The sequence below is a fragment of the Hyaena hyaena genome, unplaced genomic scaffold (genome assembly GCF_003009895.1).
Source record: "Hyaena hyaena isolate Hyena2069 unplaced genomic scaffold, ASM300989v1 scaffold_125, whole genome shotgun sequence".
Taxonomy (NCBI): domain Eukaryota; kingdom Metazoa; phylum Chordata; class Mammalia; order Carnivora; family Hyaenidae; genus Hyaena; species Hyaena hyaena.
The window spans coordinates 1,265,300-1,409,478 of NW_024080757.1; the positions used below are offsets into that span (position 1 = coordinate 1,265,300).

The window sequence follows — 144,179 nt, forward strand, 5'->3', positions numbered from 1 at the left end:
TAGGTGGTGTCTTTAGAATTTTCTCTATATGAAAATCATGTCATTTGCAAACAGAGACTATTTTACTTCCTCTTTTCCACTTTGGATGTCTTTTATTTCTTTTCCTTCACTGATGACTTTGCTTAGGACCTCCAGTACTGTGTTGAAAAGGAGTGGTGAGGGTGGGCACCGTTGTCTTGTTCCTGATCTTAGATAAAAGTTTGCAAACTTTCACCATCCAGTCTGTTAGCTATAGCTGTCATTTAGAGCTTTTATTATGTTGAGGCATATTTTTTCTAGACCTCATTTTTTGAAATTTTATTATGAATTTATGTCACATTTTTTCAAATGCTTTTTTAAAATCTGTTGAGATGATCGTATGACTTTTATAGTTCATTCTATAGTTGTGGTGTATCACATTTATTAATTTGCATATGTCAAACCATCCTTGCATCCCAAGAATGATCAATGTATGATCCTTTTCATGTGCTGCTGAATTTGGTTTGATAGCATTTTTTTTAAGAATGTTTACTTCCATACTTCTCAGAGATATTGGCTGGTAATTTTCCTGTCTTATAGTTTCCTTATCTGGCTTTGGTACAGTGCCTTTGGAAGTGTTCCTTCCTGTTTAATTTTTCTGTAGAGTTTGAGGACTGTCCTGAATTAGCTTTTAAATGTTTGGTAAAATTCACCAGTGAAGTCATCTGATACAAGAATTTTCACTGTTGAGAGGTTTTTGATTACTGATTCAATCTGCTACTCATTACTGGCATCTACAGATTTTCTGTTTCTTCCTGTTTCAGACTTGGTAGGTTGTATATTTATAGGAATTTATTCATTTCTCCTAGGTTGTCCAATGTGCTAGTGTGGAGTTGTTTGTCGTAGTCTCTTCCTATCCTTTGTATCTCTGTGGTATCAGTTGTCATGTTTCCTCTTTCACTTAGAATTTTATTAATCTCTCTTTTTTATGGTCTGTCCTATTCTTTCAATCTTGCCTTTTCCTTTCAAAGAAGCCACTCTTTTGTTAATCTTTTCTATTGTTTTCCTATTTTTGATTTTTTGATTTCATTTATTTCTGCTTTAATTATTGTTTTCCTTCTTCTAACATTGGGCTTAGTTTGTCTTTCTTTTTCTAGTGTCTTTAGGTGCAATGTAAGGTTGGTTACTTGAGGTCTTTCTATATTCTTGTGTATGCTTATAGGTAAATACCTTCCTCTTTGCACTGCTTTTGCTGCATCTCATAAGTTTTGGTATATTGTTTTTCCATTTTCATTTGTCTCCAGATACTTTTTTATTTCCCATATAATCTCTTCTTTGATCCGTTGGTTGTTCAGAACTGTAGTGCTTAATTTCCATGTATTTGTGAGTTTTCTAGTTTTCCTCCTACTATTGCTATCTAGTGTCATACCATTATGGTAGAAAAGATCCCTGGCCTGAGTTCAGTATTCTTAAATTTGCTAAGACTTGTTTTGTGGCCTAACAGATGATCTATCTTGGAAAATGTTCCATGTGCACTAGAGATGTAGGTGTATTCTGCTGTTGTTGAACGGAATGTTCATTGCATATCTGATAGGTCCATCAGGTTTGTGTCCTTATTGATTCTTTTTCTTGGATGATTTATTGATTTATCCAATGTTGAGAGTGGGGTATTAAAGTCTACTGGTTAGGATGTCTAGTTGGCTGCTTCTGTGAATAGGAATTTAGTATGCCCCGATACGAATGCTGGTTGCTTTGTGCCCTGTCCCTCCTCTTCATCATGATCTGACCTCCCGTTGCCAAGCCCCACCTTCTCCCTGCAGTCCCTGTGAAGTGAGACACAAAGGGGCTTCCCAGGATGTGGCACACAATGCTGGCGGAACTGGATGTCCACTTTGGGCTTTCTTCTTCCCACTAGGGAAAGCACAGGCCCTGGGAGCCCTCTTGGTGCGACACCGCGTCAACCTGGGGAAGGGGCGTTGGAGCCAGAGTGTAGCTGCTCTCCTCTACCCTCTAATGTACTCCTTCTTTGTCTCTGTGATCCAGGGGCTGCTCAGCCTCACCCCTCTCTTCTAGGACTTTCACCAAGGTGGTCTAGGAACCAAAGTGAGTTTGTCTTCTTTTGAAGGGGACTCAAGTCAGGAATGACCTTTGTTGCTACCAGAACTCCATTAGTTTCTAAAGTTGAAATGTAGGATTAGGGTTGGTGTGGAGAGAAATTCAAAGACAGTGATTCAAGAGAAAAGACAAAATGAAGAGAAAAAATTGATTTTTTTTAAAGAATCTACATAATCATCTCAGACATTTCGAGTTACAGAGGATGGTTTGTACACTTCTTTTTTTATATTCCTGCAATAAGCAAGAAAGTTAGACAAGGGGACCCAGAACTGATGCATTATAATTACAGAACACATATTTTCAGTCATCTCTAAGAGATCAAGGAAAATCCTCTTCCATGTTTTTAGTTTGTAAATATCTATTATTTTCCCCTCACACACAAGAAGAAAAAACCCAAAACTATAGCATGGATACCCTTTTTCTTACTCAGTACATTGGTCTCTAGAAACTCAGCTTAGATTTTAGCACATGCACACAGGCATATATACACATGCAGACTAGTTTGCCTAAAATTTGGTGTATCCTGCTGGGATGTTAGCTTCTCTCTGCCTGACACAAAACATTGTTTTCTAGCACGTTTGACTCTCTTTTGCTCCCATGAAACTATTTCCATTGATAAAGGAACACATATTTTACTCTGAGTTTGTTTCTTTTGTTTCTATTCTGGGTTTGTAAACCTTCCTGTGTTTACCTGCTGCCTTTGGGTTTTTTTTCTTTTTTACTACTGTTAACAGTCTGTTGTTTCACAGAAATGAAACATGGGCACATGCGTGTGCATGCGCACACACACACACACACACAGGCAAGCGTATGTTGAGTTTACATGTAAGAGCCTGGGTCTCCAAGTCATTCAGCATTCGGGAGCCCTGCCTCTGCCGAGTGCGTCTCCAGCTGCCTTCTTATACCATGGTCAAGTGACCGCATGTTCTCAGCAGAAGAGGGAAACAAGGAAGTCTGCCACATCGTGTCAGACCCAAACATCTAAGAACATTGCTTAGGTAGGGGTGGTGGGGAAGAAAACAAAACAAAATTCGGCCCTTTTGTTCTGTTCCCTTCTTGTTAAAATCCAACAAGCACTTGCGCTCTTATGAAACAAGGTAGTTGAAGGATGAATTTTTACAGTCTCTAAGAGAGGAGGAGCAACTTCATGGAAGAAGAGAATCGGCCCTAGAATGAGGTCCTAACCACACAGCATTCAGGAAGTGAGGAGAGATCAGTGGGACCCCATAGGAGCAAGGCAATATGCAAATGGCCTTGGACTGTGGTTAAGAGTCAACAGTTCTCACCTACACACCTACCATCTTCTCATAGCTACAAATGCTTTTTCTAACCCTGTTGCCCCTCAGTACAGTGTCCATTAAATGGAAGAGTGAGTGACTTGGAGTCTAGACCTGCATTTCTAGATAACTGATGGTATGCTAATTGTCACACCATTTATCCTGTTACCTTTATCTGCTTAAACCAAGGGGGTTGGTGAGGTCATCTCCACTCCAAAGTTCACTGACAGGGAATGTGGAATTTAACTGATATGAAAAGTAAGGTCTAGGTAAGTTATTTACCCCGTGTCTATATTACTCTTTGCCAACAGAGATGGGACTTGGTGTTTAAGGTCTTTGCATTGAATTTAGAGTTCATCTCTCTCCCTGTGGTTTACATACTGCAAAACTTTAAGCTCAAGATGGTTTTCCTCTCATTACTTGATACTTTCTCCCTCTATCAATAAATGCTTAAGTATTAAAGGTTCACTTTTTTTTTTTTAATGTTTATTTTGCTTTTGAGAGAGAGAGAGGGAGAGACAGTGCATGAGCAAGGGAGGGACAGAGCGAGAGGGAGACAGAGAACCCAAAGCAGGCTCCAAACTCTGAGCAGTCAGCACAGAGCCCAACAAGGGGCTCAAATTCATGAACTGTGAGATCATGACCTGAGCCAAAGTTGCATATTTAACTGACCAAGCCACCCACGCATCCCTAAAAGTTCACTTTAGACCAATCTAACGTAATCAAATTTTGATGGAAAAAGTTAATAGAAAATATCAAATCTATCCCAAAGCAATAACCTTTTGATTTTCCAATAGTCTTATTTATTATTGCTGTTTCTCCGATAGGTAGCTGACTCCCATACGGTGATTTCCAAATAGGCTTTCACCCCAAAATCCTGAGACCATCCAGGGAGAATCATGAGGTTCAAGAGACATTTCATGATCACTTAGGAATTTCTGAAACTATGGCAAATATGACAACATCACAGAGATAGGCCTTAAGCAATTTTTGTAAATACTGTTTGTCATCATGGTGGATATTTATAAGCTAATTATAGACGACTGAGAAACAGAATTTGTTTTAATATATTAGGAAAATATCGTATCTGTACATAAAGGCAAACAGCGTATACGACGGCCTTGAAAATGTTTTTTTTATCAGCTCGGAACGGTACTCATTGATCAGGCGATTAGAGAAACATCCAATTCCAAAAATTTACTAGTGGAGAAGCGTAAAGAAAAAAATTGCACTGACAGTAAGTGTTCTGCATTTCAAGTCCTTTCAATAAAAATTAAATACTTAAAAGTGTTTCAGATTAAGGTGGACTAGGCCTCGGTATTGGAGCCCTTAAAATATATCCACCAAGTCTTTGAAAGTATTTGGATATATTTGGATCTATTTCCCTTGTGGCGGAATGTGGGTCACAAAGAATAATCTTTCATTTTTCAAATAGAAATATACTGATGCATAAATGTATTGCTTATAATGTATCGGTCTGCAGGGTATTATTTTTCTCATAACAGAAAATGGCAGAAGTAGGTAACCGTATTCTTCTGGTGTGAAACGGAACTGAGCAATCTTCTGCAATTACAATGCATAGACTATCCTGGTCCTAGCACAGGAAGCATAACGATTTGCATATTTTAATTTAGAGGTGAGAGACCTCTGTCAAAGTAACAGCTTGGACCAGGCCAGGAAGGAGAAATCGAGAAGAGGGAAATAATTGAAAAGGCAGTTCCCAACAAAATGAAATTTGTCTCGTTGTCACTTAAGGTTGTCTTCTTGTCTTTCTGAGGGAGCAAGGTCAGCCTTAGAATGAAGGGAGTGGAGAGCACGCTAGATCACTAAGGACCAAAGGATAATTTTTTTTAATAACAGTGGCAATTGCAATATATATTTATGAAGGGGAGACGAGAAGAATGCGCACAGCCTTGTGGTTAAGAGTCAGCAGGTGTCCTTTGAGTCGAAATATTGCAGACGTGCACACGGCACATCTAAAGTTTGTCCTCAAAGACAAGCAGGTTACAGAAGAGATGAAGAACTTAATGAAATAATTTAGTGTGACATATTGATATTGAAGTCTGGGAGGCAGAAAAGGATTTGCAACAAAATTAAGGTATGTCTCCCTTGAAACAGTTCCCCATTTCTTTCTCCGAGGGCTGGTAGGAGATTTTCATGGGAAGAGGAACCTGTTTCATTTCTCTCTCCAAGTTTATGCCAAAACGTACATGCCAGTGTGAAGTTCAGCATTTGGAACCACATGAGAATCTCATTGGAGTAAGGTCCAGAGGAAAATCAAGTATGATATGTGTCTTGGTTATGTTTTAGAAAGGTTTTAATCTCTTCAGTGTCATGTGTTTTCAGTTAAAATGTACATTAGTGAAAAACTCAGGCACCAGCAGTGAAGGGAATTAGGCCTGGAGAATGTTAGTTTTAGATACAGGCAGAGGGGGAGGGCTAGGACAATTATCAGGGCATAAAAATAGCAGCCAAATTTCAACTCTGAGTGGGGATAAACACTGTCAGAGATATCTGGGAATATTTTTAAAAAATGCTTTCTTTAGAAAATGAAGATACATACTTCATGTTCATGATATAGTTTCATCATTAACACAAAAAGCAAAGAAAAACACCCACAAAAAAAGCCACTTTCTGTGGTTGACAGGCTATGTTCTGTCCTAACACATTGGAGGGAAGCTATGCATCAAGATGGCTGACTTTGTCAGTGATTCTCAACGGGTGGGATGTTTTTCAAAGTTTGCAGACGTGCAGGGGAGGGAGCATGAAATTGTCGAAAACTGACGCCCTCCACTCCTCATTGAGAATCAAAGGTAGAGCATCAATCACAATTTTGAGGAATCAAAATACTGCATTAGAGTACGAGCTCTCTAGCTCTGTGACCTGGGACACATCCATTAGAAACCCCACTTGTTAGTTTTCTCATCCTGAAACAATGAGTCGCTCTACCTCACAGTTTTCATGAAGCTGCATCAATGAATGTGATATTTTAAACTGTTGAGTGTGTTGCAGATTTAAGTTTTTCTTATGACTTGACAGAGACGAATGCACATAGTTGGCTTCTAGATACCTGCAGGTCCATTTGCTCGGGCATTTGTCCTGAAGCTAAGTCTCAGACACCTATTTTGCTTCTTTGGTCTCAATCACATAAACAATGTTATCACAGGCTTCTGCACACTTACCTGCCCAGGGCATCTTATGACAAAGAGTGAACTTGGCCTTACAAGTATGTTTTCCATATATATGACAGCGATTGCTCCAGAAATGTTTCCCAAAATTCTGTCCTCCGCCCCCCCACCCACACTCCAGTGATTTTTCTTCTTTGAAACATACCAAGAAAATGTATTTGTCATAAACCATGTCTAATAATGAGGTCATGTAAAACTCTTACAGCTGCTGGTAAGGTGCCGCTAAGTGCCAATTTTGGAAAGAAAGTTTATAGAATTTACTTGGCAATGCTGAGCCTTTCCACTAAAAAGAAAAAACAAAATAAAGACCACACAACACTCGCGATGAAAAGATATTACATTTTCTCCAGAGAAGTAACACTTCCTCCTTTGTTTGGGGGGGTCTCCAATGACTCAAAAGCATTTTTGCAGATTCCTTAGCTAAAGTTTTTTAAAAATCGCAAAATATCCATGAAGCAATAAAATGGAAACCGTTAGTATGCCAATCAGAGGCAGCTATAGAAACAGTAGTCCTAAGAAAATGTGACCTGTCTAAAACCTCCTGCAAAAACCTGATGGGTCCAGAAATAGAATCCAGGCAGCTGACTCGTAACATTGGGCAACACTTCCTCTCTTCAGAATTATTATTGTTAAAAGCCTTTGCACATAAACAACCTCTGCTCCTTGAGGATGGATGAGATCATGCTCACAAGCTCCCCATTCTTTCCAGAAGAAATACTGCAGTCATGGCCAGTGAGCAAATGCATAGAGTGTTCATGGGCCACAGAGAACACACACGCACATAAAGCATGTATACATGCATACAAAAAATCCCATTCTAGATTCAGTTTGTTTTTGTTTGTTTTCTTAAACCAAGCTTTAGTGGAAATTTTAATTTCAAGCTTTAGCCCACAGTTTTTGCCTAAATTTCACACTCTGTCCTTTTCTGTTTCTACTTGTTCTCCCCTCCCTAAATCATATAATTATGAACCAGACCATGGTAGAATGGATTTCTAACAGATTTTATACTTTAGCTATTGTGACTTCCACAAAGGCTGTTCATTAAACGAACATACATTAGGGACATGACATAGAGTTTGGAAGGCTGGAAGTCATCACATCTCGACCATGGAAAAGACATTTGATCATTTAAAGTTATTACATCAGGGGGTGCCTGGGTAGCTCAGTCAGTTAAGCGGCTGACTTCAGCTCAGGTCACGATCTCATGATTTGTGGGTTCACGCCCCAGGTTAGGCTCTGTGCCGACAGCTCAGAGCCTGGAGTCTGCTTTGGATTCTGTGTTTCCCGCCCCCCTCTCTGCCCCTCCCCCCACTTGCTCTCTGTCTCTCTCTCAAAAATAAGTAAACATTAAAAAATATTAAAGTTATATCAGAATTATGCTTGGTCTTAAAGATGATGAAAAGCAGTGAAGATTTTTAAGGAAAAACTGCTCACAAATAGCATTTCACTATAATATAGGTAATTCGTACAATTTATATTTATACAACTTATATAGTACATATATACTGTATATATTGTATAAATTATATTACGAGTTACATTTCCTATACAACACTTCTGAGATAGAGAATGGAAAAGCTAGTAGTAGTATAGAGAAATCAGCTCTCCAAAGACCAGCTGAAGCTATAGTCAAAAGGCCCGTTGTCTATGTGGATGGTTTAAAAAAGATCATTGGCTCATCCTGGGTTTTAGGCACATGAGGAGAGACACAACGACCGGCTTCATCATCCTTCAACACGGAGAGGGCATCCTGGCTACCCTGTTGGAAGTCGGCAGCTCCTGATTGTCCCTCTGCAACCCTTCCGTTGTAGTAAGGATCATGAAAACAGGAAAAGTGAGGCAGTTTCAGCAACAGTGGAAAATAGAATGAAAAAATCGTTACAGTCAACTAGGGAAGGCTTAGCCTGGAGGCAGAATCAGAGCCGTGGGGGTTAATCAGGTGAGGGATTTCCATCTACATCACCTCGCCTCAGGGAAGCACAAGAGCACCCTTCTGTTTTGTGGAAGCTCCTCAATGTGGAATCCAAACAAATCGTTCCACCCTTTGGCCCTACTTCAGTCTTTAATGCATCTCTGCCCAGTATTTCTAGGGAATGAAGCCCTACTGAGGCCAACATGGGGGTGGATGACTTTCTAGATCCAGATAGTGGAATCTTTATTTCACCATTTAGAGATAAAGAAAGCTTGCTGTGCAGCTCATTAAACAAGAGCATGGGCTTTGGATTTAAAAAAAAAAATGCCCTAATTATATATCGTGATGCTACTATTATCTAACTCTATTATCTTAGAAAAGTTACTTAATCCCTGAAAGCCTCATTATTTTCACCTTTAGAGGGGATAATAATAGTACTTTCTTCATAAGATTTCTGGGTGAAAAAAATCACTGAGATAATATATTCAAAATATGTAAATGGTGTTTGCATATAGTTAAGTGCTCAATTAATATTATTAATAAAAAACTAAAATGTAATCACAGAATTAAGATAATTAGAAACAATAAAGAGCTGTGTCAACATTACAGAAAATAGGGCTTTTAATAATGAATAAAATCTTGTCTTAGAGCCCAGAAGGAAAAAAAACAAAACAAGGAAATGGAAACAATGATAGAAAAGATGACAGATATTAAAGTCCTATCTTCAACATATGCTTACCTGGTATCATAATAAAAAAATAAAAGTAATGAGTAAGTTATAATGGAAGCCAAACTTCCTAAGCTGAATACTTTACTATGCAAAACAAATTATGTACCAGATAAGTAATGGAGAAAAACAGACATAGGTTTCTATAGTTTCATTTTCTTTTTTTGTGTATTCGTAGTTTCACCTTTTAAAGAAATCTTAATTCAGGCAGAGCGTTAAAAAAAGAAAAAAAAAAAGCCACAACAAAGCAAACAACAAAAGCCAGAATTGTTTCACAGTGTTTTCTTTTCAGTGACCTAAAATTCTAGAAACCGATCAAGCAATATCAGGGCTCACAATCTCCATTTTCAATTGCTGATAGAAGTCGGACGGGTATTGCGAAAGCGTCTGGAAGTAGTGCAGGTAAGTGCCCTGGTGAATTGAAGAGTGCAGGTGCAGACGAATGGCAGAAGTGGCCACTCAACTCCAGCTTCTTATTGCTACGTGACAATGCTACCCAGAGTGTCGACTGTGCTAGCCTTTCAAGAAAAGCCAGAATTAATGACTTTTTAAGTGAAATCTCCAGATTTTTTTTAAAGCCATCAACAAATTCACCTTTTCTGTTAATACTCTGCAAGCCAAGAAAACCACATCAGCAGGCAGTGTGGTCTCTAAACAAATTCTAGGTCAGCAGTTCATACGCACTGAGCGATAACATAAGTGAACAAGTTCCATTTCTAGCCCAAGGTTTTGTTCATGTGTAAGAGGAAAACAGATATTCATTTATTGATCATTCATTTTCATCTATGTCATGTAGATCATATCATTTATCTTTTTACTTTTAATTTGTTTCTTTTAACTTGTTTATAAAACTGATCTCTTTTAGGAGTATTTCTTTTAGGCAACATCTAAATATATTTTGTATTCTCTACGTATTATATTAATTGTATAAACTTATACAACGCAGTCCCTATCTTTTAACTGGGGTTTAGACCACTGAGATTTGAAGTGATTATTGATAATCTATTATCCTGCTATTTGTTTCCTGTTTGTCCCATTTTCCCTTTGTCTTTTTTTTTTCTTTTCTGCCTTCCTTTGAACTGACTATTGTTTATGATTTCATAGTATTGCTTTTATTGGAGCACTCGTTATAACTTTTAATGGTTTATTTTAGTGCTTACTTAAGGGTCTTTAAGTGTACATCTTTAACTTCTCAGAGTGCACCTTTAAGTTATATTATACAGATTTATGTATTCTATAAGAAGCTTAAAATGATGTATTTCCATTTTCCCCCCTCTGAGGTTTTGTGCTATTGTAACTATATATTTTGCTTTGCATATGTTTTAAACCATATTACACATTGTTATTAATTTTGCTTTACATAGCAGATCCTTTTTTTAAAGATATTTAGATAATCTTACAAAGCTTTTTATGTACCTACATAGCGGTTATTCCCAAAGCTCTTTATTGCCTTCTGGTCACATATATTTGAAAAATCTTTATTTAATATTTGTTTTTGAAAGATATTATCAGTGGGTAAATAATTTAGGTGGATAGTTTTTCTTTCTGTATTTCTGGTGTTCATCCTCTCCAATGAGAAATCCACTGGGACACTTTGTTCTTCTATCTGAAATGTACTTTGCTCTACCTTTGGCTGCCTTGACGATGTTCTTTATTACTGATTGTAGCAATTTGATTCTGATGTGACTTTGCAAAATCTTTTTCATGTCACTTGCCCTGAGGTTTGTTCCTTTTCTTGGATTTTGGGATGTATGGGTTTCAGAAAATTCAGGAAAACTGTGCCTTTATTTCTTCAAATATTCTCTTTGTAACCCTGGCTTCCTGTTTTTCAGCAACTCTGATCACGTGTGTATTTGTTGCCATGCTCACTGATGCTGCAGACAGGACTTTTTTTTTATCTTTTTATCTTCTACATTTAAAAAAATGTATTTATTGATATGTCTTCAAATTCACTAATCTCTTCTTCTGCAATGTCTAATCAGCCATGAATCCTATCCAGTGAATTTTTCATCTCAGATATTATAGTCTTTATCAGTGTAAGTTCAATTTCATTTTTTTAAAAATCTATCATCAGTGTCCTTATTTAATGTGTTCACTCTTTCCTCTAGCTTCTTGAACATATGGAAGACAGACATAATAGCTTTTGAAATGTTCTTATTTCCTAATTCTATCATTTGTGTAATTCTGATTCTCTTACAATATTATTTTTGCTCCACTCACTTTCTCTCCTTGTAGCACTCAGTTGTATATATCAAGAGTTGGTGAACTTTTTCGGTAAAAGAAAAAGTCATTGATGTGTTCTAAGTACACAGCTCGCCCACAGTCCTGAGGAAGCAGCCACTGAGAATACAGTAATGAATGGAAGTGGCTTATGATAAATGTGTCTTCTTGTTCTGGTGTTTCTCTTATGGGTAGATACATCCATTATATAACATTAGATTTTATTTGTCAGGTAATAAGATTACTTTGTCAGTTCCCTCTTGGCTCATATTTGCTTGGGAAGCCTTTTTTTCTTTTCTTTTATACATTCCTGAATCTTTGCTTTATGCATGCATTATTAGAGACTATACATTTTAACTTCTATGTTTTACTCACTTTTAAAAAAATGTTTATTTGAGAATGAAATAGACAGAGCACAAGCAGGGGAGAGTAGGGAGAGAGGGAGACACAGAAACCAAAATAGTATCCTGGTTCTGAACTGTCAGCACAGACCTCAGTGTGGGGCTTGAACCCATAAACCGTGAGATCATGATCTGAGCTGAAGTCAGATGCTTAATCGACTGAGCCATCCAGGCTCCCCAAACTCACTTTTAATGTTTATTTGTTTTTGGGAGAGAGAGGAAAGACAGAGTGCAAGCAAGGGCAGGGCAGAGAGATAGGGAGACGCAGAATCTGAAGAGGCTCCAGGCTCTGAGCTGTCAGCACAGAGCCCGACGTGGCACTTGAACACACGAACTGTGAAAGCATGACCTGAGCTGAAGATGGATACTTAACCAACCAAGCCACCCAGGCACCCCACTCACTTTCATAGATAACTGTGACTGCCAGGTAAACACCTGCTGTTACACTGGTACTTATCTTTCATGTAACTTCACATTCTTTTTCCTTTTCCTCTGTTTATGCTTTTCTTTTTGATAGATTATAATTTGCTCTACTGTTTACAATTTATACGTGGCATCTTTTATCATTATTTTGGCAGTTGTCTTCCAATGAGCTGTGATGATGATTATGTTCTTGTAGCAAAAGTTTTAAGTTGTATTATGTAGATACACATATTTATATGTATATATGTTTTAAGAATTTTAAAGTTTTCTTTTGACGAAGAAAGTAATGCATGTACCTTTCTGAAAGGACATTTTTCTTCACAGTACAAATAACAAATTCAGTCTCATTACTCAGGTTTGCTACCTCATCAGATTGAATCATGTTGACTTTTAGTTCTGGGTTATTGTAAACTTCTTCATTTGCTCTAGATTCACTCACTTTCAGATTTTGCCAACAATAAGTGTTGACCACCATTGACCACCATGTTTGCCCGTTCTACTGATCATATTTCTTCCATCATATTCTTGATGGGTCCTTTTCTAATTTGATTACGTCCTCTAGAATTGTTTTCAATTGTGGTGTTATTTCCTTCCTTTGCTCTCTATTTAGCAGTATTTTTATATTCTTAAATTTAACTGTACTCTGTCAAGGTGTGAGTTTTTCATTAACAGTCCCATTGGGGGGCGCACCTGAGGGGCCCAGTCCATTCAACATCCAACTCTTGATTTTTGTTCAGGTCAAGATCTCACAGTTTATGAGTTCGAGCCCCATGTCAGGCTCTATGCTGCTGGTGCAGAGCCTGCTTGGGATTCTCTTTGTCTCCCTCTCTCTCTTCTCCCATCCCTCTTTCTCTAAATAAATAAATTAAAAAAATCCTATTTGCTACTCGGTTGTCCTTCTAAATCCCAACCCTTTCATCTTTCTTTAATTCTGAGAAAAGTTGCTAAATATTTAGATGTTATATTCCCCCTTAGTACTTTGTTGTGGCTCATTTTTCTTCTTTTATATGGCCAATCTTGTCTGGTATCTCCGTATTTATCATACTATTTTTAGTTCTTAATCTGTTCCAATATTTTTGCTTCAGATGGTATGTGTTGCCTGGTTTGTGCTTTCTCTTTTAGGTTAACTGCAGGTTGACCTCTAGTTAGTTTGGGGAGTTCATGTTCTCTTGGTGCGTCAGCTCCTGTTGCAGCAGGACATCGGAAAAGAAAAGATGATCCTGACCTTCTGAAAATACATTTGAGGCAAAGGCCAAAGGCCAGGCTCCCCGGCTCTGTAAACTGTGGGGAATTTACAAAGAGAGGAGGGGGTAGGCCTTTGTGCAGAGTGTCTCCAGGTACCGCAGAACTTCGTGGATTCCAGACTCTTAACTGTCTCACAGGACTCCTCCTCAGTGATCTCTGCTTCATTTTTCATGGTGATGCAGCACCAGGAGGAGGCTGTTTCCCTGGGCTGACGTTCATTGGAGAATGAATACTGAGGTGGAGGAGGGGGCAGGGAATGTTCAAGGGCAGCTAGTCAGTCTTCACCTGTTTTTGACAGCTGATCGCTCAGGCTGGGGGCCCTCTCCGCAGCCTCCGTATCATCTCAGGGACACCACTTCAGTGATCAGAGCTGTCGTAGCAGATATCTGGCGAACGGGAAGGCGAAGTCCTCAGCAGACAACATAAGGGAATGGCAAGTGCCGAATTTGAAAGGCTTTTTTCCACTTGGTCTTCGCAAGGTCACGTTTGGAGTGTATCCATAGGACCATACTCATCTCCGGGAGGATGCAAGTCCGTATTCTTTCCACATGCAGCAATTTCAGAGCTCCTGCAGCCTTCTCACGGCCTGCTCTTTGTGATGTGGGTAGCTTCTCAGAGACATTTCCCTGCAGTGGCGATATGACAAAATGAACTTGAAGGTTGATTTGAGGAAGCTGAGCCAGGCGCTCAAGCCATTTCACCATCTTGACAAGAACCCGAACCCTCCAAGTCTGTTGCTCGGTTCATTTTACGAGTCATTTGCATTTGTTTGCTTTTATTGTGGCTGTTGTTTAAGTAGTTCAAAACCCTATATCCAACTTGGGTCTGTTTGCATAGCTTTCTTGTTCAAGGGCCCTTATATATTCATCAATATGCGCACAATCCATTAGATGTTTAAGAGTTCTGTGCTACAAAGTGGTGTCCATATCAATGAGAACTGAATCAGTTTAAATTCTTGTCTTGTAAAGTGAAGGAAAGTGGGAGAGCTTGAGCTGAGATAGTTTCCTGTCCCTGGATCTCATTTAAAATCGAACTCTCCTGCCGGTAGTGAAACAGACAAAGAACAGACTGTAGTGTGAAAGAAGATGAATTACATTTTTGCCTGCCCCCCCCACCAAATTCGATGCATTTTGAAAAATAGGTATCAAAATGAAAAAATATAAAACAATTGAAAATGCAGAAATTACTATTTGCACAGAGTCTGTACAGTTTTAATTTGAAATATTTCTAAGAACTCTTCTAAGACTGCATATATATATATTTTGTGTGTGTGTGTGAAGGGAGGTGAAATGGATAATTTGAATTACAAAAAAGCCTTGATAACCCCCCACACATCAATTTACCTGTGAACAAAAAGATTCACGCTGAGAAAATGGGATTTAGGACTATTTGATAAATTACTACAGACTACTTGAATATTCCATTAGCAAAATAATAGCTCGTTATGGAACCTCACAAGAATGTAGTATAATTACAATAGTACTAGCCTCCCTTGGGGGGTGGGAGGAAGGCAACTGTTAAAAAATGATAGCTATTTAACCAATGTTAGGGGAAAATGCCTCAAAACAGACTGAGAGGTTATATGATTTCTGGAACTCAGTGAAATTTTTGAAGTTTCCACCAGCCTTAATTAGCTGACCGTGTTTCTACCAGGTGAAGATTATTTGCCTTCCCGGACGCTTATAAACTGGCGCATGTGCACCCCACGTGATAGTGACGATAGAATTGCCGTAGTCTCGTTAAACTTGGCTGTGCGCCCTCCCGGTTGTATTTAAGAAGTGACCGCACGCGCATGCTCTCAGCACTAAGTGCAAACATTTTGGAAGATCATTGACCGAAGGTGGATCAGAGGGAGTGTGATGGAAGAAGGCACGAAGGAGGGACTGAAGGAGAAAAGAGATGGAAGAAAAGGAGAGGATACATTAGATGCTTGATGTCTGGTGCGGAAATATGACTTCTGCCACAGAGCTGCAGTGCAAGGTACTAAGTTAACAGAATTCCCCCGAAGTTCATGCGCTGAATGAATTTGTAGCAAGTGCCTTTTTCTTACAACGAACCCAAAATGACATGAAGTGAATAAACAAAAATTCATTTTAAGAATTTAGCTTTATTTGTCAGGCCTCGGGTTGTTAACTGTGACATTCAACGAACCACCCTGCAAAAGATAAACTGTGCTAATCAAGTCGTGTAATCCCTTAAAGTTAAAAAGGGGCTTAAGAAAATAAGGGGTATAATTATTAACTTCAGCTGGAAGAGCACGGATCAGACTAAAACCAAGAGTGGACTCAACATGAGGCGCTTTTTTTTTTTTTTTTGCTTTTGTAAAGTTGACATATCTGCCCAAATTTTAAAAATTTGCAGAATATTTCAAGGCAAGAAATATGCTCACTTATGCTCAGTGAGCAGGGTTATTCATACCTCAACCACATGGTTATTTTTAACATCACTCAGTTGACCTAGATGTATATAATGGCCCCCAAACTTCTCCACGTGAAGTATATTTGAAAAGAAATGTGATTGGTTATGAAGAACCAAACCAGCACCATGACAGGCTTCAGAAGGCCCCAGAAATTAAAAGGCCCAAGTTTCTGAGGCATGACTCAGCGGGCTTAAGCAACCGCCCTTCCCCCTGCCTGAACCAATCACCGGTAGTTGGAAAAGTACCCGACGTTCCCGCCACTTTTCTGGCTGCTTAGATTTAAACTCCCCAATCCCTCTGTGCCGCATCAACCTCTGCCGTCACCCTGTCCTATTACATTGTAGTCTCTGCCCATCACCCCTTTCCCCGCCCTAACTGTGATAAAAACCCTACTCCTCCATTGTTCGGGGCTCTCAGCACGGATCCACTGCGTTGGTGAGGTCTGGGAGCCTGAGCTTAAGCCCGAATAAACGCCCTCTGCTTTTGCATACGTGACTCGGACTCCTTGGTGGTCTTGGGATTTTGGGGAGATCGCGATCTGGGCACAACAGTTAAGTCTCTGGCGTTGTAAAGGTCACTACAAGCAAACACCATTTACAGAATAATTTTAAAAATATCTAGGGGATGTAGAAACTAATTTGACAATAAACTATTTGTAAAAAAAAAAAAAAAAATATCTAGGGGTGTCTGTGTGGCAGAGTCAGTTGAGCCTCCGACTCCTGATTTTGGCTCAGGCCATGATTCCACGGTGGTGGGAGAGAGCCCCTCATTGGGCTCTGCACTGAGCATGGAGCCTGCTTACCATTCTCTCTCTCCCCTTCCCTAGGCCCCTTTCTCATGCTCGCTCTCGCCTCTCTCTAAAAAAAATAAAAGACAAAAATATCCACATACTCAAAGCAACAATATGGGAACAGTTGTGCTTGTTAGCTTGCCTATGGTATTTTATTCAAATATCCACACTGATAGCATGAATACAGGACCTAACTCAATTTATTCACTGCCGCACTGTGAAAGCCAGAAATAGATGGACACTCAATGTCTCCTGAATAAATAATATAATACAGAATATAAGATTAACATGTAAGACTGTATATGTATTTTCAATATGTAGCCACCTTCCCACTATTTGTACTAATGATAGTAATCAGCGGTGGAGTAGTCCAAAATCATGACTATTTAAATTTGGAAAGTCTATATATTTAGACACAAACGCTTTTACTTTCTAAAAGATGGCTTTCTTGGACACTTTTAAAATATCCTGGTAGCTCTTCAATACCCATTGGCAGTGTGCTGGGAAAGTGAGTAGGAACATAAAGAAATTAGAATCCTTTGAATAATCTATAAACAGAAAAAAACCCGAAGTGCCTTATTTAGCGTTCATCCCTGCAATCGTTATCCAAAGATTCAAGAAGTAGCACTTGGTGATATTTAGTAATTTTCCCCAAATACGTATTTTCTTGTGTCCCTTGTAATTATTCTGGAAGGACGGGTTCCAGGACCGGGTAACAAGGAGCAAGCTCTCCTTGTCTCCCCGGTGGAAAACCCCCAGGAGACCCGAATAGTGCTCAGAGTCTACGGCCATACCACCCTGAACTCGCCCCATCTCGTCTGATCTCGGAAGCTAAGCAGGGTCGGGCCTGGTTAGTACGTGGATGGGAGACCGAATAGCGTGCAGAGGGCAGCTCTATGGGGACCCAGGTAAATACAGCAGTAAGAGGGCTGGAGATGAACAGACTTCTCAAACTGAGCGAGCCAGCCGGGAGCTCGCCCTCTTTACCCCCGGCACCCCTGGCCTGCCCCTAACACAGCCCTGCAAGCCGGCACTACAGCGCAGTCACAGTAGACTCCAGGAAAAGCCGGGCTTCAAGAAGCCAAACTGGAACATCCTGGAAGCCCCACCTCCACCTGTGCCAGTGCCTGGCGATGGGGGGTGGGGGCGACAGCAATGGGGGCTGCAGCTACGGAAATGCAGAGGAGACAAACTCTCCACGAGGTGGGAGCAGGGTGTCTTTCTCTCCGGCTCCTACGGCTGTGGTTCCAGAAAGCTGGGCTATTCCCCACGACTACATCTCTCTCCACAGTCGGGCTGCTGGGCCCAAGGCTGCATGCAGGCAGGATCATTTGTAGGTAGTCTTTCACCGGATTTGGAGATGTTTCAGCCGTATTTCCTTCAAAAATTTTTAGCCCCATGTGTTTTTCTTTCTCCTTCAGGCATAGGATGGTACAGGTCTTGGACCATTTGATATTATCCCACAGTTCCCTGATGCTCAGTTGGTCTCCTCCTTCCTTCCTTTCTCTCCCTTCTCCTCCCCTCCCCTCCCTTGACCCTCCCCTCCCCACCTCCCCCGTCCCTTCCTTTCCTTTCCCTTTCCATCTTTCCTTCCTTTCCCTCCCCATCTCCTTCCCTTCCTCCCTCCCTCCCCTTCTTTCTTTGCTTCCTTCCCCTTCTGTTCAAATTATCTCCTCAATCTTCACCTTTACTCTTTCCTTGTGCCACTTCCGTCATTGAGACCAAACTGAAATTTTTATTTCAGTTCTTATACTCTTTAATTCTATAATTTCCATTTAAGTTCTTCTTGGTGTCTTCTGTTTCTTTGCTACGATTTTCTATCTTTCCATTTGCGTCAAGGGTGTTTCTCTCGCCCTTTCTTGTTGGAGAGTTTTCTAGGACTGCTTTCAAGTGTCTGTCAGATCCTTCCCAAACCTATATCACCTCACATGGTCTCTTTCCAATACCAGCTGGGACACCCCAGGTTCTGTATGTGCTGAGAAACCTCAAGTTCTCTTGGGGACATTTCAGATACCACCTTGCATCTCTTGCTCTTGTGAAAGCCTCCAGAGCATCTTGATATTTTTGCTCTGGCAGCAATCAACTTGATGGGGTTCAAGTCACACGTTTTGACCAGACTTCTTTGGGTTGTGCTTCCAATGTCGATTTGGTTTTCAGATCTGTCGTGTGTCCACTCTGAAGCTATAAATGGTTGATGAACATTTTATTTGGGCAGCCCTATTAACTGGTTAGGTGAGAATTTCTTAAAAGCTAGTTTCAAGATTCCTTTCTATAAGATATTTGAGAGGTAATGATGTGGTTTAGGAAACTGAGTTGGTTAATATGGTGCACAAGTGTCGAGCTGTATTTTTCTTACCCTGTTGTAGAGATATGCATTTAGGACTCTGATGAGTTTTATTACTCTGAGTGAATTCGCATTTTAAAGGACATGGCAACTGAACCATCTACCTCGCCCCAAACTTGAATCCCCTTGATCATATCTTTGCTTAAGTGGCATTCATTCTAGGAGAAATCTAGAAATACTGCTTTCCAAGGCAGTCTGGTTTGATTGCTGTGAAATTCTTCTCTAAATTGAGGCCAAATCAATTTTTCTACATTTTCAACCAATATTTCATTTTTCTATCTCTTAGGGCCTTAAGGGGGCTTTAAAAAATCTATTTAATTGTTTTTTTCCCAAATAGGAAGGCCTTTTAAATATTTGAAGACCGCTAAGCTTTCCCCACCTAAATATTCCTGGTTTCTCTGAAAGCTCTTCATATAGAAGTCTATGGCCCTGTTTCCTTGGGTGGTCTGTGGACCATCTGCCACAGAATCTTCCGAGGTTGCTATTTAAAAAATGCCAGTCTTAGGGTTTCCCCTCAGATGTACCGAATCAGAATGTCAGATTGGAGAGCCTTCACTCTGTGCTGTGGGAGTGGGGCCCCAGCTGGGCTCAGTGTCAACCTGCTCTACACTCCTTTGAACTGACTTTCCTCTGCCCATCAAGTGCATACCAGTGGGGAACTCACCCTTAGCGTCTCAAAAGTACTTTTAAAATGTTTCCAGAAATTGGCAAGGGCATACAGCTTGGGATTCCTGTATTCTCTGATGGGCAATACAATTTATAGCAAGTAATGTCGTGAGAGCCGGGATCTCTGAGAGTCAGAGATACTGAACGTACAAGTTCAAGGCACCCTTTCTGGATCAAAAAGACTAATTAGGGAGAAAGAGGGCTAGAGGTGTAGGGCTTGTTAAGGTGACTTTTGTTGTTAAATCAAATCTGGGCTCAGGAGCTCATCTATTCCTCTATAGGAAAGAGGCAGGGGTCATTTATCCTTAATTCTTTCTTTGCATCCTGATAGAAATCCTTTCGTACACAATTTGATCCTCAGCCACAAAGTAAAGGCAGCTCACTGGGCGAAATGGTTTTTAGTCCAGGTGCCCATGAGATCCAACTGAGAGTTTAAAAACAAAATACCAGGACTGGGCTACACGTCTAGAGATTATGATTGAGCTGGTCTGGAATATGGCCCAAATATCCATTTTGTCGAAGTGCGCCAGGTGATTCTAACACACAGCGAGGGTCGAGAGCTACTATCCTAAATAATTAAAATAGAGCTAACTTTCTGCTGCCATTTATTGTCAAAAGTGGTATGAATGCTTCCAGCTAATGGATAACAGAACCACGAAAAACTAGGGAACTATCTGGAGATACGACTCCATTGCTTTTGGAAAAAAAAATTAATAATTCCAGTTTGAATCTCTAGAGAAGAGAGAGACATGTTTGTGTTACTTGGGGGAGGGGGAGGCATGCCTTTATAGCAGGGAATAAATAAAAGGATATAAGTGAAGTCCAAAGAGAACATTCTCCATTTTGATGCTGAATCCATAGGATACAGTGAAAATCAGTCACTCATTTCTGAATACATGGTTCGGTTTCACTAACCTGTTTAGCATTTAGACACCACCACCCCTCACGATTCACCACCCCTCACTAGTCAGGTTAAAAAAACCAAAGACAGTGAATGTTCTTGGCGATGATCTTGGAGCAGTTCGAAGGCAAATAGTTCTTCCTTCGACCCCTAGAAGCGTGTATGTAATTGGGGTTGTACGCTCCATCTCACCAGCTTGAAATAAAATGAACATCTTTTTGTCTTTCATTTTTTACTCTCTGCATATTCATACACTGTGATGTTTCCCTTTCTGAAAACAATACACGGTGGCAAAACCATGGTATAATCAGACTTGCCCTTCTTCCCCACCCACCCCCCAAGTTTCAACTTTTCAACTTTTACAGCTGTTGTGAGCCGTGCGCCAAATCAAAGCTGAGAGAAGCTTTGTAGTTTCTGAAACGTCCCCTTCTTTCCAGAAAGTGACAGAAAATCTTGGGATGTCTGAGCCGCTGCCAGACGGCGACAGATCTTGCATGACCTGCCTCCCCTCTCATCTCTCAGGCACTCAGCATTGAAGGCAGCCACCTGTTCCGAGGCTGCTGGCATTCCCTGTAATCAAGAAATAACCACACTGGGGAGAAACATCTCTGTTAGTTCTGGTGAGCACCCTGGGAGTTTGTGGTATAACCAAACATGAGCAAACTGGAGCCAAGATTAATGCCAAGAGTGGAGCAGGGGTATATCAATGGTCAGCGTTCATGTTCCTGTTAGTATCATACGGTTCTCTGTGGATACTTGAGCTACTGCTTCGTGGTATGTAGTGATATAAAAAAGGTATTTTCCCCCTTCTTTGGAGTTTCAGATTTTTATTGCCAAGAAGACCTTTTTTAAAAAAATTTATTTATTTTTCAGAGAGAGAGAGAGAGAGAGTCTGTGTGTGTTTGTGAACAGGGGAGGGGCAGAGAGAAAGAAGGACACAGAATCTGAAGCAGGCTCCAGGCTCTGAGCTGTCAGCACAGAGCCCGACGTAAGGCTCGAACTCACGAACTGTGAGATCGTGACCTGGGCCAAAGTCAGATGCTCAACTGACTCAGGCCCCCCCCCCCCTTTTTTTTTAACTTTTAAAGAAGACCTTGTAAAGGAAGGTGCTCCAGTCATAACAGTGACTTATAGAGAGGGTTTGCATGAGTAATCAGCAGTCTGCCTAAACCAGGACATGACCTGGCTTTGGCCAGTTAGATGGTTCAGCATCTGAATTTTAATCTGGAGCAGAAGATGGAAAGAGAGGGAGACGGAAGATGCATCCATAGCTCTTACTGTGAGCGGTGAGGGTGCACTGTCTTCCCTCCTCAGTGTCCTGTGGTACCTGAGGTAACGTCTCAGTTGGACATTTCTGCTACAAGGCAATTGTTTTGTTTCTTGCTTCTTTACCAAACTCCTTCACTTTTGGTGTATTTCTTAAGGCTGATTTTCCATCTTCATGCTGATTCTGTGAACCCATTGTATTCCCAGTAAGTACATTTCTTTTTATTTAAGTTCATTTCTTTTGAGAGAAAGAGTACATGCACAAGCAGGGAAGAGGCAGAGAGAGAGAGGGAGAGAAAGAGAATCCCAAACAGGATCCATGCCGTCAGCACAGAGACGGGCAAAGGGCTCAATCAAACTCATGAACCTCGAGATCATGACCTGAGCCGACATCAAGAGTCGGACGTTTAACTGACTGAGCCACCCAGGAGCCCCTCCAATAAATACATTTGTATTTAAATAGCCCAGGACCAGTTTCTGTTGTCTGCAACTGAGAGCCATACCTGAGACCCAGGAGATGAGCAGTGGTGCTCGTTTCAGTGAGAAGTGCTCATTTTTATTCCACGCCCAGCAATATTTCTTAGGGAAGTTTGTGCAATTTTGAGGTACAGTGTATGAAATTATAATCCAGAGTATAAACAGGAGATTAGAGGTAAATACCAGAAAATTCAACTGTGGAGTGCTATAAAAAGGTGATCACGGTTATTGAATTTTGAGACTGAATATTCTCTCTGGAACTCCTTAGAATGAAGCACATGCTAGTTTTTGTACAACGAGGTGGGTGCAGCCCTGCTTTGAAGCAAGGGCTGGTCAGCGTTCTTTATGTATGATGGGTGTTAGAGGCGCTCTGTGATTAAATGTGATGTGGGAGCCATTTCCATGTGTTTCGATAGAGGGTTGGAAGTCTCTTCTGATGGTTTGAATCTGGGTCATGTATTCTCCACTCTTGTGGGGTTGAGGAAAACAAGCAATAACCACTGGAACTTTGGAACATTCCAGCCCTTTTATCAATCACCTAGGTCACCTTGTTTCAAAGGATTCTTCTCTGGGGCACCTAGACTTTGAGGAACCCCAAAGGAAAGAAAATAAAAGCTTTTTTGTTGTGTGAGGCCGGCAGCAGGTGAATGGAGGGAGTGTGAGCACTTGTCTGGTTAGACAAGCTAGTTAAATAAGTCCTGGGAAAGCCCTTGGGATGAAGGCATTCTCTCTATAGTTTTCCTTTGTAAAGGATAAAGATAGGGTTGAGTGAACCCAGAAGCTTTTTCCTGTCAGGGGGGAATTAGAACAAAGATTTCCTTTAAACACCGCGTGCTCAGTACTGTCTAGTGACAGATGAATCTCAAAAGACTGGGTCGTGATAAAACCCCAATGTGTAGATTCTCCGTGGAAGCACAGAGTAACTTCTCTAAACTTTTCTCTACCCGTCCTTTGTTCCCCCGACACCGAATTTCCTGTTTCTGGCTCTCTTCTCTCCTCCTGATCCCACCTGGCCCTTTACCTAGAAGTATTATTATTAAAAGGAAGAAAGAAAGAAGCAAACAAACAAACAAACAAAAACCCAAAAACGAAACTCATAAAAACCTTCCAAGTTGTTCCCCTTCTAGAAAGAAATAGAGTGACATGTTGTTGAATACCCATCCTTTCAGAGTAGAGCAACAGAGTATTGAAATAGTGAAAAGAGTTCTTGTTTTTGACTTTAGGCTTTCTGCCTGGTCTTCACCTTCTCGAGTCATGTTTTCCAAGAGACTCCTATTTCCTTAGAGTACAGGCATTCTAGGATGATTAATTAATGATGGTTAGTAGATCGCTCTAAATGCCTGCAGCTCCGGAAGGAGTAAATATGGTAAGAATCCCACTGTACACTGTTAAGGTGCAACTCTCCTTCCCTGTGCTCACTCACTCCCTTAATTCCAGCCGTTTCACAACACCTGGGTGCAGAGCTCCATGTGGTTTTAAATTCGCCAAGTGTTTTCTATCTGTCCTGAGTTATGATGTTGACTTCCAATTATGACTCCTGTTTGAGCTGATGTGTTACTCCTGTGAAAATAATTTTGTACTACCTTCTCTTCTCCTACATTACTCTGGAATATTAGGTACACACGATTGGCTGCATAAATATATATCAAAAAAACTGTTGAAAAAATATTTGACTGAGGTGGCCTAATGACATAAAACCCATAGAATTACATAACTCTCATTTTTAGCACTTGGATTCCATCTTCATGACGTTATTTACCCTTGTCCTTAGCGAAGGTCTCTCTGATACCTAGAAAAGTGAATACAGAGAACCGTTTCCCCAGCAAACGTCCCCAGGGCTGCTGTGTGTGGTTGTATAGGCACACATTGCACAGATTAGAAGGAACCAGTCTCCCTGGCTGCCCTGATGCACCCCATCTTATTACGTTTTCTTCCTTGAAGACGATACTCCCTAAATAATATATATGACAGAGATAGTCATTAGATCGTTGAACCAAATGTAAGCAGGCAGACTTTGTCAGTCATTCGACGATTTGGGGCAACTTGGCTCCTATCTATTTCCAGTCTTTCGACGCAATGATTCCCTTCCATTCATTTATGGTACTTACAGTATTCAGATCTCTACCGTGCGCCAGGTGGCTAGCAAAGCAATAGCTATATGATACCCCTGATTCCCTCATCATGCTTGCAAAACCTGAGTTTTCTACTCTGTTTGATATTTCCAGATCTTCGGACATAGTGTGTTTGGGCCCTTCTGAAAAATAAGGTATAATTCACATAGAGTAAAATCCATCCCTTTTAGAGTAATGTTTTACGATACTTGAAGTCTGGTAACTAGCACCGCAGTCAACATCCAGAACTGCTCCGTTACTACACAGTTTCCTTCCTGTCCCTTTGAAGTTAGTGCTTCCTCTGACTCCGTGGAAACTGGTAATTTGTATTCTCTCTCCATGGTTTTCCCTTTTCTAGTATGCCATGCAAATGGAATCATACATTATTAGTGTATTAAGCCTGTGTCATTTCACTGAACATAATTCGAGATTCACTCACATTATTATCATGTATCCATGATTTGTTCCTTCTTATTGCTGAGTAGTAAGGATGTACCATGGTGTGTTTATCTATTCAATCATTGCGGGGGGCAGGGGGGCATTTAGGATGTTTCCAGTTTGGGGAGATTATATTTTTAATATTTATTTTTAAGAGAGAGAGAGAGAGACCAAGTGCAAGCGGGAGAGGGGCAGAGAGAGAGGAAGACACAGAATCTGAAGCAGGCTCCAGGCTCTGAGCTGTCAGCACAGAGCCTGATACGAAGCCTGAGCCCATGAACTGTGAGATCATGACCTACACCAAAGTTGGATGCTTAATCAACTGAGCCACCAGGTGCCCCAAGAGATTATATATGCTCATGAACAGGTTTTTTATGTAAACCTAATTTTAAAAATTTCACTGAGGTATATACCGAGGAGAAGGATTGTATCATTTATTTAATGGATGTTTAACTTTCTAAGAAACTGACAGGCTGGTTTTGAAGGCGCCGGTACCATTCTGCATTCCCTCTAACAGTGAATGAGCCATCTATTTCCTCACATCCTCTTTCCGGTGGTGGGAATTGTAGTTGTTTGTTTTTATTTTGTATTTAGGCATCCTAATTTTTGTGTAGTGGTATCTAGCTGGGGTTTTAATGTCCATTTCCTTAATGACTGATGATATTTGCACAGAGGTATATTTATTTTTCTATACTCTGATTTTTTTTTCTTCAACTCTTCATCTTACATAGACTTTGACAACAGAGCACATGTATCATCTTTTCTAAGCACCTTCTCAGATATGAGCCAGAGGGGTAAGTTGTGTCTCTTTGCTGTTTGAGGGGCAAGAGCAACTTGCCTCGGCTGGGGCATTTCTTCTTTGCCTCTAAACTGTCTGGTTCAATATAAGGATGGTGGATCTCCAGTGAACAGGGACTCTGTTCTATTTATGTTTGTATTTTGAGTGCCTATTTCAGGACCTGGTGTTGAGCTTGTATCTAACCAATTAGTGACTAGATACATGAATTCAGATCAACTGTGTTTCTTCATGTGTCCAATAATAGAGTTAGACAGTATAATTACAATAATCCTGTCTGTCCAGATGCTCTAATGATTCCATCACTTAGTCTTGCTCCAGGAACAAGGTCTAGCGAACATGTTGAGGCTGCAGAGTGGGGGTGCACACATATATACATGGCAGTTGATATGATAATAAACTATTAATCATATGTATTGAATGCGTTATAAGTGACAGTGACTATATCATGTCAGAGGTTTAGTACGTTATTTAATTTGTTCCTCATAACAACCTTATGAAGATATTTTTTGAAATGTTCATTTATTTATTTTGAGAGAGAGAGAGAGAGCACACACATGCATGTGAGCAGGGGAGGAGCAGAGGGAGGGAAGAGAGAGACTCCCAAGCTGGCTCTGCACTGTCAGCACACAGCCCGACTCGGGGTTCGATCCCACAAACCACGAGATCATGACCTGAGCCTAAATCAAGGGTCAGACGCTTAACTGACTGAGCCACCCAGGTGCCCCCAAAGTCGATATTATTAACTGCTGTTTTGATGTTATAAATCAGGAAACGGGATATCAAAGTGATTGAAGTAACTTGTCCAAAGTCACCCAGCTCTAAAGGTCTGGAGCTGAGCTGTGAACTCCAGTCTGTCACTCTCTAAATCCTCGGCTATGCCCTGCTTGGCGGCACGGTCCCTACCCTGTGCTGTGAGCTGTCCTAGCCTCAGTGTGCTGTCTGTGTCCTGGTCTGTCCATCTAACAATCACAGCTGAAAGACCTCGAGAATAAGGGGTTTCTTGTCTTTAAACAAAATGAAGTAAAATATTAGTGTTTTATAAATAACCACTTAAATTTTTTTAATGTTTTATTTTTGAGAGACAGAGCATGAGCATGAGCAGTGGAGGGGCAGAGAGAAAAGGAGACACAGAATCTGAAGCAGTGCCAGGCTCTGAGTGTCAGCACTGAGCCTGATGCGGGGCTCGAACTCATGAACTGTGAGATCATGACCTGAGCTGAAGTCAGACGCTCAACTGACTGAGCCACCCAGGCGCCTCTATAAATAACTTTAAATGGATACGAGGGGGATACAGAAATAATAGATGGAATTTAATGAGCTGATTGGATATCTAAGGTCCTTGATCACAGTTGAAAATAAGGTATGTCTGATGAGAAATCAAAATGCTATATTCAAGGTGGATGCATTCAAGGGGTCCAACCCATGCTCAGCACCTGTTAAATCCCCACGTTTTATGTAAGCTATCTCAGAGGTGCACAAGTTCTATTTCTTCCATCCCTCCTGTCCCTCAGCTCAAGATTCTGTTGATTCCCCTAATTGCTTCTGTTTTATTTGGTAGTACCTCACAGTTTATTAAGGAAGAGAGAATCTGCAGTGATTTACCATTAAACTTCCACTGTAATTACATTTCTACACACGTAGGTTCTTGTCAGCCTCACAATTCAGCTCGATATTGCATACGTTAATGTTATTAGGATATTAACAACTATTAGATGCTAGGCAGAGCAGTCTGTTTTTTCATTAAGCACTAAGTAACATTCAGGGATGCGCTACTGAGGATATTGACAAAGAAGCGAAGCCCTGGGGTGCAGAGACAGGCCCTGCGTTAAAGCTGAGCATCTCGCAGCCTCGCCCCAGTTGCAGAAACATACGATGTCACCCGTGTGTCTCCTGGGAGTGTCTGGCACAACAGACCTTGCAGGTTTCAATTGCAGGGGAAACATGTCTGATGCATTGAAAACAATGAAATAACCTTCTTCTAATATGATTTATGGGACACATTCTGGAAGCTAGAGGGATGCCATTCTGTTACTCGATCAGGTGGTCAGGAGGTTTGCTTCCTTTTCTCATTTTTCCCTTCTCTCTTTGGCTCAGAGACCATTCTTTTATAATCTACCTACAGACTTCACAGTGATGATTCCCCCCCGCCCCCCATTTTTCTCACTCAGCATTCAGAGTCTAACTCTATTGAAAGGTAGTCTGGCCAGATCTTCAAAATCCTACCTTAATCAACAGATCACTACATGGTGATGAACCTTCTGGCAATTAGTTTGTTAAATTCACAAGATGGTAGATGAAATGGACAAAGTGCCTGATGCTAGGATAGCAAATGTGTCTTCCAAGGTCTTCAAAGCAAAATGGAGTACGTTGCAAAATGGAGCTCCTTTCTTCAGAAAAGGAAGACTTGATTGATTTTCTGAATTGTTTTGAATCCAATTCTGAACAATTGGAGGAATTGTTTGATTTTCTGAATGAAAACGTTCTTCTAGTTAGGAGCGCCTGAGTGGCTCCGTCAGTTAAGCATCCCACTTTGATTTGAGCTCAGGTCATGATCTCATTGTTCATGGGATCAAGCCCCGTGTGGGGCTCTGTGCTGACAGTGCAGATTCTCTCTCCCTCTCTCTGTGCCCCTCCCTTGCTCTCTCTCTCTCTTTCTCTCAAAAAAAAAGAAAAAAAGAAAAAGTAAAAGAAAAAATTATTTATTGAAAAATACAACATCTTTTGATATATTGATACATGGTGACATGATTACACAATCAAAGTAATTAATGTAGCCATCACCCCTCATAGTTACCATTTTTTTCTTATGGTGAGAACACTTGGCATCCACTGTCTTAAAAGAATTTCAAGGATATAATACATTATTATTAACTGCAAACACCAGGCTGTACATCAGCTTTCCAGAATTTATTCATGTTATAAGTGAAAATGTGTACCCTTTGATCAATATCTCTCTTTTTCTTCTAGACCCTCAGCCTCTGTTAACCACTTTTCTACTCTCTGTCACTGTAAATTCCACTCTTTTTTTTTTCTTTTTTCTTTAAAAGATTCTACATATTGGGAGCCTGGGTGGCTCAGTCAGTTAAGTGTTCGACTTCTGTTCAGGTCATGATCTCGTGGTTCGTGGGTTTGGGCCCAACATCAGGCTCTGTGCTGACAGCTCAGAGGCTAGAGCCTGCTCAGGATTCTGTGTCTCCTTCTCTCTCTGTCCCTCCCCAGCTCGCCCTCTGTCTCTGTCTCTCAAAAAATAAATAAACGTGAAAAAAAATAAAAGATTCTGAATATAAGTGAGGTAATTTGATAGTTGTCTTTCTGTGTCTGGATTATTTGACCTAGCATAACATCTTTCATATTCATTCATGCTGTTGCAAATGATGCAATTTCGTGTTAACCCATTATCAAATATGCGGTGTGCAAATATTTCTTCCCATTCCATAGATTAATGTTTTGTTGATTAATTCCTTTGCTATGCAGGATATTTAAAGTAGTCCAAGTTGTTTATTATTTGTTTCTAGTATCTATTAAAAAAAATCATTGCTGGCACCAATATTAAAGAGTTCTTTCCTCTGTTTTCTTCTAGGAGTTTTTTGAGTTGATTATTGTTTGATATCATATAATTTAATTCTTTTGTATGTGAATACCCAGTGTTCCCAACACTGTTTATTGAAGAGACTACTCTTTCCCCATTGTATATTCTTGGCACCTTTGTCAAAAATTAGTTGCCTGTACATGCATGGATTTCTTTCTGGGCTCTCCATTTTGATCTATTGCTCTATGTGTCTGTGTTTGTTTTGTTTGTTTTGCTTTTTGTTTGGGCAGGAGGGTTTGGGACAATACCATATGGTTTTGGTTACTGTAACTTTGCAATATAGTTTGAAATTAGAAATGATGACTTCATTTGCCTCCAGCTTTCTTATTCTGGTTCAAAGTTGCTTTAGCCATCCATATGATGTCTTTTCTGTGAGAAATGACACTGGAATTTTGATAGACATGGCATTGAATGTGTCAATCACTTTGGATAGAATGGATATTTTAACAGTACCAGTTCTTCTAATCGATGGACACAAGATATCTTTCCATTTATTTGTGTCTTCTTTGATTTCTTTCATTAAGATTTTATAGTTTTCAGCGTAGATCTTTTACTTATTAAATATATTTCTAATTATTTTATTCTTGTCTATGTAATTGTAAATGGGATTGTTTTCTTTTTTTAAGTTTTACTTATTTATTTTGAGAGAGAAAGAGTGAATGAGAGTGTGCACTCGTGTGCGGGTCAGGGGTGCAGAGAGAGAGGAAGAGAGAGAATTCCAAGCAGTCTCCATGCCCAGCCCGGACCCTGATGCAGGGCTCAGTCCCGACCATGAGATCGTGACCTGAGCTGAAATTGAGTTGGAAGCTCAACTGACTGACCCACCCAGGCGCCCCAAAGGGATTGCTTTCTTAATGTCTTTTTTGGGAAGTGTGTTGTTAGGGTATAGGAATGCAATTGATTGTTGTATGTTGACTTTATACCCTATAACTTTTTCTATATTTATTAATTGTAGCAGTTTTTGATAAAGTGTTTACAATTTTCTATATATAAGATGATGTCACCTATAAATAGAGACAATTTTTCTTTTTCCTTTATAATTTGGATGTTTTATTGTCTTCTTGCCTAATTACTCTGGCTGGGAATTTTGGTACTTAATACAAGTGACGCAAGCAGGCACTCTTGTTTGTTTCTTTTCTTAGAGGAAAAGTGTTCAGCTTTTTACCATTGAGTATGATATGGGCTTATATATGACTTTTATTATATTGAGGGACGTTCCTTGTATACATTAATTTATTAACAGTTTTTTTTATCATAAAGGTTGTTGAATTTTTTCAAATGTTTCTTTTTGTATCAAGATGATTATGTGGTTTATATTTTTCCTTTTTTTAATGTGCTGTATCACATTTATTGCTTAGCATACATTGAATCATCCTTGCATCCCAAGGATAAATTCAACTCGATCATGGTGTATAATTCTTTCAATGGGCCATTGAATTCAATTCACTGGTATTTTGTTGAATATTTTTAAAACTTTTTTAAAATTTATTTTTGACAGAGAGAGTGAGTGCAAGAGCACAGGAGCTAGGAAGGGGCAGAGAGAAAGAGGGAGACACAAAATCCAAAGCAGGCTCCAGGCTCTGAGCTGTCAGCATAGAGCCTGACACAGGGCTCAAACTCACAAACTGTGAGATCATGACCTGGACCGAAGTCAGATGCTTAACCAACTGAGCCACCCAGGCACCCCTTGTTGAATATTTTTGAATCTATGTTCATTAGGAATATTGGCCTGTAATTTTCTTTTCTTATAGTGTCTGTCTGGTTTTGGTAATCAGGGTAACACTGGCCTTGTAGAGTGAGTTTGGAAGTGTTCCTTCCTCTTCAATTTTTTTTTTGGAAGAGTTAGAATAGGATTGGTATTAATTCTTCTTTAAATGGTCAGTAGAATTCACCAATGAAGCCATCTCGTCCTGGATTTTTCTTTGTTGGGAAAGTTTTTTTATTACTGATTTTTATCTTCTTACTCATTATTGCTCTGTTCAAATTTTCTATCTCTTTTGATTTAGTCTTAGTAGGCTGTGTGTTTCTAAGAATTTATCTGTTTCTTCTAGGTTATCAAATTTGTTGGTGTATAACCATTCATAATAGTGTCATCATGCTTTGTGTCTTTGTGGTATAAGTTACATAGCGTCTTCTCTTTCATTTCTATTTTATTTGAATCTTCTTTTGTTCCCTTAGTCTAGCTAAAACTTTATTAATTTTGCTTATCTTTAAAAGAAAAAGCCCTTTTCATTTCACTGATCTTTTCTATGGTCATTCTAGTCTCTTTTTCATTTATTTCTGCTCTAATCTTTATTTCCGTCCTTAAACTAACTTTGAGCTTAGATTGTCCTTTTTTTTATGCCTAGCTCCTCGTGGTATAAAGATAGATTGTTTGTTTGAGTTCTTTCTTTTTTCTTATTGTAGGTATCTATCATTAGAAACTTCCCTCTCGGAACTGTTTTTGCTGCAGCCCATTAGTTTTGTATGTTGTGTTTCCATTATCGTTTGTCTCAAGGCATTTAAACATTTTTGGATTTCTTTTTTGACCATTTAGTTGTTCAGAAGCGTGTGGTTCAGTCTCCCCATACTTGAGAATTTTCCAGACTTCCTCCTTGGGGCTGTAGTGGCAAGAGCTGCAGGGGTTCATAGTGACTGAGCCGCCCACTGGTTTCCTCCGTGGTGGGAGCTGTGGGGTCCTCTGTGGAGCTGACTGCTGGGGACTAGGACAGAGCCTTCAGTGGTAAAAGCTAGTAGGATCCCGAGTGTTTAGGAGGGCTGTTGAGGTAGGTCCTCAGTGATGAAGGCCGCTGGGAACCGTGGTCACTCCCACCACGTGGCTGCTCTTGGTAGTGCCTGTCCCTCCTCGCCCTGTCACCTCTAGGTGTTTCATCTGTGCTGCTCCCTGGGCAGGTGAAACTCCTTCACGCGGTGCCCTGAAAGGGAGAGGATGCCTTTTGCTCCCTCCACTCCCCTTTTGCGGGTGAGGAAAACTGTGTCAGGCTGCGGAGTTCTCTCTCGGCGCTGAGTGGTGCAGGCCAAGGGGAGGGGATGATGCTGGCAAAATAAGACCATTTCTCCTATTCGTTTTGGGCAGTTATTGTCCAGATGTTTGCTGCATTGTGTTCCTGAAGCTTCGCAAGTGGATTCCTGAGATCTTCCAGTGCTGTTTTTGGAGGTGAAGAGACACCTAATTGTTGTTCTTTGTGAAGGATAAAGGGTGGACGGGGTCTCCTAGTCTACCACCTTGGTAGAATAGAGACACCTCTCTCTCTCTCTCTCTCTCTCTTTCTCCCTCCCTCCCTCCCTCTTTTTAAATATTTATTTATTTTTGAGAGAGAGAGAGGTAGAGAGAGAGAGTGAGCAAGCACAGGAAGGAGGCAGAGAGGGAGGGAGACAGAATCCCAAGCACACTCCGTGCCATCAACACAGAGCCCAACACAAGGCTCGGAGCTGAAATCAAGAGTCAGAGGCTGAACCCACTGAGCCACCCAGGTGCCCTGTCGTCACTCTCTCAAATTTTTTTTGTTTGTTTATTAGCTAAATTATGTCCCAAGGCAGCAATAGGCCTTTAGAAATGGAAGTTCTGTGTAAGTCTATTCAAAAAGAAGTGTAATAGTATTTCTGGAAACAAAGCAAAATGAACCTATGAGAAATTGTTTTTAAGTTACATGAAATGTCATAATTTGATGGGCTGGCTTTGAAAGCAACAGCTTTAGTTACCACTTGGGCAAGGTTTACGTGTTATATTAATATGTGCTCTATCACTTGGCTTCCCTCAGAATGTATTGACAAAGTGTTGGATTTTATATAACCTTAGAGATTTCTCCCAAATTAGAAGTGTCTGTTACCTATTTAGAGTATTTTTAAGTACTGTTTCTAAATTTGTTGTAAGTTAAAGGGCTAAAGTATAGCTTATGTCATGTAACAACATGAGACTACACATGATGGAGAGGAAATCACCTGCTTCACGAATTCCTAACTTTGCTGTGTCCCCAAGGAAGAGAGCCTATGTATATGGAATTCAACATATCTCAGTCTTTTTTGGGGGGAAGGGGAGCTCATTTTGTAATGACACTCTAACAAATACAAATTAGTTTTTTAAAGCAGCTGGTTATTGAAATTCTTCTCAGAAACATTTTCTAGAGATAGAGAATAGCAGCATTTGCATTTTAGGAAAGCTTCCTCTCACCACCGACCTGTTCTCTAGTCCTCCTCTCATTTCCTCTGTTTACCTGACCACACACAGGAATTGCCACTTTGGCCAGATTCCAAAACACAGATGGGGCCCATTTGGCAGCGGGGAGCAGCTCCTCCAGAAGTGGTGTCCATGAGAGTCATCCTGTCTTGCCTTCCTGTCATCTCTCTTACCTCCACGTGTAAGCAGACAGTCTTGCCTCTGATGTTCTTCTTTCTTGATCCCTTGTCTACGTGGTAAATGCCACAAACAGAGTCTGGCCTGACTCTGGGGGAGATGATGACCTTCATCTTATAAAACTGCCTTCATGCATTGGATTTCTCATTAATTTGGGCTCAGCAACTTGCTTGTGATGAGAACTTAAAAGCCAGGGAAACGCCTCTCCTTCTGTGGAAGACAAGCCTTCCACCCTAGGTTTCCTTCTGGGTTTAAGTGGGAGTTATGGACAGTTGGATAATTACAATAATGTGGTGATTGAACTTCTCATTTGTCACTGTCTCTTGCATGTATAGGTCTGTGTGAAATCTTGTCAGATAGGAAAGAAGAGCCCATACCAGCTTGAGAGGCCTTCCATCTCATGGATATAAATGAATATAATAATGAACTTCACCGTGACTCCTAATATTTTGGCATTTGCATATTTTTGGGTGCATTAAGTTTAGTGATTCACTTTCAGACCTCCATAAAGATGATAAAAATATACAACCTCTTCCCAGGTTTGGCCATGGATGAACTCTAAGAAGAGCTACATGAATGGAAGCTATTTATATTTTGTTTTTTGAAGTATGTACACATATATTTCTCCCACCAACACTGTAAACACCTTGAGGAGAAAAAGGGCATATGAATCATTCTTGTGGGACACGATCACAACACATAGTACATGGTTAGTGCTCAATAACTTTGTTGAAAAGAACTGATGTTAATGTTAGTCATTGAAAAGGCTAATTTTCTGCTTATAGTTCTATTTTTCTCCATTTTTGACATTCTAGGAAAACAATATTAGTAGTTATTTACAGGTCTACTTTTGACCTTTTCATCTGAATTAAAAATAAGTGTAGACCATTGGTGCATTTGATTCAGAAATTATAATTATGTGGTCATTAATGGGAAGAAAGGTTGGAAATAGCAAAACACCAGTCTTACAGTTTATTTTCAGTGCAGACTGTCAGTCAGCTAGTCTGATCTGCCAACATACCCGTTCAGCTGGATTGTTAAATAAACACATGTAAAAATAAATTTGCTGAATTAAAGAGCTGTGTAGCAATTTTGTTTACTGTACAATTTCAGAGAGGCTCAACTTGCTCAGCAGTGTATATAGCAAATTCCTGCTGGGGTGTTTTGGTTAAAGAATGTAATGGAGGAAGGTAATATTGTCTTTTCCATTTGTGTGTATTTCTTTTTTTTTATCTTTAGAGTTTCTGTAGTTCTCCATTGCTTTTGAACAGCGGGAGAGAAGTGGTGTTCTTTATTGTGGTGTGCTTAGACATGACCGATAAAAGCTTATTGGTAGAGGGCAGTTACTTCCAACATTAAAATTTTATACAAAACTTGCCTTTGTGAAATTTTATATTAGAAAAGCTGATCATAAGAAAAGTAGTTCTATTCTAAGGCACATATGACTCCATAAAATAAGATGGATATAGAAAAGAGATAAAGCACCATTGAATAATATTTGATTTGGCAAACTGTACATTTAGATTTTTTTCTATACCGGATTATTACAGGGAAAGTACTGAAAATTGTGTCCTTTGAATATTAAAAATTATATCTTTTTTGTGACACCCATTCAGATCTTAGAATGTGGCTACTCTACCCCATAATGGAAATTCTCAAGATAATTTTGCTGGCAGAATTTCAGGAAGTAATAGGGCTTTTTTTTAGGATACCTTAAAATATTCATATAATTCCACGATGCTATATATAGTCACAACCATAAAGACTTTACATGCAGGGCAGTGAAGGAGCCAGTACACCATAAGCCATACTTTCAAAAGTATGACACTGTGAATAGGAACTCACATCTGGATACAAAGATAAATTCAAATGCCAGTTTCACTGATCGCTCAAGAGCACTCTTAGGAAAGTTGCCTGTGCCTTTGTTAGCAGAAATGGTCACATCGATAGTATGAACATACTGCTGGGCAGACGCTTCTATGTCATGTTCTCAATTTTCCATTCCTCCTTGCTTCTAGACAAAGCTGTAGGACCGATTCTCACAAGTGGAAGGTACACAGGACTGAAGAGTATTATTTCTGGGGTGCTATGATTTTCGTCTTCCACAGTGACTTTGTAAGCCAAGTATTGAAGAGAGTGGATCTGTAACAATATAAATCTTGAGTCTTAAATCACTGCAAGGAAGACTGTCCACTTAGCACTCTCCTTGGACTGTTGTATAGAAGAGAAATTTCTATTGTTTTAGCTACTAAGATTTCAGAATTTATCTTCTCTAGCGACTAGTATGGCTTTAACTACTGCGGCCACGAAACTTCAGTTGTCCTCACAGATAAAATGAGAGTGAAGTTATTTCAAGTTCATATGTACAGTGATTATCAGGGAGGCTTTTGCGTGGCTCAGTTGGTTCAGCATCTGACTCTTGATTTCAGGTCAAGTCAGGATCCAATAGTTCATGAGTTCAAGCCTCATGTTTGGCTCCACGTTGACAGGAGATTCTTTCTCTCTCTCCGTCCCCTACCCTCTCAAGAATAAATAAGTAAAATTTTAATAAGGAGTTGACTCTTGTTATGAGGGTTTGCTGTTGCTATTTTTATATGATCTGTGTAAATGTTTTAAACACCAGCATTTCCTCAATAGAGGACAACAGTAGCAGACACCAAGAAATTAAGCATATATGTATGTGGAAAATAACTAACGTTGAGAGTATAGTCAGTGACGTCGTTTTTCCCCCCAGGCATAGGGAAAGGGTTTCCATTATTTTAGATTGTTGAATGCAGTTTGCCATGGGAAACATTACCTTGAAATGAGGTTGAGCAACCAGTGTAGCTTGCTCCATACCTAAAAATAGGGGGCCAGTGCATACTGCCTCCATCCTTTCCACTTCTTATTTTAAGAGATTCATCTTTGAGGGTCTAGTATTTACAGGCATTACACTGGTTGATTTTACAAGTCTTTAAAAGCAGGGGGATGATATGGCGGCGCTCATTGGTAACGTTCCTAGGTAACTGTAGTGTGAAGTCAGCCTCAGGCACTGCAGAACATGAAGGCAATGGTAATGCGAGGGTAGGGAAGTCTACCTGTGACGGAATGGCCCCGCCAATGCAACCTGTCATATGAGAGATGTGTAAGAACTGAAAACACCAGGCTCAAAGCTTGCTTTAAGTTGCACAAATTCCTACTGATTCCTTTGCCTCAGTTTCAAGGCATCTGAATTTCACTATTAAAATAGTCTCTTTTGGAAAGTGTTTCTGACTCCTTGAAGAGAAGTGATGACTTTTCCTGACCAAAAAACAAGAACAAAGACAAAAAAGCCCAAAACACACACACACACACACACACACACACACACAAAACAAACAAACAAACAAAAAACACCCAGCCTAATATTCAAGGGATAGTCCTCTCTTCAAATTCCATTCCACAAAGACTGTCTACCCGTTAGCTTACAAAACAGAGCTACATGTTATTTTTTTGTATAAAGACTTTTCCAGGTTTGTGCATCTATTATTGTCTGTTGCTATTTAATGCCATTTTTATTTGGCCATAGTGTAGTGTGATATTAAGATTGCTATACATAGAGTAGTTGGGATGATGAAGTTGATACAAACAGCTATAAATAAAAGTTTTTAGAAATGTACTTTCTCTACCTTTATTTTTATCCAAGATAGAAGTGTTTTTGGAGACAATAACAGAAGGTAAGATGTCTAATCCTAAAGAAAAACAAAATATAATTGTTGTCCTTCTATGTCAGATGTATTCTATGCCGTTCTGTGTGGGTACCCAGATAGCCTTAGAGTCAAGACTAAGAATTCACAGGGTTTTTTCAATTCAAAATGTGGTGTTGATGAATCCAACAAAATCTGAGCCTGTGTTTTACATTCCGAGTTCACATAGGCTTGTGGTGTGAGAGACTGGATGGGGGTCATTAAAATTGTGGCCACAGCATCTCAGTGACATGCTGCATGCCTTTGAGTAGAGACGCTTCCATTGGTTGAGCAGTTCTATCATGTAAGAATCTTCTCTGAGCTGCTCTGCTCCTGTCAATTCATGTCAGAGTGAAGAACTTGAAGACCTCAGGCAAGGCTGAGGGCCCTTGATCCAAATGGTCATAACCTCACAAACACACCTGACCCAGACAGTATCGACACTGCAGAAGTGTCAAGAAAACCAAGAAAATCTGTGATAATGAAGATACCTTATATCTGAAGGTTTGGTTTGTTTACATATTCTTCCCCTGTAGAGTTTTCTTATTCATTCTTGTTCTAAAAGATGACCACTTGGAAATGACACATGACTTTCTACACTAGGAGAGATAGAGATAGAGATTTATATAGATATATACAATTGTGTATCCATGTATACCTCTATCTCTATCATCATCTATCAATCTATTATCTCTCATCTATCTACCCACCCACCTATCATCTATCACCATCTATCAATCTATCAATCAGTCTGTTATCTACCTACCTATCTATCATCTATCTGTCATCTATCTATCAGTTAATCATGTATCTATTTATCCATCTAGGGAAGAGAAAGAGAGAATTAAATATCCCGTGCTATTTTAGGTTTTCATACAAATTCTTTAGATGATCAAAATATCTTTTAAATTTAACTTAGAGAAGAAGCAACATAAAAATGTGTAACATAGCAGAGCTTCTATAAAGAATCTAAAGTCCTGACGGCTATTTTTAACTGTGCCATTTCCTACTTCGGCTGCTCTGAAAGAGTTACTTATCCACTTTGGTCTTCAGTTTCTTTACCAGCAAGATGAAAAGAATAACTTTTTTTTTTTATTGTGTTTAAGCACAGTTGCTATAATTCAATCAATACATAAAATGTAAATATAACAATATAATTAATATAATTTATGCTAGGTTTACATATTAAATTGAATAAGTTCAGTAAAAACTAATCTTAATTTTATCCACCAGCATTTTTTTTTACTGATTTTATCAGCTAATTAAATAAATGGCCTCCTCATGTACATCTGCTTGTGATCCCACAGATACGGTCTTCAAAATTTAAGTCATCACCATGACTACCTTGACAATAGTCACAGATCCTTTTTCTTGATAAAAGATAAAAATATTTCTGCAACCAAAATACATGTATCATTCATGATTTTATCAGGCATTCAATACAGTTTAAATATCTCCAGTGCTTTGGAAAAATTGTATTTCTTCAGAAAACTGGGGAAGCCTCTAAGAAACCTGTTATTGTAATACTTTACTGATTTTCTCCTCTGCAAGAAGGGTGATGGTGATATAAATAGTTTGAAGAACATTCTTTCCTGCAGATAATCCTGAAATTTCTACCTTTTCTGTTATGAGTGTTCAAAGTATGAGGCACTTAGGCACGTTTTCTTGAAGTCAACAAATGAGTCTTTGATCCTTCTTCTGTAAATATGCTCTCCGTTTCTTTCTGGGCTCTTCCAGTGTGATTTCATCACGATGTAAGGCAAAGGGTCATTTTGAAAATGTGCTTAGAAACATTTGCCCCAATTCAGAGGACAGAAATCATTGAGCTTGGGGGAAATCTTCTTTTCCCATAGCTCACTCTGTCCAGAATTTCTTGGCTGAAGATCCTTGCTTCCCCACAGTTGATTAACAAGCCCAGGGAGCAAATACTGCTTTAACAAGGGAAATTCACCCTGGTGCTAATCTGAAATAAGAGACTAATTCCTACTCTTGATGAGTTCATGTCTATGCCATCAGTGTTTTATTTCAGATACTTAATAAAATGTAAAATGTCCTCTAATTCTTCTATAGCCAAATTCTTCTTTGATTTGCCCATCACAGGTAAACAGCCCCCTGCCCCCCAAAGAAACAGTGATGGCTGTCTTCTACTTCTACTCATCTTTGGTGATCTAGGCTGTTCCCCAAAATATTGGCAAAAGAAAGTGAATTGCAGAGAGCTTTGCAGGTCTCACCTGGTTTGGCTTTATGAGTGAGATTAAGGAGGAGAAGGAGGTGCAAAGCTCTTGAGTTTACAACATCACTTTGTAAAATGGACCTTTTCCTATCACACTGTGTAAAAACGGTATGACGGGCCTGCTTCATGCCCCCCGCAAAAGCTGGCAGGAAGATGGGTGACACTTTTGCATCGAAATGAAGGTTTATCAGGAAGCTATTTCACTATGTTAACAGGACGAGGGTAGAGACAGATGCTTTGCTGCCAACAGGACAGGAGCCAAGGGACCGGCCACTGCTCTGTGCCCTGTCCCCTGACTGCTTCCCAAGCCCCTCAGGGCTGCACCCCCACCCCTCCAAACACTGCAGCTCACCGCCATGGAAACCCAAACAGCAAAGTTCCATGTTCAGCTGCAGCCTTCGGTCATAAATCAAACACACTGGAAGCCATTTGATAGTTATCACAGAAATGTGCTTTCCTCACTCAAAGTTCACCTGCTTAACCATCCACACGGAAAAGGTGCATGTTAGGGTTTAATAATTCATTTTGCACCTTGTTTTTCATCTCAAAACTTGAGTTTTCTCCCGAAGTGCTCCCATTCTACAACATTTGTGTTCCTGTCTCAGATTTTACACTTCACTGTTTTAAGGAATATCTAAAAAGCAAAATATTTTTACTATTGATAACTTGCAATGAATGAACTATCATTAAACAGTTAAAAGTGCTTCTCCAGCACTCAGCTCTGTTGGGTAAGATGGTCAACAAGATGAGGGTGGCCTTTTCCTCCCAGTGTAGCCACTGAACATGGGACAGACCAGAGGATGGTCCATCCCATGATGTGAGACAGGGTGCTAGCAAATTCTGGTCTATAATCCATTTAAGGGAAATTCACCTTTTATGTAAAAAAAAAAAAAAAAAAAAATCAGGTGTATATTTCCCTGCTCTCATTTCTTCTGGATAAAACATGAATAGCTAAAGAGACAAGTTAACCAGACCTAATAAATAAATCTTTGTTTGGTAACGTACTTTATTTCATCCAATTAGTTGAATTCAGATAAGCTTACAGGAAAAGAACAAAACAGAACAGCTTTAGAGCTGGAAGTTAGGTATTGCTGCTGGTTGCAAACAAGCTCAAAGCCTGGGAGATTTAGCACGACTGGTAAGCTGGAGGACGCTGAGCGCATGCCAAGGTTGATAAGAAGAGTCCATCCATTCGCCATTATGTCCACATCTTTGGGACTTAGAGCCTGGCAAGTAGGAGGAGGATTTTATCTTGTTGGAAGATATGAGTTGGAAACTCAACCCAAATGGTATTGTTGAAGCCAAAGGGTGAAATAGTTCTAGAAATTTTGTAATTCTCCCTTTGCTTTTAGCTGGACTAGACTACATGACTGTGTGTACTTACTATTGGAAGACATTTTTTTAAGAGTAGTGAGAATTACAAAGATGTTGTTAAGATGATACTATTAATAAGACTTTAAAAACTATGTCCACATTTATATCATTTTAAAAAAATGGTGGGAGGGCTTGGCCGAACTTTCTATCTACTGCCCAAATAAGTTAGGCCATTTCAGTTACCGGCTTTTTGATGGTTTGCTAGCTGAATACATTTGAATTTCTCTACAGTACTTCTCAGCTTCTGTGTCTATATTCTGATCTGCATTTCCCTGTTGTTTTGCCCTCAGTATTGTCAGTGTGTTTATACTGCTACTCATGTTTTACTTGGTACTCTTAACTTTTAGTGGTGGGGGTGAAGTTGGAATTAAATGGGTTGAATTTATTTAAGTAAGTTCCTGAATTTATTTAAATAATTACATTTACTCTGAAAACAAAAGCACCAGTATCCGTGGACTTGCTTTAAATGGAAATTGAGGGGTGGCTCAGTCAGTTTAACATCCAGCTAGAGCTCAGGTCATGATCTAGCAGTCTGTGAGTTTGAGCCCTGTGACAGGCTCTGTGCTGACAGCTCGGGGCCTGGACCCTGCTTCAGATTCTGAGTCTTCCTCTCTCTCTGCTCCTCCTCCACTCACACTCTGCCTCTCCCTGTCCCTTAAAAATGAGTGTTCAAAAAATTTTTTTAAATGGCAGTTGAAAGTAGGTGACATTTTGAGACATCTTCACATGGCATTTATTATATGGTAAGTTTAGTTTTAAATTTTTTACCAGTGTTAACTTCATTAATCGGTCTAACAACTAGGTTATTATCTAGAAAGTATTATTTGCATCCCTGATTTTCAGATGAGGAAATTTAGTCATGGATTGGGTAAAGAGCTTGTCCACAGTCCTCTGGGAGCAAGGGTGAGATCCAGAATGTAAGACTGGTCAGGGTGGCTCCAGAGAGCCTTCTGTTAGCCACGACACTCGTGTCTACCAGTTTAGTTTTGCTGACCAAACTGGGAATTACAAAAACAAAACAAGGAATGAACTTAACGATTTAGTCAAATAAACTTAAGCGAAGAGGTAGCCAGCTCGGATTTAAATCAGGTCAACAAATACGTATTGGAGGCATAACACACACCAGGCCCAGTGCCTCCTGCTACACCAGGGTTAGTACAGACTTAGGTCTAGAACATGTAGCTGGCCAGGGTTGGAAGAGGTGAAACGAGTCATATGTAGAACTGTATTTGCTTTCACTCAACTGGCTGTACTTTTCTGATTAGCAACTGATACAGCAAGATACATGCATCTAGTCTTGCTAAAGTGTAATTTTGGAGTCTTTTATAGCAAGTACCACCCTAATTTGGATTCTTGTAAAATTAGTAACTGGGGCTTTAAAAAAAATTTGAGATCCCAAAGTTGTAACATAGCAATCTCAAATGTTTTAGTCTCTGGACCCCTTCACATACTTAAGAATTATTGAGAACCCCCCCCCCAAAGCTTCTATTAATGTGGGTTATAGCTGTCAAGAATATATATTAGAAATTAAAATACAGAAAGTTTTCAATATTTAGTCATTAAATTATTTAAAACAAGAATAATCCCATTACATTTTGACATAATTGCATATTATTTTAAAAATAACTTTCAACACAAAAATTAGAACGACATGGTTTCAGATTTTTAGAAATTTTTTTTTTTTTTAATAAAAGACAGCTGGATTCTTAGATTTGTTTCTCTATTCAGCCTGTTATGATCTTGCGTATTATGTGTCCTCTGGAAAACTTCATCGGTCACTTGTGAAAGAATGAGAATGAAACCGCAAAAATAACATCTTAATTTGTTATGAAATTAGCTCTGACCTCATGGACCACTCATGGAACCCCACCCATGACCACACTTTGAGAACCACTGCTTATAGAATTAGTCTGCCAACACAATCATTTGTCATGCTATATGTTTTAGCCTCTTTTCATCTAATGTTATCCGAATGTGGACATATAAGAGTTCAATGTATTGCTTATCTGTGATTTAAAATACAAGGACTAGGTGACTCCTTTCTAGCTTGGTATAGTTTATATATTTTTAAATCTCTCTGAATAAAATCTAAATTTAAAAACAAATTGAGGATGAGTGGTGGTGTGAGGCACTCTAACACCTGAGAGCCTACAGTAGGGTGGGCAGTACACAGAACGGAATTGAATAACTGATTAATTGAGATAGACAGAGGGACCAATAGATATATATTTGATAGCTAGATATGTAGATAAACAGAAAGAAAGACTTAGATGTATATAATATTATATCTAGGCACTTTAGTTTGGCTTACCAAACATTTACTTATTTATAAAGGTTTTATTTTTAAGTAACCGTTACACCCACCATGGGGTTTGAACTCACAACCTCAGAATCAAGAGTTGCACCCTCCACCAGATTGAGCCAGTCGGGCACCCCTGGACTCTTTTTAGAAATGATCCACATACATGGATGTGTTGATTGAATCAGTAATGGCAACACTGCTCTTATACAATTAAAATCACTCTCTAGGTTGGAATAGCCAATAAACTACTAAATGTTTATAATCCTTGTAATAATTTTAAATGTGTTGACTGTTAATACTCATTTGGCTAACTTTGTTGTGGCAGAAATATGGGCCCACAGGTAATAAGAATGTTTCTAAGTTGCTGAAATTAGTAACTGTTGTGGGGTGTTTAGGTCCTTTGGTTTTCCTAAGGTCAAATACACATGAGTTTTTATTTTTATTTTATTTTTTCTTTTTCTCTTATTTTTTTTTTAACATTTATTTATTTTTGAGAGACAGGGAGAGACAGAGTAAAACTTGGGGAGGGGCAGAGAGAAAGGGAGACACAGAATCTGAAACAGGCTCCAGGCTTGGAGCTGTCCTCACAGAGCCAGATGTGGGGCTCAAACCCAGGAACTGTGAGATCATGACCTGAGCCCACATCAGACACTTAATCGAATGAACCACCCAGGCGCCCCTAGACATGGGTTTTTACATTTTACACAGGTTTACACACAGCTTTTGAAATACTATAATGTTTTTTTTCCTTTTTAGTGTCCACATCTGACAAATACAGAGCCTTTTCAATAAATATTGATTTTAGTATTGAAGAGAATAATTCATTTCTATTTCATAAGAGTACTTGACAATTTTCAAATTGGCATTTTGGAGGAAAGTACAATCCAACAATTTTATTTGAGAACAGGGAAGAGATCGTTTTTGCCCACAGGATGGTAAACATTTTGGAAAGAAAAAAACCCACAGCAAATAAGAGTGAGTGTGCATGAGTGTGCCCTGCCCTTTCCAAAAGGAGTTGACACCATAATGATGTTCACACTGATCTTTTCTGCTAGGGTGAAGAGGTTTCTCGCTGAAATATTTAAGTATTACTCCAGGAGGGCAGAGAAACTAAGTCTGCACGCTTCTCTGTATTGGAGAGTGCCCTGCGCCCTGGCCTGGAGGAAGGCTGGTTGTAGCTTTACATACAATAGTAGCGTTGTTCTTTCTCAGCTACTAAGGGCACTTAACAGTCTCCTCCCACATTTGGATGCAAGGAGTCCTTGTTTCATAGGTCTTCCTTTGGCAGCTCTGGGAAGATTTGTTATCCGGTCTCAGAAGATGTGTTCTGGAAGATGGCAAATGCTTAAGAATGACTTCAAATGCGTACATTCACTTCAAATAAACCATGACAAAGTAGGGTGAACAGATGAATTCGGAATCAAGTTGTTGCGCATGTCTTCTTTCTTTGATAAGGTGTATACTATGTTTTTAGACATTAATCTGAAGTTTCTGTAGTCTAAAGTTTGTTGTGTTTTGTAATAAGTCGTAGGTTCAAGTTTGTAGAGAGAGCCCGTTTTCTAGTCGATCACAAAAATACAATATTCCATAATTAAGGCAAATGTGCTCCAAATTAGGCATTAACTGTACACTGTTGATGAGTTGGAACATGACATTGGCTGGTTCCATTTATTTTGGTCAGTAAGTAGCAACTGCTGAAGCTGAAGCCAAATCGATCATACAGCAAACCACAGCAACTGTTAGGATGGTCAATATGATGAGGCAGTGGTGGACTTTATTTCACATGTGATATACACATATAGCCAAAAAGTAATAAAGAACCCTACCACACATTGGAGCACAATGCATAAATCTCAATTTGCAGCATAGTCTGGGAATAATTTATGCCTACCTGCAGTATTTGGAGTTAGATGTGTATACAAACGTTCTGTTCTGACAGTCGGACTTTATCCCTGAAGCTAGTAAACAAAGCAGCTTCTATAAAGGTCCCTAAACTAATAAGACCACATGAGGCAAATACTTACATTGGCTTGTCTTGAAACTTCATTACAAAAATAATCCTTTTGTAACATCTCGGTTAAGTGCATCCATAAACCATTTTTAAAGAACTTTTACTAATCAAAGAAGAAATCTAAAGATAATTGCTTTCTAATCAACATTGTCACAAAATCTCAAAATTCTTCAGAAAGGACTACAACTGAGCAATTCTTGACGCTCTGGTGTGGAAATTGTATAATTTCCTATCCAGAAGGGTGATCAGTTTTCCAAGACAGAACGTTTCTGTCCAAGAAGTTCCTTCCTTTTGTAGCATTTGTTCTAATGTTTAAAATGTTTCTCTATTCCTTCTAGTCAATTACTGTCAGTTACGATTTGAAGAACTCACTATCAAATACTTGAGTTTCTCCAAATAAAATGATGCCATGATACAGAGCATTACGTTGTCTTTTACATACTTTAGGTTCGGAACTCATTTAGATTTCACTGATGGAGAAGTAGGGGAGATGAGGTAAAAGTGGAGTCTGTAAGGAGCGAGGGGGAAGCAGGAGCTTAAATTGAAACAGCTTTTGGATGTGACCTAGAGCTTGGAGGATAATGGCCCCGGGGAAAAATTCTTTGGAAGGTAATGACTGGAGACAAATTTCTGGGTCAAATGCAGTGGTTGTGATGAATAAGTGTTCCGATTTCTGATTTGAAAAGAAATCATTGTTTCATAGACGGAAAGGTGAACAAACTGGAAAAGTGAAGTGTGTTCCGTCTGCAGTTGCAGGGCATGATGCAAATTACTCAGTTAGAATTTCTCAAACGCAAGCCAAATCAGTCCCATGAATGGGAACTTTGCTTTTGTTCTTGAACGTGTACTGTTTGCAGAGTCCTACAAGAAAGGACTTCAGTAAAGGACCTCATGATACATTGTCCTCTATTTTGAAAGAAAGGGAAAGTACCTTTCCACTGTGAATATACCCTTTGTGTTGTGTGTTATGTTAGGGCATGACAGGGATACACAATGATTCTTTCTTCTATCAAAGCCTCTTTTGCTTAGGTTAATGCCATTGTCTGAGGATTAGGAAACAGGTTTCTATGTTTCAAGGCTTTTTGACGTTTCTTGATATTTCATGTAACTATAATGGAATACCTTGACGAAACAATCCTCTGTGGCTTTGCTCTGACCCTCACTAGCCCTTAAAGTCCAAGACTGGGGGAACTTGGCTCCTTTGCAGACACATTTCCTTCAATGACAAATTTCTCAGGTCAGGCAGGTATTTTGTTTACTTGAAATTGACCCAAGGCTTGATCTTGAGGAAGAAGTGGGTTGTAGATAAAGGCAAACCAAGGCAAACCGGGATCCCAGAAACTTGTCTTTTGAATTTGAATATTTAGAAGTATTCAATAGGAAAGGAGCTTTGCCCGGGGCTTTTGGAACTTAAAGATCTGATGGGACCCGAATCTTGAGAAAAATCTGAAATTAGAGAAACATAGTTTTGTTCAATGAGTTGCATGGGGCGTTTGCTCACTCCAGCTGGGTGTAAGCTCCCTTGGTAGAGGAGGGATAATAGGTCCCTGGAATTAAAAACTTGCACTTGGATTCTTGCTCTACCACATAACTGCTGAGATTCCCAGACCCTTATCTCTAAAATCTAAAATAATAATATCGACCTCACAGGACTGTTAGTGATACTCATTGGCATAATGCATGGAAACTACATGGATTAATAGAATGTAATCTGGGCTAAGGGATTAGGTTTTTGGAGCCGCTAGGTGTTGCCTTCTGACTGGATTGACTGGATCTATTATTTACATCAGTATCTATATGCTGTTCCTTTTCTCTAATATTTTATTAATGTTTCAGCAAATTTTTCATAAAAGGAGAACAAGTCCTTACCTAAAATGGACATACTCGGGGGAACTATTCAGTAGGCCAAACGAAAGAAGATAGAATGTCATTCATGGTTTTAGGCTGTGGGTGAGTCCTAAAGAAGTGCGTCTGGGATCCTGACATGTTCTCATTCAGACCCAGATAGTTTCCTTAACCTTCCAAATCCACTGATCTTTTAGTTTTGATGTAAGTAAATCTAAGCACTGAACTCTGGCATTTCCAACACAATTAATTTTTAAACATGGAAAATATTCAGTAGGCCGTTGATACAGAAAAGGAAGTTTCTGGAAACTTTGCCTAAAGAGACAGTCCATTGGAATCCTTCAAAAGTTTGATAGTAAAAATTGTTTTGTGAGTTTACAGAAAGCTCTGGGAAGGAGGCAGGAAAGAAGACCTTTAGCCAGACAGTAGACTGTTCGCTTCAGTTGATTTGCATTTCAGATGAATAATTGGCAAAAAATTGGTCCCTGATAAAAAGCCAAGTTAGGCTTTACTGGGTAGAACAACAGAGACATTTCATTCTTTCTTCTTGCGTAGGAAAACCATTTTGTCTAAGTTAAAATGATATTCCTTTTTTTAATTTAATTTACTTTTTCTTTTATAGTTTATTGTCAAGTTGATTTCCATATAACACCCAGTGCTCATCCCAACAAGTGCCCTCCTCCATGCCCATCTCTCCCCTTCCCCTCTCCTCCACCCCCTTTCAACCCTCAGTTTGTTCTCAGTATTTAACAGTCTCTCATGGTTTGCCTCCCTCCCTCTCCTTAACTGTTTTTCCCCCCTTCCCCTCCCCCATGGTCCTCTGTTAAGTTTCTCCTGTTCCACATATGAGTGAAAACATAAGGTATCTGTCCTTCTCTGCCTGACTTATTTCATTCAGCACAACACCCCCAAGTTCCATCCATGTTGCTACAGATGGCCAGAGTTCATTCTTTCTCATGGCCATGTAGTATTCCATGGTATAGATAAACCACATCTTCTTGATCCATTCGTCCGTTGATGGACATTTAGGCTCTTTCCGTGATTTCACTGTTGTTGAGAGTGCTGCTATGAACATTGGGGTCCAAGTGCCCCTGTGCATCAGCACTCTTGTATCCCTTGGGTAAATTCCTAGCAGTGCTATTGCTGGGTCATAGAGGAGTTCTATTGTTAATTTCCTGAGGAACCTTCACACCGTTTTCCAGAGGGGCTGTGCCAGTTGACATTCCCACCAACAGTGTAGGAGGGTGCCCGTTTCTCCACATCCTCGCCAGCATCTAGAGTCCTCTGATTTGCTCATTTTAGCCACTCTGACAGGAGTGAGGTGGTATCTCAGTGTGGTTTTGATTTGTATTTCCCTGATGAGGAGGGATGCTGAGCATCGTTTCATGGGTCTGTTGGCCACCTGGATGTCCTCTTTGGAGAAGTGTCTGTTCATGTCTTCTGCCCATTTCTTCACTGGATTTTCTGTTTTTGGGGTGTGGAGTTTGGTGAGTTTCATATAGATTTTGGATACTAGCCCTTTATCTGATATGTCATTTACAACTATCTTTTCCCATTCCATCAGTTGCCTATTAGTTTTGTTGATTGTTTCCCTTGCTGTGCAGAAGCTTTTTATCTTGATGAGGTCCCAGTAGTTCATTTTTGCTTTTATTCACCTTGCCTTCAGAGACATGTTGAGTAAGAAGTTTCTGTGTCTAAGGTCAAAGAGGTTGTTTCAGGCTTTCTCCTCTAGGGTTTGGATGGTTTCCTGTCTCACGTTTAGGTCTTTCATACATTTTGAGTTTATTTTTGTGTCTGGTGTGAGAAAATGATCTAGTTTCATTCTTCTGCCTATTGTTGTCCAGTTCTCCCAGCACCATTTGCTAAAGAGACTGTCTTTTTTCCATTGAATACTCTTTCCCACTTTGTCAAAGATTAATTGGACATAAGTTTGTGGGTCCAGTTCTGAGTTCTCAATTCTATTCCATTGGTCTATGTGTCTGTTTTTGTGCCAAGACCATACTGTCTTGATGATGACAGCTTTGTAGAAGAGGCTAAAAAAAGGAAAGAAAAGACAACAATTTTGGTTTTCTCCATCAATATTACTTTGGCTATTCAGGATCTTTTGTGGTTCCATACAAATTTTACGATTGTTTGTTCTAGCTTTGAGAAGAATGCTGGTGAGATTTTGTTTGGGATTGCATTGAATGTGTAGATTGCTTTGGGTAGAATTGACATTTTAACAATATTTCTTCTTCGGATCCATGAGCATGGAATGTTTTTCCATTTCCTTGTGTCTTCTTCAATTTCTTTCCTAAGTTTTCTATAGTTTTCATAATATAGATCTTTTACATCTTTGGTTAAGTTTATTCCTAGGTATTTTATGGGCTGGTTTTTTTTTTTTCTTTTTTTTTTTTTTTTGGTGCAGTTGTGAATTGGATTAGTTTCTTGATTTCTCTTTCTGTTGCTTCATTATTGGTGTATAAAAATGCAACCGATTTCTGTTCATTGAATCTATACCCCTCTTTTTATTTATTTTTGAGAAAGAAGAGAGAGAGCGAGAGAAAGAGAGAGAGAGAGAGAGCATGAGCAATGGAGGGAGGACAGAGAGAGGGAGACACAGAATCCCAAGCAGGCTCCAGGCTCTGAGCTATCAGCACAGAGCCCCATGCAGGGCTCAAACTCACAAACTGTGAGATCGTGACCTGAGCCTAAGTTGGATGCTCAACTGACTGAGCGTCCCACATGCCCCGAGATGATATTCTTTCTTAGCAGTGGAGGGAAGAAGTTAGGTGACAGGATTTTGTTTCTCTTTTTCCCCTTTAGAAATGAGTAGTGTTCACCAAAGAAGAGAAGGCAGTTATCTCACTGAGATGGGCAGTGATGCTTCTTTAACCCCTGAATGGTCTTCCAGATTTGTTCAGGAGATGCAGCCTGTGGAAATTGAGTTCAGAACTCTGCAACATACTGAGGAGGCTGCATTTGAATTTGAATAAATTCTGTGGCTTTCTTTTCCAAATTCTGCCCCAGGCTCACATTGTCTCAACATCACCCTCTGCAGTACCTACCTGTAATTTCTACCTCTGTTAACATCATTCAACAGTTCTTATGATTAACTGAGCTTCCAGCTGGGTAACCGCTCCATTTCATCATGGAACCAGAAATCTCGAGACTCTTACCTTTTGGGACCTTATGCCTCAGGTGCTCCCTTTAGGGCCAGTTCACAAAAAATAACCTCTTTCCATCAAGGCAAGTCTTCACAAAGATATTTCTGCTGTCTTATCACCTCCTATATCATATCAGAGAGGCCAAAATGAAAATAACAGTCCTAATTTTAATGAACTAAGTTCTCAGGATTTAGTAACCATACCCAATTTTTTCAGTTATCCACGTTAAAGAACAAAATTCAACTGAGTATATTTTCAAGATCTTATTGGCTTCAGCTAATAATCTGTGAATTAGTAGCATCCAGTGTAGCAGGGAGAAAGGCACTCTGAAGAGCTGTGCAAAATGAGAGACTTTTTATAGGCAGAAGGGAGCAGGAACAAGGAAATTGTATGGGATGAAAGAGGAGATTGGTTGTGGCAAGATTACTTTCTCCCAGGGCGTGGTCTACCAGGAGGGTGACCTAACTAGTGCTGATTGGGTGATTCCTGATTGACTGGTGTAAGAGTCTGTTGCCAGAAGGGCTCAGAGTGTAATTAAGTCTCTGTTTGGTGGTGTGCAGCTTCGTAGAAGCAACTTCCATTTGGGCTTGTTGTCTTGTTTTTAACATCCATCTTTCAAATAAGTGAAGCCAAATTCTCCTTTTTCAATCATGGCGTGAGTTAAATGGCAGGTCTCTCCACCTTTAAGCTACCATGAACAGATTAACTGCAGGCTTAGACACAACAGAGATTCTTAGAGCATTTAGGATGCCTGGGTGGCTCTGTTAGTTAAGTGGCCAACACTTGATTTTGGCTCAGGTCATGATCTCATGGTTTGTGAGCTTGAGCCCCGCTCTGGGAGTGAGCCTGCTTGGGATTCTCTCTCTCTCCGTCTCTCTTTGCCCCTCCTCTGCTCATGCTCTCTTCCTCTCTCGCTCTCTCTCAATAAATAAATAAATAAATAAACTTAAAAAATGGTGATATTAATGAAGACCATTGGAATTTGCCTCTTTGGAAATGCAGAATATATTTAAAGGAATGTTTTTTTTTTTTTAATATTTTTATTTATTTCTAGGAGAGAGAGAGAGACAGCGTGAGCAGGGGAGGGTCAGAGAGAGAGGGAGTCACAGACTGAAACAGGCTCCAGGCTCCGAGCTGCCAGTCAGCACAGAGCCCGACGCGGGGCTCGAACCCACAAACCGCGAGATCATGACCTAAGCGAAAGTCGGACGCTTAACCGACTAAGCCACCCAGGCGCCCAGGAATGTTTTAATATGTAGATAAATGGTTTACTATTCAGGTTCCTTATAGGAAATAAAAATTGGCCACTCATTAATAATGAACACAGGTATTGTAAACAGTAACAAAGTACCTCTGGCACATTTCATGGTTCAGATGTGAAAAGAAAAAGCCACAAAATCTCCTTGCAGTGAAACAAACTCAGTTTGTTGACATGCATGTCTGGTATCCATTAGCTACCTCGTATGCTAAGGAAATAAAATGTTATGTCCTTCTTTATCGAAGGTATCAGAGTGTTTTTGGATACATGTGAAATATCAAAATGTTTCTGTCTTTTGTGTTTACTTTATTTCAACACTACACAAACAACAGTTACCTTGGCCATTAAAAAAAAAGTCCATCCATTCTGTTTCTAATGATACTTAAAATTAGTTGTGCGTATTTAATGCTCTGTTAATAATCTAGAAGTGGTAGGCAAACTCAGTAATTTAGTTCTTTGGTTTAAGGCATGATCAAGATTAGTCTTTGTTTTCCCTATCTTATGCCAAAAAATTATATGTGAGAAATACTGACAGATATGAATTGTGTATATATATATCTCACACATACACACACACACACACACACACACACACACACTCCTTGGGAGTGTTTATGGGCCATGTTATTATGAAAATCTCACATAGAAAAAGTGAGTATATCACACCAGAATGTTAATGGGGTACAGAGCCCAAGAAAAAGGGCAGAGAGCCCACTTTGGGAAACCTGGAGTAGATTCCGTGCATGGTGTTTATCTCCTCCTCACAGCCAGGAAGCCTTGGTAACGTGCCCTTCGCTATGTGACAGGGCAGGGCAAAATTGGAAATCAATCACCTAGTGCTCCCAAAGCAGATCACTGAGTGCATCTGACAGCCTCCTCTCTGTATTTCTAGATGGCTGAGAATCAAGTAGTTGCACAGCAAAATGTGAACACTTTTCTTCCCCTTACTCCTTGGCACAGATTCCTTATCCGTCATCATTACATGTCTTCAAAGGCCTGAGAGATGCTGCCATCCTTGGGCAACAAAGGATGCAATGCACAGCAGCTCAGAACTTGAGTTGTTGCAACAGATGCTGTTTTATGTTTTGCCAAAGAATGGCCCCTTTTATTTCCGTCATGAATGCAGCCTTTCATTCCGTCTCTAAATGTTTTCCAGTATTAAACCTAATCCTTATCTATCATTCTCTTTGGATGATAGGCCGCCCCTTTGCCTTTGGATACAGCATTGCCGTCGCCATGTAAATACGGATTTGCAAAGAAATGGAAACTTCGTGTTCTTTACTTTCCAGCTCCTGCTGATTTCTTGGTAGGGGCGGTGGGGCTGCATTTCAAGGTCAGAGTAGCTGAGCCAAGCTATTCCAAATATAAGAAAACATGCTGACATGGAAATGAACAATTTTACCCTGTAAAAATTCTCTGCTCACGGGGGTGGGAAGATTAGAAAAGGTTGCTGGTTGAGGAAAGCCGTTAGGTAAACAGAACGAGCAAACAAGCGCAAGATTATTTATTCCTATGTTTGTTTCTTGAAACAGAACCCAGAAGGGCCGAGGAAGTCAGAACTCACGTAATATGTAGGAAGGGAGGCCCTTCTGCAAAGCAGTGAATGGAATTTGTTCTCTCCAAGGGTGTAATCAAGAGGGACTCCCCAGAATTCTGGTTTGCCACGCAGAGACGGTACCCAGTGTCTGCCACCTCTGTGGTTTTCATCCGAATAAAAAGGATTCGGAATTATTCATGAAAGTTGCTTGGATGAAATTTTGAAGGTGGTTCAACTCCTGCTCACAAATTGAATCGCTTGGGGCAGGCAGGGGACTCACCAAACTTCTTTTTTTAATTGTTGTTTAAAGTTCATTTACTTTTGAGAGAGAGACAGAGAGACAGAGCATGGGTGGGGGAAGGGCAGAGAGAGAGAGAGGGAGACACAGAAGCTGAAGCAGGCTCCAGGCTCTCAGCACAGAGCCTGACGTGAGGCTCGAACCCATGAACCATGAGATCATGACCTAAGCTGAAGTGCGGCGCTTAACTGACTGAGCCACCCAGGCGCCCCTCAGCAAACTTCTAAGCCAGGACTCCTCCCACTGAAGTCCTCATGAGCACTCAGGGTTTTTTGCACAGTCTGTCTGCTTGTTTTGTGGCTGCTTCAATTCACCAGGTCTTTATTTTGGCTTTTCGGTGCCAAGCCATTGTGCTGGTGATACCTGGGTAGCTAAAGGAGGGAGAACACTCACTCTAAGGAGGCTCACAGAGAGAGGGAATGCTCCGGATACAATCACAGCAGTGAAGACAGGAAAAATGCAAAGATATGAAGGATGAGGTACTGTAGAGATTTTCACACATTTCAACGATCGACGTCCAGTCTTTTCTGTTTCCCTCTTCCTGCCCCTCATGGGGATTATCAAAACAGTGACCATCGGCATGCCTGGGATGCACAGAAGAGGGATCTATGAAGGAAGCAAGAAGCCACTAGCCTGTGCGTAGGCTAGATCTGCTTTGGACCCATGCTCAGTTACTATTTTTGATTAAGAGCCTAGAAAGCACCATCTGGGCCATCAGACTCTTGCATTAACATTCAATGTTGGCTGAGTCCACAGACAGCTGGCTGAGTACTATTTAAACTGGGACTAAGACAGGAGTAGGTCCTGACAGGTGGTAGTTAAGGGACACTCATCTATTCTAACCATGTCAACAGTAGTGATACTGTAATTCTCTCCCCAGTGTGGTCCTTCTGCTATGTTTTGACAGGGTGGCTGTTATTCCCAGGGTCTGTATTATTAGCCATACACAGACTAGGTTTTGATATACGTATATGCATATGCATGTGTTTATATGGTTGTATATATTTATGGAAGAATTCAAGAAAGTTAGTCCTCTGTATCATGTACACTTACGAGAAGCACTTTCTTGCGTGGTGTAGAAAAATGTGGAAAACATTTTAAGAAGAGTAAGTCCAGGAGAAGTTGATTCATTTGTTTCCCAGAACCTGACTTTCTGTTTCTACCAAATAATTCGTTGGGACCAGACAGAATCTAAATAATTTCTAGGTCTTTAGTTCTGTAATTCCATCTTTCTAAACAAAATGAAAACAGTGTCGAGGGCACATGGACTAGATTAGCGGTTAGGAGCGTAAGCTTTGGTGTCAGATTTACTTTAAAAACGACTCCAATTTCTGCCGTAGAAGAGTTCTGTGACCCTGTGGAATTTATTAAATCTCTCTGGACTTCAGTATGTGCCCCTGTAAAGTGGGAAATTGTATTAGTAACCTAACCCTATAGAGTTGCTGTCTGCATTGACTGTGGAAAGGCATATAGAGCATTTTGCAGAAGTCATGGTAGAGAATGATTATTACAAAAATGTTAGCAGCTACGCTGATAATTATGAAAGTAAAGACTGAAAAAAGTCAGCAAAATGGAGGAAAGCTGATTTCTTTGCACTGGCTGGTCTGAAAAGTGTTGGCTGGGTAGATTTTCCTCGTCCTGGGGAAAGTGAAGTACAGCATTTCTTTGTAAAGTATACTAGTAAATGAGGAGATATTTGGGTTAAATCACCCAATTTCTATAAGCCCTGATTATTCCCACAAATGACTCTGGGTTTTAGGTAAGGAAACATGCATTATTTTAATACATTCATTAGCAGTGATGATGATGATGATGATGATGGTGTGTGTGTGTGTGTGTGTGTGTGTGTGTGTGTGTGTGTGTGTGTGTGTAAAATCATTCTGGTATCTGTGTGTTCATGAGAAGGAGCCAGGGGTTATGGGTAGCTTCCAGGGCAGGAGTCTGCATTCAAATATAGGCTGTAATAGCATCATTGTGGATGAATTCTTTAAACTTTTCAGTCTCAGTTTACATCTTGGTACAGTTAGTGCATAGCTATTAAATTGCCTCTGCTCTTAACACAATCCTGGAATTCTAGGACTCTGTTAAAAATGGTCCCATGAATGAAAACCTCCGCACTAAGAGATTGACTAGGATGAACTTTATTCTTGTCTCGTCCAGTGTTTCTCAGCTTAGAATTTCTCGAATTAGAAATAGAAATCTCAAGAGTCCAGACAAGGTTGACTCAGTCAACAGCCTCACCACCTTCTGGTCTGGGATCGGGTACCAGTTCTGTCACTAATTTAGGTGAATCACTCAACTGATTCTTTAACCCGTCTGCTTCCATTTCTTCATCCATAAAATGAGAATGATAAGGTGTGATGAAGATATGTTTTTGGAACATACTCTGTAAATGGCTCTTTTTATTAGCACGAGGCAGAGAGTGTTAGTGAGACAGTAGAGAATGGACAAACGGGAGTGGAAGACAGCAACCTGATCATAATGAAAGGCTGTTTCATATATGCTTTGCCAACAAGGGTGTTTTATATGGTGCTGATGGGGAGTCATCTCATGATTTACACTGGAGAGTCTGGTGGCCATTTTCATGGCATAGCAAAGGGCAGATCAGGATAAGGGCAAATTGGAGGAAGAGAGTCATTTTATGCGGAAACAATGAGGTGTGAAATACGCCAATGTTGTGGCTTAGGTGACTGGGTGAATTGTGGCCATCGACCACCTCCGGGGAGGAGGTACAAGTTACTGGGAAATGTCATCAGTTCTGTTTTGTTGAGTTGGACAGTGGCCCCAGGACATGAGCTGGAGATGTTCGGTGAAGGCTTAAGTACAGAACAGCATCTCAGAAGGAAGTCTGGAACCATGCTGTCCAACAGTCGCCTGATGGGAGCTTCAAGTGCAAAATCTCTAGTAGCCACTCAAAAGAAAAATGTAAAGAAATAGGTGACATTAATCTTAATTATACATTAGATTTAAGACTACAACTCTAAAATGTCATTTTAGATCAATGTAATCAATACAAAATTAAGAAGACACACTGCTTTCTTTTATTTTGTATTTTTTTGCTAAGTCTGAAACTCAGACTTGGCTTGAGATCTGCTCAATATAAAGCCACATTCCTGGTGCTCAGGAACCACAATGTGGGTCAGCACTGCCATGATGACAGTACACCTGTAGAACATGGTAATGGATAGAATTTACCTAACATAGTAATGGATAGAATATACCTAATAACAAGTATTAGTTGAGAGATTCCAGGTGCTGTGATGGGAGCTGGGAATTCAGCGTTGAACAACACAGTTTCTTCTTCATTAAGCTTTCAAGTTATTAGAGGACCGGGCTTCTGTTAGCCTAAAAGTTCTCTCTGCGCACATCAGATAAACGCATGGCCCCTGGGCAGAGCTGCCCCACTCCCGGGATCACAGAGTGTAGAAGACGTTTCTCTGCCTCCTCACTTCTTCTGCTCTGAGCCTCTGCACAGAACAGAGGGCACCAGGACACTGTGGCCACTCTGCAGGGAAAACAGACACTTACGAGTCATTGGAAGAAAACAGCCTGAGTATTGTAATGGAGGAAATTCTTGCAAGGGGGTCTCGGTTGGGCAAAAGTCAGAGAAGCCCACCCTGAGGCTGAAGGGTGACCAGAAATTAGACCAATGGGAAGATGAGAGGGTAGTTCTCAGGGGGGCTTGTGGAATGAGGAGAAGTCCAGATCACATGTGGGAGGGAAGGGGTGGTGGGGCATGATATTGGAAAGTCCAGGAGCCCCTTGGAAGGGTGGATTAGAGGAGCAAGAAGCACGCAGAGTCCTGGGCACCAGTAACATCAGTGGTCACCTACAGAGGAGTTGAGTAGCTGGAGCAGTCAGAAATACAGGACAAAACCCAGGGAGAGTGAATGTGATAAAAGGCGCTGAGAGAGAGAGAGAAAATACAGCCTGTGAAAGGGGGCCAGCCTGGTGTCAGGTGCAGAGGGGAAGTCAAGGAAAAGGAAGGCTGAAGAATGGCTGTTGACTCAGCAATGGAGACAGCCGTGAGGACTCTGGTGAGCACAGTCAAGAGAACCCAAGTAGCAATGGTCGAAGAATGAATGGAGCATGAAGAACAGAAGATACTTTAAAGAAGGCTAGCCATTGGGAGGTGACTCAAGAAGATAATGCCAACACAAGAAGAAAAGTTGTTTGCTGTCTCCTTTTCTTTTTGTCCTTATTCATAAGACACCAGCCTATTTCTAAAAAGTCTATGTCCATCATTCACTCTCCAACGCTGTTATACCAAAGCAGAGAAATGACCTATAGAAAAGATTAATTTTGCATTCATTCAGTAAAAACTGTTGAGCACCGGTTTCAGGCAGGAACAACACAATAGCTACAATGAAATAGTGGATCATTTTTTTCTTTTATAGTTTATTGTCAAGTTGGTTTCCATACAATACCCAGCGCTCATCCCCACAAGTGCCCTCCTCCATGCCCATCACCCCCCTTCCCCTCCCCCCACCCCCATCAACCCTCAGTTTGTTCTCAGTATTTAAGAGTCTCTTATGGTTTGCCTCCCTCCCTCTCCTTATCTATTTTTTCTCCCTCCCCTCAGCCATGGTCCTCTGTTAAGTTTCTCCTGTTCCACATATGTGTGAAAACATAAGGTATCTGTCTTTCTCTGCCTGACTTATTTCATTCAGCACAACACCCTCAAGTTCCATCCACGTTGCTACACATGGCCAGATTTCCTTCTTTCTCATGGCCATGTAGTATTCCATCGTATAGATAAACCACATCTTCTTGATCCATTCGTCAGTTGGTAGACATTTAGGCTCTTTCCATGTTTTGGCTATTGTGGAGAGTGCTGCTATGAACATTGGGGTCCATGTGCCCCTATGCATCAGCATTTCTGTATCCCTGGGGTAAATTCCTAGCAGTGCTATTGCTGGGTCATAGGGGAGTTCTATTGTTAGTTTTTTGAGGAACCTCAAAACTGTTTTCCAGAGGGGCTGTACCAGTTAACATTCCCACCAACAGTGAAGGAAGGAGCCCATTTCTCCACATCCTTGCCAGCATCTAGAGTCCTCTGATTTGCTCATTTTAGCCACTCTGACCAGAGTGAAGGAGGTATCTCAGTGTGGTTTTGATTTGTATTTCCCTGATGAGGAGGGATGCTGAGCATCGTTTCATATGTCTGTTGGCCATCTGGATGTCCTCTTTGGAGAAGTGTCTGTTCATGTCTTCTGCCCATTTCTTCACTGGATTGTCTGTTTTCTGTGTGTGGAGTTTGGTGAGTTCCTTATAGATTTTGGATACTAGCCCTTTATCTGATAGTCATTTGCAAGTATCTTTTCCCATTCCATCGATTGCCTATTAGTTTTGTTGATTGTTTCCTTTGCTGTGCAGTGTTTTCCTTGATGAGGTCCCAATAGTTCAGTTTTGATCTTGATCCCTTGCCTTTGGGGATGTGTCAAGTAAGAAATTTCTGTGGTTGAGGACAAGGAGGTTGTTTCCTGCTTTCTCCTTTAGGGTTTTGATGGTCAAGGATGGTTGTTTCCCACTTTATCAAAGATTAATTGACCATATGTTTGTGGGTCCACTTTTAGGTTTTCCATTCTATACCATTGGTCTATATGTCTGATTTTGTGCCAATACCATACTGTGTTGATGACTACAGCTTTGTGGTAGAGGCTAAAGTCTGGGATGGTGATGCCTCCCATTTTGGTTTTCTTCTTCCGTATTACGTTGGTTATTTGAGGTCTTTTGTGGTTCCATATAAATTTTAGGATTGTTTGTTTTACCTCTGAGAAAAATGCTGGTACAATTTTGATTGAGATTGCATTGAATGTGTAGGATGCTTTAGGAGTATTGACATATTAATAATATTTATTCTTCTGATCCATGAGCATGGAATGTTTTTCCATTTCTTTGTGTCTTCTTCAATTTCCTTCATAAGTCTTCTATTGCTTTCATCATACAGATCTTTTACAACTTTGGTTAGGTTTATTCCTAGGTATTTCATGATTTTGTGTGCAATTGTGAATGGGATCAGATTCTTGACTTCTCTTTCTGTTGCTTCATTAGTAGTGTATAAAAAGGCAACCGATTTTGTACTCAGCAACTTTGCTGAATTCATGTGTCAGTTCTAGTAGGCTTCTGGTGGAGTCTGTTGGGTTTTCACTGTAAAGTATCATGTCATTTGGGAAAAGTGAATGTTTGATTTCATCTTTGCTAATTCTGTTGCCTTTTATTTCCTTTTGTTGTCTGATGGCTGATGCTAGGACTTCCAGCACTATGTTAAATAGCAGGGGTGAGAGTGGACATCCCTGTCGTGTTCCTGATCTCAGGGGAAAGCTCTCAGTAGTTCTCCACTGAAGGTGATATTAGCTGTGGGCTTTTCATAAATGGCTTTTATGATGTTTACATAAGTTTCTTCTATCCCGACTTTCTCAAGGGTCTTTATCAAGAAAGGGTGCTGGAAGCACCTGGGAGCCTCAGTCGGTTAAGTGTCCAGCTTCGGGTCACAATCAGGTCACGATCTCACGGTTTGTAGGTTTGAGCCCCACATAGGGCTCTGTGCTCTCAGCTAGCGCAGAGCCTGGATCCTGTGTCGGATCCTGTGTCTCCCTCTTTCTCTGGCGCTCCCCTGATCATGCTCTCTCTCTCTCTCTCAGAAATAAACATTAAAAAAATTTTTTAAAAAAGAAAGGATGCTGTATTTTGTCAAATGCATTTTCTGCATCTATCGCCAGGATCATATGGTTTTTATCTTTTCTTTTGTGAATGTGATGTATCACATTAATTAATTTGTGATATGGAACCAGCCCTGTAACCCAGGAATGAATCCCACTTGATCATGGTGGATAATTCTTTTTATATTTGCTAGTATCTTCTTGAGGATTTTTGCATCCATATTCATCAAGGATATTGGCCTGTAGTTCTCTTTTTTTGCTGGGTCTCTGTCTGGTTTGGGGATCAAAGTGATGCTGGCTTCACAGAATGAGTCCAGAAGTTTTCCTTCCATTTCTAATTTTTGGAATAGCTTGAGAAGAATAGGTAGGTATTAACTTTGATTTGAATGGCTGGTAGAATTCCCCAGGGAAGCCATCTGGCCTACGGCTCTTATTTGTTGGGAGCTTTTTCATAACTGATTCAATTTCTTCACTAGTTATGGGTCTGTTCAGATTTTCTATCTCATCTCGTTTGAATTTTGGTAGTGTGTGTGTTTAGGAATTTGTTCATTTCTTCTAGGTTGTCTATTTTGTTGGCAAATAATTTTTCATAGTATTCCCTGGTGATTGCTTGTACTTCTGAGGGATTGGTTGTAATGAATCCATTTTCACTCATGACTTTGTCTATTTGGGTGCTCTCTCTTTTTGAGAAGTTGGGCTAAAGGTTTATCTATTTTGTTTATTTTTTCAAAAAACCAACTCTTAGTTTCATCTGTTCAACTGTTTTGTTTTTTTTTCTTTTGTATTCTATATTGTTTATTTCTTGCCTGATCTTTATTATTTGTCTATTTCTGCTGGGTTTGGGTGTTCTTGCTGCTCTGCTTCTAGTTCCTTTAGGTGCACTGTTAGATTTTGTATTTGTGCTTTTTCTAATTTCTTGAAATAGGGCTGGATTGTAATGTATTTTCCTCTCAGGACTGCCTTTGCTGCATCCCAAAGTATTTGGATTGTTGTATATTCATTTTCATTTGTTTCCATATATATTTTAATTTCTTTTCTAATTGCCTGTTTGGCCCATTCATTCTTTAGTGGAGTGTTCTTTAACCTCCATGTTTTGGGAGGTTTTCCAGACTTTTTCCTGTGATTAATTTCAAGTGTCATAGCAGTGTGATCTGAAAGTGTGCATGGTAGGGTCTCAATTCTTCTATATTTATTGAGGGCTGCTTTGGGACCCAGTATGCGGTCTCGTGGAGAATGCACCATGTGCACTCAAGAAGAAAGTGAATTCCATAGCCTCAGGATGTAGAATTCTAAATATATCTGTCAGATCCATCTGGTCCAATGTGTTGTTCAGGTCCATTGTTTCTTTACTGATTTTCTGTCTAGTTGATCCATTGCTGTAAGTAGAGTATGAAAGTCTCCTGCAGATAGCACATCTTTATCAATAAGATTTTGTTCATGATGGGTTTTATGTATTTGGGTACTCCTGAATTCAGTGCGTAGGCATTTCTAATTGTTAACTCTTCCTGATGGATAGACCCTGTAATTATTATAGAATGCCGTTCTTCATCCCTTGTTACTGCCTTTACGTTAAAGTCTGGTTTGTCTGATATAAGTATGGCTACTCCAGCTTTCTTTTGACTTCCAGTAGCATGATAGATATTTCTCCATCTCCTTACTTTCCATCTGAAGGTGTCTTTAGGTCTAAAATGAGTCTCTTATAGACAGCAAATAGATAGTGTTCATTTTATCCATTCTGCTACCCTATGTCTTTTGATTGGGGCATTTAGTCCATTTACATTCAGTATTATTAGTGAAAAATATGGGTTTAGAGTCATTGTGTTCTCTGTAGGATTCATGCTTGTGGTGGTGTCTCTGGTACCTTGCGTTCCTTGCAACATTTCCCTCATAGAGTCCCCCTTAGGATATCTTGTAGGGCTGGTGTAGTGGTGATGAATTCCTTACATTTTTGTTTCTTTGGGAAAACCTTTATCTCTCCTTGATTCTGAATGAAGGCTTGCTGGATCAAGGATTCTTGGCTGAATATTTTTCCTGTTCATCACATTGATGATTTCCTGCCATTCCTTTCTGGCCTGACAAGCTTCAGTAGATAGGTCTTCAACTACCTTGATATGTCTCCCTATGAATGTTAGGATCCTTTTATCCCTAGCTGCTTTCAGAATTCTCTCTTTATCCTTATATTTTGCCAGTTTCATTATGATATGTCATGCAGAAGAACAATTCAAGTTACGTCTAAGGGGAGTTCTCTGTGCTTCTTGAATTTCAATGTCTGTTTCCTTCCCCAAATTGGGGACGTTCTCAGCTATAATTTGTTCAAGTATCCCTTCATCTCCTTTCTCTCTCTTCTTCTTCTTCTAGAATTCCTATAATATGGATATTGTTCCATTTAATTGCATCATGCAGTTCCCGAATTCTCCTTTCGTGCTCCTGGGTCAATTTATGTTTTCCTTAGCTTCGTCTTTTTCTACAATTGTGTCTTCTAATTCACCTATTCTCTTCCCTGCCTCTTCAGTCCATGCAGTGGCTGCCTCCATATTATTATGCATCTCATTTACAGCATTTTTTAATTCACCAAAACTATTTTTAAGGTCCATAATCTTTGTAGCAATAGAGTCTCTGGTGTCTCCCATGCCTTTTTCAAGCCCAGTGATTAATTTTATGACTATTGTTCTAAACTCTTGGTCAGTTATGTTGCTTATAACTGTTTTGACCAATTCTTTAGCTGTCACTTCTTCCTGGAATTTCTTCTGTTTCCTCATTTTGGCTAGTTTTTTTTTCTTTTTCTTTTTTCTTTCTTTCTTTTTTTTTTTTTGTCTCGTAAGTTTTAAAAGCTGTTATGTGCTCTGCACCTGCAAGTACTGCTGTATTAAAGAAGGCTCATAGACTGTACAGGGCCTGTCCATTCAGGAAGTGTTCTTTTAATGGTGTCCCGTGGTCTCTCTTATTGAGACTTTGGTTATTTTATTTCCCTACTCATAGTGATATTTGGGACTCTACACCATGTGTACTTTGGTTTGTTTCTTGAGGTAGCCCTGGAAGGGAAAACTGACAGACAAACAGGGAATAAATGCACGAACAAATAAAACAAAAAAGCAAACTGAAAACAAAAACAAAAACAACAAAAGGCAAAGGACAATGTAAGAGCATAAAACCAGAAATCCCAGCTACAATAAAGAGCAGGGTGGAGGCAGTGCTGTTGGAAGAGCATATACAAACAGAGAAATGACAGTGGTGGGGAGAAAGAGAAATTGAACATTGACCAGGCAGAGAGACTAAAAGGCTTAATTCGGAGAGAGAAAAAGGAGAATATGGCAGGAGGTGAGGAGGGGAAAAAATGAAGACAATGCTGCCCAGAGAAACTATATATTCTGATTATTTCAGAGAGAGAGAAAGGAAGGTAAAGACAGAGGTGTAGAACATGCATCAAGGGAATGGATTCAATATGCCTGTCTAAGCAAACTTATAATCAAAATACCCAGTCCAGAGGAAGGGAGAGATAAGAATGAGATAAGGGAGTATATATCCGAATAGCAAAAATTGATCTAGAGTTAATCACAGCAATGCATCAATGCTGGTCTTGGGGGACGAGATGTTTGTTTCCATATCATCTATTTGGATTCTGATAAAAACAAAATAAAAAACAGAAAACAAACAAACAAAAAAACAGCTCCCCAGCGCAGGGGGGCATGGTTTGATGTAGGCAGATCTTACCTCCACTGTGGGTCTTGTGGGCCACTCCCTGAGGCCCTGCCTTGATTATGGGGAGAAAAATCGCCCCCCCCCATTCTTTCTCGAACCAGGCATTGCAAATCACTCTTTTGGGCCCAATCTCACTGTGTCATGGGTGCACCCAAGGTGGGCCATTTTCTATGACCCACACCCAGCCTCATTTCCAGATTTTATTCCACGCGCATTAATGATACCACCCAAAATATAATCCCGCAAGCCAGGGCACTTCTTAGCAGGGGATGGAGTAGGGGAGCAGTTCCTCCTGATGCCGACTGCATCCCTTGTGTTCCACCTATCCTGGAGGGAATTTCTGGACTGGGGCACCCAGCCCTAAGAAAGCTCTGAAGTTAGAGATAGGATCTCTCTCTGAAAGCTCTGTGGTTAGAGATGGGATGATAAGATCCTTCTCCATCCAGGGCCTACATTTTTCTCTTCTCTAGGGACAGTTCTATGATTCCCTAGAATCTTTCTCTTCCCTTTGTCTCTCCGCAGAGGGGGCTCCTTCCCCTCCATGCCCCTGTGTCCCAGCCCATTTTTATCTTCCCCAGTTTGCAATCACGCACCTATGAGACTGTCTTCTTAGTGGACTCCATCTCTTTTCCTCCCAGACTCTTGTGGTTCAGAGTCCTTTGGCTTCAGCCGTTCTTTGTTTGAAGGATGCAGATGGGAAGTATGGAACTCTCTATTTCTCTGCCATCTTGCCTCCTCCCCCAAATAGTGGATTTATTGATAATTGATTATGTGTCAATCTCTCTTCCCACGTTTTGACTAGTATCACCTTATTTGCTCTTCCCCAGTCCTCATTGGGTACAAACCATTACTTATCCCGTCTTACCAGTGAGAAAAACCTCTAAGACTAAGAGAAATTAAGTTGCTATCTAGAGGCACGTGGTAACATCAGCAGAGCATGCTGGTTCTGGACAACCCGCTCATAACCGTCATGACATGGGCCAACATAAGACAATCTGAGGATTTGGTTCATTATCAGTTCGTGTTGCAACTTTGGTCAAAACTCTTCTCTTGAAATTTTTTGCTGGTTAACCCAAGCCTCCCAGGACACAGAATTTACTTTTGTCACTGTTGTTCCTTCGAGTCACTTACATTGTTTTCATTAGATATTGCAATGTGGTGTTCCAAGTTCACCTCTACATGGATATCGTGCCAAATCTTTATCATCGCTGGTTTAGCACCTGGTAGCCATCAGGAGCCTTCCAAGTCTAAAATTTTCTACCTTTCGATTTTTTTTTAAATCATTTTAAAATGGAGGATCACATAGGGTTAGTTTATCTACTGATACAGTCTTGATGATTCATGGGCAGGTGTAGTACCCTCTCTCCTGCGACTTTCTTTTTAGGATCCTCTTTTTCCTTTCTCTGTCTAGTTCTGACAGTGCTGATGAGATGACCAAAGGTACTTGGCCTGATGCCAACTGTTAGAGACAACATGAGCAAGGTATCACCAGTGTTTCACAGAGACCTACATTCTAGAGGATCTCATCGGAGCGTAAGAGCTCTTCCAGATAATTAGTAATTGGTCCTCACAGCACTCCTGGGAAGTGCCTGGGTATGCAGCAAAGGTACACAGAGCGTAAATGAGCTTTTCCGGAGTGCAAGACAATTGCCTCCTCAGTGAAATGGGGACAATTATAGCGATCCACCTTACAGGGGTGTCAATTATTCACAATCTAAAAGCCCTGGGAATTATAGCCCGCACTAGGAATACGTACACACAGCACACTTGTATTGGACTTAATTGACATTCTCCTCTCCAGTACCCTGCTATCTGCAAATCACACCACAATGACACCCCTGGGTTTACCTTGGGTCCTGGTTATTGACATGGAGCCTGTCTCTCTGCATCAAAGATCTGCTAGATCACACCAGAGGATAGAAGAACAAACCTGCCAGGTGTCAATGAGCCCATGACAAGCAACATAAATGGAATTCTGACAGGCCTTCACTGCCTTGTACATAAACATAATTAATCAACACAGAAGGCACACTCAATAAGCTTCAAGCAAAGCAGAACACAAAGTATGAGGCTAAAGGGAAAAGCCAACAGATCTCGTTGGATGGTAGGAATTGTAAAATGACTGGAGAAGGAGCAAATGGAATATTCTGTATAAGGTCCTCTTAACTGCATCCCAAGACCCTCCCACCTTTGAGCCTTGTTTGTTTGGGCCTTTTGTGTCCCCCTCCTCTTTCCCATCCTCGGCCGCCGTGCCACAGTCCTATCGCTCCAGTGAATTGAAATTGTGAGCCTTGGGGGCGGGGTGGGGTGGGGTGGTGGAATCTATCCTATATGTTATTTTGATTCTATTAAATTAGAAACACAGTTACAGAAACAGAACCATTTCTGCTTCAGTGCTCTTCACCTGCGGTAACTGCTTATGCATTTCATTGTTGGCACGTTTACCATTGGATTCCTTCCATTTTCTTTGTTTGCACATTTCTTTATACACCTCCTCATTTCATGCAGCAGCTCTGGTTTTACTTATTCTTGCACAGACTAGTGAATTGTCCTTTACAGAGGTCCCTGCAGGACTGACTCTAACATAGAACATGTAAATAACAGTTTTAGATGAGAGAAATCTCCCATAGTTTACACTGACCACCTAAATCCCCAGCTCCCCTAAAGAAATATGGGGCCGGGGTGGGGGGTTGCCTGGGTGGCTCAGTTGGTTGACTGTCCAGCTTCAGCTCAGGTCATGATATCATGGTTCGGGGTTTCAAGCCCCTCATTGGGCTCTATGCTGACAGCTCAGAGCCTGGAGCCTCCTTCAGATTCTGTCTCCCTGTCTCTCTGCCCCTCCCTCTGTCAAAAATAAATAAACATTAACAAATGTTTTTAAAAAAGAGCTATGGGGCAGGGATGCAGTCCAGCAGAGATGTAGAAGGGACCATGAAGATAAAGGAAAAGGAGACTGAACAATCATCAGATATAGAGTCAGAAGCAAATTAAAACTGATAAGCTATCCAAAGAAATGTCTTTCAACATAGAAGCTAGACCAATTCTTGCTAGAAAATACCAGTACCTAATGCTTTTTATCCCAAAAGTATGCAGTAACATACTCTCAACTTGGACCTTTTTTTGAGGGCAGAGAAAAGCCAATACTGTCACCTCTGTGATTTCCAGAGAAGTTGAAAGAACTGAACAGATCATCTCTTGCTATCAAAAAGAAGGCAGAAAGAGGAGCACCTGGGTGGCTTAGTCGGTTAAGCGTCCGACTTTCGCTTGGGTCATGATCTCGCGGTTCGTGGGTTCGAGCCCCGCGTCGGGCTCTGTGCTGACTGCCAGCTCAGAGCCTGGAGCCTGTTTCAGAGTCTGTATCTCCCTCTCTCTCTGACCCTCCCCTACTCACGCTGTCTCTCTCTCTCTCTCCTAGAAATAAATAAAAATTAAAAAAAAAAAAAAAAAAGGAGGCAGAAAGAAAGGGCCAGGGAAATTAGAGACAATAGTTCTTGGAACAACTGCACAAACTCCTCAATCCTAAGTGACTAGAAAGTTCCATGGTTTTCGTTACTCGAACACTTCTCCCCATGATTATAAATCTGACCCTTGGTTGATTGCCCATATAAAGGAGAAACTGGTTCAGTGACCGAGGTGGAAATTTTTATATTTGCTTTAGGAAAAGCAGGAGTGACTGTACACAATTTAATTCTAAAGCTGCACTGAATAATAATAGTAATAATAATAATAATGCCCTAAAGATACAAAGCAAGTTACAAGTACAGCAAGAAATGATTTCCAGAACTCTCTTTACAAACGCAACAATGCAACAACATGGCTAGAAAATCGTCCATTTTGGAGCTAAACAACGATGCTTCATCTCAGTTCCTTTACATTAAGTGAGAAAATAGAGCATGCCAACCCCAGAGATCAACACTAACTCTGTTTCACGAGCTTAAGAAACATTTATAGCAGCTCAGGCCATTGCTATTGAACGAGAGGAAATTTACAGAATTCCACCCAGAGCTCACAGTGGTGTCCACAGTGTGTATGGAGACAGACAAGCATGCATTCGGGAATAGTCAGGCTCAGAGTAAGCTTGTCAATGCCGATTTAAAAATACTCTGTCGCGCTGTTAGGAAATGCCTCATTGTGAAGAGAAACTCTGCTCTGGGGTGGTTGATAAAAACACACACAGTATTTGAACTTTATAGATTAATGCTTTCTTGATATTTTGTGCAGCACTTTAAAGACAAGGTATTATAAGAGATATGAGAATTTAGAAACCAAGAAATACATTGACTTCCATGACAGAAATGCATAAAACATAAATTTATGTAAGAACCAGGCTACGATATATTTTTGTGCCTGAATCATCCAATTTAGGTATTTGCATATTTTAAAGTTACTGTCAGTCCTCCATATCACTTCTGTGCTCTATAAATCTGGCAAATGAAGGACCCAGGGCATTCATATATTAGTTATTGATTTATTTGCAAGATTTGTCTAGCATACAGTCTCCAAATAGCTAACAGCATTTTGCCAGGGTACTCTACAGTAGCAGTGTTTAGCATGAGGACGTTGGAAATGAGCAAGTAAGAAAGAAATTATGTCAACTCTTTGGGTATTGTGGCTATGTAGCAGGACAGAATAACATGGATTTAATTTAATGAATTTCAACTAGAAAAAAAAGATTAAGGGATAAGAGAATTTAAACATTTTTTAAAGTTTACTTATTTTGAGAGAGAGAGAGAGAGAGAGCAAGAGAGGGACAGAGAGAGAGGGAGAAGGAGAATCCCAAGGAGGCTCTGTGCTACCAGCACAGAGCTTGATGTGGGGCTCGATCTCACAAACCCTGAGATCATGACCTGAGCTGAAATCTAGATTCAGATGTTTCACCGACTGAGCCATCCAGGTACCCCATAATTTAAACATTTCTAATTCATAATCTGAAGAATTATAAGTCTATGTCCCTAAAGATACCAAGATGATATTAATATCAGATGTAACAGCCTATTAAGATGCTATCCTTGGCTGGAAATGACTGACTGCATTTCAAGGAAGGTTTACAGTCAGGTGATAAAATGTTTATAGGCCCACCCATAGCAACAGCAGAAAAATTCTAATTCATTGATTCATTGATTCATTGATTCTGATAAGGGGTCTCCAAGGATATGTGGTTGGTCCCCTGAGAGCTCTGTTTCTCACAGTTGCCCATATCCACCTGTTCCCTCCAGTGTCTCTCTGCGTGATTTTTAAAGTAAATATCTCAGGCTTTCATGTACATCAAAGTCTCAATAATGTAGTGCTATAGAATGTCATATGTGGGTTGAAGGAGGAGATTTTGGGGGCCCAGGGAGATAAAACAGGATGGTAGCACCCTAACATCTCGTTCTCATGGAGGCTCCCTGAGTGAGGGCTTCTTGCGTGCCTTAGGGAATGAACATGGATCTGCTGTTGTCAGGTAAAGTCAGTGCTTACATCCAAGGTCAATGTTGGGGGTTTGTGCATACCCCATAGAACTGTTTGAGTTGAAATAGCTCCTTCAGGGTCATGAGGTCCCATGCCCCACTTGGATCTTTACTCAACAATGAGCAGGAAACAGAAGTTTTGTCCCTAGGTATTTCCTGTGGAAGAAAAACCTGGTCACCCCGTCACTGGGCTTTAGCACCACGTTAAAGAGAGCTGGGGGGTTGGGTCATATGCTTAAAGAATAACTGAAAATACATGAGGCTCCCTGCACCGGGTGATCTCACAGACCTTTCCAGCCTTACCTCTGTGGATATGACTCATTGGACACTGCCAATGCGTTGGAAAAACTTCAAACCACATCTTTTCAATGACAGCTTGGGTTCACAGGACCTCCCTGTGACAGCAGCCAAGTGATCTGGCCAGGACTTTTGTTCCAAGCCTGAACTTTTTCCTTGCTGATAAAGGTATGCCCCTTCTGTTGCCAGTTTCTGCACCCTACAGTTCTCCCAGATACTCCGCAGCTGGCTTTGGCTCTCACTTAGCACTACTCAATTTGAGCTGCTTCCTGAAACCCTGGTACCCAACCAAGGCTTGTATATCTCTACCTCTTCTTCCCTGAAACTGAGGCCTCCAACTAAATTAGCAAGGTTGTCTGATTTGGTCTGAGGTTGCATGTACTCAAACCACAAAGTGATGTTTTCTCTCCACATTTATTAAATGAAAGGTTTTGGGGCCAAAAAATTGTTCTGGAGGAGATTCTTTCCTATAACCCCTTCCTCCCTCCTGATGCAGCTCTTCTGCAGCACATAACACAGGGTGGCCACGTGGAAGGAAACTGATGGAGTCTTCAAAGTTCTAGCCCCCACCCTGTCATCGACTATCTGCTCACATTTAGGCAAATCGTTAACATCTTTTTGAGTTGCAGTGTCGTCATAAGAAGCTGAAGAACGTCTATCTACCATGTGGGAGATATGTGTAATAAGAGAGTTCGGGAAAACCGTTCACAGGGCTGTCTATGAGCTGGGCAGCACAAGCATGGAGCCGTGTGAGAGTTAAACATGTCATTGTTGTTCATTTGGTCCTTCCTTTCTCCTCTTCTATTTTGGCTTTTGGGGATTCATCTTCATCATTCAACTTGCTTGAATGAGTGAATGGCAACTATGTCTCAGGAACTATGATAGATCCTGGGGTTTTCAAGTTTAATAACACAGGTCCCTTTCTTTCAGTAGCTGGTGATGCCATAGAAGAGACTGCAGACCAGAGATTACCTGTTGACAACACCCATGAAGATACCTGCGGGGACTTTCGTTGTCATCAGAGACTTCCTGGATGAGGTAATATTTCACAGGAGGGGTGAAGGGGAAAAAATGCAGGGGATGGCGAGTTGAAGAAGCGAGGAAGCCTACCTCCATCAAAAGCGGATCGTGTGCACAGAAGCTCAGGGGTTAGATGGCTTTAAGGGATTGGGAATCTGAACTGGCTCCATATTGCTGTCGCACAAGTGAATGGTGGAGAGCGAGGGCAGGGCATGGGGCTAGAATGGCACTCAGGGCCCTTTCCAGTCGCAGTAAAAATCCGGTCTTTGTCCAAGGCTTGAGCAAACAGTGATGTGTTGCTGCTCACTATGGCAGTCTCAGGAGAGATTAGATCCAGGCCGTGGATGTGCTGGACCAGTTGCTATATAATAGTTTCCATCTTGAGATCATCCAGATTTGCAGCCTCCCGCCCCATATATATATATATATATATATATATATGTATGTATGTACCTTAACTGGCTGGGCGATGTCCTTCAACATGATTTAAATTTTAATCCATCTCAAAATGGGAGTAATTTGAGTTGCTAAAAATGGGTAGGTGTTCAGCAGTCTGACGTGAATGAGTGATGGGATTAACATCCAAATGTGAGGAAATGGAACATCATACTCTAAAACCACAAGCACAGTGGCCATTAAATTGGATGTGTGAGGGCAGTTTTGTAGTCATTACGTCATGGACAAAAAAAGGTACGGTGACCAAGATTGTCATTTCATGATATTTATTTTAAAAGAACTAAAGGAGGAGTGCCTGGGTGGCTCAATTCGTTGAGCCTCAGTCTCTTGATTTTGGCTCAGGTCATGACCTCCAGGGTTACAGGATCAAGCCCCGTGCTGGGCTCTGCACTGAATGTGGAGCCTGCTTGAGATTCGCTCTCTCTTCCATTGTCCCTCCCCCTACCCCTGCTCACATGCTCTAAAAATAAGAACTAAATACTTATTAAAAGTTCTTATTAAAGATTTCCAGTCCCTGTTTCTGTAGCTTATTGGTCCTATTAACAGTGCTGTATGAGCCCAGGCAATAACGATTCCCGATACGCACTCCATCTTCTTCTCAGACCCCCCCTCCCTCCACCGCCTCCTTTTGCTTGTCATTCCAAGGAATCATTTTTACTTTTTTCTTTTCCTGTGCCACCTTGGGCAGTGATTTTGTCAGGCCTTCAGAAATCATTGCAAAGCCTCTCCTTGCTTATTTTTGGAGACAGAGTTTCACCCCAGGGGAATTAATTTCCTGACCTCTCCCGGTTCCTAATAACTAACACACCCACGTGAACCCACATCTATGCAATTATGGTTTACCCATAATCTTTGGAAATTAGTTAAAATTACTTAAAAATATTTGTCTTCTATTTACATGGGAATAACAACCTGGGTTCACTTCCTGGTGTTTCCTCCTCCAGGTTAAACTGAACAATTTCGTGGACTTCATGCTCGAGGAGACCTGTGATAGATCATTTTAAGACCTTCCTAACCAGATACCCATGCAGAGGTACATAACGATTATTCATTTGAGACCGGTACCCAGGTAGTTAGAAGAATTTTTCACTTCTCAGTCAAGCAATTAGTAGTAACATTAAATCCAAAGGTCCTTTTTTTTTTCTTTTTTAATAACAAGAGTTTTTACCGTGCTCTTTCTGTTTGAAACTATACTCAGTGCTCTGCAATTTATGTTTTAGCTTCCATAATGTTGGCGAGATATTAATATATGCATGAAGAGTTGCAGTGAACATAATTACAGTGGCAAAGTGATAAACACAGAGCTATTTTGCCTGTTAATATTATGTATTTAACAGGTTTATTTGTTCAACAGTTTTAACTTTAATTATGTTTTGCCAGTTGGGTTTTTTCGACATGTAGCCATCATAGCCCTTCTCTGGCTATTAGTCTAAGAAGATTGCATTCATTATAAAAATAATCCGTACTTATTTAATTTTTTTTCCTTACTGCCTTACAAGTAAACTAAAAAAATGACAACTTTCTTTGCTGCTGGTATTATGTGCCTCATTTGGATGCTAAACACATCGTTTTCCATTCCTATGTGTGGCAGGAGAAGGTGCTGCATAGGATTTTGGCCCCGGGCCTGCTGGGTCTCAGGAGCCGTACTGGCTTCCGTCACACAGACTCGGAGTTTGGTGACCCCCAGATGCTGGCTCCAGCCCACCCCCGAGACTCTCCAGTGCCCTGGGCAGCGCGCCGCCAGAAGACAAACAGGCAACATGTCCCGAAGCTGATAAATGGATGCAGAGGGCCAGTCTCCCTAACGGTCAGGGAAGGCCTGCGCTCCGCCGCCCCGAACAGTCTCTCTGCAATGCCCGTTCCAGGCAGCGGAGAGGAGATTCAAGTACACCCCGAAGAGGTGAGTTTGCAAGAGTGTAATGGACTCGCATTATGTCACTGAACTTTCGAGAAAGGTGCTGGTTTCTCTTTTGCAAATTGACAATTACATGTTGGGCTCGTTATTTCGGTACTGCGGCAGAGAGCGGTGCACACTCAGGACCAAAGGCCTGTTCCGGCCCGATGACTTCAGCCGCTACCTGGGCAGTCATCTTCTAGCTGAGACAGGTGACTTCCGCAGTAAAGTCTTTTGATAAAAGCAGATTTCTCCCCCCATATCTGGCCGAATGGCACATTTGGCTTGCATTGTGGTGTTGCTGGAGGTATAACATACACACGTTGAGCACCGATCTTGGGTGTACAGCATGACAAATCACACTCAGGTGTGTACCCATGCCTCTCAGGACAGGGGACACCAGCGTACCCCACAAGCTCCCTCATATCTCCCTCCCAGGACTCCGCCTCCCCCTATAACTTGCACCGAGGTATTTATTAATGTTTTGATAAAAAGCAGATTGAAGGTAATATTGGTATTAATTTTATGGTTTTGGCATCAAGTACTTAAGTACACTTGTTCATCCCTGGTGAACACACTGCCAAGCACCGGGGGCCACAGGAGACAAAATTTCTTTCTCATTCACTCATGAGACGAGCATTTGTTGTCATACATAAAATGTGTCAGTTGCAGGAAACAGACCGAAAAACAAACAAAAACACACCGCAGACCCTGCCCTGTAGTGTTTCGTAGTTATGATCCTTTGGCTATCATTTTAGCCATGGCTGCAAATGTGTGTCACATACACACATTCGCATGCAGACATGTACCCGCATACACACTTGAAGGTTTTATGTATTTTATTTCTTTTCTCCTCATACATAAAACTACACACAAAAAAAGGAAGATCAGATGATGTGGTCATGATGTTGAGTGAACCGGATCAGTGGCTCCCACCAGACATGAGGTTAAAAGTATCCTAGACAAGCCATCAGGTCTACAAGCATTCTTCTGCTCCTGGTACATTAACTCCGGTACCTTGGGTATGCATCTTACTGGCTCAGGACCAGCTTCTACCTCTTCAGTTTGGTACTTCATTCGATCACAAGCTTGGTTCTTGCTGACCTGTTTCCTGGAGCGAGGTTCCATTTTCTCTTGCTCCACACTCTAACGCCGCTGCACCGTCTCCTCAGACGATTCTGGCTGCTACCACCTGTGTCTTAGTTACACTTCACGGCTACTTCAACAAAGGTAGAGTTCCATTTGTGGGGTCTATTGGCATAAATATTTGCATTTATAATCAATTTTCCAGGTCCTTGATTCCACAGAAAATACATTTTCTTTGTAAATTCTCTTTCCTTGTAGATTTCCATGGAATTCTCTTGAAGAATTTCTTGATGACTTACCAGGTCGGTAAGTCAATGATTAATTTTTTGTCTTGAACAGAGTTTCTTCTTTTAATGCCCTTGAAGTACGATATAGGATGCTTTATGGTGGAACTCCTGTTATAAGAACACGGACCTTAAATGAGGCCAACAGTCCCCAGTTACTAGCACACACATACTCCTATGCTTATACACATAATGGCTTTACAGCTTTTGCAATACTTGTTTAGCTATTAATTAATTATCCTTTCAGTTTTAAAGTGGAGATAGGACCCCAATGTGAACTGGTCAAGATTTTTCCCTTTACAAATTTAGCTTCAATTTGAAAGGAAATGTAATTGATGAAACCATTGCTGTGTATCATGAGTTATGGGTATCTGGCATGGATTAAAAAAGGAAAGGGTAAAACATCATAGAAATACACACACACACACACACACTAGGAAAAACATCAGTCTGGACTTGGAGTGTTTAATCTACCATAGCTTTGTTATTCTCTTTCTTGTTTGTGCCAGTTTGAATTATTCGGTTCTATTTTTTGTGGCTTTCTGCAGTTAGCAGGATATTTAGTTACGGAATAGAAGAAATTGAAGCTTAGTTCATATACATGCAAGAATACCAAGCTCATTCAATCACATAGAGATAGAGTAATCCAGTGGAAACAATTTCTCCCTCATTCTGGTGCTTTCTCTGAGCTTTGAGGACATGATCTACTTCTGTCTGTGGTCTAATCTTAGACTTTTGATACTTTGGAGGCTACTCCACAGCTGCGCCTACAAAATGCCAACTTCCTTGGTGGCACTTTGTTATTGCTGATGTCATAGCTCGCCCTTATCCCATTAATGGCAGGTGCATCATGTATGGGGTACACCTTGCGGTGTATAAAAAACACCATAATAATCACTTATTCATCTCACCTTTGAGCCATTTTTTGGAAAATAGGTATTCTATGAGAAATATAATTTCAAAACCTAGCAAAATAATATACAATGATGTATATTTTTGCTTAATTTGGTTAAGTGCAGAATTTGCTTCTGACATTGGGTTGGTATTTTGCAGAATATAACAGAGCCATAAATATTGCCTTAATGTGTCCTCACATTTAAAATAATAAAATCTTTTTTTTTATTTCTGAGAGAGAGAAACAGTCTGAGCAGGGGAGCGTCAGAGAGAGAGGAAAACATTGAATCTGAAACAGGCTGAGCTAGCTGTCAGCACAGAGCCCAACACGGAGCTTGAACCCACAAACTGTGAGATCACGACCTGAGCGGAAGTCAGACACTTAACCGACTAAGCCACCCAGGTGCCCCCAAAATCTTCTTTTAGAAGCTGGAAGTCTTGAGTGCCTGGGTGGCTCAGACAGTTAAGCGTCCAACTTTGGCTCAGGTCATGATCTCACCACACAGTCTGTGTCGGTTCCAGTCCCTCATTGGGCTTTCTGCTCTCAGTGCAGAGCCCGCTTCAGATCCTCTGCCCCAGCCCCACCACCACCACCACACACACAACCCTTTGACTCTTGATTTCCACACAAGTTGTGGTCTCACCATCACGATCTCATGGTTGTGGGATGGAGCCCTGCACTGGGCCCTGCAGTGGCTGTGGAGCCCGCTTAAGGTTCTCCCTCTGCCTCTGCCCTGCTTGTGTTCACTCGCTCTCAAAGAAAAAAGTTTAAAAATAAATAACTAAATAAATAGTTTTCCTTTTAAGGTCATGTGTAGCAGCTTAAGATAATAAACAGATATGTACAATTAGAATTTTTCTTTAAAATCAAAATTAGCATGGACATGTGCAAAAATGAAAAGAACAGGAACAAAAAATCCAATAATTTCTCCTCAAGTTATTCTTTGATATTACTGGCTCATTGAAGCAAAATTCAAAACAAGCCCATTTTGCCCATCACACACTCCAGCTGTGAGCTGTGATGAAGGCTGCCCTTTGGTCCTCTGATTACATACAGGAGGGAAAATGGGCTGTGTGTGCAGACCACCACTGGCCACAGAACACGGAGGTAAAAATAGGTAGAGAGAGGCAGTAAACGATGTGTTCCCAAATTGTATACCTCTGTGAGTGCTGTCTCCACTCATGAAGGAAAACTGCCCCATGCGTTGTGTGTGTTAATAATGAAACATAAAATCGGGGGCATCTGGGTGGCTCACGTCATGATCTCGCAGTTCATGAGTCCAAGCCCCACATTGGGCTCTCTGCTCTCAGTCCAGAGCCCGTGTTGGACCCTCTGTTTCTCTCTCAGAAATAAATAAAAACATTTTATAATGAAACATAAATCCATAATACCAAGAAAAGGTTGCAGGAAACAATAGTGTGTCATCATTATCATGTTTTGCACCATCCAATGTGTGTAATGTCTATTTCTGGGTACAACAAGCAGCAAGAAAGACTACAGCCTTTTATAGAATTGGAGATGCAGAGTGTATGAGATTCATGACCAATAATGACCAAACAAAAATCGTTAGTTTCGTGCTCAAGTTTTAGCATTTTAACTACTTACAGCTTAGTTTGCCCTAAATGGTTTTGCATGTCCTGGTTAAAATTAGAGCATGAAAGGGATTTCAGTGGATTCCTATGAAATAATGTCAATATAAGTCTCTCCCACTGATGACTAATTGATATTATAAGCAAGAAGTATATTTATACTATCAAAACTAAAAATATTATCCAACGATTTTTGCTGGGTAAATTTGGATAGTTGGCTGGCTTCAAAGTTGAGTCTAAAGGAGGAGAAAGGATATTTCCTTCACAACAAATAGCCCAGGTCATGCCTGTGAATATAATTAAGTTAGTTGACTCAATGGTATTGACCTTATAATGAGTTAATAATGAAAAACTGGCAGTATCTAGAATTTAGCAGCTCTTAATAATAGAGTTATTAACTTGTTAATAAATGCTATGTATTTATTTATACATTTTATCTTAAACACAATTGTGAGTCTCATTATTCCCAGATAAAACAATTCATTGTATGGTTTTTGAGAAAGCTAATGGCATTGTCCAGAATTAAAGATTTTGAAAAATCATAAGCTGATTCTACCAAAAGTCATCCCTGTAACAAATTCAAAAGCATACCCACACTTCATAAGTTACTCCATGCTCTTATGTTCTAAAACCTTAACACAAATTTCTATTGTAGAATCAACACACAGTTTCACTGTAGTACTTACTTTCAATTTTTGAGTAATATATTTAATCTTTGACAAAGCAGGAAAAAGTATCCAATGGAAAAAAGACAGCCTCTTTAACAGATGGCGCTGGGAGAACTGGACAGCAACATGCAGAAGAATGAAACTAGACCACTTTCTTATACCATACACAAAAAGAAACTCTAAATGGATAAAGGACCTGAACGTGAGACAGGAAACCATCAAAACCCTAGAGGACAAAGCAGGAAACAACCTCCTTGGCCCCAACCACAGTAATTTCTTACTTGACACATCCCCAAAGGCAAGAGACTCAAGAGTAAAAAAGAACTATTGGGACCTCACCAAGATTAAAAGCTTCTGCACGGCAAAGAAAACAATCCATAAAACTAATAGACAACCACTAGAATGGGAAACGATAGTTGCAAATGACATATCAGATAAAGGGTCAATATCCAAAATCTATAAGGAACTCCCCAAACTCCACACCTGAAAAACAAATAATCCAGTGAAGAAATGGGCAGAAGACATGAACAGACACTTCTCCAAAGAGGACATCCAGGTGGCCAACAGACACATGAAACGATGCTCAGCATCCCTCCTCATCAGGGAAATACAAATCAAAACCACACTGAGATACCACCTTCACTCTGGTCAGAGTGGCTAAAATGAGCAAATCAGAGGACTCTAGATGCTGGCGAGGATGTGGAGAAATGGGCACCCACCTCCACTGTGGGTGGGAATGTCAACTGGTGCAGCCCCTCTGGAAAACAGTGTGGAGGTTCCTCAAAAAATTACCAACAGAACTCCCCTATGAATTTACCCAAGGGATGCAGGAGTGCTGATGCATAGGAGCACATGGACCCCAATGTGTATAGCATCGCTTTCAAAAATAACCCAATGACAGAAAGAGCCTGAATGTCCATCCATAGACAAATGCATCAAGAAGATGTGGTTTATCAGGGGCTCGAGGCAAGATGGCAGAGAAGTAAGGAGCTCCGTACATTTCACTCGCCCCCATCTCTCAAACAGAGAAGGCCTGAAGTCATAGGAACCCTTACAGAATCCAGGAGTTTGGGAGGAAAAGGAGACACAGTCCGCTGAGAAAACCTTATAGCATGAGTGTGAACTGGGGAAGATAAAATAGGGCCAGGACAGTAGGCACAGAGGGAGGGGGGATGCCCATTTGCAGGGAGCCACAGTGAGTCTAGGGGAAAAAAGAAAGTGGCCAAAACTGCTTGGGACTTAGAGGGACCCAGTTTCCTGCTGTCCAGCTGACCCTAGGCGGGACGCACTCATCTCAGTCCACCCCTGGGTGAAACTGTCCTTGCTCGCCAGCCCGACCTGGAGGAGACGGGAGCAGCGGCCTCTGGATCGACCCCCAGGGGGAAGGCAAGAGGCTTGAAACTGCTCTGAGGGACTCACCTGCGAGTTTATATTTCGGGCAATTTCAATGGGGCACGCAGACTGACATCTGGAAACGAGGCCTGGCTTTGGATATAGAGCACGGCCCACCTCGGCTACGCCCTTGGCACAGGGAGATCACACCCAAAAGAGTGAGTTGCAATGCTTGGTTCGAGAAGGGACTGGGGCGCCACCACTGTTCTGCCCACAACCACCAAAGCAAGAACCCCGTGGGACACACTGGACTAAATCACACCCATCCCTGCTAGAGAGCTGCCCTTTATTTTTTTTTTTAAACCAGAGCCAGGGCAAGACCAACATGGATGCACTGCCCTGATTAATTCTGGTCACTGGCTTGCTTCAACAGTCACATTTAATTCATACTTCAGATGTAAATTCTACACCTCCACCTCTACCTTTTTATCTGTTTTTCTCTGGAGTAATCAGAGTATATAGTTTCTCTGAATAGCATTAGCATCATTTCTTTTGCCTCCTCTCCAACCATAGTCCCCTCTTTCTCTCTTTGAATTAAGCCTCTTAGTCTTTCTGCCGGCTCATTTTATTTCCAATTTCGCTTCCTCCCTGCCCTGTCATTTCTCTCTTTGTATATGCTCTCCCACCAGCACTGCATACACCCAGCTATTTATTTGTAGCTGGGAATTCTGGTTCTATGATTTCGACTGTCCCTTGGGTTTTTCCTTTTTCCTTTTCTTCTTTTTGCTTGTTTATGTATTTTTATTTTTATTCTTCTTCTTCCCTCCTTCCTATTTTTCTTTGTATGTGTCCCTTCCTTTTTTCTTTTTCCCTTTAAATTTCCGTGTTTGTTGGATCTGTCTGTGCATTTGTGTGCCTTTGTTCCCGGTGTGTTTGTCTGTTTTCTTTTCCAGGGCTACCTCAAGAAACAAGCCAAAGTACACATGGATGAGAGTCCCAAATACCACTACGAGTAGGAAAATAAAATAACCAAGGTCTTAACAAGAGAGACCAAGAGACACCATTCAAAGAACACTTTCTGAATGGACAGGCCCTGGACAGTCCAAGAGCCTTCTTTGGTACAGCAGCACTCACAGGTGCAGAGTGTATAACAAGCTTTTAAAACTAACAAGAGGTAGAAAGCTAACCAAAATGACAAAACAGAAGAACTCTCCTCCAAAGAAATTCCAGGAAAAATTGACAGCTAAAGAACTGCTCAAAACAGATATAAACAAAATAAATGAACAAGAATTTAGAACAGTAGTCATAAAATTAATCACTGGGCTTGAAAAAGGCATGGAAGACACCAGAGAAACTACTGCTACAAAAACTATGGAGCTTAAAAATAGTTGTAATGAATTAAAAATGCTATAAGTGAGATGCAAAATAAAATGCAGCCGTCCAATGCATGGATCAAAGAAGCAGAAAGGAGAATACGTGATTTAGAAGACACAATTATAGAAGAAGAGAGATAAACTGATACAGGAACACAAAAGGAGAGTTCGAGAGCTCAGCAATACAATCAAACGGAATAATATCTGTATCATAGGAATTCCAGAAGAGGGAAGAGAGAGGGAAAGGCACTGAAGGAGTCTTTGAACAAATTATAGCAGAGAACTTTCCCCAATCTGGGGAAGGAAACAGATGTTGAAATTCAAGAGGCACAGAGAACTCCCCTCAGACGTCACTTGAATCAATCTTCTGCATGACGTATCATCGTGAAACTGGCAAAACATAAGGACAAAGAGAGAGTTCTGAAAGCAGTTAGGGATAAAAGGGCCCTAACATACAAAGGCAAACCTATCAGAGTGGTTATAGATTTATCTACTGAACCTTGGCAGGCCAGAAAGGAATAGCAGGAAATCTTCAATGTGATGAACAAAAAATATGCAGCCAAGAATCCTCTATCCAGCAATCCTGTCATTCAGAATAGAAGGAGAGATCAAAGTCTTTCCAAATAAACAAAAACTGAAAGAATTTGTCACCACTAAACCAGCCCTACAAGAAACCCTGAGGGGGACTCTCTGGGGGAAATGTTGCAAGGAACGCAAGATACCAGAGACACCACCACAATCATAAATCCCACAAAGGACACAATGACTCTAAACCCATATTTTTCAATAATAACACAATGTAAATGGACTAAATGCCACAATCAAAAGACATAGGGTAGCAGAATGGATAAAAAAAAAAAAACAAATTCCATCTACTTGCTGCCTACAAGAAACTCATTTTAGACTGGAGGACACCTTCAGATTGAAAGTAAGGGGATGGATATATATCTATCATGCTACTGGAAGTCAAAAGAAAGCTGGAGTAGCTATACTTATATCAGACAAAGTGGACTTTAAAGTAAAGACAGAAACAAGGGATGAAGAAGGGCATTATATAATAATTACAGGGTCTATCCATCAGGAAGAGCTAACAATTATAAATGTCTAAGCACCAAATATGGGAGCACCTAAATATATAAAACAATCACAAACAGAAACACTCTTATCGATAAGAATGTGCTAATAGCATGGGACTTTAATACTCCACTTACAGCAATGGATAGATCAACTAAAGATATAATGGACTTGAATGACACACTGGACCAGATGGATTTGACAGATTTATTTACAACTCTACATCCTGAGGCCATGGAATTCACTTTCTTCTCAAGTGTGCATGGCACATTCTCCAAGATAATTCACATACTGGGACATAAAGCAGCCCTCACTATAAATATAAAAGAATTGAGATCATACCATGCACACTCACTTTCAGATCACATTGCTATGAAACTTGAAATCAATCACAGGAAGAAGTCTGGAAAGCCTCCAAAAACATGGAGGTTAAAGAACACCCTACTAGTACGAAGTCAACGTACAGAAATCAGTTGCATTTTTATACACCAACAATGAAGCAACAGAAAGAGAAATCAAGAAACTGATCCCATTCACAATTGCACAAAAAACCATAAAATACCTAGGAACAAACCTAACTAAGGATACTGGAGAGCTGTATGATGAAAACTATGGAAAACTTATGAAGGAAATTGAAGAAGACACAAAGAAATGGAAAAACATTCCATGCTCATGGATCCGAAGAAGAAATATAGTTAAAATGTCATTACTACCCAAAGCAATCTACACATTCAATGCAATCCCAATCAAAACTGCACCAGCATTCTTCTCAAAACTAGAACAAACCATCCTAAAATTTGTATGGAACCATAAAAGACCCCGAATAGCCAAAGTAATATCGAAGAAGAAAACCAAAACAAGAGGCATCACCATCCCAGACATTAGCCTCTACTACAAAGCTGTCATCATCAAGACAGTATGGTATTGGCAGAAAAACAGACACATAGACCAATGGAATAGAATTGAGAACCCAGAATTAGACCCAAAAGTATAGAGCCAACTAATCTTTGACAAAGCAGGAAAGAATACCCAATGGAAAAAAGTCAGCCTCTTTAACAGATGGTGTTGGGAGAGCTGGACAGCAACATGCAGAAGAATGAAACTAGATCATTTTCTCACACCACGCACAAAAAGAAACTCAAAACGGATAAAGGACCTGAATGTGAGACAGGAAACCATCAAAACCCTAGAGGACAAAGCAGGAAACAACCTTCTTGGCCTCAACCACAGCAATTTCTTACTTGACACATCCCCAAAGACAAGGGACTCAAGAGTAAAAAAGAACTATTGGGACCTCACCAAGATTAAAAGCTTCTGCACGGCAAAGGAAACAATCCATAAAACTAATAGACAACCACTGGAATGGGAAACGATAGTTGCAAATGACATATCAGATAAAGGATTAATATCCAAAATCTATAAGGAACTCCCCAAACTCCACACCTGAAAAACAAATAATCCAGTGAAGAGACGGGCAGAAGACATGAACAGACACTTCTCCAAAGAGGACATCCAGGTGGCCAACAGACATATGAAATGATGCTCAGCGTCCCTCCTCATAAGGGAAATACAAATCAAAACCACACTGAGATACCACCTCACGCCAGTCAGAGTGGCTAAAATGAGCAAATCAGAGAACTCTAGGTGCTGGCGAGGATGTGGAGAAATGGGCACCCTCCTACACTGTTGGTGGGAATGTCAACGGGTGCAGCCCCTCTGGAAAACAGTGTGGAGGTTCCTCAAAAAATTAACAACAGAGCTCCCCTATGACCCAGCAATAGCACTGCTAGGAATTTAACCAAGGGATATAGGAGTGCTGATGCATAGGGGCACATGGACCCCACTGTTCATAGCAGCACTCCCAACAATAGCCAAAACATGGAAAGAGCCTAAGTGTCCATCAACAGACAAATGGATCAAGGAGATGTGGTTTATCTATACGATGGAATACTACATGGGAATGAGAAAGAATGAAATCTGGCCATGTGTAGCAACATGGATGGACCTTGAGGGTGTTATGCTGAGAGAAATAAGTCAGGCAGAGAAGGACATATACCATATGTTTGCACGTATAGGAGGATTAGGAGGAACTTAAAGGAGGACCATGGGGGAGAAGAAGGGGGGAAATAGTGGGGGAGAGGGAGGGAGGCACACCGTGAGAGACTCTTGAATGCTGAGAACAAACTGAGGGCTGATGGGGGTGGGGGTGTAGGGGTAGGGAGGGTGATGGGCATGGAGGAAGGCACTTGTGGGGATGAGCACTGGGTGTTATGTGGAAACCAACTTGACAATAAACTATTTAAAAAAAAGAAGATGTGGTTTATCTAAACAATGGAATACTACATGGCAATGAGAAAGAATGAACTCTGGCCATGTGTAGCAACGTGGATGGAACTCGAGGGTGTTATGCTAAGTGAAGTAAGTCAGGCAGAGAAGGACAGATACCATATGTTTTCACTCATATGTTGAACAGGAGAAACTTAACAGAGGACCATGGGGGAGGGGAAGGGGAGAAAAGAGTTAAGGAGAGGGAGGGAGGCAAACCATTAGAGAGTCTTACGTACTGAGAACAAACTGAGAGTTGGTGGGGGAGCAGTGATGAGTGATGGGCATGGAGGAGGGCACTTGGGATGAGCACTGGGTGTTAGATGGAAATCAACTTGACAATACACTTTAAAGGAAAAAATGGAAAAAAATGTAGAATGAAAATATTGCTTCAATGTTACACCTGAAACATGTATTTGAAATGGAATAAATCCTGTTCCTCCTGCCTCAAATACGTTCCTTTCCTTATGTCTCTTCAGTTCAAGGTTTACTTACTTGGGGAACCTATCCTAATCTTTCTGGCCAGGTACAACTGTTCTCACACATTTCTCAGTGAGCCATGCACTTCTTCCAGTAGTGATTATGGTTTTATATTTGTTCATGAAGTACTTGATTATATATCCTTGTCACCAGACCATCAGATCCATGGGGAAGAGGTCTTTCCTGGTTTTATGCAGCTCTATCTTGGGACATGGCATAGTTGTTAGCATACAATAGCTCTCAATATACATCCAATGAATAAAGAAATTAATATGAAATAATAAATGGAAGAGCATGTTTATTGAAAGGATGTGAGTCTTGTGGGTAACAAAGCACATCCATGGCTGATGAGACTGAAAACGTTCTCCCGAGTTCATTTCAAAGTGAAATAAATAAATCTAAATTCTATGTTTGAACGTTCCTATGTTGAATGTTCAGTACATGAGTGTTTTGTCACACTGAAACAACTGCATTTTATGTTTTTATTAGTAAGAACCAGATAAAGTCAGTGTCAGAGATTTATCAAATAAATGCAGCTCCTGTCACAGGATAATCCTTTTTCCAGCATTTTCAATAAAAGAAGACGATGAAAAGAAAAATACATATTTTGTATGTGATTCATAATCTGCTGATGCTAAATCGAAGTCTTCTCTGAGGCACCCTGCAAGTGTCTGATATTTTCTGGAAACAATTTGGAATCACATGCGTGTTCTTATTACTGCTTACTTGCTGGCATCTCAGTACCTTCTGTATAGGACAGGGCTCACCCACGGATGTCTTGCTTACCAGGGAATGTGTTTTTTGCTTCGTTTTCTTTTGGGTTACAAACCAAAACCACGAAGGGGATTTTCTTACGTATCCTGAAAATATGCCCCTAAGATTGGAGTTTTCTAGTTAAACTCATAATGGAATTTGAGATCGCTTCAAGAAAGAAACTTCAGGGCCTGCCTATCATGGCCACATCTGGAATGGTGTGTGTTCAGTAGCCTCAGAGCCCCAGATAAATACCTTATGTACAAGGATGTGTACCCTTCACACACTGGCTATCTTCACCCCACTGAGATTCTTCAGTGATCAGCCCCTTTAAACTCTCAGAATATGAGAGGTGCCTGGATGGTTCAGTTGGTTAAATGTCCACCTTTGGCTCAGGTCATGATCACATAGATCGTGAGTTCGAGCCCCACACTAAGCTCTGTGCTAACAGCTTGAGGCTTGGAGTCAGCTTCAGATTCTCTCTCTCTCTCTCTCTCTCTCTCTCTAATCCTCCCCACTCGTGCTCGCTCTCTCTCTCTCTCAAAAATAAATTAACATTAAATACATTTTAAAAACCTCTCAGCATGTCAGAATTTATGACACTAGATTAAATGCTAAAATTCTCAAGACAAAACATTTAAATGGGAAAGAAAAGGCTTTTTCATGGTAGACTCAGAAAACATCACTGATAGTATTTTAGGACCAGACTTCAGAAGTGTAGTGAGCACGGAAGCAAAAGTGAGTTGAGGCAGAAGGGTAGCTGTGTCATTCACTTCAATTCATCTTGGCTGTAACGTTACTGCCCTAAATAACTAACTTACTGAATCATTGCTTTTTCATTAGGGTAAGTTCACAGATGCCGATGCATAACTCAATGAGGAAAAAAAATGTCAAGATGGATTTTTTTCATGTATACTTACAATTATCCAATAAATATGTAATTTTGAAGAAGGCACAGTGCTCAATATCTGGTAAATACTGAAGTAATTCATTGTGAGCTTGAGATGTGAAAGAGAAAAAGAGATACACAAATGGGAAAGGAAGGGAGTGAGGGAAGAAGGAGAAGGGAAGTAAGAAGAGAAAAAGAAAAATTGTGTATACAATGCTCATACATTTTCCACACTGAACACCGTTGTCCCAACAACAAAAAATCTCCCTGATGTTGTTTTCTATTGACAACCTCTGTTGGACTATCTCCTTTATGCAAAATATTGTATTTCATTTAAGCTTTTGATAAAAATATTACAATGTTTTGATAAACTATGTCTGCTGCCCTCTCCTACTTTATGCCATCGAATTATTCTAAATCAGATAGACTTGTGGTAGGTCCCAAAGTTGGAAATTACTGATATTTGATTTATTAGCTCAAGAAATGGGGATTCAAGAAGATGGTAAAGTAAATAGGAAAATGTATTAAAACCCTAACATGGTGGAACAAATAAGATATTGTGGCACAAGAAAAGAAAGTATCCAGTCCCTTGGGAAGGAGAATAGGGAGAAACTGGATGTGAATTCTTCACAGAAGAGATGATGCTTGATCACGGTCCTTTAGAACCAGTAGATATTCAGCAGACAGATGGCATCTGGGAAGCTTTAGGAGAAAGAATTGGAGGTGGAGGGAATAAAATGCCAAAGCATGATAACCCGAAGTAGCAAGGTGCACCTAGTGACCAAAGATGGAAGCAGAAGTGGGATGCCAAAACAAGGAGCCAGAAGACAAAGACTGCCTCATGGAAGCCAGTGGATGGTGCACATAGATGGTACTGATTTAATATGTCACCAGGAAATCTGAAGTATAGAAGTAATATATTTTTTTAAAGACTTAACTAATAATGAGAAGATAGACTTAGGGAAACCACAGGAAGAAAAATCAATGAGAAAATCCTAACAATGGTCCATGAAAGAAGATGGTGTTGGTACCAGAGAAGGGTTGGTGATTGAGAGACATTAAGGATGGAGAATCTACAGGGGTGCCTGGGTGGCTCAGTCGGTTAAGCGTCTGACTTTCGCTCAGGTCATGATCTCGCGGTTCGTGGGTTCGAGCCCCGCGTCGGGCTCTGTGCTGACTGCCAGCTCAGAGCCTGGAGCCTATTTCAGAGTCTGTATCTCCCTCTCTCTCTGACCCTCCCCTGCTCACGCTGTCTCTCTCTCTCTCTCCTAGAAATAAATAAAACATTAAAAAAAAAAAAAAAAGGATGGAGAACCTACAACATCCAGTGACCAGACAGGTATGAGACATTAGGTAATGTTAGGGAAAAGTCTGTAATTATGGCCAGATTTTTGGTATATATGGACGACTAAGAGCAAGCATAGGGAGAAAGGTAATAATTTTGGTTTTTAATGTGTTGGAGTTTCCTGTGGGATATCCTGTTAGTTATGAACAGCAGGGCGCCAAAAAACAAGTGTAGAAAGCTAAGGAAAGCAGCCTGGAATGGACATATTACTGAAGTAATGAGTAGACTGTTGGGTTTTGGTAAACTCTCATCTTCACTGTGACAAGGAACGTGTTTTTGAATTCTGTAAACTGTTAATATGTAAATGAATCCATGTGTGCATGAGAGAGAGAGAGAGAAGAGAGAGAGGGGTTTCCATGTTTGAAGATGCTAATTCGTTCATTCTGTGGGAATCACATTCTATCACATCCAGCAAGAGAAAGTGCTCCTGACAGGCCTGGACGAGCCGGTTTCGCTCAGCTTCCTCCCTTCTGATAACTTATTTCAGCTGATCTATATTTGCCATTTTGAGTCAACCTCTTCCCTTTATCAGTTTTAGCTGCATTTCCAGTCTCCAATTTGCTACTTTGGCAGAGCAGAGGAGATTCTAAACTTGGCATTTATGCATTTCTTATCCACTCAAAATAATAAAAAAGGTAATTTCTCTCACCATTTGTGTCATACGAAAATAAAAAACCTATTGCGTTGGTCACCAATCTTGCTAAGTCAGGCAGAGAGAGAGAGGAGTTTTCAGTGTTATTAAATGAAATCAAGATGTTATTTGTTCAAGTCTATATCCCTCAACCCGTGGCAAGTTAAGACTTATTGATCTCATGAAGGACTTAGGCCAGGGTAATATCAGAGAAAAGTGAAATCACAGGGTGGTCAGTTCTAGGCCTGTCTGCTGCTCCAAAAAGAAATATGAGAACTGATTACAAACACAATGCCTCCCTCCCTGGCCCCAATTCTCAACGAACTCCACCATATGCAAAGTTTGGGAATATACTCCACCAGGGTTATTGTGGGGATCGAGAGAAATGAGGCATGCTAATAGGCTTATAAACTGTAATGGGTGATACAGTGCCGTCCAGCGCTAGTTCCCCTGACTGCACTGTTGGGAGCCATTTCTGAACTCATAAGTTGAGAAAGAACTTCTTGTGAGGTTAAGGTAAGTTGCACGGACTCTTACCGTCAGATGGCAACCGATATCCACCCCCACCCAATTGTTTCTGCTTGAGCATCGACCCCCAAGGCACCTTGTTGATTGGTATTAGGAGTGACTCATTCTGGCCTTGATATACTGATTGCACTTTGTGAAGGAGCTTCCTGTAGGAATAACTTCTTTTGTGGTTATGGGAGCAACATTGCGTTCCTGAAAGACCTGTTTTTCTTGATACCTCGCAGTAATCGATAAACGGGCTGTTGACCCCTACTCACAAAAAACTAACTTTTGTCTTTACTATGCTAATGCCACCTCTGGGCTGTTCCCCATACTCTTTTGCATATCAATGTTCTGGGGAATCTTTACTGATCAAAGGATTTATCATCAGAATGCCACTTCTGGGCTGTTCCCCATACACCTACGCATATCAATGTTCTGGAAAGTTTTACTGATAAAAGAATTTATCAGCAGAATGCCACTTCTGTGTTGTCCCCCAAACACTAAATGATAAAATAAAGTTGAGACTCAGACAATGCGGAGAGGCCTGGCTGCTGATCAGAAAGGATCTCGCGCCTCTCTCATCGCTCCCTCGCGGACACTGTCCATCCTTCAGGGACCCCTGGACCCTGCCGGAGCGGGACTCCAGCACTGCACCACCTCCAAATGCAGCCTAGTGCAGAACAAGAGTCTGGGCTAAGAGAAGACAGGACAAGTGGACTGAGGCAAGCTAAGGGGACAAATAGGGAAGCGGACACTCAGAGGGCCAAAGGGGACAATCACCAAGAGGAGGCAAGTTAAGCAAGTCTGATAAGAAATCGAGGAATAGGGACAGTGGTTTCTAGTGGGCACTTCCCCATGGAAACTCAAGGACATCCAAGTCAGAGTAAGAATCTGGTACCCTTGGAAAGCAATAGCTTTAGATCTTTTTTACAATCTATTTAGGGGGTCCTGGGTGGCTCAGTTTGTTGAGCATCTGACTCTTGGTTTTTGGCTCAGGTCGTGATCCCAGGGCCGTGAGACTGGGCCCCATGTTAGGCTCTATGCTGGGCATGGAGCCTGCTTAAGAGTCTCTGTCTCTCTCCCTCTGCCCTTCCTCACCCCCACTGCAGGCACATGTGTGTGCATGGGATCCCTCTCTCTCTCTAAAATAAAAAATAAAAAGCTATTTAGAGGACTGGAAGAAATTAATCTACTGTTAGTAGATAAATATTTAATCTTCAAAGTAAGAAAATCATTATGTGCACCAAATGTTAAGTAACATTTTGTTAGGAATTACCTGAGAACTATGATTTTGTGCATAGACAAATATTTGAAGGGTTCATAAATGGCTAAACACAAATAATCACTTATTCATGACAAATTGTAGCAAGTTGAGTTGTTTGGTTTGGGAATTTCACTTGCTACCCAGTGCCAGTTAGAGAGGCTGGTCTCAGGGTAGGTAGGATTACTATGTGTGACTCTTAATTGCACCTTGAAAAGTGATTTGACATCATCGGGTATGGACAGATGAAGAGCTTTCAAAACATTTTTATTAGTGACTTTCTTTTCTAATGACATTTCAGGTGTTATATAAAAGTCACACATCAACATTTCAGTTTACTGGCATCAAATTTCCAACTAACACAGTGGTGCTTAGCACACCGTAGAGATCACTGCCTCATCCAGTGGCCTGTCCAGGGTGTACTTCCATCCAAGGCAGCCATCAAATTGGGCAGAAATAGGAAATCAAGATCTCAGAGTAACAGGCCCCAGAAATCCATGAGTGGCCTTTGGTATTGAAGAAAACTGTTACCAGATGTGGCCAGCACACCCTAATTATTCTCACCAGTGAGTCATGCCCTTGTATAATCCTCTTCCCCTGAATCTTGGCTGAACCTGGGCCTTGCTTCCAACTAACAGAATATGGCAAATGTTACTGGACACCATTGCCATGATTATGTTACATTATATAAGGCTGTCTAAATAGACTGGAGCAAGAGACTCCCCCTTGCTGACTTCAAAGTCAGCTGTCATGATGACAGAAGGCCTACAGGGAGCATCACCTGGCAAAGAACAAATACCCTTTAGATGCCAAGAGTTGCCCCCAGCCAAGACAGCCTGTAGGAAAACTGATCTCAGCCCTACAGCTGCAAGGAGATGCATTCTGCCACAACCTCATAGAGCTTAAAGGTATATCTTTCCCCAGTTAAGTCCCTGATGAGAACACAGTCCTGGCCAACACCTAGGTTGCAGCCTGATAAGACCATGAGGCAGAAAGCACAGCTAAGCTGTGCCTGGACTCCTGACTTACCAGAAGCTTGAGATAATAAATATGTATTGTTTTAGGCTGCTAACTCAGTAAATGGTAATGTGTTACACAGCACAGAGAACCAATGCACCAGGTAGCAAGGTTCAGCTAATTGCCAGCACCTCATTCAATGGGAGGCATATAGAATATTCCAGAATAAGAAAGTTTCCAGGTCTAGACAAGAGACAACAAATCACTGGCAGGACACCAAAACACTAATTTAGGCTAATTAGTGTGTTTGGGGATGTCCGTACCTGGCCAACGAGCAAGACACTCCATGAAAAGAACTAAGCGTGAAATGAGAGCCTATGAACAGCCAAGGTGGAGGTGTTAGAGTCTGGGAGTGGGGGTGGTGCTCAGTGTGCAAATGAGGGGTCTAATTATGGGGGAATAACCATAGTCAAATCTGAGAATTGAATAGAGCATTCTCATACTTTTTGGGGGGTGCAACAAAGTACCGCCAGTCCAAGATACCTCTGAGTGGCTAAAATCTTACCAGCAGCTATATGCTCCTGTTGTAAAGCATACTTTTGATAATCATTAATTATAGCACCATAGAATAAAATAATCACCAGATTAGATTCCATTAATGAGGGCTGGGATTCGCTGGTAATGAGGGACCATCTAACAAAATCCAGGGTAAAACCCACTAAGAAGAATGTGAGATAGCAAATCCAAACTTGGACTATTTCAGAAATTGAATAGTGGCTTTCTTTTCTCTAAAACAAGCATGATCTTTAGGGTTAGAACTGGATTAAGACCCCAGCCCCTGTCTGCTTTAACTTTCTTTAATTTAACCTGCTCTCTAAGCCTCAGTCTACTCATTTGGAAACTAGCTGCTTCTCCTGATCATCATAGGGACAAAAGGAAACAATAAAATGATTTCAGTAGTCTCCACCAAAGTACAAAGCACAAACCAAAGTCTTAGAAAAGTCCACCAGCAGAGAAAGTGTAAAGCTTTGCCTTGGAGTCAGCCTGTGAGGAGTTGAATCCTGGCTCAGGAGTTTCTTCTTTCTCTTTGGGACTTTTGCTAATTACTTGACCCTGAGCATCCCTTTACTCATCAAAAAGGCATGAAAATAATACCTAGTTTACTATACTAGGCAAATAGGAAAGGAGTGCTCTGTAAAGTGCTCTCATTTTCCCTTACATAGTAAGTTGTTGCATTGCCTGGCTAAGACTGCTCCACACTTAGGGGCAAACTAGCATTTTGTGGTTGGGTCTGACTGCTCCCCATGTGCCCTCTCCCCCCATTTCTGTCACTCTTGATACTTCTAATTAGAATAATGAATGGCCTGTAGTGTTCTTGTTATACACCTCTGTGAATACAACTAGAATTTCCAGGGAAAAGCTCTTCAGTAAGTGTCTGCTACTTTGAGTGGAATGTAAATTTGCAGACTGATGAAGAATTTGGGGGGTGCAGACCCATGGGCTTACTCTCTGTAACGCTGCTTATCTTCATAACCAAATGTGTATGCAGATATACTTTTCACTGTATCAGATGATATCTTTTAGGCCAATAAAAGGGGTTGATTTACTGAAAAACATTGATTTTGGTGTCAGCCTACATCACATTAGCACCAAATATAGTGAGCACCACTGCATGCTCGGAATCATGCCATGGGTCTTCTCAGCTCCATTTAATTCCTGTGTCATGGCACGCAAAGCACATCAGAAGGGTGAGATATTTCTACTCTAAGTTAGATGTCTATGCCATAAAAGTGATGCATGTAAGATCAATGTAACTGTAATTTAGCAATATAAGATGGGCTTGGGAAACTTCATGAATGTAAGTGTGAATTTAATAGGCCAAGATGGTTACCTCAGAAAATGGCACAATTGCTTTGGAAGGTTCTGGAAGACTTGTGGGAAACAGGCTGATATTCGCCTGGCTGGAGTCATATGGAGTCAAATGGAGCCATTTAAGTCACCTTAAAAAGGTTTACTTAAAAGTAGTACTATTATCTCCTGGCCTCTACTGAACAATATAACCAAAATATCTCCCGTGTCCTGAAGTGTCTTTTCTACTTAGTGGATCCTCTGTGGAAAAATATTTTACAATTTCCCTTAGCGACACGTTCTTGTATCTCATAAAGAACCATACACAAGCATTTAATAACAACTGCTATGTGTAGACAGTTTTCCATGTGCTGCTGTTTTAGAGCCACAGACAAGCCCAGTCACTGAAAGCCCCACTGCCCAGGGTAATGGTCAACACTTGGTCCTCATTCATTAGGACCTAGGTACTACTCTAAGCTCTTTGCAGATACATGGGGTAGCTGTATTATCATCTTCATCTTAACATCTGAGGAAATGAGGGTACAAAGATATTAAATAACCTGTCCAGGGTCATGTGGCCAATTAGCAAAGCCAGTACCAAACCAAGTTATGTGGCTCCAGATTCATGCTCTAACCATTAGGCTGTACAGTAGACAAGGGCTGTCATGGGGACTAAATCTGAATCTCAACTTCATCACTAATTAGCTATGTGAAAAATTTGTAACATTACTATTTCCTCATTTATATTTTAGGAATAACAACACCCTTATGGTGAGGTTGGGGAGGTTGGGAAGAAGACAGATGTGCACAAAGTCTTCTTGCCCAGTGGCTAACTCATAATAGGTGTTCAACAAATATTATTTGTGTGTGTGTGTTTTAATTTGAGAGAGAGAGCACTGCTGCAGACACAGGCAGAGGGAGAAAGGAAGAGGGAGAGAGAATCTTAAGCAGGCTCCACACTCAGCACGGAGCCTGCCATGGGGCTCCATCCACGCCCCTGGGCTCGTGACCTGAGCTGACACCAAGAGTCACTCTATTGACTAAGCTCCCTAAGCACCCCTCCACAAATATTATATGGATGTAAATTTAATTCCATCAGATTTTCCACGAGGACCCCGATCAACCTACAAACAGATTACTGGGATATGTGATGCTTTTTGCCACAGTCCCATTAATACCTGCTCATAATTTAGTTTGATTAACTGCAGCCAAGAACAGAGTGTTGGGAGGCACTGAAAACAAAGACAAGCCTATTTGGGTGGACTTTGTGTACAGAGTCCATCAGAGCGCACTGGGTACTGCTGAGCAGAACAGGCCCAGGCTGGTGTCCATGGAGCTGTCTTGGACAGAGGTCACTGTGAGCTACAGGGTGCGGGGTGGGGGGTGACAAGAGAGAAGAAGGGCTAGCAAGAGTACAAAAAGGCCTGAGCATGTCTTCTTAGGGCGGGATCTTCTTTAATGTCTGCAGCTTATACCACAGCCCAGTGCCAGGACCGGGTTGGAAGTAATGCACATCATGCCAGCAATGGAAAGACCACAAAAGATTTCTCTTGTTTCCTCCTACAGGCATTGATCATCATGATATATCTGCACTAGCTGAGTACTGAGTACTGCTGAGTACTTCTCCTGATTTTCCACAGTGACATACAAAGGAAATGTCAGAGTGCACGTACTCAAGCATCAGTACCTCCATCTGAGCTCGAGCAGAGGTAAAGCTACAGCAAACAGAGTGAGCTTGTCAGGACGCAGAGCACAGGTCCAATCCAGTCTCCCATGGCGGCCACGCTGGGCAGTTCCACACTGTGCTGCCTAAAGGTGTAATCAAAGCACCTTGGGTCACATATTTCTCCTGCAAGACTCCATTGGAAAGTGACAAACTGCAGGGCATGGACTGACCCACCACACACTGAGCCCCACAGAGAGCCAGTACATTCCTTCCTTCCTTCCTTCCTTCCTTCCTTCCTCCCTCCCTCCCTCCCTCCCTCCCTTCCTCCCTTCCTTCCTTCCTTCCTTTCTCTTTCTCTCTTTCTCTCTTTCTCTCTCTCTTTCTTTCTTCTTTCTCTCTCTCTCTCTCTCTCTCTTTCTTTCTTTCTTTCTTTCTTTCTTTCTTTCTTTCTTTCTTTCTTTCCTTTCTTTTTTTTTTTAAATTCAAGTTAGTTAACATACACTGCAGTCTTGCCTTCGGGAGAAGAACCCAGTGATTCATCTCCTACGTACAACACCCAGTGCTCATTCCAAAAAGTGCCCTCCTTAATGCCCATCCCCCATTTAGCCCATCCCCCCTCAGTTTGTTCTCTGTATGTAAGAGTCTCTCATGGTTTGCCTCCCTCCACTTCTATCTTATTTATCTGTTGACTTTCTCAAATTCCACATATGAGTGAAATCATATGACAACTGTCATTCTCCGAATGACTACCCTCTAGTTCCATCCATGTTGTTGCAAATGGCAAGATTTCATCTCTGAGTAGTATTCTATTGCATGTGTATGTATATATATACACACCCCACATCTTCTTTATCCATTCATAGGTCAATGGACATTTGGGCTCTTTCCATAATTTGGCTATTGTTGATAGCACTGCTATAAACATCAGGGTGCATGTGCCCCTTCGAATCAGTATTTTTGTATTCTTTGGATAAATTCCTCGTAGCGCAATTGCTGGGTTGTAGGGCAGTTCTATTTACATTTCTGTCACCACGCCCTATCAGAAAAGCAAAAGAATTTTCCAGACATTCCCTAGTACCTTCATCCAGGGCCAGAACTGTGTCACATGGCCTAAACCCCACTACAGGGAAGACCTAGAGAGTATTTAGCTGTTCCTGTAACCATAGTGGAAATAAGAGACAGAGGTGGAGACATTGTGCAAGCTAGCCTACGTGGTCTGCAAGGTAAGAACGATTACCGACCCCATGACACACCAAAGGAAACTGGGGCCTGAACGGGTTAAGCAGCTTGCCAAAGATCTCACAGCTTGCAAATGGTAAGGTCAGCACTGACCTCAAGCACCCTTTGTAGAGTATCTTTACACTTAGCATTATACTCTGCTGCCTCTCTAAATGAGCTCTTCCAGCAATTCTCTCTCAGAGCACCTTGTTACTTTCCCTGATGGTCCTAATCATCATTTACAATTATATATTTATTTTGGGTAATTATTTGCTTAATGTCTGCCTGCCCAATTACAGAGTAATCTCTGTGAGAGCCAAAACATGTTTTGTTTTATTTACCGTGCGCGTACAGCAATGTGCATGTTTTCTTACATATAGCCAGTCAATTAATACTAATAGAATGAATGAATGAATTCAAATGACATGCAATTTCATGCTAGCACTGTGCTAATCAAGGGCTTATGAAGTTCAGAGCAGAGGAGCAGCCATGAACTGAATAGAGGACAGGGAAGACTCCAAGGCCATTGTCTGGCCAGGCCCTTGTGGGATGAACTTGGTTCTGAGCAACTGGAAATGAGATGAGGAAGTCCAAACTAAGTAGAGACAAGTGTATAAAACAGAAAATCAACAAACCTGATGAAATAACAGGGTATATGTTGAGAAATAGGTACAAATCAATGTAGTGGACAATTTAGGAGAGGCCCTGAAAAGGGGCAGAGATTTCAATACTAATAAAGAGATATTTGTGAATGATCAGCAAAATCCTGATTGCTCTGATAGTTTTATGTAGATTTCACTGGAGGCCCTAAATAGCTATTTCAGTAGCGGATGCATCAGGGAACCGGGAGAAGGCCAGACCAGATCACAGCGTAGGGAATGTAGAGTGAAGATGGAGAAGTGATCGTGCAAAGGTGGCCACTACTAGCACTTGAGTCTTTAAAGAAGGATGTAGACAGATGTGGAGAAATAGACTTAAAGCAACTCCATATTTTTTGAGGTGGTTAAGTGGGAGCCCTAGGTAACAAGTTAGAAATTTGGATAAGGAGCTTGTAGATTATGAAGCCAAGGTTAGAGTTTAAGGAAAGTCCAGTTATCCAAGCAAATCTGCATGGTGAAAGAAACAATCAACAAAACTAAAAGACAACCAATGGAATGGGAGAAGATATTTGCAAATGATATATCTGATAAAGGGCTAGTATCTAGAATACATAAAGAACTTGTAAAACTCGACACCTAAGAAACAAATAAGCCAATTAAAAAATGAACAGAAAACATGAATAGATATTTTTCCAAAGAAGACATACAGATGGCCAACAGCCACATGAAAAGATGCTCAACATCACTTATCAGGTAAATGCAAATCAAAATCAAAACTTCAATAAGCTATCCTTCCCGGGGGAATGCAGGCCACTCTGGAAAACAGAATGGGAGTTCCCAAAAAAGTTAAAAATAGAACTACTCCATGATCCACAGTCACACTACTAAATATTCACCCAGAGAATACAAAAATACTAATTCAAAGAGATACACACCCCAATGCTTATAGCAGCATTATCTAGAATGGCCAAATTATGGAAACAGCCCAAGTGTCCACTAACTGATGAATGGACAAAGATGTGGTACACACACACACACACACACACACACACACACAGTGGAATATTACTCAGCCATAAAAAGAAATGAAATCTTGCCATTTGCTGTGACCTGGATGGAGCTAGAGAGTATAATGCTAAGCAAAATAAGTCAGAGAAAGACAAATACCATATGATTTCACTCATCTGTGGAATTTAAGAAACAAAACAAATGAGTATAGGGGAAAACAGAGAGAGAGAAAGAGAGAGAGAGAGAGAGAGAGGCAAACCAAGACACAGACTCTTAACTCTAGAGGATGAACTGAAGGTTACCAGAAGGGAGGTGGGTGTGTGGAGGTGTGAAACAGGAGATGGGGATTAAGGAGGGCATTGTGATGAGCACCCGGTGATGTATGGAAGTGTTGAATCACTATAATGTACACCTGAAACTAATATTACACTGTATGCGAACTGGAATTTAAATAAAAACTTTAAAAATTATCCCAGCAAAAATGTTCATAGGGAGTTGGAAATAGATGATAAAAAATGGTGTGTGTGTGTGTGTGTGTGTGTGTGTGTGTGTGTGTGTGGCAGTGGGGGTAGGGGGGTAGGGAGGGAGACTGTATAGTTCTCCAATCTCTGCCTTCTCCTGCCTCTGTGACCAGCACCGTCAACATGAGTTTTTGAATGACCATGAAACGGCACTTCTCCCCAGTCTTGCAAAGCAACCCATAGAGGACGTGTGGTATGAACAAGAAATAAGCCCTTCTTGTGTTGATCCACAAGGGTTCAGATTTAATATTTAATGGGAACACACCCTAGCCTATCCTAATATCAGCAGGTCCATAGCTTGCACTGAGGAGAAAGGTGACATCCGAGATGCAAAGAACATGAAGGAGTGAAAAGCTTGGCAGATATCATGAATACAGAGGATGAAGGTGCCATTACGGTAAAGTGAGACTATTGCTCTCTCAGACAAGGGATGAATGATGAGCTCCAAACTTGATTCACCTTTGATGCTTCTTATCAGCATTGATAAGGCATCTTTGTAGAAGATGCATTTGAGGGAAAAGCTAATTAATGATCATTCATGTTAAATGTCTGTAAATGAAAATGTGAAATCCTCCACATGTATGTGAAATACAAATATGCACAATTTAAAAGCTAATCAATCGATAAAATAAAATAAACAAAATACTTCCTTTGACAGCTGATGGCAATCTTCATGATTTTTCCCTGCAACTGGTCTTTCTGTATTCTGTTCTGAGGATCTTCTGTTAGTATTGTGTCTTACCAGTGATCAGCAAATATGTGAATGAAAGAATGAGTAAATGCATATATAAAAGAATAAAACATAAATGAAAGTGACTATAATTATTACTGAAAAGCCTATTCAGGGATTTATGTATGTATTTTTTATCCAAGGAGCAAAGATCTAGAATATCTATTTTCTAGCTTAAGTTTAGCAAGAGAAGTGTGTAAAAGATGCACTTGGTGCATGATTAGGATGTTAAGGTAATTTTGCAATTAATGTGAATTGTCTAACAATGTAATGAGTTTTTGACCCATCTAATGTGACAAGAAAAGATTGAATTTAAATTGACCCAGCAATCGACTACAAGGGAGAACGGTTAGAGAAATGAAGGTTAGTGAGTCTAGGTATTTACAATCTTATTATGTTGAATGATTTTTCATATTTAGGACACACTTTTATAAGAGTAAAATAAAAAAACAGTTTAGAAGAATTATGTATGCTGTCACAAAGAGTTGGAATAAAGTAGGAGAAGAAAGATCATTCTCTCGATATCAGGGAGAATTTGCTGGCGGGGGGAGATGTCAGATGGAGCAACTGCGTGAACTGAGTTATAATATTAGGCTGGACGAAGAATTAAAACATCCATCACTGAAAATCATTGCTCACCTACAGGGATACAGATAAGCCAACCTAACAAATAACAGTGCTGCTTTACACTGCTTGAGTACTAGGTGGCCAGCCAAGGTGAGATCAAATACTTCCAATTACTTCTCTCATCTGATAATGAAGACCCAGGATGGACATAAATAGCCAAATTATTATAAACCTAAAAAAACAAGACACATATTCTTAATGTCTGTGTGTCTGTGGGTTTATGCCTATTCTTTGCTTCGTACCCACATTTCTTACTGGCATACAAAAATCAGATTTCCAACAAGGAAGCAAAGCACTGCATATATTCATCAATTAGGATGGAATGAGATCTGTGAGCATGATGGGATCCTCTGGTAATTTTTATGGAAGACAGATGACATGAGCTCACCCTTCTGAGGAGCTGCCCCTCCTCTTGTTTACCTATTTCATCCATTCTACAAAAATGTATTAAATGCTTCCTATATGCTAAGCATTGTGCTAGAAACCAGATGATCTCTCCTCTTCTCAGAGCATGTGGTCTAGTAGTTGATGGGGTATGAAAGAAATAATCTATTGCTAAATTATAATGTTCTATTCATTTGTCCATCTTCCACATTGAAGAGAGACATTTTTAGGTGAGAACAATACCTCATTTATCTTGACATTCCCAGAAACTCGCAGAGTGCATAACCCCTAATACAAGCGTGCAAAAACTACTTGGAATGACTTAAGAGAATGAAAGAAAAATGAAGGAAGGAAGCGCGGTGGCAAGGGAAGAATATTGATGACGAAGTTAAGTGAAATGGGTTAAATATTTTATTCTCAGCTGCAATCTGAAAATCTCTCACATGGAGGAATCCTGTAACATTTGCATGCCTAGTATTTCCCACTTGCAAACAGTAATAATCATTCCTAGTCATGGGGATAAAGGATTTTAAAAAAGCAAAGCACTTAGGTGAAAAACACTAAGTTTTACGGAAGCCCATTTGGTATATTCATTTTCCACTGAGACAGAACGCAAGTATCAATGTTGGATAGGCCCAGGAGAGAGTAACACAGAGATACTCTTGTAAAGAAACAGAAACTAACATCCTCCTCCGCAAGTCTGGGAATATGGTCTTCTCTGGACCTGTGCTAAGGAAGGTAGAGAGTGAGTCTTCAGCCACTGCTTTGACTCTTACCTCAGAAAAAAAAATAGGGCCTTACCAAGCTCTACCCAAAGCAGCCACAAAGAGGTCGTTTGTTTCAAATCCACTGAAATATAATTATAAATTCAACCGTAACGTTTCTTCAACTTTGACCTATAACATTGATTTGTATTTCTAAAATTACACTGTGGCCTGTATTTACTACATTTCTAATGACATCTTATGTATTGAATGTGCAATGCTAATTTGAGAACCACATCCTCATCCTGCTCAAGAATCCAAAAGTTACTTCTGCCCCAGAGGAAAACACAGCCTCTAGGAAATCAATGAAGGAAGCCATAAAAGATCACTGGGTCCAGTCCACTGCACTAAGCATGTAAATAATGAATCCATCCAAGACAAAACACTTCAGCAAAATCAAATTGATATCAACCTTGTTGTTATATTGATGAAAATGAGTACCTACTATGAGCCAAGGCCCAGGCACATTCCATCTTATCTCATTTAATCCTTGAAACAATCTTGTAGGTACAATTTTTCATCTCCATTAATACTGGTGAAAATGTAGTACAGATAGATCAATGGGGACTCTGGGTAACTTAATCCGAAACTGGGTGACTGAAAGCATTTGTGGTAAGGGGAGAAAAATCAAACCGGAAGAAGAATGGAGGACCGAGGCCTGCAGAGCGGATGGTGACTCCAGACTCCAAATGCTCTGCACGTGGCTCCCAGCTCCTGCAGAGCATCAGGAAAAGATCCCTGCCCCTGCACCTCGTGTCATTTCCTCAAATGTTAGAGCCCTGGGGAGGACCGGTGCTTAGGTCAAGAGTCTCTGTATCAGCTGGCGGGAGTCAGGAAAAGGATACGTTTATTCAACCCACTGGGATCCACGTTGGGCTTCCTTAGTGGGGAATACAGTCTCCTTCTCTTGAAGTAACCTCTAGCTTTCCCCCCAGATGGAAAGCCAATTTGGAGAGTAAACATGTCACCACCTACACCACCCTCAGTAGTGTCCAGACATGAGTATTAATTACCACCCTACGCTTTCCAGTCCTACAAACACAAACGTCTAATGCACCACTGCTGCAACCCTCCCATTATATGGATTCTGATCCACAGAGCACAAGGTCAGCTGAGAACACTTTAGAAGTGTGGCTAACAACAGAAATAAAGCTCCAACCCTCTGTTTGTAACCTTTATCTTTCTTTCAAATGAATTCATTGAGATTAATAACTTCTATATCATTCTCTCTGGATCTTTTCTATTCTTCAACCAAACGGTAACTTCTCAGGAATAAATGACAATATCGCTTCTACTTGCTTATCTCCATATTAGTGAATTACTTCTAACCTTAATGAATGATCCTCTAGCAAATTAATTATTCATTTTTTAAATATTTCATGTTCCCCACTCTATAGATTTATTATTAAGTGTTGGAACTTATAAATGTTAACACAGGATGATGCCATCATCCAGCTTCATCAATAATAGATTATTTTATTTTTTTAATGATTTTTTTATACTATTGATTGTAAATGGCTTCGACCTGAAGAGCCTTAAGACTTTTCCATTAAAAATGAGAGTAAGCAAAGGCTCAATGTGGAATAACACTTTTAAAATCTCTTCATGCCTGACTGTACCCGGATGATCTTAATGAAGTGATGCTGATGTTATAGCCTCATCTACAGTGGAAAACGGTCCAAAGGATGAATTTGCAGATAGTATGTGAAAAATCCTTCTCAATAATTCTGAGAGTCAGCAATTAGGAATAATGATGTAAAATGAAAAATGCCAAGTCCTACAATCATCTTCATCATGAAATCACTGTGTGACTCTGCTAAAATGAATCTATGTTGCAAGTCAAATCTAAAAAGAAAGGGTATCATATAGTGAGAAAAAGACCAGAAAACTGCATGATAAGTCATTACATGTTAAGTGCCTTGAAATAAAGAAGCATCATAAAAGTAAAGCATGTTGACCAGGGGTACAGAATAAAATCTTGGTAGCTGTGAATAGAAAAATCAGTGCCATTTATGATTAGATATTTCACTGTGTCAAAAGGTTGACTTCAATCAGCCAGAAAAGCTAGTCATTCCCCTACAGTGTAGGTCTTTATTCCATTTTACTTTTATTACTGTATGCCTTTTTTAAAAAGGGGGATGTCAGGTAGTAAGTTTAAATTCAGCAGGTACAAGTTCCTTTCTCTTATTCATTAAAGCATCAAACATTTATGGAGCAAAGCTTTATGTGAAAGCACAGGGGTAACCCATAAGGGAGGGGTCAATATGGCAGCCTTTGCTTTCAGAGGGCTTATGGTCCCTGAGTAGAAATACAATATGTAAATAATTATATAAGTAGTAAAGCTATAACAGCAGAATATTGAATATATGGGTAAGCACTAAGGAAGTTTAGACAAGAAAAGATTTTAATTCTGATGAGAGTTTCATTTCAATTTTTAAATTACCATCAAATTCCATATTATACTGTGAATTGATATTTGCTCTCCTATGGAAATGATTTGGACCTGGGTTATGCATTAACTCACAACTATAAAGCGCCAAAAATGATCAATCTGAGGAAATGGAAAAATCACATAAATTTTAAGGGTCTTAAAAACAATTCTCAAGGGTGCAATCTTGTCCTACAACCCCTGTATTATGACTTCACACAACCACTTTATGGCATGTAAATCTTAGGAACTATAAGAGAAGGTTATAAATTGCTTGATCCCATAAGATAGCCAGGTGTCCTTGGGTAGACCTTTCTATGTTTCAGTTTCTCAACTGTAATGTAAGGGGGTTAAGCTCAGAAGCTCTATGATCCTTTCAAGGTCTAATATCCTGAGATTCTAAGACTTTTCACATGGGCCATTTTTCATATGACCAATTTTCATTCCAAGAATAAATGTTGTTAGGTTACCAGTTCTATATAAAGGGACTACATAGAAGTAATTGGATCCCCAAGGAAAAGCAATGCCCTATGTACATCCCACACCTCATAAATAGTCTACTATGAGCATGTGTGGATCTTATGCAAAGTAATGAAAAACTTGAGATCTCCTTATTTGCCCTGAAGCAGTATCATTTTTTCTTAGTGGAGAGTATGCTCATTTGCAGGCTGTTGACACAGAAAAAAGAACATAATCTTAAAAACACACCAGTTCTTGAAGAAAATGGTCCTTGTATACAAGGACTGGATGGGTATCAAGATAGTGGGATGGTCAAATAAATTTTAATAATAGGAATTCTAACACAAAATTTATGTTGTTTATTTATGTGATTTTAGTCATCCTCCATCTCCACCAAACCCTCAAACTATCTTCAAATTCTATGTATGTGTTCTTTTTCTTCTTTTATATTTGGTGTGGAAAGCACAGACAGAACTAAACCTCATATTGAGTTTACAATGTGCAACAAGAAAGTACAATACATGGAGTATCCAGATACTCTTTCAATAACACACACCATCTTCTGCTTTCTATATTATGTTACATAGCATCTTTGTTCTCTTACATGGTAAATTATTAAAAAGGAGGAATCCAGGCCTGATTTATCTTATGTCTGTCACTATGTCTCTAGCATTGGTACTTCTCAGACACTAGGTGCCCAATAAAGATTTCCTGGATGATTCATTAGTCACACCTAAGCAAGAGAAAAGCGATGAGTCCCCCTCATGACAAGCCAATCTAAATATGCAATGCTCATGAATCTGTCCTTAGAGGTCTTAATCTTTGGGTTATCTTTCAGATATTTTGATGCTGCTAAAATTAGTTCTTCTGAGGACACCTGAGTGGTTCAGTCAGTTGAGCATCCAACTTCCCCTCAGGTCATGATCTCATGGTTCCTGGGTTCCAGCCCCGTGTCAGGCTCTGTGCTGAATGCTTGCTCAGAGCCTGGAGCCTGTTTTGGATTCTGTGTCTCCTTTTCTCTCTTCCCCTCCCCTGCTCACGCTCTGTCTTACTCTCTCAAAAATAAATAAATGTAAAAAACCTTAAAAAATTGTTTTTTCTGTTTATGTTTGGTTGTATGTTTATAAGATTTGTCTATCAGACACTGAAGTCTTAATGTATGGGGTATTTCCTCTATGTAATTCAACCTTGTTGAAGATGGACACTAAACCAAAGGACTGGTGATCTCTAGACTAATGATGTCCCTTGTTTGAATAACTAATATAATTAATGACATACTAATTTTCATTCTTCCCATCTCTCCCATACTCCTGATGATACAGAAAACTATTCCTTTCATTTGAAAGGAATGAGTACGAAAACAATTTTACCTTTAATTTAAAATGAAAGGTTAATGAACTTTTTAAAAGCTATATTAAATATAAGGGAAAACATCACTAGTGACTTGACATGTTGGCAGCAAAATTTTAAATCACGTTTTGAGGGGTGCCTGGGCGGCTTAGTTGGTTAAGCGTCCAACTTTCACTTAGGTCATGGTCTCGCGGTTCGTGGGTTCGAGCCCCGCGTCGGGCTCTGTGCTGACTGCCAGCTCAGAGCCTGGAGCCTGTTTCAGAGTCTGTGACTCCCTCTCTCTCTGACCCTCCCCTGCTCATGCTGTCTCTCTCTCTCTGTCTCCTAGAAATAAATAAAAATAAATAAATAAATCCCATTTTGAACCTTTTTGTGTTCCACTCGATAGTAATTTAAGGGTTGCGGGGGGGGGGGGGAGAACGACAGCACATGTTCCTCCTAATTTAGATTATATATCAGCAAGAACATGTCTGAAAATCTCATCATCATGTCTCGAGGGACAGAAAACAAGCATCATATATTCACTCTGTGATTCCCCTAGATCACAGTGAAGTCATCCTTCTTCCTCTGAATTAGTTTATCCACTATCCCCAGGGACAACCAACAGTTTCATGGAGAAGCACTTCTTTTTATTCCTTGGTCCTTGAGATGATTACATCAATGAAGAAGAACATTATTAGCAGAGAAGTGAGAGAAAGTCGGGTTTCATAATCAATTGATCAAAAAATCTTACTTGCTTTCTCTATGAAATGAGGAAAGAGAAGGGAGAGAAATACCTTTGGGATTTGTCTTGAGCATCCAGGCCATAAATATTTCTCTTTTTCCCAAGTGTGAGACAACAGAGGAAGATGGCAGATGGAGATCTATCTTAGCATTTAATTGGGAGAAGGTTAGGCAGAGTCATGATTGTAAAACTCCTGACAATTCCTTTCTGGTTAAGGGTAGAGATGTAGGTAGATGGCTCTTTTCTTTAAGAAAACATCTAGAGCATGATGCTGGTGTGAGACAAGTAAGATAAAAGTCAGAGTGGGGGGTGGTCTTAAACTGTTTTGCCAAATAAAGTAGGTGGCTTTCAATTTTAAGATGGCAGTTTATTAATAGCTCTGCTTCCTTCTCTTCCACTTTTGATTAGGTAACATTAAGACCTTGAGAGTTAATATATATAACAAAAGATTCTGAATGGCAGTTAAACAGAACAAGGGTGAATATGACATAAAAAAGAAGGTGCCCAGAGCTGTGACCTCAAAAAAGAGTGTATGGGGCACATATTTCATGCTGATGGTATGCTATGAATGATGAAGACAAAACTCTCTTAGAGCAAAAGACTAAGGTAAAAGGTTGTCTACAGATGCACCTCAGAACCCATTTGACCCCCAAATGGCAGGAATGCAAGCACAACATTATTAGGTGTTTTACAACGAGCGAGAGGACCTTCTGTACCCAGCCAGCACATGAGAGGCTTGGAAGTCATCCCCCATCCTAACAACAAGTAAAAACTGAACAAACCCAAAACTCAACAAACTTCCTAGGTTTGAAAGAGAAGTGAGGTCACAGGGCAAACTGCTTCCCCCAAATTGGAGAGACCAACAGGTGCATATGTGGAATCACAGCTGACCAGAGCAGCAGTATCCGCAGGAACCGGTATGCGGCAGGGACACCTGAATGGTAGCTGAGAAATTTCTGGAAGCTCCATGTGAGCCACTCCAAGAAATAAAAACTCCAGGGGGACCCAGTCTTTGAGGGGCACCCACATCTTTTGTGGAGTTTTACCTCCCACATTTCTACCAGGTTCTCCAAGTGAATATGGAAAAAATCCCCTTGTATTTCCAGCAAGCGGAGGAAAAAATGAACCATTTTGAAACAGGGCACAGCATTCCTTTCCTCTTACAAGGTCTGCCCTCAGGATAAAGTATTTAATGACAGCCTCACCTACTGGGGTTTTACCAGAGCCCACCTGACCTGGGGACGGGAAATACCCGACCACAACCCCTGTCCTACCTCAGGCAGGTAGGGGTGGGCCTGGGAAGCACATGTGAAGTTCATAGTCCAGAGGCACAGGCCCTTAATCACGGGACCATAAGATGCTTTTCCTCCACCACACCTCCCCCCCGCATTGCTCAAGTCCTGTTTACAGTAGTTCTCATCCAGTACGTTGTGCCTGCTTAGCACATCAGGCCTGGTTAGCACACCATGCCTTGTTATAAAAAATTTTTTTTCAATATATATTAAATGGCAAAAGCCACAGTTGGAAGAGACAAAGCCAGCGTTATAACTAGCCTCATATACAGGGAAGACATTGGAATTATCAGATTGAGAATTTAAAGCAGTGATGGTTAACAATCTAGTTGATAAAGCAGATGGCGTGTAAGAACACATGGGCAATAGAAGCAGAGAGATGTAACTTCTATGAAAGAACCAGAAAGAAATGCTAGAGATCAAAAACACAGAAATGGAGAACGCTTTCATGGCTTATTAATAGAGTGGACACAGCTAAGGAAAGAATCTCCGAGTTTGAAGAATCTCATAGAAAGCTCCAAAACTGAAAAGCAAAGAGAACAAAGACTGAGGGGGAAAAAAACCCACAGAATAATATCCAAGAAAGTCTGGACAACTAAAAACTAAACAAGATGTAATAACTAAACAACTAAAAAAGGTGTAAAATATGTGTGATGAAGACACCAAAAGGAGAAGAAATAAAGGAGAAGAAATATTTGAAACAATAATCATAGAAGTTTCCAGAATTAATGTCAAACACTAAACCACAGATCCAGAAGGCTCAGAGAACACTTATCAGGATAAATGCAAAACCAAGGCAAAAATGAAACCTCCATATAGGTGTTATCATTTTCAAACTACAGAAAATAAAAGATAAAAAAAATACTGAAGGAAACCAGAGGGTAGGGAATGGAAAACCACCTCACCTATAAAGGAACAAAGATCCAAATTACATTTGGCTTCCCAGAAACCATACAAACAAATAGAGAGGGGAGTGAAATGTTTAAGAATTGAGAGAAAAACACCACCAACCTAGATTTCTCTAACCTGTGACGTTATCTTTCAAAATACAAGGAGAGAGAAAAACTTTCTCAGATAAAGAGAAGTTGAGGAATTTGTGGCCACTGTACCTGGCCTGCAGAAACTGCCAACAGAAGTTAATTAGAAAGAATGAAAATGACATAACTCAAAAACTCAGCTGTGCATAAAGAAAGAGTATCAGAAAAGGAATACAAAGACAATATATGAATATTTCTGGAGACAATAAGCAGGTAACACATTAAAAATGCTGTATATTGGGGCACCTGGGTAGCTCAGTCAGTTGAGTGTCTGACTTTGGCTAAGGTCATGATTTCACAGTTCATGAGTTCGAGCCCTGTGTCAGGCTCTATGATGACAACTCAGAGCCTGGTGCCTGCTTCAGATGCTGTGTCTCCCTCTCTCTTTGCCCCACCCTGCTCATGCTCTGCCTGTCTCTCTCTCAAAAGTGAATAAACATTTTAAATAAGCAAATAGACAAATCAACAAATATGCTGTATATCTAGGGGTGCCTGGGTGTCTCAGTTGGTTAAGTGTCTGACTTTGGCTCAGGTCATGGTCTCACGGTTCATGAGATAAAGACCCATAGCAGGCTCTGCGCTGTCAGTGTAGTGCTTAGGATTTTCTCTCTCCATCTCTCTCTGCCCCTCATCCACTCAAGCTTTCTCTCTCTCTCTCTCAAATTAAATAAACTTTTAAAAAAATGCTATATATCTAGTCCCCTACATTATCAATAATTTCAACATTAAAAGTGAGACATAGTGACAATCATTGCTGTTTAAAAATATCATTATATTTAATCTCTACCTGCTGACCACTCAAACTTGGAAACCATGCACAAGCATTATTTTTATGTGATCTTTTAAATCTTTCTGTATAGTTTAGGCTCATTTTAGCTATTAAATTGTATATGTTGGACACTTAAAAAGATACATAATAAGCAAAGAGAAAAAATAAAGCATATATATACTCTTAAGTGTCTCTGAAAAGCAAGAAAGAAATAAGAAAAATGAATTGCAAAGAACACCCCTGAAAACGCATCTATACAGGTCATTTCCAAGGACTCAAGTGAAGGAAAGAAAATACCAGATCTGTAAAACAAGAGATCGCAGCAGAGATACGGGGTTAAAGAAAGAAAGGAAGTAAGAAATGATTTGGCATAACTTACAAGAGACGATGCAAATAATTAAACTGTCCCCACATGAAGTCCACATTGGGAACAATGGAGTGGAAGAGAAGAGGGACATGGACCTAAAGCCTGACAGACTGAACGAGGGATCAAAGACACTCTCAAGAAAACAGCATGCATGCAACACAGACAAAGATGACCCACTCAGCTATAAGAACAGTCTGAAAAAGGCAAGAAGAAATGAATACAACAGAACACAGTTTTCATGTTTAATTAAAAAAAAAAAAAATCTTCAGAGGGGTGCCCTAGTGGCTCAGCTGGTTAAACATCTGACTCTTGATTTCAGCTCAGGATATGATCTCATGGTCATGAGATTGAGCTCCATGTTGGGCTCCATGTTGACAGTGTGGAGACTGCTTGGGATTCTCTTTCTCTGCCTCTCTCTCTCTACCCCTCCCTCACTTGCACATTCATGCACTCTCTCTCTCCCTCAAAATAAGTAAATAAACATTTAAAGATAGGTAGGTAGGAAGGTAGGCAGATAGATAGATAGATAGATGATCTTCATAAACTGAAAACAATTGGATCTGAAATTTTAAGAAGCACTTGGTGTTTTAGGAAAAACAAAAAAGTTACTACACAATTAATAATCAGACCTAATCCAAAAACCATTAGACTACTAGACGTCACATTTACAGACACAATCTTGACAATCAAAGCAGGGAAATCAAGGCACTTCAAGGGGAAAATAATCAGCTCTCAGAATATCCTATAGTAGTTAAGCCCCAAGGAAAGACACTTATGGTCCTAAAGTAAGGCACCCAGCCAAAATATCATTCAAGCATAAAACAGACATTTCAGCTTACATGAACTGCAGAGTCACTGTTTTCATTAGCTCTTCTTAAAGAAACAACTGCATTTCTCCCCCTAATGGGATGGTGAACTGACACGGAATTAGGTGGCCTCCTCCAACCACAGGGCAGTACTGGAGATGTCACAGAAGTGGGAGGGTGACTCAGGGTTTAAAAAAAAGTATGTGATAGACACCTTGACAACCCTCTGGGGGACAGATGAGGAGCCTGCGTTATGGCACAGAACTGAGGGCAGGTATGGAAACCCAAGGAGAGAGGCTAGAAGTCACATCTGGGAATAGACAGTAATTCCGGTTTCCTCATCACTCTGATTTATTCCCTTTTCCATCACTTAACACACTAATCTCTGAGAGACTGTATATAGTCACTAGTGCACAGAATACTGATGCTCCCTTACCTTTGCATAAAATTTTCTAGTTTACAGACACTATTGCACTTAATCATAAACTAAGATGATGAACTTTCATTTCCTTTTCATACACGGAGAGAGGATGCCACCAGGATGAGAGATTTCATCTGTGTGAAGCAGAAGCTGAACCACAGAACCTTCGTTAACCTCTTTCTCCCGTCCACATTTAGAAATAAACAAAGGCTTTTTGGCTTAAGGTGATGAGAACTTTAAACACTGGATTTAAAAAAAAACGACAAGATGCTTTTCATTACCGGTTGGTTGAAATGATGCTAGGTAAACTGACTTTATGTCCCTCTTTGTGTTCTCATTATATTCAATTAAGCTAAGTCATCATGGACTCAGTGTAACATGTGACACTGGTTACTGAATTCCTTTGAAGCAGTCATTTTTAAATGAAAAGATTATCAATCACTTCTTTAAAAATTAAATCACGTCCATGTGGTCCATGAATAAAAGAAATTGGAAGTGAAAATAATCATTACTGTTGCATACCTCTCTTGGTTTCCTGTTAAGACCGTGTCTTATGTAATGCCTTGCCTTTTGTAATGGGGCTGAAATAGGATATAAAATGTCACTATTCAGCATCAGTTCTTGATGCTGCTGGAAGAATCAAATGGAGGCCTGTCTGCCTTCAGGATGGCCTTAATTCTCAAGTCCTAAAGAGTTCTATGAAACTCTACTGGATTGTCTCATATGACGGAGGGCCCTTTTATTCTACTCCTTGGGCTTGATAAGCACAATACATATTATAATGGAGAGGGTCTCACTGTCAATAACACAGGTTAATTATTTTGCTGGAAACATTTCTTATTGTTACAAGAAAAAAGTTAAACTCCATTTCACTGTGAATAATAGCTTTACCCATTTTTTTTCATTATTTGTTTTTGAAAGCCAATAACATACCAGTATCCAGAAAACCTTCATAAGCCCTTGTGCTAAAGAGGTCCTCATAACCAAGGACACCAAAGACAAACCCACTTGGGCTCCAGGCACATAGCTCTGAACTTCATCTTTACTAGAGAAATTTCTTTGAAATCCCATGTTCACTCTCTAAAATTTATGTTTGTTTTCTAGATGTTACTGTGTCTTTGTGTCAAATAATAAAAAATTCAAATTTCTAGAGATGAGTTTCATTGCTACTCAAGGAAAACGATGCTTTGGTATCCAGCAACTTCATGTTCACATTTAACCCCGAGGTTAAATTAACCCATACTGGGAAGCAAGGTCAACAAAGTAGAGTCTCAGCATGTCAACATGAGAGGCAAACATATTCATGGTCTGACTCTTGCGGCCTGCTATGTCTCAACTTCCCCACTGTAACAAAGCTACGAGCTCCCAAACACCTCTAGGGTCTCACCTGAGACAGTCTGCCCATCCTCTATGCCTGCCTTCCTCCTTGTAGTGACTCTGCCTGAAATACTCTCTCCATCCACAGGCTCCTACACGCTTAGATCAGATTTCAGTGTATCCTCTGCTTTTCCCTGGAGTCTTAAACATCTGCTCTACGATGCACTTCCTGATCATCCAGGCCGCCTCTAATATTCCATTTTCCTTCTTCTGCTTCACCTTCTTCCATCGTAACGATTATACTGAGGAGCAATCATTTGTTTGGATATCTGTTTCTACCTGTCCACCTTTGAAGGTGGTCCACTTCACGTTGTTCTCATCTCTCAACACAGTACATGGCATGAAGTAGGATCTCAAAAGGGGCAGGGGATGAATGCGCAAAGTAAACAGAGTTTAGGCATTGCTTCTTTGGAACTGTACATCCCCTAGGTCAATCAGTGAAGAAGTTCTTATCCCTGAAATCCATTAACCACATCAGGGAGATGAGCAGAGCCACACTGCTGGCAGGTAGTAGCCACATTTTTCCAGCCTCTCTTGGGAGAACTATTAATCTATTCTACTAGGGAAACAAAAAAAGGTAAGAGCTTACATAACACTTCCCTTTTCTTCCCTTTTGAATTAAGTCACTCTCCAAACGCAACTGAAAAACATCCAAAGGGGTCCCTACCATGATTTGGCAACCTCTGGGATTAAATAATGTCTAGACTTTGTGATTTTCTGTACTGTATATCACAATTCAACACATAAAGAAGAGCTGAATAAATCCACAGTAATCCATAGGATCCTATTGTAACTTCCTCAAGAAATTTGATCCCCAAATAAAAATGATGTCACTGCTACCTTGCCCAGAATTTCACTAGGAGTTAGCATTATGTAAATTCATTTTTCCTTAATAAAGTTATAGGAGTGTGAAAACAAAATTCAGCTGCCTCTTTTCCTGAACCAAAACACCTTCTTCGACAGTTGTTACATATAATCCCGCAGATATTTATTTTCAGGTCAGGCATCCTTGCTATTTATTTTTCTACAGATGAAGGGGGCATTACAGAAAGATGATTGGATTTGGAATCTAACTGATAATATGTAAATCCTTCATTTTATAGATGAGAAAACTGAGGGCTGCTGCAGTGGTGATAAAATCCAGGTCACACAGGTACTTATTTATATTCAGCACCAGGCTTAGAATTTGTGTCTCCTATGATTATTTTTTAAGACAATATGGCGCCTTATTCTTTTACTTGTATTTAACCTCTCTATTATGTTTTTTATCTTAAGTAAATATTAACACTGTATTATATTTGTGTTTTCTGTACTAAAATTCTTACATTCATTAAATGTATGTACTTCTCATATATTTTTTAAAGTGAAATGGATTCTTTTCTAGCAGATTTTCTAGAGATTTTAACACTAAAGACACGTAAAGCACTCTAAGCATGTTTCCTCATGGCAGCAGGACTTTCAGGGGGTGAGGAAGGGACCATGTGGAGGAGGAAATTCGTTTTGGTCTCACTAGGACAAGATATCATAATTCTTGGTGCTCAGAAACAAAGCATAGTCAATTCTCAGTCACCAGGACTGGAAATGATGTGTTGTGAATCATCAAATATTCAACAGTTGATAAAGCCCTGTTTCTTAGAGCTAACTCTTTTATAAATGAGGTCACTATAACCTGACTCAAGCAAAGTGTCTCATCTGGAGTGGCTGTGTGTCTCATGAGGTCATCAGGAAAAGTGTGGGAAGGAGTGGATTTCTGCTGTCGGAATGCCTGGAGAGAACTAATTGCATGTATGGATTAAACATTAAGGGTAAGTAGACATTCTGCTAAAGAGGTCTCTTTGTATCCACATGCCATATAGGACCTTCCTGGAGAACCACGGAGTCCAAAAGAAAGCACATCTGATTCTCAATCAAAGGTGTCATCAATCTCAAGTGACTGAGTTAAGCAGCCAGTTCAAACTGGCAAAATTCATGGATTTCTCACACAACAGTGGCCATCAAGGAACCATCCTAGACTTGTTACTAAGTAACTGTCCTAATCGCAAACAGCATGTCTTTAAAACTTTCACGGTGTTTTTCTCATCTTAAGGGATAAATAAGATAATGAGAGAAAAATTAATGATGGCTCATTGTTGAAAGCCTTGTTTTAAAAAACAAAACAAAATCAATCTTGCTTTCGTCAACTCTGATTAACTGAAAAAACAAAAAGAGAAAAAAAAAACGCTGCCTTGGAAAATACTAAACTTTGCTTTACCAAGGATTATAATAGAAGCACTTGAACAAATGTGACATAAACATCAAGTACTGATGTCACAACTGAAGGGAGGCAGTGGTAAGGGTCTAGAGAGAAATAAGCCAAGAAAAAAGGCTGTAGTTGAAGACAAACGCACAGAATTGTAAGAGTCTGGGACAAGGGTTGATACATAGGCTCGGTGGTTTGCATGATACTTTGACAAAAGTAAAGTCAGGTCTCAGGCAAGCTTCTGAGGTGAGGAGCCCCGTGACAGTAAGCCTAACTCACAGACAGATCTTACCGCATCCATCACTGGCCAGAGGTATCTCAAGAAAGGATCCTTGAATCAGAAGGACACCATCTTTGGGATACAGAGAGGAAGAAGGGGAATAACTGATAATTCTCCATCTGTTGTCTCCAATACATTGAACTCTTCATGCAGAACTGGGGTGTTAGAAAGGCTAACGCTGATGGACGTGTGCATCTGTTAGGAAGGTCTGGGATGATCTGGGGCATTTTTGTTTTTATTTTGCCTAGTTATTCAGAATTGCCCGGAGTTTATTACTAGAGCTACGATTTAAAGAATGGAAAGAATACATAATGCCTTACACACTGAAATTAAAACAGATGGCCACCCTTCCCTGGTACAACATTTATATGTAAGCCTGAGAATCTGGAATGACTTCATGGAGTAGAATGCAAAAATCTTTTCTAAATTTCATGTGCTTCATGTGCTTTGTTTCAGTCTTCCTTACGTGAGCCTTCATTTTAACTCATTGTCCTCCAGATTACTCTTCCCATTTCTATTACTAACTCAAGAGCTATGTGGAAAACTTGTACTTGCAATTAAAACTTGTGAACCCATTAAAATGAATTCTAATTCCAAGGAATGTTACATTTGGATATCAGTAATATTCTAGGAAATTTTTTTTGCATATTTGCTCCTCCCCTAAACAAAAACTTATTTCCCTACCAGTAGGTAATAACTATATGAAAGAGGAAATGCATCCGAAGAAGTTTTGGCCATTGAGATATCTGGTATCATTTGTGCTGTGAATGCCGCTCCATGTACACAGTTTTTACTGACCTATTTTGATGCGGAGTGTGCTAAGAGCAGAAGTCTCTGTAAATCCATTAGATTCCCCATCTACACTGTTCTTTCATCTTTATTCACCTTATGCCTCCATTAAAAGAGAGAAATAAGAAGTGTTTCATGTTTTGAAATGTATATGCTTGTCACTTTCTTCCAATAGAGTGTTTTCAGAGGAGTTTTAGGTTCATAGCAGAATTGAGGGGGATGTGTATTGCTCATGTGCCCCCTGCACCCATGTATGCACAGCACTCCCCGCCATCAACATTACTGCTGCAGTGGAGTGGTACATGTGCTACAATCGATGAACCTGCAGTGGCTTCTCATTATCCCCCAAACTCAGTACCATACATTAGGATTCATTCTTGGTGCTGTAAATTCTACGGGTTTTGACAAACGTGTGATGACACATATCCACCGTTATAATATCATACAGATTAGTTTCCCTGCCCTAAAACTCCTCTGTGCTTGTCACTTCTGATGCTCAGTTTTTATTAAAAACAAATCTGTTGCTTTTAAATAAAGATATCATATATAAGGTAATCATTTTTAGGGAGATATGTTAATCCAATATAGGCTTAAGGTCTCTGTTAAATGAAGAATTATTTTGTTTTGTTTATCAAGTCGTATTATATGCATGTTAATAAATTCCTCATTCAAATGGCCTTTATATTCAAATCATACACTGAGATGAAAAACCAATGGGGACACAAGATACTGTGTCTATGAAGGGTAGTCACTCCTAAGAAATATTTCCCCATTTGAGCTTCATAGTGTCACCTGAGGGAACATTCTGGTTTCCAGAAATAAAGCCATTTTCATTATTTCCACTCTAACAATACAGATCCAGACGTCATAAACTCAGAGTGTTTCACAGGCTGTGGGTCCTGTGGTACGTTCCCTTTAAATAGGATTCTGTGGTCAAATGTGTTTCAGAAATAGTGCATACTATAGTTCTGGAGTGGTTTTTTTTGATATTTATAATATATATCAGCCATTTACAAATTCTGTGAACTCCCTCACCAAATAACTTGTTTAATTTCACTTACCCCAGCACTTTTCAAACTTATTTAACCATGGAACACTTCATTCTAGCGATTTTAAAAAAAGCATAGCACAGACTGGCCATATCAAAATTCTCAGGGAACTGTTTACAAGTGCAAATTCTAGTAAAACAAAATAGAAAAATAAGATAAAGCACGTCACCATTAATATTTTTAAAGGCATGTTTAATTTACTGTTTTATAGTTTGCTTTCCCCTGTATTGTATTTTAGTATTATACTAATTGTCCATCTGAACTATGATTTTCTGCACTTACTGGAGTTCTTTGGACACCTCGCCAATTTTTTCATTAACGGCTGCAATAAGCTTGTGGTAGTACACATTCCAAAACTATGAGCAAAGAACTCAAAAGCAATAACCTCAATATTTACACTAACATATATTATCACACATACAGAGAGAGTTTATGATTGCCTAAAATGCATATCCTACAAGAAAGAATCTACTGAACTCAAATATGTAAATTTATAAAACAATCACAGAAATTAGAAGATTACAGATTCCACCTGCATATATTTAAACTAAAAGTGATGGCACAAGATGCTTCACCTATGAACAATTACTTATTTTCATCATCTCTGTACTGAGATGGATGGTTGATAAGAAAATTTTTATGTAATATGTAAAGCGCACCTAGCCCCACACCTAGCATTTAATCATGTTCCCAAGTCAATAAATTTTATTAAAATTCCCTATTAAATAAATCATCGCCAAGTTTGGTCACGCATATACGGTTAATGATATGTATAGAAGTATATTTAATCTAAGAACCAGGTAATACTCAAGGGAAATAAGAATGATCAATATATTCCCAACTTTTAAATAATGCTTTCTTTTACATAACTGTAATTATTCACATACAGGCTATGGTCATAACTTTTACCCACAAAAGAGATTTTCTGTAGATTGTCATAATTAGGGTCTGTATCAAGGTTTTCTGTATGATATGGACAACACAATTATGATTGTCGGCCATGTGTGTAACCAAAGCATATATCTATAGTCATGTAAAGAACCTAAAAGTACATACTTAATGTCTTTGTTAGTTTTCTTTTTTCATGTATCCTCTCCTTCCCAATTTGTGGGTCCATTTCAATAGCTAATAAATTCAGTCTGGCAAAGACCACCCAGAGTGGCAAAAGCCACTCATAAAATGGTGGCTGCATATACATAACCCATTTCTTGACAATGTTATTCCTGTGGGAAATAACTAATACAACTGTAAAAACTATAGTGAACTCTCCAGAATAGTATGAAATCAAGAGAATGAATGGCTTTTTACACCTACTGATTGCCTTTTTAAGATACAATTTTATTTTGTTAATAACACATTCATTAGAGAAACAAAGGAATTATAGAAAAGTAAATAAAAATCGTCTATAATGGTAGTACAGATCAATGACCTAGTAACATTTTGGTTAATTTTTCTGTGCACACACAGTAGAAATATATGTATTTTTAATTTATATATTAGATTTATCACATATGTGATGTATGTGCACTAATTTTTTAGAGTGGTGGAAATTATGAATACTTTATATAATTTGTCCTCTAAAAATGTTCTAATCAACATTTAATGATCCCAACCAAAAGTTCTTTTTTATGCAAAATTCTTGCCAATCTTGGATATCGTTAAAGATCTTTGCCTATCTGTGGGCAACTGGGTGGCTCAGTTGGTTGAGCATACAACTCTTGATTTCAGCTCAGGTCATGATCCCAGGGTTGTGGGACTGAGCTCCACTTAGGACTCTACACTAAGTGTGGACCCTGTTTAAGATTCTCTCTCTCTCTCTCTCTCTCTCTCTCTCCCCCTCCCTCCCTCCCTCCCTCTCTCTTCTTCTCCCCTGCTGACACTCTCTCTCTCAAAAAAAAGAAAAAAAGAAAAAGTTTTCACCTATCTGAAAAACAAAACACCCCACTTCATTCTTGTTTTTATTTGCTTTAGTTTGACTACTAGTAATGCTGAACACATTTTGATATAATCATTAGCCTCTTTTCATTTTGTGAATTGTTATATCATGACCTTTGCCTATTGTTATGGGAGTTTTGTCATTATATATATATTTTTTTGAGACAGAGAGAGAGCAAATGGGGGACAGGGGCAGAAGGAGAGATGGAGTCTCAAGCAGGCTCCATGCTCAGTGCAGAGCCCAATGCAGGGCTCGATCCCACAACCCTGGGATCATGATGAGAGGGCTAAAATTAAGAGCTAGATGCCCAACCGACTGAGCCAACCAGGTGTCCCTGGAGCGTCTTAATTCAAAAGAAAGTTTAAAATAGCTTAAAAAAACACGACAATATGTGTAAAAAGAAAAATCGCAAACTTAGGAAGGGAAAAGAAAAAGAAAAATATTTTAAACATTAAGAAATATTCTTACTAATTGAGCATAATTTTGGTTCTACATTTCCTGTCAACCAAAGCAAAATAAAAGAAAATACAGTGCTACAACCATTTTAATATTTTTTAAATGTAAAGCATATTTTTCCGAGAATGTAATTCTAAATGATCTTAGGGATTTTGATGCAAGGGACAATGAGATTCATTCATTCGTTCATTCAATTCATCATGCTTGAGGGTCTGGTATGTGCCCTGCTGAGGCTTTGGGCTTGGCTATGAGATTATGAGTTTTGGGGCCCTGAGCACAAGTGTCTCCCCCATTAATGAATCATGATTCAATCTATTTCTCCATCTGCCTTAACCCAAGTAGAGTACTTAGAACAAAACTGATGAGGCATAATATTTGTGTTTCTTTTGGATGCAAAAAAAATAGGAAGCAGTGCAAGGTGGATTTGTTTTTAACTGACTTACTGGAAAGATATTAGAGTCTCTTACAAAATCCAAGAGATGTTGAACAAACAAGTGTCAGAAATGGCAGAAATCAAGGCAACTCCAGAGCCTTAAAGCCAGGAGTTTGTATGTTTGTATATCTTCCTGCCAGAGCAGTACATTGGACCCTGACTACACACAAGACAAGACCCTTCTGAAGTACTGTATCCAGGCTCATTGCAAAACAGTTAAATCAGAGTTTGGGGCCAAGGCCTCCTTGGTAGTATAGTTTAAGAGTTTCAGGTGATCTTAAAGCTCAATGATTGTTGAACTGCTCTAAAGGGCTACATTTAACATAAAGAATTATGCTGAAAACAATTCCTCGTTTCAGTTTTCTCTTCACTGAGCATTCAGAATCCCATGGACAAAGAAGGTAATTGGTTCAGTTTGACTAAGAGGTATGCCGCTGCTGAATCAGGCAGGGCCCAAGGGGAGGCTCATGAACCAAAACATGGCTTCCAAGTAGGGGTGGGGGAGCGGCTGTCCTGGTTGCCTGACATTGAGGAGTTTCACGGAATGTGAGACTCTGAGCACACAAACTGGTAAACCAGGTAAATCAGGGCAATCGGTCACCCTTTCAGGGAGCCATCCTTGTGGTACAGAAGAGGGAGAAATTCTCAGGAGTGGGACAAGGTGGCTGAACACCTCAAGAGCCCTGCAACACATTGGGAAATCTTCATACTTATAGAACTCTTACCATTTGAGGTGTCTTATGACTCATGGAGGGCCCAGGGGAATGGAAGGAGGGGATGCAAGGGGCAGTAGATGCAGTGAATCACCTGAAGTACTACCAAAAGTAAACGTTCAGCAACATCTCACCATATTTAATGCAGTGTATTGCAAAGAAGAGATAAAACTGAGGTAAGTTTGGTGAATCAGATTCCAGAAACTCTTTTATGAGCTTAATATACCCAACAGCAAAAATCTTAAGTATATATAGTGAAAAATTTTTTGTGTAAATCCTGTACGAAAGCTCTGAACTACTTGAAGTCTACTTCATAACCAAAACTAAAAATCACACATGTAGAAATGCAAAATGTGTCACAAATGTTCTCTCTGACAGCCAAATGTCATCCTTTTCCACATTTTAAAATGAAAACATTAGAAAAAGTAGGACATTTTAACTTAAAAATAGCATGCTATTTCCAGTGTCTCCACTCTCTAGTAGTCAGGCTTGGCTGAATGACTTTTTTTGTTGTTAATCTTAATTGTTTTTAATTCAGTAGGCCAAAGGGTTGTTCACTCATAAGGCAATGGGGACAGGAGAGGTACAGGCACTCATATGGGAGATTTTTTTATGGCTGCAATAGCCTATCTACAGAGAGAAGATCACAGGATCTCCTTTAGTTATAAACTCCATGAACAACATAAATCGTCATTCAATATAATGGGCTTCCTGGAAATCTACTGCAAACGTTCTAGGAGAAACCATAAGATCTAGGGGTCCCTAGGACTCTCTAACCAAAATAAACAATGCCAACAGTACAAGGCACTGGAGAACACAAAATATAATTTGTTGTCTATAAGGATGCTGGGTCAGTTGAAGATGCCCTTCGGCAATACAAAGGAGGGGGCTACAAAAGATTTAATGCTGAAAGTTTAACACTGACTCAAGATCACACCCTGCAAAGGAAAACCAATGTCCTTGGAGTATGGAAGGAAGGACCAATCAATATAATACTGACCCAAGCTAACAACGAATGCCATCCAACTGATGGGAACCACAGCTACAAACCTCCCAGTTCACGCACACATTACTGCCTGTGATACATGTTTTTGAGAAATGCATTCTAAGAAATAATCTTGCCGTGTGAGTCTGAAAGCAGACAGGTCTCCTGATTTCAGTGCTCCAGAAGAGATTATAATCAGGTGGACAATAAATCTCAAAATCTCAGACAAAGACTAACTACAAATAAATAAAGAGAAAGGGCAATGCTCCTTCCATGGAGACCTACGGGTTTTCTGAGTGACAGTTTTCTGGACTGCCTACATTCTAAATTTTTAATTCCGTAATTAGGCCACGGGAAATGGTTTATATTCCTCAAAATATTCAAGTGATCAATTACTATGGTAGACCAGAAGTCGAAAAGAGAAAGCATAATAAAACTGATGGTTGTTCTCCGGACTAAGGCTGATTCAGTTAATATTGAAAAGAGATAAATAAAATAGTTCAGATTAAGAGTATAGTTTAATGACCTGAAAAGAACCTGTCTGGTTGGATTTGCCCCTAATCTGCAATGTTTATTATCTCAGCATTTACATGAAGTGTACTTCTCTCTAGAAAGCACAAGCCCCTGTGAAAACAGCCTTCTCGAAGACAATCAGAGATGCAAGTTATTAGCTCTCCTTTGGGGGAGTACCCCTCTTTGTCCTCACTTTGCTTTCTTTTCCAACCGTCAACAAAAACCAGGTTCCTGGGGGAGCTTGCGGTACTGAATTCGTGCTGTACGGTGCCTGGAACCACGGTAGGGAGGTGACACTGGGTTAGCTCATCTAAAAACACCTGCTCTCTGACTGAGTAGCACACGTGTATGACCACCTGCAGCCCATGTCAAGTGCACAATCACAATAGAGGTTGTGCACAAGCCGTGTCACTGCATGCCGGTTTTGTTTCCCTGGTTCTTTTGTACTCAGACACACAGCGACCAGGGCTTGGCTCATCAGGGTGACCACGTCTGTGAGCTCAGTGCCTCCGATTCTGTGTCCCGGGGCTCTGGTAGCTTGGCTTGACTTCCCACTGAGGTTCTAAGCCCAAGACAGAGAGAGACTCTGGAACACGGATCCATGGGTAAAACTTTTAGAAAAGAGAAAGCAAACAAAATTGCTTTTTTCTCTTTGGCATTTATCATGGAGTCGAAAGGAAAGGGATTGTTTGAAATCTTAGCATTCCTGCTCAGAAAAGCTCCTTAACTAATTCGCACGGACAACAAAAAGCCCCCCACCCCTGCACTCATGTGGTCCCCTTCCAAGTCCCTGTGGGCTTGGATCTGAGCAAGCAGCAGGAAGGGGATGACACAGTCACATGACCTCATTCTCCGTTCATTTCCAAACCTGACTGGCTTCTGCCTCTTCTGGCTGGTCAGTGTCTTGCAAATGGGGATGAGAGTGTGGAATCTCAGAGCACGTTTTTCAACCCTAAAGTAAATTCCAGAGTTGTAGGACACCAGGGACCCCCAACGGGCCTCGTCAGCACACACTTGCCTAAGCTGTCCTTCTACGGGGCAGGGATGGGCCTGGCCTTGCACTAAAAGATGCTGCTGATAGAACATCACAGAGAGACTCCTGGGTGATCCTCGGCAGGAACTTAAAGACTCCAATCCAGGGATCTTAAGACAAAACCCGTAAAGCCCTCAAATGCATGCCCAAACAAAATCGTAAGAAACACAGAGAGGAAAGATGAGGCAGATTTGAGAAACGAAAGAAGTAAAAAGCTACCTGGGGCTGTGAACTTGCTGTGCTTCCCCAGGAACAAATTGGAAGTGGCCAGTAGGGTTTGGGGGAAGAGAGAAAAGCTATCATAGGCATTGTCTCCTGAGGGCCAGAAATCATTCAAGTTAAAAAAAAAATCTAGTCACGACTTAGAGAAAGGAAACGGAGGCCAAATAATTAAATTGGAGTTGTCTTTAAGGCACTGCTCTGTCCTAACAGATATTTTCATGGTCTATCTTAAATATTTAGGAATGTCATAAATCCACAGCTTTGCAACAAGTTAGTAAAAAAAGTGTTTTCAGGGGCACCTGGGTGGCTTAAGTCAGTTAAGTCTCTGACTTCGGCTCGGGTCACGATCTCACGGTTCCTGAGTTCAAGCCCTGCTGACAGCTCAGAGCCTGGAGCCTGCTTCAGATTCTGTGTCTCCCTCTCTCTCTGCCCTCCCCTGCTCATGATCTCTCTCTCTCTCTCTCTCTCAAAAAAAAAAATTAAAAAATAAACATTAAAAAAAGCATTTCATAAGGCTGCACAAAATATCATATTTAGGGGGTTGAAATCTCACTGGCAAAATAATTACACCACCCCCAAACCACCTGAACCAAGAGGGCTGTGCAATCCCTAAAACAGAGAGAGAGAGAGAGAGAGAGAGAGAGAGAGAGAGATTGAGAGAGAGGGAGAAAGAGAGAGATGGCCCATGAAAGCTAGGCTTACCCAGCTAAGGGCTTCAGGAAAACAGCCGTTTCCAGAGCAATGAAACATACTGGGGGCAAACGAGAGAAGAGGACAACAAACACGAGGAAGAGATTAGAAGGGAACTAATTATTGCTGAAAAATCTAATGTCTGTACCTTAGGACCACACAGGTCAGCACGACCTGGAGGGACTCCACATTGCTGACCCTGTCCTTTCCCAGGGCACGGAGAACAGACCTTCAGGTCAGGCAGGACCTTGGCAGCCGGCCGGGACTGCGGGCCAAGAGGTGACTCACTAAGTGCACGTAGGAAGGGTGAGGTTGCCATGGCCTTCTGACCTAAGCAGGGTGACTCTGCAAGGGCTGCACAGGTGGACTGGCCCACCTGTCCCTGCCTTTCTCCACGGAAATGAGCTGTCTTTTTGGGTGTGTAAGTGGAAAAACATAAATCCTGACACTGACAGAGTTACCTTTCTTTTTTACACATACTATCTATGAGGCCCACTAAATATTGATAGACTGCAGTCTTTTTTTTTTTAATTATTTTAATGTTTTATTTATTTCTGAGAGAGACAGACAGACAGACAGCGTGAGCAGGGGAGGGTCAGAGAGAGAGGGAGACACAGAATCCGAAGCAGGCTCCAGGCTCTGAGCTGTCAGCACAGAGCCCAACGCAGGGATCGAACCCACAAACCGCGAGATCATGACCTGAGCTGAAGTCTGACGCTCAACTGACTGAGCCATCCAGACGCCCCTGATAGACTGCAGTCTTCATGGTGAAATTCAAAACTAGTAAGTCAGGGTCACTTTTAAGAAAGCTCTCTAATACAGATTCCCTCCTGGAACGCTCATATACTTAAGATTCTACCTATTCTCAGGGACAATGATGGCCATTCGACACCAGTTGGCACCCATCTCCATTTGTCTAGTACCTGATTAAAAAAAAACCAAACTCTGAAATTGTTAAATAATTTAATGAGATTAAATCCGCCCCACTGATTTTATCAGCCTGTCCACAGTGTGTGTGGTACTAGGAGCTGCTAACAATGAGAGTGAAAGCTCTTTCTTTCCAGCCTCAACCCTGAAAACTACCACCGCCCACTTATTGCATTCAAAGCTGTGTTTGTGGGGGCGACTGGGTGGCTCAATCCTGTAGGCAACCGACTTCAGCTCAGGTCATGACCTTATGGTACATGGGTTCAAGCTCCCCGTCGGGCTCTGTGCTGACAGCTCAGAGCCTGCACCCTGCTTCGGATCCTCCCTCCCTCTTTCTCTGCACCCGCCTCTTGTGCTCTGTCTCTCTTTCTCTCTCTCCAAAATAAACATTAAAACACACTTTTAAAAAAGTGCTGTGTTTGTTTACTCAGTTGCTTTTAGAGAATTTCTCACTTTATACATGTAATTATTGATGCCAAAGGATGCCATGTCACTCTCTGGCTTTCATTCCTTTCGAATGACAGATCCCACAAGTCTCTAACACCACCGGTGTGTAACTGATGACAAGCCACCAGCTTCAGCACGCAAAGCTGTGATGTCCTGTGCAAAACATATTGAAATAGAGCTCTCTGTCATCACCTGGTGTCCCTGGGACAGGTCACATCACCCTGTGGACCTCCGCAGGGACTGTCGCTGTGCTGATCTCCAGAAGGAAATTCAAAAAATTCACCACCTCATTTTCAAGGTGTGAATACATCCTATCATTATCCATTAGTTTACTGAGCACTAGCAGGGCACCTGGCACCTATTATGATAGAGGGCGTTTTTATAGAAATTCTGAACATAACTAGAGCCATCCCCCACCCAAGGGACAGAAAAGACTACAGGTGCCAACACGTGTTGGAAAAGTTATTAGAATTCTGCCTTCAACCCATCACTTACCTACAGACAGGAGACAACCTCTCTAGAGCCCCAAATGAGCTTTGAAGAAAAGAGAATTTCACTTTTATACATAAAAAAGACCAAGCTTAAGAATCTTCTTTCTCCAAATTTGTGCCTCCAATTAGATTAAGAGAACTAAAGCTATATAGGATTTAGGGAGTATTTGGTGCGACAGATGACCGTTCTGTCACTAACATGTATTGAATGCAACCCACTGCTTTCTTAATCTTACTTTGCCATATTTCCTGACCCCAGCCCTTGAGTAGGTGCTTAGAAGAATTCTGCATCTCTTGAGGCATTCTTAGCTTTTGAAAAATGTTTAATTGAATCAAATTTATGGGTAGATATAAAAGCTGATCTATCTTCAAAATGTAATCTACACTGACACATCTGTGTCAAAATTTTAAGTAAATTGCCTGTAATCAGTTTACACTATTAGTAAAATGGAATGGCATTCCTTTATGTTTCCAGGGGAGTATTATATACATGTAGAACACTACAAGCTTCATTTGTCAGGGACTCTACAAGATTTGTTGGAACAGAAGATGACAGTGTGTTGGCGTATACCTTCCCCATCTTCTGAGGATGTCCATTTTACTTATGTTTCTTTATGTAAGTGCTGAGTCCAACATGGAGCTAAGACTCAAGACCCTGAGATTCAAGAGTCATATGCTCTACCAACTGGGCCAGTTAGGTGTCCCTGACGATGCTCACTTTAAATTGTTTTCTCATTAAAAAAATTCTCTTTAAATTACTTGCTCCCATTTTCCACAGGGGTCATCTAAAGTTAATTGAAGGGGAAAGAGTGAGATATCAAAATAATACACAAAAGAAGAAGAAGAGAGGACTATTCTCCAATATTGATGAAATTCAAAGAAGCACATAAAACAGTTTTCTGAATCCGATACTAACAAAAAAGTTAAAAACAGATTTTCATGGACCCATGAAATCTGAAACATGAAACATTGAAAACATGCATTCTAAAACATAAACTTTACTCTGGAAGTGATAAATAACCAAATAGTTCAAATACAAGTAAAAGAAATAGAGAAATTGATCAATGATCCTGTTTCTCCTCTTGCTAAAGGCACAAGATACACAAGGTGTCCTAGGAGAATTTTACAAACTCTTAAAAGCAACTGATTCTAATACTACTTAATTTGTTTCCCAGCACAGAAAGGGAAGGAAAACATATAAATAGCGCGATATTAAAAACATGGTTATTGAAACCCAATAATGAAACAAGAAAAGACTTTTTCGAGTAGTCTTATTTGTGAACCCAAGTCCTGAGTGAGTAAGGGTACTAATTTCAGAAAGGCAAAGCAGATTTTAGGGGAATGTGATCTAGTTGGAAAGCAAACCCCAAAAGAAGGCCCAGAAGCTACAAGGAAAATGTCCTCCTAAAATAAGAGTATCTCAGGTTCATTACTTACTGATGGATTGAATCTTCTGAGCAAGAACACAGAAGCAGGAATTTCAAGAACTGGTTTTCCAAATGTAGATTGCAGGTTACCTGCACAGGACTCCCTGACATGCAGGTTACAGAGGGAAGGTTCAGGAAACTGCCCCCAGACTTGCTGAATAAGAATCATTAAGGGTTGAGGCCCAGGAATCTGACTTTTATCAACTTTTAACTAATTCTTCTCATCACTAAAATTTAACCACTGCAGTATCCAAACAGTGTGGCTCCACTCATGCTTCCTACCACGTAGAATAAGGTTATTTGCAATACTGACTTTATCAAGTGAGGCATTACAATTACCAAGAAACATTATTTTCATTTGGCCAGGATTTGTTGGTCTATTTATCATTATGAGTCTCTCCTAGTTATTTTGCAATGTTTTTTTCTATGCAAAGGTTAAAAATATGAACTAAAATTGCTATTTTATTTTAATGTTTATTTATGAGAGAGAGAGAGAGAGAGAGAGACAGAGAGAGAGACAGAGAGAAAGCGGTGGAAGGGCAGAGAAAGAGGGAGACATAGGGAATCCAAAGTGGGATCCACAATGTCAGCACAGCACCCGATGCAGGGCTTGAACACACAAACTGCGAGTTCATAACCTGAGCTGAAGTCAGACACTCAACTAATTGAGCCACCCAGGCACCCCTAAAATTGCTATTTTAATATGCTTGTTTAGTAGAAACTTTACTAGCCATTTTTCCTATTGACTCATCTTCATTATGATATAATAAAAACTGACATTCATTCATTCATTCATTAACAGGTATTTATATACTACTTACTATCTAACTTGCCAATACGAGGTGCTGTTTAAAATAATGCATTATTTTTCTATGTACCATGTTCTTTTCTTCTTCATATCATTGAAAGAATTTTAATGATGATCACACTGACTCTCAATTTTAAATAATTATTCATTCATTTTTAATATGTTGTCTTAAATCAGTTATTAGCTACATTACCTATACCTAATTTGCATCACTATTTTGCTTACACAAACATTTTACGTAGGATAGATTACACTCAATCAAGTTGTAACGGTACAAAAACAGCATTTTCCTGGCCAGTTTTCATGGGCAATTTCCTATTTGTTATGAAGTCATTCCTTATTTTGTCTCATGCAACTGATTTCTTATTCCCTTGTTTTAATAAGGTAGTACATTCTTCTTAATGTAGAGACTTTCATTCACTCAGTCTCTCAACATTACCAGACAGTCGTTACCGGTGAGCGGTTGGGAGAGAAAAGAGAACAAAATAAAGTTCCCGCCCTCATGTAACTTCCATTCATTTTCATTATTTCATTAGCATATTTGTTAAGGTTTGGCTATTGTTAGCATGGGTACTATTAGTACCCATTATTATCTTATAGTACCCTATTATTAAATGCATTAACCTTGTTTAGAATATAGTATCTGTTGCTAGGATGGTTGGTGGGAACTATCTAATCTTTATCATGTAAATTGAAAACGACAAGGGGCTTACTTCCTTCCTTTTTTTTTTCTAAGTTTTTTATGTTTTTATCTATTTTTGAGAGACAGACCACGAGTGGGAGAAGTACAGAGAAAGAAAGGGAGACACAGAATCAGAAGGAGGCTCCAGGCTCTGAGCTGTCAGCACAGAGCCCTACACGGGGCTTGAACTCACGAGCTGCGAGATCATGACCTGAGCCAAAGTGAGACGCTCAACCGACTGAGCCACCCAGGCGCCCCAGCTTTCTTCCTTTTACTTTGGGTAGAAACTCTGAACGCTGAGAGGGAGGAGATGGTGGAAGAAGAGGATCCTGAGCTCACCTCCTACACACACACTGGGGTGACAGACACATGTAATACAATTCACTCTGAAAATGACTGGAAGACTAGCAGAACAGCCCTTCCCCAGCTAACGACATAAGGAAAGCCACATGGAGAAGGGGGTGGGCAGAGACGAGGTGGGAATGGAACCCCCTGTGAGGAGGCCCACAAGGAGAAGGAATAGCATGGGCACAGAGGTCCTCACTGAGGAGGGGAGCAAGCCCCACACTGGACACCCCTCACCCTGGAGAACTGCACAGACAAAACAGGCCCCCATAACATATGGCCTGGAAAATCAGTGGGGCTTCTCTCCAGGGAAGCTGGAGGGCCATAGAAAACCAATATGCCTCTCTTAAAGGACCAGCATGCCGTATTGCTTGGTCAGAGGCCCAGCACAGAAGCGACTGTTTGAAAGGCCCCTGGGGTGTAAGTGAAGGGGGTTTGTTGACTAATGTTAGGGCAGGTGCTGGAGAGGCGGAAATCTGTAGGAGCTTTCGGTAGGGGAAAAAAAGTGCTAGCAGCCATCATTGGATGTCTAGCAGCCATCAAAAACAAAGTGCTACTTCAGCCTAGCCTGTCCTTCCTGGACTCCTGAAGGAGCCCCTGGCACTTTCCTGTTGGTGCCACTCACCCCACCCCATGCTCCCTGCAAACAGCCCACCCAACCTGCCTGTCCCTTCAGGCTCCCATCCAAAGCAGCTCCCACCCTGTCATGTCTGGTCAGCAGCCTAAGTGGGGGCTGAAGTCCCCCCAAAATGGCTACCTCCCCACCACACCGAGCAGGCAGTGCTGGGGGTCCAGCATCCCTCCAAAGTGACTCCTGCCCCAGAGATCTGGGGGCCAGCCCTGCTCATCAGCGCCTCAGAAAAGTCATGGCTGGTCCTTACAGCCAGCCAGGCTGGGGGTCAGTCTCACCTACCAGAGTGCTCACAGCAACTGTACTCACCACGAAAGGAGGGTACATGCAGCCCACAGAGGGGACACTCTTGGTTCTGGTGACCAGGGAGGAGTGCTCTCCTGGGCCCCACGACACACCTTCTACACACAGCACTACTGTCAAGACCAGCAGACGGAGCTGAGCAACCCGACACACAGCAACAGACACAGGGAGTCTGGCAAAATGAGGACACAGTTATGTTTGTTATTATGTGGCAAACAAAAGAACAAAACCAAACCTGAGAAAAAGGACTAAATGGAATGGAGATAAACAATCTAGTGTTAAAGAGTTCAAAGCAATGGTTGTAAAGATTCTCACCAGAACTGAGAGAAAAGTTAATGAACTCAGTGAGAACTCTAACAAAGAGATAGAAACTATGAAAAGGCAGGGGTGCCTGGGTGGCTCAGTCGGTTGAGTGTCTGACCTCCGCTCAGGTCACAATCTTAAGGTTAGTGCGTTCAAGCCCCACATTGGGCTCACTGTTGTCAGTGCAGAGGCTGCTCGGATCCTCTGTCCCCCTCTCTCTCTGCCCTTCCCCCCCTTGTGCTCTGCCCAAAATAAATATTTTAAACAAGAAAAAAGAAAATATGGAAAGTAACCAACTAAAGACTACAATAACCGAAATGAAAAATATGCTGTAAGGAATCAACAGCAGAAGCATCAAGGAATAACATGAAAACATTAAAGGTACTAACATTTGCATAATCAGAGTCCTAGAAAAAGAAGAGAGAGAAAAGAGGGCAGAAAACTTATTTGAAGAAGTAATAGTTGAAAGAGTACCTAACCTGGAGAAGGAAACAGCCATCTAAGTCCAAGAAGCAAGGAGAACATCCAGCAAGATGTCCACACAAGGAAGGTCCACACCAAGATACATGATAATTAAAATATCACATCCAGCAGAGAAAGACAAATATCGTATCACTTCACTCATAAGTGGAATTTAGGAAACAAAACAGATGGACATGGGGAAAGGAAGGAAAAATAAGATAAAAACAGGGAGGAAAGCCATAAGAGAATCTTAAATACAGAAAACAAACTGAGAGTTGCTGGAGGGGTGTTAGGTGGGGGATGAGCTAGATGGGGGATGGGCAGTAGGAGGACACTTGGTGGGATGAACACTCGGTGTCATGTGTAAGTGATGAATCACTAATTTCTACTCCTGAAACCATTACTATGCTATATGTTAACTAACTTGGATTTCAATAAAAAATAAAAATTAAAGGAAATCATTAAAGTATCAAACATTAAAGAGAGAATCTTAAAAGCAAAAGAGAAAGCAAATAGTCATTAGGCTATCAGCTGATGTTTTAGCAGAAATTTTGGAGGCCAGAAAGGGGTAGCATGATATATTCAAAGTGATGAAAAGAAAAAAGAATCCACAACCAAGAATACTCTACCCAGCAAGGCTATCAGTTAGAAGTGGAGGAAAGATAAAGAGTTTTCCAGACAAACAAAAGCTAAAGGAGTTCGTCACCACTAAACCAGCCTTACAAGAAATGTTAATGGAGTTCTTTAAGAAGAAAAGAAAAGACCATAACTAGAAGAAAATTCTGAAAGCAAAAAAATTGCTGGTATAAGTAAGAATATAGTAAAGGTGGTAGATCAGTACTTTGTAAAGCTAGTGTGAAGGTTTAATGACAAAACTAGTAAAATCAATTGTATCTACAAAAAATGGTTAAGGGATACACAAGATAAAAAGATATAAAATATGCAATTTTTATAGTCATATAAGTATTTATATATATTTATATTATATAAATATATTTATATGTATTTATATATTTATTTTATTTATATATACTTATAAATATATATATAAATGTGGAGCAGTAAATAAAAACATAATGCTTTCAGAATGTGCTTTCAGAATGTGCTTGAATGGCACCTGGGTGCCACTCTTGATTTTGGCTCAGGTCATGATCTCACAGTCTGAGCCCCACATTAGGTGCCTCACACTGACAGTGCAGAGCCTGCTTGGGATTCTCTCTCTCTCCCACTCTCTCTCTGCCCTTCTCCTGCTCATGCCCTCTCTTTCTCAAAATAAATAAATAAATAAATAAATAAATAAATAAATAAACAAACTTTAAAAAATGTGTTTGTATGTCAGTGACCAACAACTTACTATAGACTGCTATTTACATGGGGTGTTATTTATGAACCTTATGGTAACCACACATCAAAAAACTATGATATATACATACACACAAAATGTATCCCAGCATGACAGTAAAGAAACTCATTAATCACAAGGGAAGAAAGCAAAAGAAAGGAATAGAGAAGCACTGAAAAACAACCTGAAAACAATTAACAAAACGGAAATAAGCACGTACCTATCAATAATTACTTTAAATGTAAATAGACTAAACATTGCAGTCAAGAGACACAGGATGACGGCATTCACAACTGCAACAGGACTGCACAGGTGGCTCAGTCCCTTAAGTGTCTGACTCCTGATTTCACTTCAGGTCATGACATCATGGTTTGTGAGTCTGAGCCCCACAGCAGGCTCTGCGCTGACAGTGTGGAGCTTGCTTGGGATTCTCTCCCTCTTGCTGCCCCTCCCTCACTCTCACTCTCTCTCTCTCTCTCTCTCAAGTAAATAAATAAATAAACTTTAAACAACACCAACAACACAACTAGCTCTGTCCTTGTGCTGCCCACAATGCAGATCTAAACGCATACACACTGAAAGTCAAGGGTGGAAAAAAAGATAATCCATGCAAATGGAAGTAAAACAATAACCAAAAAGCCAGGGTATCAATACTTACACCAGACAAAACAGACTTTAAGACAAAGACTGCAATAAGAGACAAAGAGGGGCATTACCTGAGAAAGGGATAAATCCAACAAGAGGATATAGTAATTTTAAATATCCCCACAAACAACAGACTCAAATATATAAAGCCAATATTAACACACAAAAGGAAAAAATGGACAATAGTACAATAAGAGTAGAGAACTTTAACATGCCATGTATATCAACAGATAGATCATCCAGACAGAAAATCAATAAGGAAACAGTGACTCTGAATGACACACACTGGACCAGAGGGACTTAACAGATATATACAGAACATTCGACCTCAAAACAGCAGAATAAACATTTTTTTTTTCAAATGCACATGGAACATTCTACAGGACAGTTCACACGTTAGGCCATAATAAATGTCTCAATAAATTTAAGAAGACTGAAATCATAGTAGGCATATTTTCTGACCACCACAAAATGCAACCAGAAATCAATTACAAGGAAAAATCTCAAAAAAGAACACAAACACATGGACAGTAAACAACATGCTACCAAAATCCAATGGGTCAGGTCACGTGGCTCGTCGGTTTGACTACTGGTTTCCTTGTGGTGGTGGCAACTCCAGAACACAGTCATGGCAGCCGGAGTCATGACAGGACAGGCATTTAGAAAGTTTCTTCCCCTAGTTCACTGGGTTTTAGTTGAAAGAAGTGCAGTTGAAACTGTAACCAAAGGAGGCATTATGCTTCCAGAGAAATCCTCAAGAAACTAGTGTAAGTAGCCATAGTAGCTGCTGGATCAGGCTCCAAAGAAAGGGTGGAGAGAATCACCCAGTTAGTGTGAAAGTTGGAGTTCCAGTTCTTCTCCCAGAATATGAAGGCAACCAAAGTCATTCTCGATGATGAGGATTTTTTCTTATTTAGAGATGGTGACATTCTCAGAAAGTATGTACACTGAAATAAATCATTATCGTAATGGCATTATGTGAAGACTCCCATTCCAGTGGAGTTGTGAAATTTTTCATAATGTAAATAATTTTCATGTCTCTCTTTTATAATAACCTAAAGGTATCATAAATGAAGAAATCAATACATACATGCATACATACACACAAATGAGTCAATGAAGAAATCAAAAAGGGAATTAAAAAAAATACCTGAAGACAAATTAAAATGGAAACACAACGTTTCCAAATCCTTGGGATGTAGCCAACGTAGTTCTAAGAGGAAAGTTTATAGTAACACAGGCATATCTCAACAAACAAGATAAATGTCTGATAAACAATCAAACCAACAATGCCTAAGGAATGAGGAAAAGAAACCAAACAAAGCCCACAGTTAGTAGAATGAAGAAATTGACATAGGTTGGAGCAGAAATAAATGAAATAGACTAAAAAGATAATAGAAAATATCAATGATACTGAGAGCTAATTCTTTGAAAAGATAAATGAAATTGATAAACCATTAGCCAAACTCACCTCCCCAAGAAAAAAGCCTTGAGAGGACTCAAATAAAATAAGAAATGAAAGAAGAGAGGTTGCAAGCAGCACCACAGAAATACAAAGGATTTTAAGAGACTACAAAGAAAAATTATATGCCAACAAATTGAACGACCTAAAAGAAATGGATAAATTCCTAGAAAAATACAATCTTCTAAGACTATGTCTGGAAGAAATAGAAAATATGAACAGACTGATTACCAGTAACAAAATTAAATCAATAATGAGAAAACATCAAGCAAACAAACAACAAAGTCCAGGATCAGAAAGCTTCACAGGTAAATTCTATTGAACACATAAGGGTTAATATTCACTCTTCTCAAACTATTCTAAAAAAACAGAAGAGGAAGGAATGCCCCCAAATTCATTCTACAAGGCCAGCACTACCCTGATACCAAAACCAGACAAAGACAGTACCAAAAAAAAAAAACATGACAGACCAATATCCCTGATGAACATTGATGTAATAATCCTAAATAAAATAGTAACAGACCAAATTCAACAATACATTAAAAGGATCATTTACCATAATCAAGTGGGATTTATTACAGAGATTCAAGAATGGTTAAATATCCACAAATCAATGTGATACAACACATTAACAAAATGAAGTATAAAAAAGATAATATTATCATCTCAATAGATGCAGAAAAAGCATTTGATAAAATTCTACATCCATTCCTGATTTTTTTTAAAAAAAAAAGTGGGTTTAGAGGGAACATCCCTCAACATAATAAAGGCCATATCTGACAAATGCATAGCTAACATCATACTCAATGTTGAAAACCTGAGAGCTTTTCCCTAAAATCAGAAACAAGACAAGAATGTCCATTCTCACTGCTGTTATTCATCATAGTACTGGAAACCCTACTCCCAACAATCAGACAATAATAAGAAATAAACGGCATTCAAGTTGGAATTGAAGAAGAAAAATTGTTACAACTTGCAGATGACCTGATAGTATTATTTAGAAAACCCTAAAAACTCCAACAAAAAACTATTAGACTAAGTGAATTCAGTAAAGTTTCAGGATGCAAAATATACAGAAATCTGTCGCATTTTTATACACTAACAGTGAAGTAGCAAGAAGAGAAATTAAGAAAACAACCACATTTTACAAGTGTACCAAAAAGAATAATTCTAGCAATAAATTTAACCAAGGAGGTGAAATACCTGTACTCTGAAAACCATAAGACACTGATGAAAGGCAATGAAGGAAACAAAAATAAGAGGAAAGATATGCCATGTGCATGGATTAGAAAAATATTGTTAAAATATCCACACTACCCAAAGCAATCTAGAGATTTAGTGCAATATCTATCAAAATACTAATAGTATTTTTCATAGAACTGGAATAATTTTAACATTTGTATTGAAGCACCAAAGACCTCAATAGTCAAAGCAATCTTGGGAAAGAAGAACAAAGCTGGAGGTATTACAGTTCCAAATTTCAAATTGTACTATTAAGTTACAGTAATCAAAACAGTCTGGTACTGGCATAAAGGCAGACACATAAATCAATGAAACAGAATAGAAAGCCCAGAAAGACCCCCAAACTTACATGGTCAATTAATCCATGACAAAAAAGTCAAGAATATGCAATGGGGCGAAAAATCTCCTCAATAAATAGCATCAGAAAAACCAGACATCTACATGTAAAGGAATGAAACCGGGCCACTTTCTTATAATACACACAAAAGTAAACTCAAAATGGATTAAAGACCTAAATTTAAGACCTGAAACTATAAAATTCCAGAAAGAAAACATAGGCGGTACATAAACCTTTGGACATCTCTTTACAATATTTTTCTAGATCTGTCTCCTCAGGCAAGAGAAACAAAAGCAAAGATATGCAAATGAGATTACATCAAACTAAAAAGGGGCCCTGGGTGGCTCAGTTGGTTATGTGTCCCACTTCAGCTCAGGTCATGATCTCATGGTTCAGGGGTTCAAACCCCACGTCAGGCTCTTTGCTGACAGCTCACAGCCTAGAGCCTGCTTCAGATTCTATGTCTTCTTCTCTCTCTGTCCCCCACCCCACCGCTAGTGCTCTCTCTCTCAAAAATGAATAAAAATGCTAAAAAAGTTCTTTAAGTAAATTAAAAGCTTCTGCACAATGAAGAAACCATCAACAAAAAGACAACCTACTGAATAGGAAAAGTTATTTGCAAATAACAGCTGATATGGGTTAATATTCAAAGTATAGAGAGAATACATACAACTCAGTATTAAAAAAAACAATCTGATTAAAAAGTGGACAGGGAACCTGAATAAAAATTTTTTCAAAGAAGGTGTATAATTGGCCAATAGACTCATGAAAAGACACTTAACATCATTCATCAGTAGGGAAATGGAAACTCAATTACAATGAGCTGTCACCTCACACCTGTCAGGATGACCAGTCTCTAAAAGGTAAGAAATAACAAGTGTTGCCAAGGATGTAGAGAAAAAGCATTGTTGGTTTGAAATGTTCATTGTTATAGTCACTATGGAAAACGGTATGGAGGTTGCTCATTACATTAAAAACAGAAATATCATACGATCCACTAATTCCACTACTTGGCATTTGTCTGAAAAAAATGAAAACACTAATTTGAACAAACACATGCACCCCTGTGCACATTGCACCATTATTTGCAATAACCAAATTATAGAACCTGCTGACATGTCCATCAGTGAATGAATGAATACAGAAGAGGCGGCATATATACACAATGGAATGTTACTCAGCCATAAAAGAAATCCTGCCATTTGCAATGACATGGATGGATTTAGAGGGCATTATGCTAACTGAAATCAGCCAGAGGATGACAAATTTCATATGATTTCACTCATGTGTGAAATTTAAGAAACAGAAATGAACAAACAGAAACAGACTCATAAATACAGAGTATAAACTGGCGATTTCCAGGGTCAAGGGGTGTGGGGAAGATGGGAAAATCAGGTGAAGGGGATTAAGAGATATAAACTTCCAGTTAGAAAATAAGTAAGTCCCTGGAGATAAAGTACAACATAGGAAATATAGTCACTAATACTGTAATTACTCTGTCAGGTGGCAGATGTTAACTACACTTATCACGGTGAGCATTCTGTAACGTATATAATTGCCGAATCACTATGCTGTGTACCTGAACTAATATTATATGTTGACTATATTTCAGTTTCTAATTTTAAAAAAGAAATAAAAACTCTGTATTGACCTTAGTGTGAATTATGGATGCTCTTTAGAGAGCGTCTTTTGTCATTTCCTCACTCACAAACTTCTGGAATCCCCACCCTGTCATTTGATGTAGGACCAATAAATCACAACTGTCACTAAATCCATCTGTTGGTTTATTTAGAACACCAGCAGATTTTAATGACATAGTTAAGAAAGCATTTTTAAAAGCAATACCTGCTCCCGATCTCCCCATACCTCTTGAATGCATTACCATTGCAAATGCAAACGTTTGTGCAGTGAAACCGAATAAAAACTGTATTTACCCAAGTTAGAAAAATACTAGATTTCCTCCAATTCTCTTCATTCTGTTTATTAAATTTATTTATTTATTTTTGAGAGGGGGAGAGAGAGAGAGAGAGAGAAGAGAGAGAGAGCAAGCAGTGGAGGGGCAGAGAGAGGGGGAAAGAGAGAAAGTGCCAAGCAGGCTCCCTGCTGTCAATAGGAGTTCAACATGGGGCTCGAAACCATGAACCATGAGATCTTGACCTGACCCAAAATCAAGAGTCAGACACTCAACCGACTGAGCCACCCAGGTGCCCCTATCTTCATCCTATCACTGGGTTATTGACAAGGGCCTCATTATTGCTAAGTCCACCCATTTTTTAAGCTCCTGGTAAAGCTTCAAATGACCTCATGAAGGCTTCCCCACCGACCGCAGTCAGCACCCCAGTATGCACTTTTACCCTTTGTTCTTTTTCATGCTTCATTTAATTAATATTTTATATTGCCTTCTTGGTGTCAAGACTTACCAAAAGCACAATATAGATGTGCTATATAAACACATGCAGAATACAAGATACTGCAAGTATTATCTAGTATATATATTCATACACAAATGTAAAATGCTCCACACAGACCCGCACATTAATCATTGGAATGACGTCCATTAGAATGGCAACAGGGATACATCTGAATTGTGCGATTCAAGGTATGTGTGTGCTTTCTTTAGTTTTCTCCCTTTCGAATGTCCTAGAATAAATACCTTTTTTCTCACTGAAAGGAGCAGGACATAGTTTTTGTTGAACATATAGAATATGCCTCTATACTCCGATAAAGTAACATCCTGCTTGAGAACAGGATGGATACTATGTATCCCATAGCTCTACAAATGCACTGATCTGAGCACAGAGGATATGAAGCAGGAAGAACTTTGATGTGTATGTATTGGCATGAGACAGAAACTAATCACCTTATTGCTGTCTACACTGATACAGACCAAAGAGTAACCTGATTAGGAAATATACCATCTTAAGACATCAGGCCTATGATTTTCAACTGGGAGAAGTGAACTGTCTGCTTCCCCAGGGAGAGTTGTGGAATGTTTCAGATCGTGACGTTGCTGTTCAGTGGTGGGGAAAGGCACACATGACGTTTAGCGGGTGCCGGCCAGGGATTCTCAAGATCCTGTGACTGTCAGCACACATGTACACAAAGAGCTGTCTCACTCAAAATGCCAGGAATCCATTGTTAAGAATGTTGGTTGGGGTGGGGAGGGGGGCAGCCAGGTGGCTCAGTCGATTAAGTGTCTGACTCTTGGTATCAGCCCAGGTCATGATCTCACAGTCGTGGGATTGAGCCCCACATCTGGCTCTTAGCTGACAGTGTGGAACCTGCTTGGGATTCATTCTCTCTCTCTCTCTCTCTCTCTCTCTCTCTCTCCCTCTCCCTCACTCTGTCCATCTCCTGCTCTTGCTCTCTCTCAAAATAAATAAACATTAAAAAAATAATGTTGGTCAGATTAAATATTCACTACTTTAAAACAATGAGGCAAACGAAAAATCAAGGCATTATGATTCCATATTAGATCAGGTGCTCCAGGGTGTGTGGCAGTTAAATGATGGCCTCAGTTCTTATCACTCTTCCTGTGGACAGGAGTGTCACCCTGCCCGCACCAGCTCTGGCCAATGGAGTATAACAGAAGTGATGTGAGGCCAGTTCCTGGACCTGACCTTCTAGGGAACGGTACTTCGGCCCTGCATTCTTAGAATCCAGTCAGTCACCAGGCGAGAAGACTGCCATTAGACGATCTTGCCAGGAGGAGCCCAAACCACATTGAGAAGCCAGAGAAAATGAGATGCCATGTGGAGAAATAGATGGAGGAACATGGAGACGCCAGACATACACATGAAGACATCATGGATGTAGACTCCCCAACTCAGATGACCCTCCTGTGGAAGTGAGACGTCGTGCCCAGCTGGGTCCTGTAAAATCCCTGATCCCCACACGAGTGGGCACAAAATGAAATGGTTCTTTTGAAGCCACTAAAACGTCTCCTTTTATCTTGAGTCCATCTCCTTTGCTTCCTGAAAATTCAAAATGGAGGATGTGTCAGATCTTAATGTGTTTCTGGAGAACACATGAACTATTTTCTTTGTAATAAACAGGTAGACTTAAGTCTCTAAATAGAATGCTGGCAACAATTTCAGGCATTGTTTTCAATTTCCCAAATGGACCTATTTTTGATGAAGCAACCAGTTATAATTATCTATCAAACTCTACCTAAAATGGACATAAATCAGCCATTGTTATTGGGATGCCATTAGGATGTTAATTCATTAAATGTTATGACATAAAGTTAGTCATATACATGCCTTCACTACTGAACTAAAAACTCCTTCAGGGCAGGAACAATGTCTACTGTATTTCTGGTATTCCACCAAAATGCCATACATTTGGCATGATGATAGCACCATCTACCACTAGGAGTTGAATGGGGCGCCTGGGTGGCTTAGTCGGTTAAGCGTCCGACTTTCGCTTAGGTCATGATCTCGCGGTTCGTGGGTTCGAGCCCCGCGTCGGGCTCTGTGCTGACTGCCAGCTCAGAGCCTGGAGCCTATTTCAGAATGTGACTCCCTCTCTCTCTGACCGTCTCCTGCTCACGCTGTCTCTCTCTCTCTCTCCTAGAGATAAATAAAAATATTTTTTAAAAAAAGGAGTTGAATTATTTTGGTGAAATTCAGCATTACCTCCCTTCAGTCTTCTATCTGAAAGCCCTAAAGCTCTTGACTTAATTTCTGGTTTGCCATAGAATCCTTAGTCTTGGAAGATTTACCACGTGATCTAGTCAAACCTCATTATTTCACAGATGAGGAAATTAACCGAGAGGTATGTGACTTGCGCAAATTCACCCAGTTATTTAGCATATGATAAAGCGACTACAAACTTAAAATTACTTCCTTTAACAGATCGCTGGTGGGGGGACCAGGACAGCTGTAGGGTGTTGGAGCTTCTGAGAAGTGAAAAGACTAACGCCTTGGGAGCTGGCAAAAAAAGGTAGTTTCAGAGACAGGAGAATCCAGTTACATTGTACTCCATCTGGAGTATGAACCAATGTGGGCCAATATCAGTCACAAAATTGAAGGGGAAAAATGCTAAAAGAAATGTGAAGGGGCTGCATAGTAATAAAAGGCAATAAAGATTTCTTTAATTAGTTGTGTTGAGTAAATCATAAAACCAGATATCTCTGCACTGAGACTCTTCATTAACAGCTGTTTATTGTACTGTGAATTATTGCAGGACAATGTAGGCAAGATGCTAACTTGATGTTTGTGCTTCCGCTTCTCAAATGAACTCGACTGCCAAAAACGGGAAGCAAACCAGGATGGCAAAAGCTGTCGGCAGATGTGGGAGAGCCAAGCCTCGCTCCATCATTCATTTCCATTGTGTGGTTTTTACTAAAAACAGATTAGGAAAGTTTAAACATTAACCAGTTGAAAGTACCAGGTGTAGATAGTAGATATGCTTTCTTGAAAAGTCTAAGAGAATTCAGCCTAGGATTTATCTCCAGGCCGTAATCACCCCAGGACGAGAGCAAAGCTGAAGTCTTTCTCTTCACCCAGAACCCAAGATGGACTCAGAGAGCAGTCTACAAAAATACCGAACGAGAGGGCTCACGCACAACAGAGGAAGGTGTTTTTTAATCTGTATTCCATACTAATAACAAAACAGCAAAAAGAAACTGTTTAGCTCTGTATGGACCCCTAAGGAAGGAAAACTCTTCATGTCCTTAATCAATCAAGGCATAACACCCAGTGCTTGGAGATACTACTAGGGAGAATAAATCCCAGAGAGTCTGCTTATCAACTCATGGTGGCAATCAACTTTCATTGAGCAGATAGCTTGTGCCGCATACCACAGAACGAACACGTTTTCCTTAATCCTCCCCACAGCCTCCAACACAGGCATTGCTTTACTTCTAAACACAAAGAATTTCACACTCACAAAGTTCAACTATTTCTCTCAAGGTCACACTAATGGCCTTGTTAGTTTCACCTCATTAGTGGTGAAACCAAAACCCAATGAGGTTTATTATGAACCAAGCATATGTCAATATGTGTCCCACCATCAATTCTTTTTTTTTTTTTTTTAATTTTTAAAATGTTTTATTTATTTTTGAGAAAGAGAGAGAGAAAGACAGAGTGGGCAGGGGAGGGTCAGAGAGAGAGGGAGACACAGAATTTGAAGACAGGCTCCAGGCTCTGAGCTGTCAGTACAGAGCCAGATGCGGGGCGAGATCATGACCTGAGCCAAAGTCGGACACTTAACCAACTGAGCCACCTGTGCGCCCCTCCCCGCCATCAATTCTATAACACAGAGAGGGTGATCTTTATTTTAATTATGAGGTTAATGATTTGGAAAGTAGACTACAAAACTCAAATGGACAGAGATAAGGGTGGCAGACTGGGAATCTCATCCAAGGCTATGTCACTTCAACAGAGTTTTTTCTTCCACTGTGGCCTTTTGTCCTCAGTATGTACCTTATTCTGCCTATTTAATCCTTCAGTTGAATGTCACTTGCACACTAGTAATAATTTAAGAGCCTACCATCCAAAAAATCTAAGCTTCCCAGCTCAAGACTGCTGTTTACTACCCATGTTATCACAAGAGATAAAACACAAGGTGCTCCCAGGGGACTAGATGGTGCTCCCACAGCAGCCTTTCAGTATCAGCTAGAACTGGCTGGCTCATGCTGTGTAAACCGCAGCCACATAGGCTTAAACAGTTTATATGCAAAGCCTGGTGGTGGGTCCAGGCCATCCTCCGTGGCAGGTGTCCTCCATGCAGGGACACAGTGATCCAAGTGGCTTTGGTCTTGAGGCTCTTCTGTCTTGATGTGAGGCCTTCACATTCCCCACAGCAGGCGAAGAAACTGACCAGAGTCCCAAGGGCTTTTCATGGCCTCAGCCTGGGATTGACATGTGCTCCTCCCTTTCACATTTCATTGACCAGCATCCATCATCCGCCTCCACCCAACACAGGAAGGACTGGGAAGTGGGATGTGCCGTGTATCCAAGGAAGAGGAAAATAAAAATGAAATTTGGTGAAGGCATGGCGTCCTCTCTGCCAAGGTTATCCTGAAGAGGTAGATCCAGACTACACACACACACACACGCACACACACACACACACACACACACACAGCACAAGGTTAGGAATTAGCAAAAGCAAGGCCACAGATTTAGAATTGGAATAAATTTTTCTGGACGGAGAGGGACATAAAGGCTCCTTATAATTTATTAATTCAATTAAGAGGAGGAAAGAGTTAGAGACTACAGATACCAGGAAACAAATTGTTTACGTACAGTGATTAAATAAAGGAAAACTTACACGTAAACATGCAGAGTGATCTTAAGAATTTTATTTAAATGTCAAAAGTGAAAGAAAGGTTTAGGACTGTCTTGCTCTAGAGCAAGAGTTTATGCACCTTTTCAGTCATTTACCGTACAATGCAATTTCCCCAAGGCTATTGAGTATCTCCTTTTTCATAACATTCAACAAGGTTCTAAGGCAGGGCTGAAGAAATCCAGGGACAGTCCCAGCCCTCTAAAGGAGGACATTTTGACCGATGAGAAAAGCAGACATGTCTGAAAGAAGAGAACAAGGTCGTTTATGACGGACTTTCAAAGGGAGCCACGAAAACATCAGGCCTCGAAAGCCTCACTTGGGGCTCCCGGAAGAAGAACACACTTCCCCGGTGCTTTGTGTAGCTTCCAAAACAAGACACATTTCTCCTGGTTGCTCTCTTTAACTTCCGCCTGCTGGGGAGGCCCTGCATTCATCCATGCTGGCCTGGAAGGCCCTGTGAAATGCTCCAGAGCAGAATCATCCAGAGTGAAGAAAGTAGATCAGAAGAAAGTGGCTCGTCCGACCCACACATCATATGCGTCAGGTCTAGCAACACACAGAACTTTCAAGATGGGCTGCTTTCAGCAACTTACGTTGCAAGTTGAGTGACATCTGCCGAAGGCAGATGACACCCTGTCCTGGAAACCACCTCTTCCTCACTCGGTCCTAACAAACATCCTTAGATGCGAAACATAAAGACGGTGTAAGACAGAAACGTACTGATTAATTTCAATGAGCCTTTCAGAAGTCACAGTCTATGCTGAGCAAAGTGATTTTCAGCGGACTTTATCTTATTAGTGAGGACTCTGGGGAAATGTGGTGCGGTAAATCATTTTCTGCATTACCATGCAGAGCAAACAGTTGTCATTTTTAAAGCCCTACAAGCACACACACATTTCCCCACCAGAGCCTAAACCTGGCCTCAGAGAAAGTTCTATTGGGAGAAATCTCATTAATTCCAGTGGTCTGATTTGTCCATAGACAATTTTGTGATTCATTTATTTCTGCTATTTTCTTCCCTAATGTCAGGAAGGAAGGAAGGAAGGAAGGGAGGGAGGGAGGGGGAGGGAGGGAGGGAGGGAGGGAGGGAGGGGGAGGGAGGAAAAAGGAGGAAAAGTAAAACAAAACAAAAAATCCCTACCTTCCTCTTTCCCCCAAAGTCAACATTTTCGGGACAAAAATAAATTCCATTCTCATGTGATTAATTATGGATCAAACCACGATGTCTTATTTTCTTTTTCATGAATCAGGAAGATAGGAAAGCTTAGGAAGTTGTCTTCCTAAAGAAGCTGTTGAGTCACAGGCTTCATAAATTAAGTGTCTTGTTTTGGAGGGGGTTTTGGTTACCAAGAAGTGCCCTTCCTAAGTAATTTGGAAGCGGAGCTTTTGGAATATTTTTTTATCCCTTTTTTTTACTGGGGTGAAAGAAATGTAGGGGAGAAGGGTGTGAAGGCGGCCTTCTCTGTGCACCCAATTGTATAGTTTTTCCTCCCTTTCTGATAATAACTCAAATTCATCTAAGTGCCAGGCGTTTGTGGCTAATGAAAGGATATAGCTGGGAAGTCTGAGTACCATTGATCCTTGAACACAGAGGCTGCGGTGCTAACGCACACAATCAAAAAACCACATATGGCTTATGATTCCCCCATAACTGAATTGCTGACCAGAAGCCTCGCTCATAACATAAAGTTGATTAACACATACTTTGCATATATATTATAGACTGCATGCTTACAATAAAGTAAAGAAAAACTAAACAAATCGTAAGAGAAAATACATTTACAGTACTGTACTGTATTTTAAAAAAAAGAATTCACAAATCCCTGAAGTTCAGTCCTCTGCTGAACTGGTGCAATGCCCTCAGGTACTTTATTATATTCCTTATTAAATTCCAAATAGAAACTTTCTTCCACAAGTCTGTAATCTTTACTATCTCTTTTCCTTCATTATCTCAATCATCGCTGTATGTTAGAAAGATACTTAATGATGCCTAATCACATGATGGGTGCATCAAACAACATCATGCCTATATCCAAATAACTTAGTTGGTATTACGCTCATACTAAGGTCATTACCACCAGGCTTTGTTTCAGATGTTCTAAATTATTGCAATGATATAATTATCATTGACACTTATGTCTATTTGTAATTCTCCACCTACCTAGACTTTAGAAAGGAAAAAGAGACACTAAGTAATACATTGTTTGATTTGTTATCATTTAAATTTACTTAGATTTTATTTTAAGTAGATGCCACATCCTACGTGGGGCTTGAACTCATGACCTAGAGATCAAGAGTCGCATGCTTGACCGACTGAGTTAGCCGGGCGTCCCTGATGCTGTTTAACACTGACATGCACATAGAACGTATTATAATCACTGATTACAGTGATCATTCTGGACTTTCCTTCTTTTATGCATATAAAGAAATAACTCAAAAAAAAAAAAAACTCAAGATCCTCATTGGCATCTCTGGTGGCATATGAGCATCGCTGTTGTGACTCAAGGACAAAATTGATACCTTGGGGCTGGCTCCAATTGACTGTCCCCATCAGGCTCAGCCTCTGTGCATCTAAGTAACTTGTAAATGCAATTGCCTTGCCTTGTGTGCAGCAAAGCCAGACCCAGGGGGATTTCTAGACCAAAAATGGTGCCTTGGGGCTTCAAAGCACTTTCCTCCTCCCCTCTCCCCTCTCAAGTGGTTTCCACTAGGAGCCCCAGAGCCTTTCACTGCACAAAGCAATCTCTAGCACAGACTTGTAATCTGCTCTCTCAGGCTGCAAACACAAGACTTGAGAAAGGCCCAGTGGACTCTAGAAAGACCCCTCTTAAGTCTGCATGGGTGCACAAAGTGTTCTGAGGTTTCTCAGTTACACTGAGGTGTCCTGTGTAGCTCAGCTGCTATGTTCTAAGTGCCAAACTAAGACACAGAAAGACACAGACAAAGTCTTGCTTTGATGCTGTGTGTGATCCAGTAAGGGCGAAACGCATTTACCGAGTCATCTCAGCACCAATGAAGTCTTGTGATAGAGGTGCGGG

The 144,179-nt window shown here is 40.4% G+C and overlaps 1 pseudogene; it reads left to right on the plus strand.

The window, feature by feature from the left end:
• Positions 1 to 131,447: 131,447 nt before the first annotated feature.
• LOC120235250 lies at positions 131,448 to 131,755 on the plus strand (annotated as a pseudogene).
• The last annotated feature ends 12,424 nt before the right edge of the window (positions 131,756 to 144,179 follow it).